The 110,694-nt window shown below is 44.6% G+C and overlaps 2 protein-coding genes across 3 annotated transcripts; both read left to right on the forward strand.

Moving 5' to 3' along the window:
- The first annotated feature begins 47,174 nt into the window (after nt 1–47,174).
- Nucleotides 47,175–109,764, forward strand: LOC134343792 (zinc finger protein 420-like). Of its 2 annotated transcripts, XM_063042527.1 has the most exons (4): nt 47,175–47,272; nt 49,853–49,879; nt 51,470–51,638; nt 107,799–109,764. In XM_063042527.1, the coding sequence occupies exon 4, from the start codon at nt 108,207–108,209 to the stop codon at nt 109,746–109,748; it is 1,542 nt and encodes a 513-aa protein (XP_062898597.1). In that variant the 5' UTR covers nt 47,175–47,272; nt 49,853–49,879; nt 51,470–51,638; nt 107,799–108,206; the 3' UTR covers nt 109,749–109,764. The 2 variants fall into 2 exon arrangements, with proteins under 2 accessions (XP_062898597.1, XP_062898595.1); XM_063042525.1 differs by lacking the exons at nt 47,175–47,272; nt 49,853–49,879; nt 51,470–51,638 and adding an exon at nt 103,594–103,703.
- LOC134343323 (zinc finger protein 229-like) lies at nt 59,602–73,545 on the forward strand. Its single transcript, XM_063042012.1, has 2 exons — nt 59,602–59,689; nt 71,918–73,545. The coding sequence occupies exon 2, from the start codon at nt 72,325–72,327 to the stop codon at nt 73,543–73,545; it is 1,221 nt and encodes a 406-aa protein (XP_062898082.1). The 5' UTR covers nt 59,602–59,689; nt 71,918–72,324.
- Nucleotides 109,765–110,694: the final 930 nt, after the last annotated feature.

Consider the following 110,694-nt stretch of genomic DNA (forward strand, 5'->3'; position numbering starts at 1 on the left):
ACGCCAATTGCCACCCCACCTCCCCTCGCCGTGAATCCTCAACCCCCATTACCTAACTCTACCCCCGGGCATGTCCCTCCCCACAACACCCCTCAATTAGCTGCCGCACAACCCCCAGATGACAGCACACAGTCCCTATAAAAAAGACCCCAAATCCAAAACACTATCCATAGGCAATAACCTCACTATTGTAACTTAAACTCCAGAATTGAGGTTGAAGAGGAGAAAGATCCCAGTAAAGGAAAGTTGGGGACCGAGATGATGACAATGTGGGCCAAAAACAAAGTGGCAGCGTAAAGTGATACTGCATCTCCAGTACGAGATCCACAAACACTAGAGGGATATTTTGCCCACTGCCCGCATACTCGCATCCTAACCAGAAGTGACACGTCTCTCATCATCCTGGTCCTCAAAAGCCAAAGTAAATCCAAGAAGCTATGAAAACTGGCACAGTCTACTGAGGCTAAACTCCAACCCCAACATACATTAGCCACAAGCTTCCGCCACATTTTACCCACAGAACAGTAAGTTCACAGTTTGAACACTTAAGTCACAATTAAACAACATGATCCTAAAAAGAGAAATAGGATGAAATTTAATCTCAACTCTAACTAGGTATTAAAGGAATAGAAATAAAAAATTAGGGGCTAAAAGAATGGGGAGGGTCGAATAATATAAAGGAGCAGCGCGATTAGTGGATAATTTACCTTTAAGAGTCTTAACAAATAGTGCGGGCCGGCAACAGCCAGGCGCTGCAGCAGGAATGGACAAACATGTTTGGTAAAGGGGGCGGTTTTGGGTGGGGGGTGGTGGGGGGGCTGCGGGGGATGGAGTGGAACATTTTAAAGGAAGACCACCTCAGTCTTCACAGAATTCCCCATGAGGAAGCCAAAGAGAGCAGGCGAAACTGGTGACTCTCCCAGTCGGGAAATATGCTTTATGGAAGGCAATACGCTTTGTTAAAGGCAATTCGCAGGAGTCGAAATCACGGAACCCAAGATGAAGAACAAGCGCTAAGGACATTAACTGGACTTCATCTGTAGTTTTCTGATTATTGTCTTACTTTAACGATGTGGATGAGAAATTGGAGAGTATTAAACATAGAACAGTACAACACAGTACAGGCCATTTGGCCCACAATGTTGTGCCAACCCTCAAACCCTGCCTCCCATATAAGCCCCCACCTTAGATTCCTCCATATACCCGTCTAGTAGTCTCTTAAACTTCACTAGTGTATCTGCCTCCACCACTGACTCAGGCAGTGCATTCCATGCACCAACCACTCTGAGTAAAAAAACCCTCCTCTAATATCCCCCTTGAACTTCCCACCCCTTACCTTAAAGCCATGTCCTCTCGTATTGAGCCGTGGTGCCCTGGGGAAGAGGCGCTGGCTATCCACTTATTATCTATCCACTTATTAGCTATTCCTCTTATTATCTTGTAGGCCTCTATCAAGACAATATGCTTTATTAAGGGAATTCGCTGGAGTCGAAATCATTGAACCCAAGACGCAGAACAAGCAGTAACAACATTAATTAAGTGGACTTCATCGGTAGTTTGGTGATTATTGTCTTACTCTAACCATGTGGAGGAGAAATTGGAGAGAGGGGACCGGGAGCCTGCCAGCACATGGCGCGTCAGACTACCGTGGTAATGGCAGAAACCTCGGGTTTCCCAGGGATTCCTTTTCCACCACGGTGAGATTAATATATAAAATAATCCAGACGCTGCACCACCTAAGAGTTTTGGAACAAATGATCAGGCCACCGAAGGGGATCACCACCCAGGCATACAGACTGACCAAATTCATAAAGCCGGCGAACCCCTCCCAAGAAACACTTCGCAAAATTGCTGCCAATGCGGACGCTTGGGCTAAACAGGTCATATTTTAATTGATCATTACCAAAACAGCCTGCAAGAATTGGAACTAAAATTTATTGAATCGGATCTGACTGATCGCTTATCAGAAGCAATCATCAAAGCCGTAATCTGGAATAAATGAAATTTAAAGGAAAAATTTCAAATCAAATTGGAGGCCGTCCAAAAGCATATTTTTGATCTGGTCTCAAGACCTGTGCCAGAACGGCAGGCCGCGGCAGACCGGGCCCACGAGGGGCCCCACAATGACCCCACGGACAATGGAAACCGCATCCCAAGGGGGAGAGGGGAACAGATCCTCCACCTCCAGGGACGGCTTCTGGGTCAACCGTGACCAGACCCGTATCACACCCGAGCCCCAGAAAAAGACCGCTCAGGCTGCACCCGGTTCGTCGGCGACGAGTCCGGTAATTGTGCTGCGGGACTGTCTCAAACCAACAGGTCCTGAGAACAACACGTGTAGTGGGAGTTCCGGCACCGTCCACGGGAGGGCGCTGGTGCTAGTTAGTCCTCCCAGCACCGACACCTACAGTGGGAGTTCCGGCACCGTCCACGGGAGGGCGCTGGAGCTAGTTAACCCCCTCGACGCCAGGTGAGCCCTTCCCCACCCATGAGCCCCTCGGAGAAGACGCAATCCAACCGAGGATCAGGGGAGCCCCAGCCCGCCGCCCCCACGGCCTCCCTGACCCAAGACTCCGAGGAATCAGCACCCTACCCCACACCAGTGCGGATGGGCACACAGACAAGGGGAGCCAGTACACGAGGACCAAGCAAGTCTTCCACCCCAGGGAACCACACAGCCCGAGAGTCGGAAGACATGGGACAAACAAGAGGACAGGTAACCTCTATTTGCAACAACCAGGAGGGTCAAATAACGAGGCATCCTCACTCTAAACAGAAAGATGTAACTTGGGAACTAAGGCCCCTTAAACCTATACTAATTATAGGGGACTCTAACATTTCCAGGATCAAAAGATGCCCTAATAAGGATGTTCAATTGGACAGCTTTCTGGGAGCCTAATTCACCCATGCCACTGCTATCCTGACAAAGTTAGAACCACAACTGGAAACGAAGGTTATCCTTTCCTTTGGAATAAACATAGAACATAGAATAGTACAGCACAGTACAGGCCCTTCGGCCCACAATGTTGTGCTGACCCTCAAACCCTGCCTCCCATATAAGCCCCCACCTTAGATTCCTCCATATACCTGTCTAGTCTCTTAAACTTCACTAGTGTATCTGCCTCCACCACTGACTCAGGCAGTGCATTCCACGCACCAACCACTCTGACTAAAATACCTTCCTCTAATATCCCCCTTGAACATCCCACCCCTTACCTTAAAGCCATGTCCTCTTGTATTGAGCAGTGGTGCCCTGGGGAAGAGGTGCTGGCTATCCACTCTATCTATTCCTCTTATCATGCCTCCTCTCATCATCCTCCTCTCCAAAGAGTAAAGCCCTAGCTCCCTTAATCTCTGATCATAATGCATACTTTCTAAACCAGGCAGCATCCTGGTAAATCTCCTCGGTACCCTTTCCAATGCTTCCACATTGTTCCTATAGTGAGGTGACCAGAACTGGACACAGTACTCCAAGTGTGGCCTAACCAGAGTTTTATAGAGCTGCATCATTACATCGCGACTCTTAATCTCTATCCATCGACTTATGAAAGCTAACACCCCATAAGCTTTCTTAATTACCCTATCCACCTGTGAGGCAACTTTCAGGGATCTGTGGATATGTACCCCCAGATCCCTCTGCTCCTCCACACTACCAAGTATCCTGCCATTTACTTTGTACTCTGCCTTGGAGTTTGTTCTTCCAAAGTGTACCACCTCACACTTCTACGGGTTGAACTCCATCTGCCACTTCTCAGCCCACTTCTGCATCCTATCAATGTCTCTCTGCAATCTTTGACAATCCTCTACACTATCTACAACACCACCAACCTTTGTGTCATCTGCAAACTTGCCAACCCACCCTTCTACCCCCACATCCAGGTCATTGATAAAAATCACGAAACAATAGGTCACATCAACCAGCAACAGCGACTAAACAGCTTCAGCAATTATTAAGACTGGCCCATATAAAATTTCCCAATGCCAGTGTCTGGGTGCCAGAGCTGAACTTTAGCCACTGTTTGACAGAGGCAGAACAAGCAACCCTGGGCCAACTAAACGAGGTTATTGAAACTAAGAATGATATCCCTGCAATCCCGGCGAGGCAGTTTAAGGTAGACACAGACCACATCCACTGGACAGAGAACACAGCCCTGACCATAGTCAAGAAGTGGATGCAGTCTTTAAACTAGAGTGGAGACAAAGCCGAGAGAGGCAGGGGGTCCACGACTGGGAGAGACCGTCGTGAACCTCTCCCGTACATTCATCCCTACAGAAACCCAGCACAAGGTTCTGAACAGGGGCCTCACTTTTGTACCGACTGCAAAGCTCCATAAGGAGCAAATTGAGGGAGAAATGGATAAGTTCTATAGGAGATTGGTACTGGTCTGCTTTTTTGGGGGAGTCAAAATGTAGCAAGACCCCTTTCACCCCTCCCTCAGACTGGATGCCCAAGAGGAAGTACAGGTCAGAAGCAGTCTTACAATTTGAGAGCACACTGGATGAGATAATGGAGAGGGAGAGAGAAGTACAGGATAAACCCAATCTAACTAGGAAGGAGAGAGCAGCCCTGAAGGAGTTAAAGGAAAATATGGATATTGTTATCAAACCAGCAGATAAAGGGAGCAGCACAGTGAGCATGGACAAACAGCAATACCTATTTGAGGCACACAGGCAATTAAACACGGAACACTACACTAAAGGAACCCATATACTGGGAAACACACACAGAAATCAGGAACATTCTGCGAGAACTAGAACGGACTAGATACCTCGGGAAGAAGCAGGTGGAGTACCTGACAGGGATACAGCCACGAGCAAGAAAGTTCTATATCCTCCCCAAAATACACAAGAACCCAGACTCATGCAACACACATAAAAGTTGCTGGTGAATGCAGCAGGTCAGGCAGCATCTCTAGGAAGAGGTGCAGTCGACGTTTCAGGCCGAGACCCTTCATGAGGACTAGTACTGAAATGTCGACTGCACCTCTTCCTAGAGATGCTGCCTGGCCTGTTGCGTTCACCAGTAACTTTTATGTGTGTTGCTTGAATTTCCAGCATCTGCAGAATTCCTGTTGTTTGCGTTTTTAAACCCAGACTCATGGACTGCTCCGGGAGAAATACCACCCGGCAGGCCCATCATGTCGGACTGCGGCAGTGAGTCATACAGGATAGCAGAGTACATTGATGCCTTCCATAACCACTATCACAGAAACACTCCAGCTACATCAAGGACACGTACCACTTTGTCCGGATAGTCAATTCCATGTCAGTGCCCCCTGAGGCCATACTCTTCACCATGGACATTGAAAGCCTGTACACCAATATAGAAATGGCCAGGGGTATATAGGCAGTGATGGATATCCTTCGGGAGAACCCTCAGCTAGAGAGACGAGATGAGATCCTGATAGAACTCCTTCACCTCAGCCTAACTAAAAATGACTTTGAATTCAATAATGAATTCTACTTACAAGTCAAGGGAACAGCAATGGGAAAGAAGTTTGCTCCAGCCTATGCCAATATATACATGGCAAAATGCAAGGAAACTGTTTATCCAATGTGTCCCAAAAAACCCATGTGACTCTATAGATACCTAGATGACATCTGGGGGTTGTGGACACACTCAGAGGTAGAACTAGAGGAACTTATTCAAATCCTAAACACTCTTCATCCATCCATTAAGGTTAAGGCCACAGCAAATAGGGAGAAAATTGACTTCCTGGACACTACGGTATTTAAACAAGCACCAGAAAGTGGCAGTCAGAAACTAGCCACCAAAGTACTCTTTAAAACCACAGACACACACACTCCTACACACCGGGAGCCACCATCCCAAACACACCTTTAGAGGCATTGTCAAAGGACAGCTGACCCGGTTTCATCGCATTTGCACCAGGGCAGAGGACTTCCACCAAGCCACTACTATCCTCTTCTCTGCACTTAGACACAGGGGCTACAGCAGACGGAGACTCAGACACATCAAATCTGACTTTTTAAAACGTATCACAAATCCCCGACCACGGGACAACACAACACAGAAACTACCCTTGATAACAGGATACAGTGGGATGGCAGTGAATATCCACAAGACAGTCAAAACACACTTTGAAAATCTAAAGGAGGAAGGGGGGACACTGGGACAATACACCATAGTTTCAGCCTTCAAAAGGGGTAGAAACTTAAAAGACATACTAGTCAGTACCAAAGTACGAACAGCGCCAAACTGCCAGGTGGGAAACTGCAGGGCGTGTATATACATCAGAATTTCAAAAAGCATACACAACAGAGCGACAGGGAAGTGGGCTGAGATAGAGCAGAGGATAACTTGCGAACAAAAGAATGTAGTATATGCAATCCAGTGTAAACAATGCCATATCATATACATAGGGGAGACAGGCAAATGCCTGAGAACCAGACTCACAGCACACCTCAGTAATATCACAAGAGGAAACCAAAACAGACAAGTTAGTAGGCACTTCCTGAAGCATGGAATGTACTCCTCAGCAATCCTGGGCCTGGAAACCAACATAAACTGGTCAAACCTCCAAAGAAAAAGAGCAGAGAGGAAACGGATTGAAAGACTACAGACACATTCCCCAAACAGCCTAAACGAGGCCTAAAAAACCAGGCCAGCAACATAAAACGTACTCACCGAAGGGCCAACACTGCACCCCGTAATTTTTTAAAAATTGAGAAAATTAGAGTAGGGAAGAAGGGGAAGATCCCCTTCAGTCACCCACCCTGAAACAAATTAACACAGGGGACCATTAAATAGGAAAGGTTCGTCTTACTTTGAAAATAGAGCCTAACAACTAGGCCCCAGAACAGAACCTAATTCCCCAAGCAGAGAGGAGTAAAACTAGAAATTATCACGCTAAACAGGAGATAACCACGAGGAAGAACAGACGCATAACGACCGGTTTAATCCAGACAGAGCACTTGGTCCAACTTCTCAGCTTCCCCCATGGGGAAGAATACATCCCCAGCACATGACCCTGCCCTGAAACCCAACATCTTGACACCCCATAAACAGAGATCCTCTTCTCGCCAGAGGGGCAAACTCACCCCACATCATCAGTTATACCTCCTGCCGCCCAGCAGGCCACCCTCAACCCTACCCCCCCCAACCTAATCTTAACATCTGGAGGACTACACACCCCAACTAAACCCTAACCCTAATTTCCAAGGGACCACGCACCCCAACTAAGCCGGACAGCACCCCAAATAACCCAAACCACACCACACTAAAGGGCTTATATAATAGTCCTTTGCCCTACCACTAAACCTAACACCGCCATCCTGCTACACACCTCCATAAACCCAAACTCTCACCCCAACAAGGGGCCAAATTCCCACTGCCCGCATACTCGCATCCTAACCCCAGCCCTGACACTGACCCTAACCCTAATTTTTTTGGACTGCGCACCCCAACTAAACCGGACAGCACCCCAAATAACCCAAACCACACCACACTAAAGGGCTTATATAATAGTCCTTTATCCTACCCCTAAACCTCACATCTCCAACACTGCTACACGCTCCCATAAACCCAAGCCCTTACCCCATCAAGGGGCCAAACTCGCCCAATATCACCAGCAGCTAGGCTCCTATTTCAGCCCTCCCCCCTACTGCAGGGGACACCCTCACCCCCGCAATGCCAATTGCCACCCCACCTCCCTTCGCCGTGAATCCTCAACCCCCATTATCTAACAATACCCCCGGGCAGGTCCCTCCCCACAACACCCCTCAACTAGCTACCGCACAACCCCCATATCACAGCACACAGTCCCTATAAAAAAGACCCCAAATCCAAAACACTATCCATAGGTAATAACTCCACTATTGTAACTTAAACTCCAGAATGGAGGTTGAAGAGGATGAAGATCCCAGTAAAGGAAGGTTGGGGACCGAGATGATGACGTGGGCCAAAAACAAAGTGGCAGGGTAAAGTGATACTGCATCTCCAGTACGAGATCCACAAACACGAGAGGGATATTTTGCCCACTGCCCGCATACTCGCACCCTAACCCCTAACCCTAATACTGTTCCGGGACAAATACCACCCAGAAGGCCCATCGTGTCGGACTGCAGCAGTGAGTCATACAGGATAGCAGAGTACATTGATGCCTTCCTTAACCCACTATCGCAGAAACACTCCAGCGACATCAAGGACACGTACCACTTTGTCCGGATAGTCAATTCCATGTCAGTGCCCCCTGAGGCCATACTCTTCACCATGGACATTGAAAGCCTGTACACCAATATAGAAACAGACAGGGATATAGAGGCAGTGAGGGATATCCTTCGGGAGAACTCTCAGCTAGAGAGACCAGACGAGGCCTTGATAGAACTCCTTCACCTCAGCCTAACTAAAAATGACTTTGAATTCAATAATCAATTCTATTTACAAGTCAAGGGCACAGCGATGGGAAAGAAGTTTGCTCCAGCCTATGCCAATATATACATGGCAAAGTGGGAGGAAACAGTTTATCCAAAGTGTCCCAAAAAACCCATGTGTCTTTATAGATACCTGGATAACATCTGAGCAGTGTGGACACACTCAGAGGTAGAATTAGAGGAATTTATTCAAATCCTAAACACTCATCATCCAGCCATTAAGGTTAAGGCCACAACAGATAGGGAGAAAATTGACTTCCTGGACACTACTGTATTTAAACTAGCACCAGAAAACGGCAGCCAGAAACTAGCCACCAAAGTATTCTTTATAACCACAGACACACACACCCTCCTACACACCGGGAGCCACCATCCCAGACACACCTTTAGAGGCATTGTCAAAGGACAGCTGACCCGGTTTCATCGCATTTGCACCAGGGCAGAGGCCTTCAACCAAGCCACTACTATCCTCTTCTCTGCACTTAGACACAGGGGCTACAGCAGACAGAGACTCAGAAACATCAAATCTGACTTTTTAAAAAGTATCACAAATCCCCGACCACGGGACAACACAACACAGAAACTACCATTGATAACAGGATACAGTGGGATGGTAGTGAATATCCATAAGACAGTCAAAACACACTTTGAAAATCTAAAGGAGGAAGGGGGGACACTGGGACAATACACCATAGTTTCAGCCTTCAAAAGGGGTAGAAACTTAAAAGACATACTAGTCAGTACCAAAATACGAACAGCGCCAAACTGCGAGGTGGGAAACTGTAGGGCGTGTATATACATCAGAATTTCAAAAAGCATACACAACAGAGCTACAGGGAAGTGGGCTGAGATAGAGCAGAGGATAACTTCGAACAAAAGAATGTAGTATATGCAATCCAGTGTAAACAATGCCATATCATATACATAGGGGAGACAGGCAACAGCTTGAGAACCAGACTCACAGGACACCTCAGCAATATCACAAGAGGAAACCAAAACAGACCAGTTAGTAGGCACTTCCTGGAGCATGGAATGTACTCCTTAGCAATCCTGGGCCTGGAAGCCAACATAAACTGGTCAAACCTCCAAAGAAAAAGAGCAGAGAGGAGAAGGATTGAAAGACTACAGACGCATTCTCCAAACGGCCTAAACGAGGCCTAAAAAACCAGGCCAACAACATAAAATGTACTCACCGAAGGGTCAACACTGCACCCCGTAATCTTAAAAAAATTGAGAAAATTAGAGTAGGGAAGAAGGGGAAGATCCCCTTCTGTCACCCACCCTGAAACAAATTAAGACAGACCATTAAATAGGAAAGGTTCGTCTTACTTTGGAAATAGAGCCTAACAACTAGGCCCCATAACAGAACATAATTCCCCAAGTAGAGAGGAGTAAAATTAGAAATTATAATGCTACAGGAGATAACCACTAGGAAGAACAGATGCGTAACGACCGGTTTAATCCAGACACAGCACTTGCCCCAACTTCCCAGTTTCCCCCATGGAGAAGAATACATCCCCAGCACATGACCCTGCCCTGAAACCTAACATCTTCACACCCCATAAACACAGATCCTCTTCTCGCCAGAGGGGCAAACTCACCCCACATCCCCAGTTACACCTCCTGCCGCCCAGCGGGCCCCCCTCAACCCTACCCCACCCAACCTAATCCTAACAGCCGGAGAACCACACACCCTAACTAAACCCTAACCCTAATTTCCAATGGACCGCTTACCCCAACTAAAGCGGACAGCAACCCAAATAACCCAAATCACACCACACTAACGGGCTTATATAACAGTCCTTTACCCTACCCCTAAACCTAACCTCTCCAACCCTGCTACACACCCCCATAAACCCAAGCCCTTACCCCATCAAGGGGCCAAATTTGCCCAATATCACCAGCATTTAGGCCCCTATTTCAGCCTTCCCCGCCTACTGCAAGGGACACCCCCACCCCCGCAATGCCAATGCCACCCCACCCCGCTTCACCGTGAATCCTCAACCCCCATTACCTAACTCTACCCCCGGGCATGTCCCTCCCCACAACACCCGTCAGTTAGCTACCGCACAACCCCCAGATCACAGCGCACAGTCCCTATAAAAAAGACCCCAAATCCAAAACACTATCCATAGGCAATAACTCCACTATTGTAACTTAAACTCCAAAATGGAGGTTGAAGAGGAGGAAGATCCCAGTAAAGGAAAGTTGGGGACCGAGATGATGATGACGTGGGCCAAAAACAAAGTGGCAGGGTAAAGTGATACTGCATCTCCAGTACGAGATCCACAAACACTAGAGGGATATTTTGCCCACTGCCCGCATACTCGCATCCTAACCCTAATTTCCAATGGACTGGGCACCCCAACTAAACTGGACAGCACCCCAAATAACCCAAACCACACCACACTAAAGGGCTTATATAATAGTCCTTTGCCCTACCACTAAACCTAACACCTCCAACCCTGCTACACACCCCCATAAACCCAAACCCTCACCCCAGCATGGGGCCAAATTCCCACTGCCCGCATACTTGCATCCTAACCCCAACCCTAACTCCCAGTGGATCGCTCACCCCAATTAAACCGGACAGCACCCCAAATAACCCAAACCATACCACACTAAAGAGCTTATATAATAATCCTTTGCCCTACCACTAAACCTAACACCTCCAACCCTGCCACACAGCCCCATAAACCCAAACCCTCACCCCATCAAGGGGCCAGATTCACTCGGATCACCAGCAGTTAGGCTCCTATTTCAGCCCTCACATGGCCCTGCCCTGAAACCTAACATCTTCACACCCCATAAACATGGGTCCTCTTCTCGCCAGAGGGCCAAACTCAACCCACACCGCCAGTTATAGCTCCCGCGGCCCAGCGGGCCCCACTCAACCTTACCCCCCCCCAACCTAATCCTAACATCCAGAGGACCACACACCCAACTAAACCCTAACCCTAATTTCCAATGGACCGCGCACCCCAACTAAACCGGACAGCACCCCAAATAACCCAAACCACACCACACTAAAGGGCTTATATAATAGTCCTTTGCCCTACCACTAAACCTAACACATCCAACCCTGCTACACACTCCCAGAAACTGAAACACTCACCCCATCAAGGGGCCAAATTTACCCAATATCACCAGCAGTTAGGCTCCTATTTCAGCCCTCCCCCTACGGCAAGGGCTAACCCCCCCCGCTATACCATTTGCCACCCCACCCCACCTCCCTTCGCCGTGAACCCTCAACCCCCATTACCTAACTCTACCCTGGGCATGTCCCTCCCCACAACACCCCTCAATTAGCTACTGCACAGCCCCCAGATCACAGCACCCATTCCCTATAAAAAAGTCCCCAAATCCAAAACACTATCCATAGGCAAGAACTCCACCATTTTAACTTAAACTCCAGAATGGAGATTAAAGAGGAGGAAGATCCCAATAAAGGCAAGTCAGGAACTGAGATGATGATGACATGGGCCAAAAACAAAGTGGCAGGGTGAAGTGATACTGCATCTCCAGTAAGAGATCCACAAACACTAGAGGGATATTTTGCCCACTGCCCGCATACTCGCATCCTAACCAGAAGTGACACATCTCTCATCATCCTGGTCCTCAAAAGCCAAAGTAAATCCAAGAAGCTATGAAAACTGGCACAGACTACTGACGTTAAACTCCAACCCCAACATAAATTAGCCACAAGCTTCTACCACATTATACCCACAGAACAGTAAACTATCAGGTGAAACACTAAATTCACAATAAAATAGTGTAATCCTAAAAGGGGAAATAGGATGAAATCTAATCTCAATTTTAACTAGGTATTAAAGGAATAGAAATTAAAAATTAGGGACTAAAAGAAAGGAGATGGTCAAGAGGAAAGCACTATTAGCGGATAATTTACCTTTAAGAGTTTAACAAACGAGGCAGGCCCGTATCACAGCAACAGCCAGAGGATACAGCAGAAATGGACAAACAGGTTTGATAAAACAATGCAGAGGTGTGGTGAAACATTTTAAAGGAAGATCATCTCAGTCTTTACAGAATTTCCCCTGAGGAAGCCAAAGAGCACAGGCGAAACTGGACACTCTCCCAGTCGGGAAATACGCTTTATTAAAGGCAATTCGCTGGAGTCGAAATCATTGAACCCAACACACAGAACAAGCGGTTAACATAGAAACATAGAAAATAGGTGCAGGAGTAGGCCATTCGGCCCGTCGAGCCTGCACCGCCATTTATTATGATCATGGCTGATCATCCAACTCAGAACCCTGCACCAGCCTTCCCTCCATACCCTCTGATCCCCCTAGCCACAAGGGCCATATCTAACTCCCTCTTAAATATAGCCAATGAACTGGCCTCAACTGTTTCCTGTGGCAGAGAATTCCACAGATTCACCACTCTCTGTGTGAAGAAGTTTTTCCTAATCTCGGTCCTAAAAGGCTTCGCCTTTATCCTCAAACTGTGACCCCTCGTTCTGGACTTCCCCAACATCGGGAACAATCTTCCTGCATCTAGCCTGTCCAATCCCTTTAGGATTTTATACGTTTCAATCAGATCCCCCTTCAATCTTCTAAATTCCAACGAGTACAAGCCTAGTTCATCCAGTCTTTCTTCATATGAAAGTCCTGCCATCCTAGGAATCAATCTGGTGAACCTTCTCTGTACTCCCTCTATGGCAAGGATGTCTTTCCTCAGATTAGGGGACCAAAACTGCACACAATACTCCAGGTGTGGTCTCACCAAGGCCTTGTACAACTGCAGTAGCACCTCCCTGCTCCTGTACTTGAATCCTCTTGCTATAAATGCCAGCATACCATTCGCCCTTTTCACCGCCTGCTGTACCTGCATGCCCACTTTCAATGACTGGTGTATAATGACACCCAGGTCTCGTTGCACCTCCCCTTTTCCTAATCGGCCACCATTCAGATAATAATCTGTTTTCCTATTTTTGCCACCAAAGTGGATAACTTCACATTTATCCACATTAAATTGCATCTGTCATGAATTTGCCCACTCACCCAACCTATCCAAGTCACCCTGCATCCTCTTAGCATCCTCCTCACAGCTGACACTGCCGCCCAGCTTCGTGTCATCCGCAAACTTGGAGATGCTGCATTTAATTCCCTCATCCAAGTTATTAATATATATTGTAAACAACTGGGGTCCCAGCACTGAGCCTTGCGGTACCCCACTGGTCATTGCCTGCCATTCTGAAAAGGTTAGAACATTAATTAAGTGGACTTCATCTGTAGTTGCTGATTATTGTCTTACTTTAACGATGTGGAGGAATAACTTAGAGAGAGGAGCAGGGGCCTGCTACCATATGGCGGGCTCCATGGTTACCATGGTAACTAGTGGAACCCCGGCATCCCCAGGGATTCCTTTTCCACCATGGTTAGATTAAGATATAAAATAATCCAGACTCTGCACCACCTAAGGGTTTTGGAACAAATGAATAGGTCACTAAGGGGATCACCACGCAGGCACACAGACTGACCAAATTTATTAAGCCGGCGAACCCTTCCCAAGAAACGCTTCGTAAGATTGCTGCAAATGCAAATGCTTGGGCTGGGAAACACGATTAATCTTAATTGGCCATTACCAAAATAGCCTGCTAGAATTGGAACTAAAATTAATTGAATCGGATTTGACTGATCACTTACAAGAAGTCATCGCCAAAGCTGTAATCTGGAACAAACGAAATCTAAAAGAAAAATTTCTAATCAAATTGGGGGATGTCCAAAAGCATATATTTGATCTGGTCTCAAGACCTGTGCCAGAACGGCAGGCCGCGGCATACCGGGCCCACGAGGGGCCCCACACTTCGAACACAGTGACCCCACGTTCAGTAGAAACCGCATCCCAGGGGGAAGAGGGGAACAGACCCTCGACTTCCAGGGACGGCTTCTGGGTCAGCCGTGACCGGACCCGTATCACACTCGAGCCCCGGGAAAAGATCGCCCACACTGCACCCCGTCCGTCGGCGCCGAGTAAAACGAACCTGCAACCGGTAATAGTGCTGCGAGATTGTCTCAGAACAACAAGCCCGGACACCAACACGTGCAGTGGAAGTTCCGGCACCGTCCACCGGAGGGCGCTGGAGCTGGTTAACCCTCTCGACGCTGATGCGGCCCCACTGCCCCTGCCACAGGGACAGAGGAGAGGCTGAGTGCGCCCCTCCCCACCCACGAGCCCCTTGGAGAGGACACAATCTAACCTGGGAGCACGGGAGCCCCAGCCCGCCACCCCTACGGCTTCACCGACCCAGGACTCTGAGGAATCAGCACCCCAACCCACAACAGTACGGATGGGCAGACAGACAAGGGGAGCCAGTACACAAGGACCGAGCAAGTCTTCCACCTCAGGGAACCACACAGCCCGAAAGTCGCAGGACAGTGGACATGGAAGAGGACAGGTAAGCCCCATTTACAACAGCCAGGAGGGTCAAATAACTAGGCACCCTAACTCTAAACAGAAGAATGTAACTTGGGAACTAAGGTCCCTTAAACTTATACTAATTATAGGGAACTCTAACATTTCCAGGATCAAAAGATGCCCTAATAAGGGTGTTCAATTGGACAGCTTTCCGGGAGCCAACTTCACCCATGCCACTGCTATCCTGACAAAGTTAGAACCACAGTTAGAAACTGAGAAGGTTATCCTTTCCTTTGGAATAAACAACAGGTCACATCAACCAGCAACAGTGACTAAACAACTTCAGCAACTCCTAAGAATCGCCAGGATTAAATTTCCCCATGCCAGTATCTGGGTGCCAGAGTTAAACTTTAGCCACAGTCTAACAGAGGCAGAACAAGCAACCCTGAGCCAACTAAACGAGGTTATTAGAACTAAGAATTATATCCCTGCAATCCCGGCGAGGCAGTTTAAGGTAGACACAGACCACATCCATTGGACAGAGAACACAGCCCTGACCATAGTCAAGAGGTGGATGCAGTCTTTAAACTAGAGTGGAGACAAAGCCGAGAGAGGCAGGGTCCACGACTGGGATAGACCGTCATGAACCTCTCCCGTACATTCATCCCTGCAGAAACCCAGCACAAGGTTCTGAACAGGGGCCTCACTTTTGTACCAACTGCAAAGCTCCATAAGGAGCAGATTGAGGGGGGCATGGATAAGTTCTACAGGAGATTGGTACTAGCCGACTTTTTTGGAGAGTCAGAATGTAGCAAGACCCCTTTCACCCCTCCCTCAGACTGGATGCCCAAGAGGAGGTACAGGTCAGAAGCGGTCTTACAATTTGAGAGCACACTGGATGAGATAATAGAGAGGGAGAGAGAAGTACAGGATAAACCCAACCTAACTAGGAAGGAGAGAGCAGCCCTGAAAGAACTGAGAGAAAATATAGATACTGTTATCAAACCAGCAGATAAAGGGAGCAGCATAGTTATCATGGACAAACAGCAATATCTATTTGAGGCACACAGACAATTAAACAACACAGAACACTACACTAAACTAAGGGAACCCATGTACTGGGAAACACACACAGAAATTAGGAACATTTTGCGAGAACTATAAAGGACTAGATACCTCGGGAAGAAGCAAGTGGAGTACCTGACAGGAATACAGCCACGAGCAAGTAAGTTCTATATCCTCCCCAAAATACACAAGAGCCCAGACTCATGGACCGTTCCGGGAGAAATACCACCCGGCAGGCCCATCGTGTCGGACTGCAACAGTGAGTCATACAGGATACCAGAGTACATTGATGTCTTCCTTAACCCACTATCGCAGAAACACTCCAGCTACATCAAGGACACCTACCACTTTGCCTGGATAGTCAATTCCATCTCAGTGCCCCCTGAGGTCATATTCTTCACCATGGACATTGAAAGCCTGTACACCAATATAGAAACAGGCAGGGGTATAGAAGCAGTGAAGGATATCCTACAGAAGAACCCCCAGCTAGAGAGACCAGACGAGGCCTTGGTAGAACTCCTTCACCTCAGCCTGACCAAAAATGACTTTGAATTCAATAATGAATTCCACTTACAAGTCAAGGGCACAGTGATGGGAAAGAAGTTTGCTCTAGCCTACGCCAATATATACATGGCAAAGTGGGAGGTAACAGTTTATCCAAAGTGTCCCAAAAAACCCATGTGTCTCTATAGATACCTGGATGACACATGGGGAGTGTGGACACACTCAGAGGTAGAATTAGAGGAATTTATTCAAATCCTTAACACTCATCATCCATCCATTAAGGTTAAGGCCACAACAAATAGGGAGAAAATTGACTTCCTGGACACTACGGTATTTAAACTAGTACCAGAAAACGGCAGCCAGAAACTCGCCACCAAAGTATTCTTTAAAACCACAGACACAAAGACCCTCCTACACACTGGGAGCCATCATCCCAAACACACCTTTAGAGGCATTGTCAAAGGACAGGTTTCATCGCATTTGCACCAGGGCAGAGGACTTCCACCAAGCCACTACTATCCTCTTCTCTGCACTTAGACCCAGGGGCTACAGCAGACGGAGACTCAGACACATCAAATCTGACTTTTTAACGAGTATCACAAATCCCCGACCATAGGACAACACAACACGGAAACTACCCTTGATAACAGGATACAGTGGGATGGCAGTGAATATCCACAAGACAGTCAAAACACACTTTGAAAATCTAAAGGAGGAAGGGGGGACACTGGAACAATACACCATAGTTTCAGCCTTCAAAAGGGGTAGAAACTTAAAAGACATACTAGTCAGTACCAAAGTACGAACAGCGCCAAACTGCGAGGTGGGAAACTGCAGGGCGTGCATGTACATCAGAATTTCAAAAAGCATACACAACAGAGCTACAGGGAAGTGGGCTGAGATAGAGCAGAGGATAACTCGTGAACAAAAGAATGTAGTATATGCAATCCAGTAAACAATGCCATATCATATACATAGGGGAGACCAGCAACAGCCTGAGAACCAGACTCACAGGACACCTCAGTAATATCACAAGAGGAAACCAAAACAGACCAGTTAGTAGGCACTTCCTGGAGCATGGAATGTACTCCTTAGCAATCCTGGGCCTGGAAACCAACATAAACTGGTCAAACCTCCAAAGAAAAAGAGCAGAGAGGAGAAGGATTGAAAGACTACAGACGCATTCTCCAAACGGCCTAAACGAGGCCTAAAAAACCAGGCCAGCAACATAAAATGTACTCACTGAAGGGCCAACACTGCACCCCGTAATCTTAAAAAAATTGAGAAAATTAGAGTAGGGAAGAAGGGGAAGAACCCCTTCAGTCACCCACCCTGAAACAAATTAAGACAGAACATTAAATAGGAAAGGTTCGTCTTACTTTGGAAATAGAGCCTAACAACTAGGCCCCATAACAGAACATAATTCCCCAAGTAGAGAGAAGTAAAATTAGAAATTATAACGCTACAGGAGATAACTACTAGGAAGAACAGACGCGTAACGACCGGTTTAATCCAGACACAGCACTTGCCCCAACTTCCCAGTTTCCCCCATGGAGAAGAATACATCCCCAGCACATGACCCTACCCTGAAACCTAACATCTTCACACCCCATAAACACAGATCCTCTTCTCGCCAGAGGGGCAAACTCACCCCACATCCCCAGTTACACCTCCTGCCGCCCAGCGGGCCCCCCTCAACCCTACCCCACCCAACCTAATCCTAACATCCGGAGGACCACACACCCCAACTAAACCCTAACCCTAATTTCCAATGGACCGGGCACCCCAACTAAACCAGACAGCAACCCAAATAACCCAAACCACACCACACTAAAGGGCTTATATAATAGTCCTTTGCCCTACCACTAAACCTAACACCTCCAACCCTGCTACACACCCCCATAAACCCAAACCCTCACCACAGCAAGGGGCCAAATTCCCACTGCCCGCATACTCGCATCCTAGCCCCAGCCCTGGACCTGACCCTAACCCTAACTTCCAATGGACCGCTTATCCCAACTAAATCGGACAGCACCCCAAATAACCCAAACCACACCACACTAAAGGGCTTATATAACAGTCCTTTACCCTACCCCTAAACCTAACCTCTCCAACTCTGCTACACACCCCCATAAACCCAAGCCCTTACCCCATCAAGGGGCCAAATTTGCCCAATATCACCAGCATTTAGGCCCCTATTTCAGCCCTCCCCCCTACTGCAAGGGACACCCCCAGCCCCACAATGCCAATTGCCACCCCACCCCACCTCCCTTCGCCGTGAATCCTCAACCCCCATTACCTAACTCTACCCCCAGGCATGTCCCTCCCCACAACACCCGTCAGTTAGCTACCGCACAACCCCCAGTCCCTATAAAAAAAAGTCCCCAAATCCAAAACACTATCCATAGGCAATAACTCCACTATTGTAACTTAAACTCCAGAATGGAGGTTGAAGAGGAGGAAGATCCCAGTAAAGGAAAGTTGGGGACCGAGATGATGATGACGTGGGCCAAAAACAAAGTGGCAGGGTAAAGTGATACTGCATCTCCAGTACGAGGTCCACAAACACTAGAGGGATATTTTGCCCATTGCCTGCATACTCGCATCCTAACCCTAATTTCCAATGGACTGGGCACCCCAACTAAACTGGACAGCACCCCAAATAACCCAAACCACACCACACTAAAGGGCTTATATAATAGTCCTTTGCCCTACCACTAAACCTAACACCTCCAACCCTGCTACACACCCCCATAAACCCAAACCCTCACCCCATCCAGGGGCCAAATTTACCCAATATCACCAGCAGTTAGGCTCCTACTTCAGCCCTCCCCACCTACGGCAAGGGCAACCCGCAATACCATTTGCCACCCCACCCCACCTCCCTTCGCCGTGAATCCTCAACCCCCCCATTACCTAACTCTACCCCTGGGCATGTCCCTCCCCACACACCCCTCAATTAGCTACTGCACGGCCCCCAGTCCCTATAAAAAAAAGCCCTCAAATCCAAAACACTATCCATAGGCAAGAACTCCACCATTTTAACATAAACTCCAGAATGGAGGTTAAAGAGGAGGAAGATCCCACTAAAGGCAAGTCGGGGACTGAGATGATGATGACATGGGCCAAAAACAAAGTGGCAGGGTGAAGTGATACTGCATCTCCAGTACGAGATCCACAAACACTAGAGGGATATTTTGCCCACTGCCCGCATACTCGCATCCTAACCCTAACCCGCCATTGTTTTTCCACTGTCATCCCTGCTAGGGTATCCTTCCAGTCAATGTTGGCCGTCTCCTTTCTCATGGCTCCACAGTCCTCTTTGTTCAACTGTAATACTGACACTTCCGATTTTCCCTTCTCCCTCTCAAATTGTAAATTAAAACTGATTATATTATGGTCACTACCTCCTAATGGTTCCTTACCTCGGGTTCCCTCATCAAATCCGGTTCATTACACAATAGTTGATCCAGAATTGCCTTCTCCCTGATAGGCTTCAGTACAAGCTGCTCTAAGAATCCATCTCGGAGGCACTCCACAAACTACCTTTCTTGGGTTCCAGTACCAATCTGATTTTCCCAGTCTACCACGGACGGGGTAGTCAATGATCTTTCTCATTTCCGCGACAAAGGTGGCGAAAGAACAGCAGATCTCCAGTTGATTATCCCACACAGCCGTAGCCCAAGCTAAGGCACTTCCCCGCAACAACCCATAACTTATCCGTGGAGTACGTGAATGACTGCTGTTCGAACAACAAGGCGCACTGCAGAAGGAAGGCTCGGCACTTCCCCAAATCCCTAGCATTCTGCTCTGGTTCAGGAACGTGCGGCTCTCTTGGCGGGTGTGTTGCTGACATGTCGGGTGTTGCCACTGCAAGCTGTCTGGGCTGGTTAGACAGAGTTCCAGGAGTAGATGAGGTAAACTGAGTGGATGCACGGTCCACCTGGTTAGAGATCTTCATAACGTCAGCAGGCAGGGAAGGGACGTTCTCCATGCTGTCCCGGAGGGGTCGGACAATCAGACCCAGTAGGGAGCCTTGGCTGGTGAGGGCTTATTGCAGGGTATTCATGTCCGTTGGGTCCATTGTGGCCAGTAAGATATCAGCTCATTTACGCCGAGAATAACAGTGTTTGTATTCAACACAGAACACTGCAGTTTATGGAGAGTGAAAGAACAACACTTTCTAGCACGCATAATGACCGTTCTCCCTGAAGCGCTCGAACATCTCCATTGAAGGACCTGACAAACCATTCTCAAGCGCTTGGTGTGGCGCCGTTTCCATATCTTCATTTACATCAGGTAGTAATCACCACTATTTTGCATGTTCCAGTATTTTGATTTTACCACAAAATTTTTCTGGCCTTCACTTGACTCAGCAAAATTAATACCCAGAAACAGTTGTTAATTTGTCGATATCTGTCTTACTTTCTGGAGAAATTACCCTCCCGCATTAGAACTGTGAAAATGTTGTTCATGTCGTTACCTACCACCCCACGAACATATCATCCTCCATAACTTCCTCTGAGTCTAGTGGGAACTTAGGACGATTCATATCACCTACCCCACACCCACTGCCTTTTACACTTTTTGCAGCTTTTGCTTTCCATATCTCTCCCTTGTCCATTATCTCTTCCTTCTGATCTCCTTCCTGTAACTTATCCCTGCAAACTTTACAAGTGCCACACATCCTCCCTCACTAAACACCATTCATGATCATCTGTCCTTCCAGTTCAGATGCTTATATTCATTTCTTACGGTGTGGCAGCCTCTACATTGGTGACACCCACCGTAAATTGGAATACCGAATTGTTTAACACCATCGTTTCGCAAGGAGCAGCTAAAACCCATTTATTTTACATTAGCGAATGAATGTGGAAAAATTTCCCAGTATCCCTATCCAAATGGATCTGCGGCCAGTCTGTAAGGATGGAACCCAGTGAATACCAGTTTGATTGGGAAATTATTTTTCAAACTGCCTTGCAACAGGAGATAAAAATTCACGGTGGAGACTTGCTCTGTGACTCGCCACGTAAAATATCCTATTTTCTGTCCACACATGGCAGGGAACAAGTGTATGACGGAACACTTAACGAGACAATACATCTTTAGCACGTCACAGGAATATTGACACTACCTAGGAAAGGAATCCCGCTTAATCATCTTTCACTCTGCAGTGTGTACTGTGTACAATATTGTCCAAGCAGCAGCTTCAGTGTATGGAGCAATAACTACAGTTGCTGGGATACTCCCACCTCAGAGATCAAGTGCGAGTAAGAAATCTGTTTTGCCGGGAAATATATCTCCATCCGTCAGTCTTCTTCTCTACCTCTTCCCATTCGCTACTTGAAAAAGCTGCAATCGAACAAAAGAGAAGTTATTCATTGCTATCTGAGGAGCAATTGGAGACAGATAATAAACGATGCCTTGGTAACAATGCATATATCGCAGAAATTATCAAAACCCGTGTGGGAACGTGGCCAAGTGATCTGAAGGTCGTGAGTTCGAGCCCCAGCCAAGGCAACGTGTCATGTCAGGCACTTAATCACACATTGCTCTGCGAAGACACTGGTGCCAAGCTGTATTGGTCCTAATGCCCTTCCCTTGGACAACATCAGTGTTGTGGAGGAGGGAGACTTGCAGCATGGGCAACTGCTGGTCTTTCATACAACCTTGCCCAGGCCTGCGCCCTGGAGAGTGAAGACTTTCCAGGCGCCGATCCATGGTCTCGCAGGACTAACAGATGCCTTAAAACAAAACCAGTGTGAGCGTTGACGGTATCAACTAACTCAATGTATTGAACAATGGTGACATTGACAATAAACATGATGGAGTAGGAGTTGAAATGAACTGCTGTCACATCAAAGGGCAGCTGTTTACAAGTTACGGATAGAAAGCAAGTTACAAGAAACGGTCAGTCAAGTTGTGAGACAGGCGCAGTAAGCCTTACACATGACATGCTATGTGTGAGAGAGCACAACGTGTTATCAGCGCCAAGATATTCTCAAATGAGTGGACGGCCAAGCATAAGTATGAGCACAATAGCTACAGAGATTTGAACCATCCTCCATTGGGCAGTAGGCTGCAAATCAATACCAGTTCCACACTGATGCAGAATTGTGACACTTTTTACCAATAAGCTGAGGGTCGCTCATCGGTACGAGATCCACAATGGTACAGAGTGGTGTACTGCAAGAGCAGAAGGAAGATTGATTGAAAGGTGATCTGAACACATCCTGTGTTCTGCACATATTTAGACTGGTGACGAAGTGAAAAAGGAGAAGACACTGAATGGGGAAATGGGATATATATACTCACGAAGTCATAGATTATTACTACAGACAAATAGGCTTTTCCGTCCAGATAATCCCGCTGTGATCTTCCACCTTCTCACATTTATCTGCACACTCTTTCCGTCTTTCACCAATGTACCTACATAACCTTCACTGAAATGCTACAATTACATCCTGTATCGATCACTTACGCTGACAGTTCCTTCCACATACGCTCGACCCTCTGAGTGAATATGCTTTCCCACAAACCCCTCATTCACCTTTCATTCCAAACCCATGAATTCTAGTGTAGATTTACTCAGGTGATGGGGAAATCTGCGTACATTAACATGTCTATAACTCTTGTAATCTTGTATACAAGTGTAATGCGCTGTAAGGATTCACTGCTAATGTAAGTACTTTTCTGTAATGTTTCACTAAGGCTAATGAAATGGCGTCTCTGTAATGTTCATTACTGAGGTAACGGTTCCTTTGTAGCCGCAGTGTTTAGGTTATGGCTGGATATAACAGGACTGTAGTATGTATGTTAGCCAATTAGGAGATTGTTGCTCTGTCTTGTTAATCCGTAAGGAGACTTTTCGCGGTATTTGGTCGAGGAGAGATGAAGAGGAAAGACAAGTGTGGAGAGAACTGGTAGACCACCGGATGGGGTGGAGTGGAGCGTGGGTCCAAAGGGCAGTGACGATCGGAGGAGGTCGATGGTGGACGATCGGCTTATCAGTGAGCTCCAACTGACTGTTTAATAGGATTGGGCTTTTTTTTCCGTTTCTTTACTAACCATTCAGTCAAGGTAAGAATTAGAAAGCTTAATCGTTTAATCACTTATTGTGTACTGTTTGTTATTTCAGAGTACTGATTTGCAATAGACAAATGAGATTACTTACGTTTTGCCAGGCCGGGAGTTATCACCCCCTATACTAAGTCGCTTAAAAAAGCAAGAGTTACACTTCTTTAAGATCTCCACTCATTTTCCTCCTCTCCGGGCAATAAATTCCTAATCTATTCAACCTTTTGCTATAACTCTCCCTCAATTCCTGAAATAATTCCTGTAAATAATTCTATTTATTTCATCACCAACATGTTGTGCAGCTTCAACATAACGTCCCAACTACAGTTTTTGGAGAACTGATGGTGAACGCCATAATGATTAGAGCTTTCAAAATGACTCGACATACCTTTGACGAGACTTTCCTGGAATTATCGATCTGTATAATCACGTCACTCTTTTTTTAATATAAATTCTGCACAATAACATCCTACCATTCAGTTTGTGTGTATTACTCTGCTGTACTTTATCCACATAATGCAGTCCACCTCACTCTTCACCATCACCCTCCTCCGGTTGGCGGAACTGGTACTCACACTTAATAACTTCTCTTTTAGCTCTTCCCACTTTCTTCAGACCAAGGATGTAGCTATGGGCATTCGCACGGGACCCAGCTATGCCTGCCTCTTCGTTGGTTATGTGGAACAGTCTGTGCTCCAAACCTATTCTGGTACTGCTCCCCAACTTTTCCTTGGCTACATTGACGACTACATTGGTGCTGCTTTCTGCATGCATGCTGAGCTCGTCAATTTCATCGACTTTACTTCAAACTTCCACTCAGCCCTCAAATTCACTTGGTCTATCTCGGACACTTCTCTCCCCCTTCTCGATCTCTCGGTCTCCATCTCTGGAGACAGACTGTCCACTGACATCTTCACAAGCCCACTGACTAATAACTACCTCGACTATAACTCTTCCCACCCTGCCACATGAAAAAATGTCATTCCCTATTCCCAGTTCCTCCGTCTCCGCCGCATCTGCTCCAAGGATGAGGCTTTCTGTTCCAGGACATCTCAAATATCCTTCCTTTAAGGCGTGGTTTCCCTTCTGCCAACATCAATGATGCCCTCACCTGCATCTCCTCCATTTCCCGCACTTTGGCCCTCGCCCCATTCTCCCGCACCACAACAGGGACAGAGTTTCCCTTGTCCTCACCTACCACCCCACTAGCCACCGGATCCAGCACATTATCCTCCACAACTTCCGCCACCTTCAACAGGACCCCACCACTAAGCACATCTTTCCCTGTCCACCCCTCTCTGCTTTCCGCAGGGATCGGGCCCTCCGCGACGCCCTGATCCATACGTCCCTCCCCATGGATCTCCCACCCGGCACTTATCCCAGTAAGCGCAAGTGCTACACCTGTCCCTACACCTCCTCTCTTGCCACTATTCAGGGCCCCAAACAGTCCTTCCAGGTGAGGCAGCTCTTCAGTTTTGAGTCTGTTGGAGTCACCTATTGCATATGGTGATCCCGGTGCGGCCTTCCCTACATCGGTGAAACCTGACGCAGATTAGGGGACCGCTTCGTCGAGCACCTCTGCTCCATCCGCCACAACAGACAGGATCTCCCGGTTGCCACACACTTCAACTCTGCTTCACATTTCCATTTCACATTTTCACTCAGGTTGGAGGAGCAACACCTCATATACCACAACACACATCAAAGTTGCTGGTGAACGCAGCAGGCCAGGCAGCATCTCTAGGAAGAGGTACAGACGACGTTTCAGGCCGAGACCCTTCGTCAGGACTAACTGAAGGAAGAGCTAGTAAGAGATTTGAAAGTGGGAGGGGGAGGGGGAGATCCAAAGAGCTGGACAGGTGATTGGCAAAAGGGATATGAGAGGATCACGGGACAGGAGGCCCAGAGAGAAAGAAAAGGGGGAGGGTGGGGGAAAACGCAGAGGATGGGCAAGGGGTATAGTGAGGGGGACAGAGGGAGAAAAAGGAGAGTGAGAGAAAGAATGTGTGTATATAAATAAATAACGGATGGGGTACGAGGGGGAGGTGGGGCATTAGCGGAAGTTAGAGAAGTCAATGTTCATGCCATCAGGTTGGAGGCTACCCAGACGGAATATAAGGTGTTATTCCTCCAACCTGAGTGTGGCTTCATCTTTACAGTAGAGGAGGCCATGTATAGACATGTCAGAATAGGAATGGGATGTGGAATTAAAATGTGTGGCCACTGGGAGATCCTGCTTTCTCTGTCAGACAGAGCGTAGGTGTTCAGCAAAATGATCTCCCAGTCTGCGTTGGGTCTCGCCAATATATAGAAGGCCACATCGGAAGCACCGAACGCAGTATATCGGCCCAGCCGACTCACAGGTGAAGTGTCGCCTCACCTGGAAGGACTGTCTGGGGCCCTGAATGGTGGTAAGGGAGGAAGTGTAAGGGCATGTGTAGCACTTGTTCCGCTTAAAAGGATAATTGCCAGGAGGGAGATCAGTGGGGAGGGATGGGGGGGACGAATGAACAAGGGAGTCGCGTAGGGAGCGATCCCTGCGGAAAGCAGAGAGGGAGGGGAGGGAAAGATGTGCTTAGTGGTGGGATCCCGTTGGAGGTGGCGGAGTGATATACTGCACCTGTGAGTCGGCTGGGGTGATATACTGCACCCAGTGCTCCTGATGTGGCCTTTTATATATTGGCGAGACTGGGCCGCGAGGAAACGAAATGATTCAGCTGCACCTTTCCTCATTGCTTGTCATGCCCACTGTTGAGCCATTACGCATGCAAGGTCATTACCCACGCGTCATCCATGTCAGCGCGGGAAGGAGATCAACTCCTCGAGCTTGCAAATGATGGCGGGCTGAAAAGTATGTTTGACATAACATCTCTGCCGGCATTCCGGATCAAAGTCAAGGCTAAATATCTTGAGATAGCCACAAAAACACTGAAAACGTTGCTTCCATTTTCAACATTTTTCTGCGAAGCGGAGTTTTCTGCAATGAATGCAATGAAAACTAAATTGCGGAATAGACTGGACATAAGGAACCCCCTTCGAGTGTCGCTGTCTCCCATCACCACTCGATGGGACCGTCTTGTTGCAGGGAAACAAGCCCAGGGCTCCCACTGATTCAGCGATATTGGTGTGCTGCAATGATTTTATATGTTCATACGAGGAAAATATGTGTTTAATATCCAAACGTTACTTAAAATGTTATGATGCTATTGACTTACTTATATAACCATATAACAATTACAGCGCGGAAACAGGCGATCTCTGCCCTTCTAGTCCGTGCCAAACGCTACTCTCACCTAGTCCCGCCGACCTGCACTCAGCCCATAATGCTGCATTCCTTTCCTGTCCATATACATATCCAATTTTTCTTTAAATGATAATATTGAACCTGCCTCAACCACTTCTACTGGAACACACATCAAAGTTGCTGGTGAACGCAGCAGGCCAGCCAGCATCTCTAGGAAGAGGTATAGTCGACGTTTCAGGCCGAGACCGAAGGCTTATCACTATCTTCATGCGAGAAAAATATGCGCTGTGTGTTTATTATTAAATTTGATAGATAAACCCTTTTAGAAACGAAATTGAGTGTATTAGCCACTTATCACCTATATTCTGGTCGCGATTAACCATTCCCCCCCCGAACAGAATTGCCAAAAAGGATTTGCGGGGGGGGGGAAATCAGCAGGTCACGATGCGCATGCGCACTGGTGCCCGCGCAAGGCTTCATGGTCATTGTAGTCTTTCTCTGGGTAAACGCAACGTATTTGACTGCTACTCTTGGGCGTTGGCAACCCTACCCCCACCCCTTGGGGTCGGCCAGTCCGCAAGAATATTGTCAATTTTAAACCGGTCCGCAGTGCAGAAAAGGTTGGGGACCCTGATCTAAATAATAATCTGCCCGATTATTTCTTCTTCCAAAATGTACAACCGTACATTTGTCAACGTTGTATCTCATCTGCCATTTCTTTGCCCACTCTCCTAAACTGACTAAGTCTCTCTACAACCTTTCCGTTTCTTCAACATTTCCTGCTCCTCCACCTATCTTGGTGTCATCCGCAAATTTAGCCACAAAACCATTTAATCCATAATCCAAGTCATCGATATACATCGTAAAAAGCAGCCCCAACACCGACTCCTGCGGAACACCACTAGTAACCGGCAACCAATCAGAATAGGATCCCTTTATTCCCACCCTTTGCTTTCTGCCTATCAGCCAATGCTCCACCCATTTCAATATCTTTCCTATAATTCCATGGGCTCTCATCTTATTTAGCAGCCTCATATGCGGCACCTTATTGAAGGCCTTTTGAAAATCCAAATACACAACATCCACAGCCTCTCCCTTGTCAATCTTATTCGAGATTACCTCAAAAAATTCCAATAGGGTGGTGGGGCAGGATCTTCCCTTCCTGAAACCATGCTGGCTTCGGCCTATCTTGTCATGCACCTCGAGGTATTTCATAACCTCGTCCTTGAGGATTGACTCCAATATCTTTCCAACTACCGATGTCAGACTAATAGGTCTGTAATTTTCTTTTTGCTGCCTCTTTCCTTTCTTAAATAGCGGAACTATATTTGCGATCTTCCAGTCCTCCGGAACCATGCCAGAGTCTATTGATTCCTGGAAGATCATTTCCAATGCTTCCACAATCTCCAAAGCCACCTCCTTCAGAACGCTTGGGTGCACCTCATCCGGACTGGGAGACTTATCTATTCTTAGTCCACTTAGCTTCCCAAGCACTTTCTCTCTAGTTATCTTGACTGTACCTAATTTGATTCCCTGATACCTCTGGCTATCAGGTACATTGCTCATGTCTTCCACTGTGAAGACTGATGCAAAATACTCATTCAGTTCCTCCGCCATCTCTTTGTTATCCAGTATAATTTCTCCAGCATCATTTTCAATCGGTCCAGTATCTACCCTTGTCACTCTTTTACTCTTCATATATTTAAAAAAACTCTTAGTATCCTTTTTTATGTTAACTGCCAACTTCCTTTTATAATTCATCTTTTCTTTCTTAATCACTTTCTTAGTTTCCTTTTGTAAGTTTTTAAGAGTCTTCCAGTCTTCATTTTTCCCACTAATTTTTGCTTCCTTGTACGCCATTTCTTTTGCTTTTATTTTTGCCTTAACCTCTCTCGTTAGCCACATTTGTGCCATTTTTCCATTCATGATTTTCTTTTTTCCTTATTTTTCCTGCATTTTCCTTATTTCTTGTAGGAATTTCATCCAATTCTGCTCTGCCGTCCCTCCATTTAGCTTACTTTTCCAATCGACTTGGGCCAGTTCCTCTCTCATACCACTGTAATTTCCCCTGTTCCACTGAAATATCGATACACCTGATACCAGCTTCTCCTTTTCAAATTTGAAACTGAACTCAATCATATTATGATCACTCATAACTCGGCAAGTTTGCGGCACTGGAAGTTCATGGCAGGGAGAGTTTCTTCCTTCTACGGTCTGCGTGAGATGATGGGGCTATCGGGACTTTGAGACTTCTTTTTTTACCGTGCCCAAGGTGGGCTCTTTATCAAATTACGGTATTGCTTTGCACTGTTGTAACTATATGTTATAATTATGTGGCTTTTGTCAGTTTTAGTGTTGGTCTGTCTTGTGTTTCTGTGATATCATACTGGAGGATCATTTCTTAATGCATGCATTACTAATTGACAATAAACGAGGACTGAGTGTCTTCATAATCTAATCTAAGAGGGCATGTTTCTGGAGTGCAAAGAGGCAGTGAAGGTGCTTAATGATACTTTGCTTCGGTATTCACCATTGAGCGTGACCTTGATGAATGTGGATACAACGTAAAAAAGCAGATATTGGGGCATGCTGACGCTAAGAATTATTGGCTGGAAACTTGAAATCGTTAAAATATATAATTACTGGGTCCCAGAATGGATATACTTCAGGTAATTAGAGAGAGCGAGAGAAGATATTGCTGCCCTTTTGGACAAAATATTTGCATTTTCACTGGCCATAGAAGTAGTACCAGAGATTTGGGCAATGGCGAATATTACTTCTTTGTTCAGGAAATGTTATAGGGGTATTCCTAAAAATTACAGGCCAGTAAGTCTTTGGTCAGTAGTGGGCAGGCCTTTGGGGAAGATTCTTAGACAGAGTATTTATGAGTATCTTGGGAAACGTGTTCTGGTTGGGGATAGTCGGCATGGTATTCCTGGGCAGGTTGTGCATTCTGAGTCTGATTGAATTATTTGAAAACATGAAAAAATAGACAGATGAAGGCAAAACAGTTGATGGTGAGGTATATTAATTCTGTAAGTTGTTTGACCGGGTTCTTCAGAAAGTCAGGTGCCATGGGATCTAGGGTGTCCTAGCTGCATGAATTCAAAAATGGCTTACCAACAGAAGGCAGATAAGGTAGTGGATGGAGTGTATTCTGCATGGAGAGCAGTGGCCAGTGATGTTCTGCATGGAAAGTATAAACTTTAATACACTTTATAGCTATATCTCAACTCTGCTGTTACAGTGTTCTGAGTGACAGACTTTAACTTGATCATTCTGCACTACTTGGATAATTTATTGAATTTATGCTGACGATGTAAACAAAATGCTGAATTCAGACTTGAACAGCACGATGTCTAAACTGAACTCCCGTTTGTATATTACATGGTAGATACTACAATGACGTCAAAACTATTTTTTCCAATCGAACCCTGCATCTCAAAATCAGCATTTCCAATCTTCAGCAGCATCTTTTGGGGCTTCCCAAATAAACTAGATTCACAAAATGCAAATTTCAAATTCCCAACTCAAGCACACACGAATTTGTCGAAATGCCAAATTACTTTTGAAGAGTGGATTTATCGTACCCGTAATAGATACACTCATATTTCCATCCCATTGGCTTTGATCCCTCATGGCCGGTGTGGAATCCGCGTCTCCACGTGAAAACAGCACCAAAGCAAACACAGAAAACAACACGTCTAAATACGCAGCTCAGGCAAAACAAAAGTCCAAGCTTGCACATTTCTTCCTTCATCACCGTCCCAGATAACTGGCGTATATAGAATAAACGGTTATTTCTAAGAGTGAAAATCCTGATCAAATACTCTAAAGAATAAAGCAAGAAAGATGTGGGTTGTTGTGGCTCCAAATACACCAACACTTTATGAATTTCGGAAAGAGACGCAGCCTCTGAAATTCACATCAATTACTGCAAATCTATTTCACACAAGGAAACAGAGATTTCATACTGTCGTATCCTATTGTGAACCAGAGTATTAACTCAAGCATCCTGTCAATTCAATCCTAACATACACACGACTGCCTGCCGTTCATTCACGCACGCATTACCTCTCTTTATCTTTCAACTGAACTCACAAATGTCCGGTCCTTGTGCAATATTTTACATTCTTGTTGCATTTAGACTTTAAACTACCACAGAACATACTTTTAAGTGCTAAACAGTTAACAAATAACCTATAATTATAATCATACAATATTTAAGAAATCCATTTGAGTCTTAAACAAAGGGTCGCTGGAAGTTATGCATCGTCCGCAAGTTAATATCCAATATATCTAAAACCTGATGACACCACATCACAAAATCCCCATTCTCTGACCAAGGATAGAACTGACATTAAATAAACCTTTTGTTGTTTAGTATCCGGCATAATAATCCTCATTACCAGTGTTGAAGAAACAGATTTGGATACTGTACTGGGACCTTTGCAACACCCACCTCCTATCCGGTATTATGGGCTTTACCGCCTTGGTGATGGAGTGAAGGTACATTGCTTTTGTGTGATACCTCCTTTATAATCTCAAACCTGCTCTTTCTTACTTTTTTTTTAGTTTCTTTTTTATTGAATTTCATCATCAAACAAATTTTTCCATAAGATGTATTTCAGATACTGTACATATATATCATTTAATAATATTTGTCACAGATCTCCACATAATATTTATCTGAGGTATACACATAGAAAGGAGAGGAAAGAAAGAACAATCGAAAGAAGAAAACTATGTACAGAGTAGGGAGTGATCTTTTTGTTTACAACATATTCATTGACTTGTGAGAATAAAATCAGTCCTATGAGGTGTTATGTCATTAAACTATTTTCTCAGTATGAATAAAATTGTTCCAACTTATGATTATCAGATACTGCTATCTTCTCCATTTTGTAAATGTCCATTGTAATTTCTATCCATACATTTAAAGTTGGGTTCTCCTGTGGTAAACATTTCCCGGTAAGAGTCTTTTTTACCAGTCACCAGCAGTACATTCATTAAATATTTATCTCTTTTCAACTATTCTTGAGATATATACCCATAATATATGATCTTACTCTCTAAGGGTATTTCACATTTAAAGATGTCTTGTACGGCATTTTCTATTCCACTCCAATAATCTTTGATAACGGGGCATTCCCAGAAAATATGATAATGATTTGCATTTTGATTTCGACAATTTTTCCAGCAAAGTGGGGGGTTACTATCATAATGGGATTTCTGAGAGGGTGTAATAACATATCTTATCAGGTTTTTCCACCTGAACTCCCCTCATTTCTGTGAACTGGTACACTTCCATTGATACATCCATATTATTGTCCAGTCTTCCTCAAATATTATTATCCCTCCTTCCTTCTCCCATTTTGTTTTAATGTATGAAATCAAATGTGTTTTAAGATTTGACAAACCCTTATACACGCTTGAAATGGCTGACAAGGGAAATTAGGGATAGTATCAATTCCAAAGAAGAAACATACAAATTAGCCAGAAAAAGTGGCACGGCTGAGGACAGGGAAAAATTCAGAGCCCAGCAGAGGAGGACAAAGGGCTTAATTAGGAAAGGGAAAAAAGATTATGAGAGAAAGCTGGCAGGGAACATAAAAACTGACTGTAAAAGCTTTAATAGATATGCAAAAAGAAAAAAAATTGGTTAAGACAAATCTAGGTCCCTTACATTCAGAAACAGGTGAATTGATCATGGGGAAGAAGGACATGGCAGACCAATTGAATAACTACTTTGGTTCTGCCTTCACTAAGGAGGACATGAATAATCTTCCAAAAATAGTAGGGGACCGAGGGTCTAGTAAGATGGAGGAACTGAGGGAAATACATGTTAGTAGGGAAGTGGTGTTAGGTAAATTGAAGGGATTGAAGGCAGATAAATCCCCCGGGCCAGATGGTCTGCATCCCAGAGTGCTTAAGGAAGTAGCACAAGAAATAGTGGATTCTTTAGTGATAATTTTTCAAAACTCTTCAGATTCTGGATTAGTTGCTGAGGATTGGAGGGTGGCTAATGTAACCCCGCTTTTTAAAAAAGGAGGGAGAGAGAAACCAGGGAATTATAGACCAGTAAGCCTGACATCGGTGGTGGGGAAAATGCTAGAGTCAGTTATCAAAGATGTGATAACAGCACATTTGGAAAGCGGCAAAATCATCAGACTAAGTCAGCATGGATTTGTGAAAGGAAAATCATGTCTGACGAATCTCATAGAATTTTCTGAGGATGTAACTAGTAGTGTGGATAGGGGAGAAGCAGTGGATGTGGTATATTTGGATTTTCAAAAGGCTTTTGACAAGGTCGTACACAGGAGATGAGTGTGCAAACTTAAAGCACATGGTATTGGGGGTATGGTACTGATGTGGATAGAGAATTGGTTGGAAGACAGGAAGCAAAGAGTGGGAATAAACGGGATCTTTTCAGAATGGCAGGCAGTGACAAGTGGCGTACCGCAAGACTCAGTGCTGGGACCCCAGTTGTTTACAATACATATTAATAACTTAGACGAGGGAATTAAATGCAGCATCTCCAAGTTTGCAGATAACACGAAGCTGGGCAGCAGTGTTAGCTGTGAGGAGGATGCAGGGTGACTTGGATAGGTTAGGTGAGTGGGCAAATTCACGGCAGATGCAATTTAATGTGGATAAATGTAAGGTTATGCACTTTGGTGGCAAGAACAGGAAAACAGATTATTATCTGAATGGTGGCCGATTAGGAAAAGGGGAGGTGCAACGAGACCTGGGTGTCATTATACACCAGTCATTGAAAGTGGGCATGCAGGTACAGCAGGCGGTGAAAAAGGCGAATGGTATGCTGGCATTCATAGCATGAGGATTCCAGAACAGGAGCAGGGAGGTGCTACTGCAGTTGTACAAGGCCTTGGTGAGACCACACCTGGAGTATTGTGTGCAGTTTTGGTCCCTTAATCTGAGGAAAGACATTCTTGCCATAGAGGGAGTACAAAGAAGGTTCACCAGATTGATTCCTGGGATAGCAGGACTTCCATATGATGAAAGACTGGATCGACTAGGCTTATACTCTCTGGAATTTAGAAGATTGAGGGTGGATCTTACTGAAACATATAAAATTCTAAAGGGATTGGACAGGCTAGATGTAGGAAGATTGTTCCTGATGTTGGGGAAGTCCAGAACGAGGGGTCACAGTCTGAGGATAAAGGGGAAGCCTTTTAGGACCGAGATGAGAAAAAACTTCTTCACACAGAGAGTAGTGAAGCTGTGGAATTCTCTGCCACAGGAAACAGTTGAAGCCAGTTCATTGGCTATATTTAAGAGGGAGTTAGATATGGCCTTTGTGGCTAAAGGGATCAGGGGGTATGGAGAGAAGACAGGTACAGGATTCTGAGTTGGATGATCAGCCATGATCATACTGAATGGTGGTGCAGGCTCGCAGGGCCGAATGGCCTACTCCTGCACCTATTTTCTATGTTTCTATGTTTCTAATTATTCCATTATCGTTGTCTGAATTATATGCTTTTCTAAATAGCTCTATCAGACATGTACATGCCCTAGTTACATTTTTAACATCCTATTAACATACTGTCGCATCTGTAATTACCGGTAAAAGTCTTGTTTTTATAATAAGTGTTTCTCTTTGAGCATTTCAAAACTGAAAAGTTTTCCTTCTTTCATTATATAGCAAATAGCTGTTATTCCTTTAGCTGTCCAGTTGTTAAATCTAGCATCCAGTTTATTCAGTGTAAAATCCAAGTCATATGCACACCATTTAAGAATTGCAATGTCTCTCTCTAGTTTTTATACTTATATAATAGTTTTCCATATTTTTAAGAGTCCATTTCTCCCACGGGTTATCAATAGTATTTATGTAACTTTGTAGGTTGTTATCAGCCAAAATTGCCTGTATGGGGATGGAAAGTATCCTCTCCTCAATGTTTTTCTATTGAGCATCATATGATGGGTTGCACCAGCATATCACAGCTCTGAACTGTGCTGCAAAATAATAATCTATAAGAGAAGGTAGGCCTGATCCCTCCTTTTCCTTGGCTAATTACAAAGTTCTGAGACAAACCCTAGGCCTTTTACCTTGCCATATATATCTTGATAGCATCTTGTTGCTTTCATTGAATTGATTATGGTTAATCTCTATTGGTAGGGTCAGAAAGAGATATAGTAGTCTAGGCAGTATATTCATTTTAATAGTTTCAATCCTTGAACTGAGACCAAGAAAAGGAATTAGGTTCCATCTTGTTATATCTTCCTTAATTTTTTTATATATAGGCTGATAATTGCATTCTGATAATTTTGGCATTTTGATGCCCAAATGTTTGACAGACTGTTTGCCACGCCCAGTGATATCTAATTTCAATTTCTCTTGGTGGGCTATAGTTATATGAAAGCAGTTGAGGTTTATCTATGTTGATCTTAATTTGGCCATATCGTTTAAAGGATTGCATCAATTTAGGTAAAGAGTATGTTGGTTGCCCTAGGTAGATCAAAATGCCATCCGCTTAACAGGCCAGTTCATGCTCTGTCCCTTTAATAGTAATTTCCCTGATATCTTCATTTTGTGAGATGCATTGAGCTAATGGTTCCAGATATAATGCGAAGAGTAGCGGTGACCATGCACAACCCTGTCTCGTACCCCTTTCTAGGGTAAAACTATTAGATAAATATCCATTGATTTTAATCCTAGCAGTAGGATTGTCATATAATGCCCATATAGTTTTAATAATTGTGTCATGTAGACCCAATCTATGTAAAAATCTGTAAAGAAAATTCCAATTAACCGAATCAAATGGATTTTCAGTGTCCACGTTTATCACTATTGCTTCAATTTCATTTTTTTGTATAAGATCCATAATGTGAAGTGTCCTTCGTATATTGTCTTGTGTTTGGTGTTGTTGTATAAAACCTGTCTGATCATTATGTAACAGTGTGGGTAGAAAATCTTCTAATCGTTTGGCCATGATGGAGGTAAATATTCTATGATCCACACTAAGCACAGATATTGGTCTAAATGACCCACGTTCCATTTTATCTTTGCCTTCTTTCGGTATAGCTGAGATTACAGCCTCCTTCCAGCTGGGTGGCACTTGCGCCTTTCTTAGAGCCCAGTTCAGTGTGGGGAGTAAAACGGGGATTAACTCATTTCTAAACTCCTTATACCACGCTGCCGTATAGCCATCTGATCCTGGTGACTTGCTTAATTTAAGCCTACTAATTGCAGTGTTTAGTTCAGCTTCAGTTATGTCAGCAGTCATCGTTCTATTTTGTTCTTTGCTTAAAGTGGGTAACTCTAAAGAATTCAGGAAGGTGTCAATCCGGGTTATGCTTCCCCCTGGAATTTTGGAATATAGAGTTTTGTAAAACATTTCAAAAGCTTCTTGAATTTCACTCAGCTTATTTTTTGTTACTTTTGTTCTTGGATCCCTAATTGTATTTTCTGCTATCTTTTTGTTTCAGTTTCCACGCCAGTATTTTCATAGATTTAGATCCACCTTCATAGTGTCTCTGCTTCAGAAACATTGTTTTTTTTCTAATTTCTTGTGTAGTCAAACTATTAAATTCATTCCTAATTTTTTATATTTCCTCAATGGTATCCTGTGCCAAACTCAATTGGTGTTTTTTTTTCCAAGTTCCTTCAGCTTATTTTGTAATTCCTCCAATGTTTTATTCCATATTTTTTTCTTATATGAAGATATCGCTATAATTTTCCCTCTTAAGACAGCCTTCAGAGTATCCCATAGAATGGGAGGTGAAACCTCTCCATTATCATTGAATTCTAAGTAAAGACCAATTTCTTCTTTAATTTGTTCCTTAAAATAGGGATCATTGAGTAGACTTGAATTTAGTTTCCAAATAGTATTTTTTGGTTGTAGGTCAAAATCAACAGATAAATATATAGCAACACACTTCAAAGTTGCTGGTGAACGCAGCAGGCCAGGCAGCATCTCTAGGAAGAGGTACAGTCGACGTTTCAGGCCGAGACCCTTCGTCAGGACTAACTGAAGGAAGAGTTAGTAAGAGATTTGAGAGGGGAAGGGGGAGATCCAAAATGATAGGAGAAGACAGGAGGGGGAGGGATGGAGCCAAAAGCTGGACAGATGATTGGCAAAGGGGATATGAGAGGATCATGGGACAGAAGGTCCGGGGAGAAAGACATGGGGGGGGGACCCAGAGGATGGGCAAGGGGTATAGTCAGAGGGACAGAGGGAGAAAAAGGAGAGTGAGAGAAAGAATGTGTGTATAAAAATAAATAACGGATGGGGTACGAGGGGGAGGTGGGGCATTAGCGGAAGTTGGAGAAGTCGATGTTCATGGCATCAGGTTGGAGGCTACCCAGACGGAATATAAGGTGTTGTTCCTCCAACCTGAGTGTGGCTTCATCTTTACAGTAGAGGAGGCTGTGGATAGACATATCAGAATGGGAATGGGATATGGAATTAAAATGTGTGGCCACTGGGAGATCCTGCTTTCTCTGGCAGACAGAGCGTAGGTGTTCAGCAAAGCGGTCTCCCAGTCTGCATCGGGTCTCGCCAATATATAGAAGGCCACATCGGGAGCACTGGACGCAGTTTCTCACCCCAGTCGACTCACAGGTGAAGAGTCGCCTCACCTGGAAGGACTGTTTGGGGCCCTGAATGGTGGTAAGGGAGGAAGTGTAAGGGCATGTATAGCACTTGTTCCGCTTACAAGGATAAGTCTTACAAGGATAAATATATAGGTGCATGGTCACTTACATCTATTGTCCCAATTCCACAGGTGATGATTTTGTTTTTATCTTTTCCAAATGTTATGAAATAGTCTATTCTTGTATATACGGAATCGGGGGCAGAGTAATAAGTGTAATCTCTTCTGTCGGGGAAAAAGATCCCTCCATATTTCAATTAATTCAACATCGTCCAAAAGAGTGTTGGCTTTCTTATGTAAAGACGTTGTTTCATAGATTGTTCTATTGGAAGAGTCTAACTTTGGTCGTAATTGTAAATTTAAGTCTCCCTCACATATCAAGAGACCTTCTGTTTACAATACCATAATATTAGTAATTTTCTGGAAGAAACTAATATCACTTCTTGGGGGTGCGTATATATTCAATAAAGTAACTATATTCCCCCTTACCAGAATCTATCTGCCCTCCTTATCTCCCATTTCGAATACTTTTTCAAAATTTAGCTTGCTTGCGATGAGAAAAGCAACTCCTCTTCTATGTCCTGATTTATAGGAGGAGAAAAACATAACAGTGAAACCCATTCTCTTTAATTTTCCATGCTCATTATCACTTAAGTGAGTTTCCTGTAAATATACTACATGGGTTTGTTCTTTTTTTCATTTTTGATAGAATTTTACTGCGCTTGACTGGATCAACAGCCCATTGACATTAAAAGAAGTGAATTTTACTTTGTCCTTAGCCATGTGTATTTATCTGTTAGTATATCATTGAAATTTGCAGAATATAATTTAATCGATCTACTCCCTGAACAAATAAGAGCCAAGAAACGCGAATAATAATAAAAAAAGGTAACGAAGGTGTGATTCCAAGGCTGGGGTATTCAGATAACCCTGCGTTGAGCTGGAGGAAACGTCTAGCCGTGGGGGATAGCCCCTCCTACCTGTGAGTTGAGGGCCCCCGCTGCAGTACCAATAAAAGTAAGTTAAAAAATCTATGTTCATTACACGGAAGTGATTTCCCTGTGTATTCCTCCCATGTATATATTCTCATTTAGGTGGGGAAAAAGGAGTGAATGAATATTTTTTTTAAATTGAGTATTATAAAATCAACATTATAATACGTATTTCTCGAGATAGGTATATCACCGTCTGTTTTTGCTTCCGTTTAGTTTATCAGCACTTTTGAAGTTAGCCAAACCTTATGGCTCTTCTGGAGGAGGTGAGGGCTGTCTTCTGAGAACTCACAGTCTCTTCCTAACATCCTTCTCTCGTCCTCCTCCCGTCCCCTGCTTTCTCGGTTCTCTTACTATTTCCCAAACAGATCGGGATAACTGCTCAGCCAGACTTACCCTTGGTTTGACCACGCTGACGGGCAGCCCTCTGTTCTTCATGTCTGTAGTCGCCTCTTCCACCGTTTGATATAGCTGTATCCCTTCTTCGTAAAATACCCTCAGTTTAGCAGGGTGCAGGGTTTGGAATTTAATCTTTTCTTGCTTTAATATTCCTTTCGCTTCGGAATATTCCTTCCGTTTCTGTAGGACTGCCGAGGGGTAATCTTGATCGAAGTATATTAACTTCCTGTTCGAAAACACCCTCTTCTTACCCCCAGGTCCTTCGTAGAATCTCCGCCTTGCTCTTGAATCCCAAGGAATCTAAGTATTATTGACCGCGACTTACTTTCTCTGTTTTCGGGAGGTCTTGGAACGAGCGCACGATGCGCCGTCTCAATTTCAATCTCCATAGTCATTTCCCGCAGCAGCTGTTCTACAAAGTCTATCATCGTCAATCCCTCCGCTCCTTCGGGAACATTATAAATCCAGATATTTTTCCGTCGCGATCTTCCCTCCTGGTCAAGCAATTTACTTCCCTGTTGATTTAATATTTTTATCATCTTACTTAGTATCTGTTCCACGTTTTCCACGCTATCTTCCCCCTTCTCAATTCGAGTCTCTGCCACCGCTATTTTCTGATTGACGTTGGCGAGCTCTGACTTTGTATCATTTAGTTGCTGTTTCATATGTTTTTAGACTTTCCTTATCGCTTCCAAAATCCTCATATTTGCCGCTTCGCCTGAACGAGTACCAGCGTCAGCCTCGTCGCCACGCGCATGGGAGGACAGCCGCGCGTTGCACCTCTCTCTACCATAGGTTCCGCTATGATGCTTTTTTTAATCTCCATTCTTGTTCCCCATTCTTGCCCCCTTATCAATTAAAATATTTTCGAAAGATCTTATATTTGATGGATTAACGGGGCTAAATATGCGTTTTTCCAGAGGAGCTATTGACTTCAGCTGCCATTCTGAACGATGACGTCACCGGCTCTTTCTCATTCTCATTCTACAACCATTCATTTTCCCTAGTTTCCATGCTGCAATATTTGAAAGGACAGAACGATCAAACAATACCAAGGACTTTCTAGATTCGTCGGTGCTAAATGCTAAAATTTCTAATGAAATATATGTGAATTCTCGATGGGAATTGTCTCGACACAATGCTGATTTATTGTACTCATTGGAACTCTATTCATAGCTCTGACGTGAATGCAGTTGGGTGCATTTAAAGGCGAATATCATGCCTTCAAAAAAGGCTATAGACTAAAGGCAGGTAATTATAGGCCAGTTAGTTCAATATCTGTAGCTGGAAAATGCCTGAAGTTATCACTCAAGATGAAATAATGAGGGATCTGGAAAGAATTAGATCCACCAGGCAGACGCAGCGCAGATTAAGTAAAGGTTAGATTATGAGAACACTCAGTCCTCTTTTATTGTCATTTAGAAATGCATACATGAATTAATAAATGATACAATAATTCTCCAGAGTGATATCACAGAAAAACAGGACAAACCAAAGACTAACACTGACAGAACCACATAATTATAACATATACAAAGCAATACCATAATTTGATGAAGAACAAACCATGGGCATGGTAAAAAAAAGTCTCAAATCCCCGAGTCGATCAACTCCCGAGTCCCCGATAGTAGGCGGCAAAAGGGACAAACTTCCTGTCATAAACCTCCAGGTACCTTCAACTTGCCGATGCCTTGGAAGCAGCCGACCATAGCCGACACTGAGTCCATCCATCTGAAAACTTCGAGCCTCCGACTAGCCTCCCGAGTGCCTTCGACGTCACCCCAGCCACTGAAACAAGCAAAGCTGAGGATTCGGGGCCTTCTGATCCGGAGATTCCGGTTACCACACAATAGCAGCGGCAGCGGCAGTGAAGTGGGCATTTCAGAAGTTTCTCCAGATGTTCCTCCGTACTCTCACGTCTGTCTCCATCAAATCAGAATTGTGCACGGTACCCTACTTGACAGATTACAGATGTCATTCACCGGAGAGGCCGCGCGTGCTGCCGTCACGCCTCCTAGGTAGGTCCTGTTTGAGAAGTTGACTGGAGTTCTTTGAGGATGCAACGAGTGCAGAGGATAGAGAGAAACAAATGGAAGTTGTTTACTTGATTTCCACATGGAAAACTTATCAATAAGATAAAGATGCACAGATTTGGTGGTGATGAATTAGCATGGATAGGGGATTGATTAACCAAATGAAAGCAGAGTGTCCCTGCTTTACAATCAGTGGTGAGCGGCCTGCCACAGGATGCGGTGCAGGTCCCGCAACTGTTAATGATATGCATTTACGATCTGGAAGAAGGGACCAAGTGTGGTGTATCTAAGTTTGCTGCTGACACTAAATTGAGTGGAAAAGCAAACTGCTCCCAGGATAGGATGAGACTGCAGAGAGATATAGATAGGTTAAGTGAGTGGTTAAGTGTGAAGTACAATATTGGTAAGTACAAGGTCATTCACTTTGGAAGGGACAATAGAAGATCAGATTATTATATAAATGGTAAAATATTAAAGCATACTGCTGTGCAGAAGGACATACAGGTGTTTGTGCAGGGATTGCAAAAGGTTGGTTTGCAGGTGCAAAAGGCTAACAAAAAGGCAAAAGCAAATGCGATGTGGCCTTCATTGCGGGAGGGACTGAGTTTAAATGCAGGGAGCTTATTCTGCAACTGTGCCGGGTCGTGGTGAAGTCGAATCTGGAGTACTGCATTCAGTTCTGCTCTCCTTACTTTAGGAAGCATATACTGTCTTTGGAGGCATAAGAGGTTCACCAGGTTGATTCCAGAAATGCAGGGGTTAGTCTAGAAGGAGATATTGAGTCGAATTGCACTCGCTGGAATTCAGAAGCATGAGAGAAGATCTTATAAAAAAACATATAGATTTATGAAAGGGATAGATCAGTTGGAGGCAGGAATGTTGTTTCCACTGGTAGGTGAGACTAGAACCAGTGGATATAGCCTCAAGATTCAGCAGTATAGATTTAAGACAGAATTGAAGAGGAACTGATTTTCCCATAGAGTGGATATTCTGAGGAATTTTTTGCACAATAAAGCAGTGGAGGCAACCTTAGTAAATGTATTTAAGACGAGGTTGGATAGATGTTTGCTTAGTAGGGGAATTAAAGGTTTTCGGGAAAAGGCAGTTCATTACAGATGAGTCAGATTGGCCATGATCTAACTGATTGGCGGAACAAGCTCGATAGGCCAAATGACCTACTCCTGCTCCTATTCCTTATGGTTTTTTTAAAATGTTTTTATGCTTACTGCTTACTGCTCATCTGGTTACATTTGTTTAGCACGTCGAGAAGTATCCTCTTCTAATACCAGAAAGCAACTTACTGGATTATTTAAATGTTCCCTTACTCCCCTATCATTGTATTTTCGGCAAAGTTGAATGTTATGCATGTAATTCAGAGGCGTTATAAAAGCTGCTATGTGATATGGCCTTTTGATATGTTCGCTTAGAAACACAATTCAATCAAATTCCTTTCCTCTGCGGTACCCGGACAGTGTACTACTCTCCGGTGATCGGTTGCCTGTAACAGCTTACTATGGCTGTCGACGGGTGGTAATGCCCAATATCATGATCAATATTTCTCAGATGCTAAGGCACCAAGGATGTAACACATTGTTCTTTCAGATTCCTGCCCTATTTCCTTCCATTATGACTTTATCTCTGGTCACAAATGCGGAAGGGGGCGGGAGTAGTGACAATAGTACTGGGTTCTTTGGTTGCATGCTGGCAGGAGATGTTTGGAGGTGGGCTGCCTATCATCGTCATAACGATGCGGAGCTGTGTCACTATGTACAGCACCATCATCCTATTTCAAATCTAGCCCATGTTTATTATTTCTCTCTGAATAGGGACGTTGGCCAAGCAGCTTTTCTATCTGCTTTAGACACATTCGATCTCCAGTGTTACATTTCTATTCGAAAATAATTTCGGCATTATACTCAAAATGTGTTTAAATCAATACATATTTCACACAATCATTCAACTTCGCTATAAGCTGATGTGCTTCTTATCACACTCCTTTCACAAACTATGTAAAACTGATTCAAATGCATTAGTTCCACGTTCCTCGCGCCCACCCTCCATGCAAATATGTTGCCTTCTCATTCAGGTGGACAGCTGCTCTTCAAGACGGGTCATCACATCACGGAAAACACTATTGCTTCTTCTAATCGGTCCCACTGTACTTTAGCTTGTTGCCGCCATTCTACCCAATTCTCAATTAAGCATCCTTTTGCTCTGGTTTCATTTACATTTGTTGCCTCACGTAACCATCCAAATCTCCATCATGACAGCATTTTCATTTCCCTTCATACATGCTGACCAGCGAAGTCTCAATTCCGCGTTACCTACTTCTCCATCAGAATATTAGAAAGGCAGTTTCTGAGGGTAATGTTATAGTTAGGGTGAAGCTTAACTTCCCAAATATTGAGTGGGAGACCCCAGTGACGAATGGGTTACAGGGAAGCGAATTCATTGATTTATTGAATTATTGCTTATGACCCAATATTTTAATGCACCATCAGGAGGATGGTGTCTAGGTTTGAAATTCTGTAACAATCAGGATAGAATTCTGAGTAAGAGGCTATTGAGCCGTTCGGAACATAAGCTCGATTTTTTTCAGAGAGTATATCAGTAAAAGCCAAAACCAATAAATTGAATTTCATAAAGACAAAGTTTGTGCAGATGCAGCCAGGACTTCAGAAAGTTAACTGGGAGAAACTGCTTGACATTGGAGTCAATGAGGAACAATGGGGTCGATTTAAAAATGGAATACACACTGTGCAGGAAGCATGAAAACCCAAGGTCGTGTGATACTTAAAAATCAGTAGATGAAATTTCAAACTTCAAAGTAAAATTTATCATCGAAGTACATACATGTCCCCACATACAACCTGAGATTCTGTTTCTATGAAAATATTTAGCAAGTATATAGATGAGTAAATGGATGAACATTTAAAAAATTATTGAAGAAAAGACAGCTATATAAAGAATAGAGAAAAGATAGTAATGATGTTAACTGTAGGGCATAAGAAAATACGAGACCTATAGTGAAGAGGGAAATTCCAATTGCCCAAAATAATTATCCCAATAATTCAGCAGAAAAATAAAAGTGAAGGAAAAGTTAAGAGCATGAGAAATAATAGGGTGGGGGTTAAATTATGCAGCGAAGGACATAGCGGGTACTCCTAACTCGTATTTTATTATGGTAATCATCTGGGAAAATCTCAGCAAGATGCGAGTTTGTGTAGAAGAAGATAAGTTAGTTTTAAGTCGGTTTTGTTTCACCCCATTTTGTGGAATCTGAACTGATTCTTGCTCTTGGATAATCTAATCAGATCAATTGAATGTGGACAAAAGAAGCTTTAGATAATGAGCTGGTAAACCTGAGACCATTTTCAGTGAAGTAGCGATTTGTTATGTAAGGGCCTTGGACTCTGAAGTGATTCTTGCTCTGGGACATTCTAATCAGAGCGATTGAATGTCAACACAAGGAATTTTAGGTAATGACCTGCAAAACCTGAGACCATTCTCGGAGGAGTAGCTACTTATTATGTAAAATGCCAGACCTACCTAAGAAACAACCTGTAATCTTGTTGGACTCTGTCTGGTGTGGCCTTATTTGACTGGTTTGGACCAGTCAGTGTTTAAAGGTGGCGAATGGAGTGACTGGAAGCGGACCCCAGTGCAGGACATGGGCACGGAGACTTGACATGGAGATGGATTTGGATATGCCTTGGACTCGGAACTTGGAGCTTGACTTGGATTCAGAACTTGAAGCTTGACTTGGACTCAGAACTAGGACCTTGACTTGGACTCGGAACTAGGAGCTTGATTTAGACTCGGAACTAGGAGCTTGCCTTGGACTCGGAACTTGACTGGACTTGAACACGGAGCCTGACTTGGACTTGACAAGACTGGAACACAGAGCCTGAACTTGGACTTGACTGGGCTGCAACACAGAGCTGGAGCTGAGAGTCTGGACGGGAACACAGAGCCTGGACTTCGACTTGGACTTGACTGGACTGGAACACAGAGCCTGGACATGGACTTGACTGGACTGGAACACAGAGCCTGCATTGGACTTGTCTGGACTGGAACACAGAGCCTGGACTTGGACTTGACTGGACTGGAACAAAGAGCCTGGAATTGGACTTGACTGGACTGGAGCACACAGCCTGGACTTGGAATTGACTGGACTGGACTGGAACACAGAGCCTGGACTTGGACTTGACTGGACTAGACTGGAACACAGAGCCTGGCCTTGGACTTGACTGGACTGGAACACACAGCCTGGATTTCGACTTGACTGGACTGGAACACACAGCCTTGACATGGACTTGACTGGACTGGAAAACAGAGACTGGATTTGGACTTGACTGGACTGGAACACAGAGCCTGGACCTGGACTTGAATTGACTGGAACACAGAGCCTGGACGTGGACTTGACTGGACTGGAACACAGAGCCTGGACTTGGACTTGACTGGACTGGAACACAGAGCCTTGACTTTGACTGGAACATCAGAGCCTTGATTTGGACTGGACACTTGGAGCCTTGGCTTGGACTGGACACTCGGAGCCTTAAAGGTGGGAAGATGTGCCTGGAGGCTGTGGAAGTGAGCGATGTCCTCAATGAATACTTCTCATCTGTATTCACCAATGAGAGGGAACATGATGATGGTGAGGACAATATGAGTGAGATTGATGTTCTGGAGAATGTTGATGTTAAGGGAGAGGAGGTGTTGGAGTTGTTAAAATACATTAGGACAGATAAGTCCCCGGGGCCTGACAGAACCAGGCTGCACCACGAGGTGAGGGAAAAGATTGCTGAGCCTCTGGCTAGGATCTTTATGTCCTCGTTGTCCACAGGAATGGTACCGGAGGATTGGAGGGAGGCGAATGTTGTCCCCTTGTTCAAAAAAGGTAGTAGGGATAGTCCGGGTAATTTTAGACCAGTGACCCTTACGTCTGTGGTGGGAAAGCTGTTAGAAAAGATTTCTTAGAGATAAGGATCTCTGGGCATTTAGAGAATCATGGTCTGATCAGGGACAGTCAGCATGGCTTTGTGAAGGGCAGATCGTGTCTAACAAGCCTGATAGAGTTCTTTGAGGAGGTGACCAGGCATATAGATGAGGGTAGTGCAGTGGATGTGATCTATATGGATTTTAGTAAGGCATTTGACAAGGTTCCACACAGTAGGCTTATTCAGAAAGTCAGAAGGCATGGGATCCAGGGATATTTGGCCAGGTGGATTCAGAATTGGCTTGCCTGCAGAAGGCAGAGGGTGGTAGTGGAGGGAGTACATTCAGATTGGAGGATTGTGACTGGTGGTGTCCCACAAGGATCTGTTCTGGGACCTCTACTTTTCGTGATTTTTATTAACGACCTGGATGTAGGGGTAGAAGGGTGGGTTGGCAAGTTTGCAGACGACACAAAGGTTGCTGGTGTTGTAGATAGTGTGGAGGCTTGTCAAAGATTGCAGGGAGACATTGAAAGGATGCAGAAGTGTGCTGAGAAGTGGCAGATGGAATTCAACCTGGAGAGGTGTGAGGTGGTACATTTTGGAAGGACAAACTCCAAGGCAGAGTACAAAGTAAATGGCAGGGTACTTGGTAGTGTGGAGGAGCAGAGGGATCTGAGGCTACATGTTCACAGATCCCTGAAAGTTGCCTCACAGGTAGATAGGGTAGTTACGAAAGCTTATGGGTGTTAGCTTTCATAAGTCGAGGGATAGAGTTTAAAAGTCGCGATGTAATGATGACTGAGCGGTATTATACTTGCTGGTCATTAAAGTTCACCCAGATTCGTTTGGACGGATTTGATGTGGAGTTCGGGGGTGTCACAGTGAAAGGGCGGCAAGGCTGAACTCTCTCCGTTGTTCAAACAGTCTTTCCAGCTGAGGCAGCAATTACAATTTACTTCCTCTGACCTTTCATTCCTCTCACCTGCTTTTCACTTCTCCCTGGGTCCACTCCTCCATCTCTTTCTCCTATTGTCTAATCTCCTCTCCTATTAGATTTTATTCCTCCTGCTCTTGAGATTTCCCACCTACCTGGCTTCAACTATCATCTTCGACCGAGTCCTTTCCTTACCGCCCCGTTTTTATTCAGGTTTTCTCAGTACTTCCTTCTCAGTCCTGAAGAACGATCTCAACTGGAAATGTCGACTCTTTTCGATAAGATGCTACCTGACCTGCTAGGTACCTTCAGCATTCTGTGAGTGTTGCTTTGGATTTCCCGCATCTGCAGACTCCCTCGGGTTTGTGATTTATTCTCCGTCGTCACTCCGGCCACCGGAGGCGCTGCGGAGACTTCCGACAACCGGTGCCGCTGTGCAGACCTCCGGGCAGCAGAGGCGCTGAGGAGACCTCCGACACCCGGTGGCGCTGTGCAGACCTCCGGCCGCCCGTGGCGCTGTGGCAACCTCCGAGCTTCCTGCTGGACGCAGGCGCAGTGCCGACCGCAGGTAGCGCTGTGGTTCTCCGGTGATGAAGGGTCTGATGTCGGGTTCGTGTAAATCGGGGGCCGGGTGCGGATGGAAATGGTCGGGACCGAGCTCTGTCGAACGACTGGAGGCTTCGCCCTCTCCGGTATCGTAGCCGCGGCTTTAGCTTTGCTCTCGAGCCCGGGCTGTGGGATCAATTAGTTGTGGCTCCCAAAGCGGGGAAGGGGTTTGGGGTTTGGGGATCTGTCTGTGTGTGTGGGGAGAGGTGGACGTGTGGGTGCGGGGTGAGGATGGGAAAGGTGTGGGACTGTAGGCGATTGGGGGTGAGGGGAGGGTGGTGATGTGAGAAAGTGGGATGATCGGACGTTCCGTGACTCGGGTCAAATGAAGTAGGAGACAAGGGAGGATCTGGTCCATTGTATCGGACGCTTGCGTGTCCTTTCAGGAAGCAACAATTCTTCTCTTTATATTAATCACTGACTCATCTTGCTGTTAACGTTGTGTTTGTCACAAAGCCCCAGAGTCTGAGAACAGTTGCCTCCATCATGGGCTGCGAGTACAGATTAGGAAGCGGATGGGGAGTCTGTGACTTCTGTGTCAAAGAAGGACACGGGTTTGAACAGCGGATTCGGATCTGTTGGCATATCTGCAGTTACAGTGGGAAAGGGAGAAAGGAAGGGGCTGAGAAGGGAGCGAAGCACGGTCAGGGATGGAGGGGTACAGGAGCTGTCCGATAGATTGTTTTAATTGTTATTGTTTTATATAATCTCACAGATGGTGACTGAGGAATAGGCTTGGGGAGGGACGATACCCGGAGGTGAGCAGGTCAGACACGGTATCAGGAGAGTGACAGTGATGTGATTTCCTGTGTCACGGGTATAGACAGTAGTCTCATGTGCGCAGTTGGTGAAGGTACAATTGTCAGTTGTTTAGCAGAACTCTTGCAGTGTTTGTTTTGTCCAGGTGATCTAAGGCCTTATGAAGAGCCATTGTGATCACATCTGCCATAGAGCTATGTGGTGATGGGCAAATTTCGGTGGGTCCAGGTCCTTGCTGAGGCAGGAGTTTATTCTCACCATGACCAACCCCTCAACATTTAATCGCCAGAGATGTGAGAGTCACTGGATGACAGTCATGGGTGGTGATACCCCCCCCCCCGCCACTTCAGTGATATGCATCAACCATTTGGGTATCTGGGTCAACCTCAGTCCACCCTGTATCCCACCACCTCAATGTTATATATCAGCAATCTTTCTTCTATCCCTTGTCTTTATTGTGAAATGTTCTTTTGCACCTTCGGCCTTGCTGAGTTATTTCCAGAATCGGTTTTTGTTCACTGGAATGCCAGAGGGTCATCAGGTACCAGTTCTGTCATGCATTGGTGATGAAATTTTAAGGGATTGGGAAACATAAGGAGTGATCCTATGATTCTGGTAAATAGGTGCCAGTCTGTTCTGTGAAATGTTGTAGAGACTGTCCTTGAATGGAAAAATAACTGCCTTCAGTCTGTCAAATTAGTAACTCACAGCTCTCCTTTGAGAACGACCCGTGGGCTGTATTCACATAGGTTGCATACATCATGCCTTACAATGTCACATCACTGATCTATGTTCCCACCTTTGTCTATTTAAGTTTTACTGCTAAGGCAAAAAGTTGTCTAATTAAAATCTGTCATTTAGTGTACTCTCTTATCTCAGTAATTAAGTTTTGCTGTAACTGACTTGGCGGGACTCTCTATCTGTTTCTAAGTATTCTTTGTTTCACCAGTTCCATAAATTGTCATGTTTCTGAGTGTTATTCAGAAGCTCGTGAGAGCAGCCAGAGAGAGAGAGAGAGAGAGAGAGAGTGTTACTATCTTTGATGTTTAGCCTCCAAGTTTCTGGCCGGCTGAGCTCAAACAAATAAACTGGTGAAAAAGATAAAGTAAAGACTTGTGTGGTGTGATTATTTGGTCCGGCAAATTTAAGTTTACATTGGTGTGGAGGAGCGAGTTTTTGAACAGTGACTGGCTGACACACTACAGCATTGTACTGGCAGCAAAGAGTACTGGGAGAATTGGTGCTTGGGCTATAATCCTGTGATCTACATTCCAGGCATATGGAACTGTTGGTGTTTTGGCTTTGACTTTGGTTAGTGCTTCTACAGATGAGGCTGATGGTCGTCCTTCTGCAGTGAAACAGAAATTTCGAGCAGCTGGACATTGGTTGTGGGGAAATCCCGAATTGCACTACCCAGTGTGAGATGTGGGGACGATGTGTGAGACTCTCAGGGTCGGTGAGTGGCAGATTCAGCTGTGTGACTCTGTGAGGCTGGGTCCTGGGATATCACAGTTTTTGATCCAGGTAAAATGGACCCGGGGATCGATCTGCTTGGGCTTATGAGGTGTTGAGTATTTCTGGTCTGGGTTCAGATGTTTGTTTCTGGAGTTCCTTTGGAAGCAATGACTGCTAATCTGAGGAGAGGATGAGTTCGCATTCCATCCTCACAGGGAGGGGCTGTCAGTAAATGGGCTGTTCCATGTATACAACAGTAGAAATAGACCTGTGAATTTGGTGTTCAAACTGTGTTTGGAAATCCCCCCCTCACTGTCACCTGTCTGTCACCCGGTGGAAATCAAGCAGAATCTCGAGTTGCTGGAGATCTGCACTAAAAACTGAAAATGTTTGAAGTCATTCGGACGAAATGTAATTAATCTGAATTGTAAAGTTTGTTCTTCTCCCCACAGCTGTTCCTTACCTGCGGAGCATTTCTGGTAATTCCAGTTTCTTATTATTACATTCACCCTGGAATGGTTTATATTTCTTGAAATGGACCTGTTTTAACCTGGGAATGGAAATGGCTCATTCTGTGATAGTAGAACAGTAAAGAAACAACAACTTTTCCCTGTAAATTATCCTGGTACCAATTTGTCTGTTATTCCTGGAAATGTGTTCAGTACAGTTGTTGCTAACAAAGTTTACAAGAATAATCTCAGGAATGATCGGCTTTATGTATGAGGAGCATTTGATGGTTCTGGACCTGTGCTCAATGGAGTTCAGAGGGACGGTGGGAGTGGTGGAGGGATGTATGGTTAAGTAAACCTACCTAATGCTGAAAAGCCTGGATACAGTGGACATGGAGAGGATGTTTCCATTAGATTAGATTATTAGATTAGATTATGAGGACACACAGTCCTCTTTTATTGTCATTTAGTAATGCATGCATTAAGAAATGATACAAAATTTTTCCAGAATGATATCACAGAAAACACATGACAAACCTAGACTGAAAAACTGACAAAAACCACATAATTATAACATATAGTTACAACAGTGCAAAGCAATACCGTAATTTGATAAGAACAGACCATGGGCACGGTAAAATCTCAAAGTCTCTCGAAAGTCCCATCATCTCATGCAGACGGTGAACCTCCAGCGCCGCAAACTTGCCGATGCAGCATCCCAGAAGCATCCGACCACAGTCCGACTCCGAGTCCATCCGAAAACTGTGAGCCTCCAACCAGCTCTCCGACATCAATGCAACGAGCACCATCTCTGCCGAGCGCTTCGACCCTGGCCCAGGCAACAGGCAAGGCCGAGGATTTGGGGCCTTCCCTCCGGAGATTCTCAATCGCACAGTAGCAGCGGCAGCGAAGCAGGCATTTCAGAAGTTTCTCCAAATGTTCCTCTGTGCTTCTTCACGTCTGTCTCTATCAAATCTCTATCTCTTGCAATCAGGATTGCGCACGGCATCCTGCTTCACAGATACGATATCATTTGGAATGGCCGCGCACGCTGCATCGCACCATCTTCTCCTCCCATTTGATGGAGAGTCTGGGATCTGACAGCACAGTCTCAGAATAAAGATGCTTCCCTTTAAAACTGAGATGAGAAAAATTTTTTGGTCAAAAGATGTTTGATCTGTGGAATTTGTTGCCGCAGAGATTGGTTGAGGCTGCCATTTGGGTATATTTATGACAGAGATTAACATATTCATGATTGCTAAGTAGCTTCAGGGTTACAGGAGGAAGGCAGCAATATGGTGTTGGAATAAAAATCAGCCATGGTTGAATGGTGGGGCAGACCAGATGGATTGAATCGGGTTGAATGGTGGGGCAGACCAGATGGATTGAATCGCCTAATTCTGTTTCTGTGTCTTATGTCTTATCATGTCTGAACGGTGACTCCTTCTTATCCCATATCATTTTGTGATGTGTGAGGGATATTAAAAGATTGTTCACTGAGATCATTATATCTGCCTTCGACGTTTAAATTTCAGTGAGTTTTGTTCTTAGAAACATGAAGCAGAAATGTTTGTTTCTCCTTTTTATTGTTAATGTGCTTCATTATCTTTCATGTTAAAGTTAGACCTGCGGTGAGAGATTTATTGGAAGAAACACCCACAAATGGAAGCAAACCATGAATGAAGACGAGGGAACAGCAACAAGTGAACCAGCCCGAGGATTCAGAGCATCAACCGGAGAGGACTCATCTGACTCAGAGAATCCAGTGATTCAGTCAGGAGAAAGTTTGGTGAGTCTCATGTACTCAAACACTGGTCCTTTAGACATTACATAACTGTACAAAGGAAGGTAGGAAATAGTTGGAGTGAGACTGAATGTGCCCAGAGGTACCAGTTATGCCACTGTCAGACCCAGTTGCAATCACTCCAGGTCTAGTAATGTGCTTCCAGCAGCCCAGCCCTTTAAAACCACTCCAATTCTGTGGAAGTTGAATCCGGATAAAGTCACTCAGAGACCGTATAAGTACAAACTCTTTATTCCAAGAACCCAGGGCTTACTCAGTTAGTCGCTCAAACAGGAACAGTCTATGACTGTCCCGCCCAATCCACTAACTGACTAACAATTCCCCTTACACCACAGTTGTATCCATTCAGATACCCCCCACACAAGACAGGCTGGAGCCAAAGTTATTTACTACATGACAGCCCCTAAAGACAAATTACAAAATAGTCATAATGGCTTACACACACAGAACAGACTGAAGCTGTCCTTTCTCTACACATGAGTGCACAAGGAGATAAGCATCCTGAAACCCTAGTTAGCGACCCTCAAGAAGAAATATGGCTCAGCATGGCTTAGCTCATCTGTTGATCATCAGCAGTTTCTTTCAGAAAAACAGGCTGCTATTGTTTAACAAAGTGTTAACCCTTTTACATACTTTATCATTCTCTCCTTTTGATCATTACATGATCAAGAAAGCAGTAATTTTTTACAGAGAAAGTAATTGAGTACAGCATTGACTTATCAATGGATAAAAACGGCACACAACACTAAATATAACAATGACATGTACAACTATTAGGCCATAATGCAATATCATGCCCCACATATTACCGAATAGGCCTTTGAAGACCACCATTTCGACCCTTCGGTGAACCCGTGTAAATCCTGCCCTACTTTCTTTTTTTTTGTAATTTATTTTTTATTGAATTTCATCATCAAAAAAAAACATTTCCATAAGATGTATTTCAGATACTGTACATATATATCATATAATCATATTTGTCACAAATCTCCACATAACATTAATCTGAGGTATACACTCATAGAAAGGAGAGGAAAGAAAGAACAATCGAAAGAAGAATACTATGTATAGAGTAGGGAGTGATTTTTTTTTACAACATATTCATTGACTTGTGAGAATAAAATCAGGCCTATGAGGTGTTACGTAGTTAAACTATTTTTTCTGGTATGAATAAAATTGTTCCAACTTACGATTAACAGATGCTGTTATCTTCTCCATTTTGTAAATATCCATTGTAATTTCCATCCATACATTTAAAGTTAGGCTCTCCTGTGATAACCATTTCCTGGTAAAGGTCTTTTTACCAGCCACCAACTGTACATTCATTAAATATTTATCTCTTTTCAACCATTCTTGAGGTATATGCCTAAAGTATATGGTCTTACTCTCTAAGGATATTTCACATTTAAAGATGTCTTGTAGGGCATTATGTATCCCAGTCCAATAGTCTTTGATAACGGGACATTCCCAGAAAATATGGTAATAGTTTGCATTTTGATTTCCACAATTTCTCCAGCATACAGGGGGTTTACTATCATAATGGGATTTCTGAGAGGGTGTAATAAAGTACCTTATCAAGTTTTTCCACCTGAACTCCCTCCATTTCTGTGAACTGGGACACTTCCATTGATAGCTCCATAATATTGTCCAGTCTTCCTTAGATATTATTATCCCTCCTTCCCTCTCCCATTTTGTTTTAATATATGAAGTGGAATGTGTTTTACGATTTGACAAGCCCTTATACACGCTTGAAATTATTCTACTACCATTGTCTGAATTATATGCTTTCCTAAATAGCTCGATCAGACATGTACTTACCTTGGTTACATTTTTAACCATCCTATTAGCATACTGTCACATCTGTAAATACTGGTAAAAGTCTTGTTTTTGTAATAAGTGTTTCTCTTTGAGCATTTCAAAACTGAACAGTGTTCCTTCTTTCATTATATTGCAAATAGCTGTTATTCCTTTAGCGGTCCAGTCCTTAAGTCCAGCATCCAGTTTATTTGGCGTAAAATCTGAGTCATATGCACACCATTTAAAAATTGCAATGTCTCTCTCTAGTTTATATTCTTTTATACTAGTTTTCCATATTTTAAGGGTCCATTTCACCCATGGGTTGTCAATATTATTTATGTAACTTTGTAGGTTATCAGCCAAAATTGCCTGTATGGGGATGGAAAGCATCCTGTCCTCAATGTTTTTCCATTGAGCATCATATGATGGGTTGCACCAGCATATCACAGCTCTCAACTGTGCTGCAAAATAATAATCTCTAAGAGAAGGTAGGCTGCCCTACTCTCTTGATGCTGTCAATCTCCTTGGCAGTGTGCTTGGAGAGGGACATAATGTTAGTAGACTCATCAGGGCTATAGGTGCAGCATTCTGTGTCAATAATAGCACAGGTTCCCCCTTTCTCAACTTGGATAAAATCTATACGATTCTGTCGGACTGTTTGCTGGATTACAATCATTTCAGTGGATATTTCTGTTACTTAGGCCTGTGTTTCTGTCAGGGCCCCTGCAGTATTGTGGCCAGCTCCTAAGGTGCTGTAGCCAAATTGATTATCTCTCGTGAATTCCGGGCTACTCCATAGGAGAGAAAAGTGATCATCCAAAATCGCTCAGTCTCAGTTATTCCTCTCCGCTGCTGGGACCTGCAAGTATGGCCAGGATGCATGTTTCCCAGGATAGGAAGTTCCGTTTGGTGGGGGCCTGAGATACCATCCCTCACAACACTGACAGCCACAGTCATCTCTGACTGGACCACAGTTCCTCACTGTTATTTGAGAAAGCCTAGGCTGAGAGTTCCTCACTCTGGTTGAGCGGGATTAGTGACATTGGAACCACAGTTTTACCATGCTGCGGAATTTTGGCACAAACCCATCAGGCCCCTAATTCTACCTGTTTGGCATAGGTGTGGCAGAGAGACAGAAAGGTGTTAACGTGGGGGCCCCCAGATGCTGGGGTGAGCCCGCTCAAAGACATAAACACAAACACCACTGTTACGTACCCATAATGGTTTAAATGAACCAGCAGGAATAGGCCTCACATGGAGTCTGGTTTTGATGTTAAAAGCACTATCTTTATTAGTATCTATTTATAATATAACAACGTAAGCAAAATAATCAAAAGTTAAAAGTGTAATGATACATATGTGTAAATATAACTCCCAAACCATTGAGCTCAGGGAATACCAAGCTTAAAGTCTTGAGATGGTAAAGTATGAAAGTTCAGTTCATCCACGGAATAAATGACGAGAGAGAGAGATTTGTAATCCAAGATGAATGTCGAGAGAAGGCAATTACGTTGAATTCCACAAATTCCACGGTGGTAAAACAGGATAACAGTCACTGTAGGTCTTATCCATCGTCGCTCCATATCCACATACGAATTATCACCAAAAGTAGCTTATCACAGGGGTAATGTCTTCAAAGGGAACTACCACCCGGGCAAGGGTTAACACACAGGTAGATTCCACAAGGTACTCCCAATCCAGGTCCAACACACAAAGTATTACCAACAGTGATTTCCACAGAATATCCCTTCTCACAAGTGGTTACCACATAACACACATGGCAGGAGGACAGAGAGCAGCGCACCGCGCGTGCGCAGCCCTCCGGTGAAAAATGATATCGTATCCGTTAAATTGGGGCCATGGACAATTCTGATTTGATGGAGATGGACGTGAAAGCACAGAGGAACATCTGGAGAAATTTCTGAAATGCTCGTTCGCCGCTGTCATTACTGCGCGGTCGGGAATCTTCCGGAGGGCAGGCCTCAAAATCCCTGGCTTTGCCTGCTGTTGGCGACTGGGATTGAGGTCGAATCATTCAGACAGAGATGGCGCTCAGTGCTGGGCGTCGGAGAGCTGATTCGGAGGCTTGAAGTTTTTGGTTGACTCAAGAGATGTACTGTGGTCGGGCATGGCAGGGAGAGTCATTTTTCCTTCTCCCATCTGCGTGAGATGTGGGACATTTGAGAGACTTTGAACTTTTACTGTGCTCATGGACTTCTTCATCAAGTTATGGTATTGTTGCACTGTTGTAACTGTATGTTATAATTTTGTGGTTTTGTAAGTTTTTTCAGTCTTGGTCTGTCCTGTGTTTTGTGATATCACACCGGAGGAAATATTGTATCATTTCTTAATGCATGCATTACTAAATGACAATAAAAGAGGACTGCGTGTCTTCATAATCTAAACCAGCTAAGGGTTAACAAAAGTGGTAGCCACGGGATACTCCAACAAAGTCCACATATGGATTATACAAATTATCACCAACAGTGATTTGTCACAGGGGTACCCTCTTCAAGTGAATTACCACACCTAGGCAAGGGTTAGCACAAAGTGACAATCACACATTCGGTATACACTGGATCAATAATCAACCCACCCCTTGTGGGCATAGGAGAGTCCAAACAGTGACCTTTGGCCACTAGGTCCTTTGTTTCAAACCTTCCATCTTTCTTTCTCTCCGTCTGACTGTGTGTGACTGTCCTTGCTTAAATAAAACAAACTGCAAGCTATACAAACACAAGCTGCAAGCAAGTGTAAACACGCTGCATAGTCAAATAGTTCTGCCCTTCTCTCTCTGTTAGTAAGAATCAAACAGGAGCCGAGAAAGCCAGCGGACGATGTCACTCAGGCACTCTCTCTTAAAATGACAATCCATGGGAAGAAACCTAGGGGTTCATCACACCATGATCAACCAATACATTTTCCTTTAGACCAAGAGAGTCCTTCTACTCAGTTCCTTCAGTAACACGTTTGCAGTCTGTTCGATGTATCCACCAAGATTGCCCCTTCAGTTTCACAGCCGCGGGAGTGGTCAGTAACACCTGATACGGTCCTGTCCACTGAGTTTCCCCCAGTCCCAGTTCTTGATCAGGACAAAATTCCCAGGTTCTGTGGTGGGATAGTCACTCCTCTCTGCGGGGTAGTTCTCTTCCTTGTAAGCCTGTCGTACCTGTGAATGTAATGCTTGGAGAATTTTGGTTAGTTGGCATATCTATTTCCGCATCTCTTCCCCGAGGGTATGCATATCCAATTTTGCTGGTAGACTTTCTGGGAGCAATGGTACACATGGTCTTTGTCCCCAGGGTGTCCTCATGGGCCGTCCATAAACGATTTCAGCTGGTGACAACCCTGTTTTCCCCTGTGGGGTAACCCTCATGTGGAATAGGGCTAACAGTAGCACCTTCAACCAAGTGAGTCCAGTCTCTGCTGTTAGTTTGGCCAATTTCCTCTTCAGAGTGCCATTAGCTCTGTCCACAATGCCAGCAGCTCATTGGTGGTGTACACAGTGGAATTGTTGCTTGATAGCTAGTTTGTTACACACCCCTTCATTTACTTTCGCCACAAAGTATGGGCCAATGTCAGAGCTCAGCATCTCTGGCAGGCCGTACCTGGGAATTATTTCCCGTAATATACCTTCACAACAGTCATAGCAGTATTATTGGTAGTTGGAATAGCTTCAATCCATCTACTAAACACATCTATAACAACTAAGCAGTATCTATAGCAATGTACTCTAGGAAATTTAATAAAATCAACTTGTCGACACGAAAAAGGTCCACCTGTCAAGGGAGTCGTACCCAGTGTGCGCGGTGAAATCCGGCCAGTAATGCACTGCCCTGTCTTCCTTTAACCTCTCCAATCACCGTGACTGGGAACTTCTGTCATTCAAGGGGTGCATAATACTGGCTTTCCTCAGTTGAGTACCCCATCACATCATAGCACAGAGTCACATGAGAGTCGGCTGCTGGCAGAAGAGGTTCAAACACAGTGGAGTCCAGATTAAGTACCCACCACTGGGGGTTGGAAACTGGGGAAGCTGTCGGTTGTTCGCCAGTCCCAAGGGTGATACCCTTGTCCGTGCATAGAATCTCAACTTCCAACAGACAGAGCAAGTCTCTCCCTGCTAGATTACACCCCCAAATAGTGGTGACTGTAAATGAAACCTCACACTAGGCCCCCCTGGAATTGCACCTGCAGTGGCTGGGTATGTGAGTACGTACTTCCCGTGCCTTCATACCCAGACAGAGTGATTGTAGTGTCTGATAGCTGGAATCCCTTTTCCAATACTATTTCCTGATCGAGAGTGGTTGTGGTTGCCCCCATATCAATCATAAACGGATTTGGAATTCCAACAACTTGCAATATTACATTGGGCTCTTCCTGAGGGGTGGTACTCATGGTAGGAAGAATCCTTGCTTGTCAATTTCTAAACGGGTTGTTGTCCACACCTGTCCCTTGTAGGTTTTTGTTCCCGTTTCAGGTCCCCAGATATAGCCTGCTCGCGTCTTTCTTTGCCGCTGAACATATTCACCTTTAATATCAGTGCCCTTTGGGTTCGATCGGGATTCGAAAGTCGGGTCCCAATAATATGTCAAAGCTCTTTGCATTCGATTTCGATGCCTGTCAGGCCAATCCATATTACTTGTTTTAATCATGTTGGCTATCTTAACTGGTAAGTATTGGAGCAGTAAGGCATTAAAATGGGGGGATGGATTCCCATTATTAAAGGCTTGGTGTCCTGTGAAAGTGATGCTGCAGGCCACAAATCACTCCCAATAGTCTGGTCCCGATTTCCCAGGCTTAGGTTTGCATTCAAGTACTTCAGTGATGTTTACAGGTTACTGGAGAGCCCTTTCCAAGGCTTGAATAATTTGCTCTGTCTGTTCATTCTCATTATGGTTTCCCGCCTGTACCTCCTGATAGGTTTGGTATCTCAATTCTGCCTTCCATTTCCGCCCCTCAACATCTGAGAGAATCATGCAGCAGAGACTGAATAAATCTTGCGGGGTCGCATTAGACATTTGTATAGTACTGCGGACATACTGAGCAAACTGTGCTAGTTTTTCTTTTCTGTCTGGGGGCTGATTTATGATCATTATCATTTCTTGAGGCTTCCAGGGTACATGCACAGGAATCACTGAGAGCTCGTGAATTGGGCAGCATTCGGGTGGGCAATTGTCTAGGTGGAGCCATTAACTCTGGAGTTTTATTGGATTCTTCCCTCCCTGTCTCGGAATAATCCTCAGTATTCCCTTTCTGCATCTCAGGGTATAGTGTGCCTCCCCTTCCCTGTGCCGCTGTTTTACCCGAGCGGCCACTGTATCTGCGTACTGGGAGGTTTGGGGTTCAGGAGCACTGGGTGCACTTGGCCCCTGGTAAGGTGGGGGGGTATGGTGGGTGCCCACTCCTCATCACAGTCACTGCCCTGAAACAGGGTCGGTATGCCAGACATGGGTTCGGGATCCCTTGTTTCCTTATCAGTTTGAACTTTAGACTGACGTTCCTGCCCTTCTCTCCTATCTAGGCTGGCCTTGGTTTGCTTACGTTGTTTTTCCTGCTCTCGTTTTCAGCACCCATTCACCTATTTACGCTCCACTTTTACTGTCTCCCAACCTTTGGCGTTCCTTCTGCAGTACATACCTCTATCACTATCTCACATGCATTATTCCTCTAACGTGCTAAAAATATACTGTTCCACTTTACATCTGCCTTTTCCTTCTATTGCCTTTTCAACAATTTCCACTTCTTTCCACAGTTCTTTTCCATATCAAATTTACTGCTTCTTCTCATGAGGTAATATCCCACCACAGTCTGGTTGGCACTCTCCATATTGGGATCCCTGTTCATAACGCCAAATGTTAAAGTTGAATCATGAATAAAAGTTGGGAGACCAGCTTCTTATCGTCACTAAAGTTTATAGTGCATTCTGCGACAGGAGTTTGAGACCCAGTTGTCAAAGGGAAAGCACGTAAGCACTGCCACCAACTGACAATTGGAATGACTTCATCAGGTTACAGCCGTATATTTACACATTGTAAGCCCCATACATTGCTATTGGAAGATGTTACTTGAACTGGTACGCCCACCAAGTCTGTTGGTGCAAAACTTAATTAATTTGATGAGAGTTTGCTAAATGAAGGTTTTAATTACAGATGGATGTACTGTTCAATCCTTATCAGTTATTCCCTTCGCAAGGCCCTGATTTAATTACAGACAGATGTTCATTTCTGTCCTTATCGGTGAGTCCTCCTCCCTTTACTCAAATGAGGGTACAATGTATAATGTTATCAGCTCTCAGTGTGTCTCTCTGCAAGCCGCAGAGAACTGATAATGAGCGTGTCTTAGCTAACCGCTGAAGACAGTGTTTACTTCAGTTCAAAAATTCCTATTCAGTCCCAATTATTCTCTTAGCCAGAGGTTACATCGGTTCAAAATGATTTTTTTTATATATCCTCAATTCCTCAGGAGGATTCAGGGGAAATATTTATGTTCAATATAGAAACTGGTGTTACCTATGTGTATTGTGGTGATGCAAAAGTTGCTGGAGAATTTACAAGTGGGAAGAAGTGGTGTGATATTTGGAAATCTGACCTTTTGGAGCATAATTTAGCAAGCAAACCACATATGGACAATGTGCAAAAGCTCTGGTGAGAAAATCCTTCATTACCCATTACAGTCCTGCTACATAGGTTGTGTGAGAGTGCAGATGAACTGGATCAAACCCAGAGAATCAAAGTTCTTATCGACAGTGATTTGCTAGCTGTTAAAATGAATACCTCTCTATATAAAATTCACTGTGCACGTGTTGTCACTGGGTAGAAAAATGTACAGTACAAGATTTATGTGCACACTGGTCATTACAAATTAGAGGGGACATTGGTGGGAAGGTGGGGAGACCTCCAGTGTCCTTGATCCCTTCACCTACAAGATGTGCATCCAGCTGCAGCTTGTAACCCTGCACTTTAAGGAGTTTGAACTTCAACTGGATGAATTCCAGATCATCCAGGAGATGGAGGGGGTGATAGATATGACATGAAGAGAGGTGAGTTACACCCAAGGTGCAGGACACAGGAAACTGGGTGAGACTCAGGAAGGAGAATGAGGTTAAACAGCCATTGCAGAGTAGTCTTGTTGCTATCCCACACAACAACAGGTGGACCACTTTAGAAAATGTTGGGGGAGGAATTACCTGGCAGAGAAAAGTCAAACGGGTGATAGGGGCTTATTGTATCAGCATGAATTAATCAGTCTGATGGCCTGGTAGAAGATGGTACCCTGGAGCCTGTTGGCCCTTTTGCTGTGGTACCGTTTCCTGGATGATAGCAGCAGGAGCAATTTGTGGTTGTGGTGAATTAGGTCCCCAATGTCCTTTGGGCCCTTTTTACACACCTGTCTCTGTAAACCTGTCACTGAGATGCAACACTGAGCGTCATAGGAAGTCATTTCTGCCTGTGGCCATCAAACTTTACAACTCCTCCCTTGGAGGGTCAGACATCCTGATCCATTAGGCTGGTCCTGGACTTACTTCCTGGCATAATTTACATATTGCTATTTAATTATTTATGGTTTTATTACTATTTAATTATTTATGGTGCAACTGTAACGAAAACCAATTTTCCTCGGGATCAATAAAGTATGACTATGACTATGACTAAATGTCCTGAATAGTGGAAAGTTCACATCTATAGATGTGCTGGGATGTCCGCACCACTCTCTGCAGTTTCCTGCGATTAAGGGAAGTACAGTTCCCATACCAAGCAGTGATGCAGCCAGTTAGGATGCTCTCAGTTGTGTCCCTGTAGAAAGTCCTTAGAATTTCGGGCCCTATCCCAAAGTTCTTCAATCATCTGAGGTGAAAGACGTGCTGCTGTGCTCCTTTCACAACACAGCTGGTATGCACAGACCATGTGAGATCCTTGGTAATGTTTATGCTGAGGAACTTAAAGCTGTTCACCTTCTCAACCCCAGATCCATTGATGTCAATGGGGGTTAGCCTGTCTCCATTCCTCCTACAGTCCACAATCAGCTCCTTTGTTTTTCTGACAATGAGGGAGAGGTTGTTTACTTGACACCAGTCAGATGTTGTTCAGACCTCAGATAGAGTCAGCAATCAAATGGCTGAGCATCGTGCGATGAATGTGCTGAGCTGTGTGTATCACAATGCAAGAAGCATCGTAGGAAAGCCAAATGAGCTCAGGACAGGGTATTATGAGACTGTAGCCATTATTGGTTGCACCCAACAATCTGGGGGGGGGGATTTAGAGGAACAAATTTGTAGAGAGATCGCAGACTATGCCAGAAACAAAGGTTGATTCAGTACGTGATTTTAACTTCCCACATATTGACTGGGACTCCCATACTGTAAAAGGACTAGACGGGGTAAAGTTTGTCAAATGTGCCCTTAATCAGTACGTAGAATTCCTGACATAGAAGTCTGCATTGAGCTGTTAGGAAGTGATCCAGGGCTGGTGACAGAAATTAGTGATCATAATGCCATGAGATTCAAAGTAAATATGGAAAAAGAGAGGTCTGGACCATGGGTTGAGATTCTAAATTGGAGAAAGGTCAATTTTGATGGTATCAGATAGAATCTGACAAGTGTGGTTTGGGACAGGCTGTTTTCTGGCAAAGGAGTACTTGTAAGTGGGAGGCCTTCAGAAGTGAAATTTTGAGGATGTAGAGTTTGTGTGTGCCTGCCAAAATAAAAGTTGAAAGGCAACTGGTGCAGGGAACCATGCTTTTCCAGAGATATTGAGGCCCGGGATATTTTGTTCTTCTAATTGCCTCAGACTGTTGGGTGCTATCAAGACTCATTGATGACTACAGTATCATAATTCCACGCACTTCTTTCAGAAGTATTGATCACCCAGCTCCTGAATTGCTCCCAGAATCTCCAGCCATTGCTGCTCCGTTGTCACTCTTACCTTTCCCTTCCAAACAAGTTTGGCCAGCTTCTCTGTCATAGAAACATGGAGATGTTCAGTACAGAAGCAGGGTATTTGGCCCATCTACTCAATGCTGAAAAAACATTTAAGCTGTCTACCTACACTGGGACCTTCACCATTCATACCCCGACCATCCAGGTACCTATCAAACTTCTCCTAATTGTGAAATCGAGCTCATATTCACCACTTGTGCTGACATCTCGTTCCACACTCTCATGACCATTTCAGTAAAGAGCTTTTCCAAATATTCCCATTAAATTTTCACCTTCCCCACTTACCCATGACCCCTGGTTGTCATCCCACCCAACCTCATGGAAAAAGCTGCTTGCATTTAATCTCTCTATACCCTCATAATTTTGTACATTTCTAACAAATCCTCAAAGCAATGTATAATTTCCTTGTTTATATTTAGAGCAGACAAGGTGAAGGAGAATACTCATGGATTCTGCAGATATGTTAAGAGCGAAAAGATTGCAAGGGAAAAAGTTAATCCTTTGCAAGATCAGAATGGTAATCCATATCAGGAGACAAAATAGATGTGGGAGATATTTTTTGCATCCATATTTACTCAGGAGATGGACACAGAGTCTATAGAAGTGAGGCAAAGCAGCATCAACTTCATGGACCCTGTACAGATTACAGAGGTGGAGGTGTTTGCTGTCTTAAAGCAGATTAGCATGGATCAATCCCCAGGGCCTGACGAGTTGTTCCCTAGGACCCTGCGGAAGACAAGTGCAGAAATTGTCGGGGCACAAGCGCAGATATTTAAATAATCCTTAGAGACAGGTGAGGTACTGGAGGATTGGAGGATAGCCAATGTTTTTCCGCTGTTCAGGAAATGCTCTAGAAATAAACTACGAAATTGTATGTTGGTGAGCTTGACATCAGTAGTGGGAAAGTTATTGGAATGTATGTGCAGGAACCGGATATGTAAGTATTTGGATAGATGTGGACTGATTAAGGATAGGCAGCATGGCTTTGTGCATGGTAATGTCACGTACCCCGTGATGGGAATAAAGAGCCAGCAGAGATGGAAAACACTTTGGAGTCTAGTATTGCTATAAACTAATAATATTTATTAGTAACTTTGCAATACAGTAAACTAAGTGAAGATAAATCAAACAGATTAGCAAAAATTATATATATAAGTAAGTAAATCAGTAAGTGTGGAAAGATATGTATGAAAAACCAAGCTTCTTTAAGTCTAGGGGTAAAAAGATACAGTCTTACGATATTGAGTAAAGTTCAGTTCAGTTCGTGGTATTTAGTTGAATAGCGATGGAGAGAGAGAGAGTGAGTTGAGTCTTCAGGTGAGCTGTTGCCGTCAATTTTCTCATCGTCCTCTGAAATCCTTCACAAGTCACCGACTGTGACTTTAACAGGGGGACCCGTTTTCCTGTGGTGGAGCTATCACCCTGGCAAGGGTGGACACATAGACAACTCCCCACCAGTCAACCCCTTCTCCTTCACTGTAGAGCAATTGGATCGATCCGCCTGATCGATCCTCCAAATCCCACTTTCTCTGTGGGCACAACAATGCTCATTCAGTGTCCCGATCATGTGTATCATCTGACCTCCTATTTATCTCACTGGGCTGAGCATCACCTGTCATTCAAAGAGTCCCTCCTTCCTTTGTCTATAAAGAATTGTAAGCAAGCAACAAGCCCTTGAAAGTAACATCGATAATGTGCTGTCAGTCACCATAGCAACCTTTGAGCTGCTTAGTGTTATCTCCAAAGTAAAACTATAAAGTTACCTCCCGTGACAGTCCAACCGTCAATCTTGGTCTCTCTCTCTTTTCAAAACAAACTATCGATGATAAATAACTCTCTCTCTGTCTCTCTTCAAACAGTTAATAGGGGCACTCCTGGATCCCCTCACAGTAGGTCATGTCTAACCAATCTTGTAGAATTTCTTGAGGAAGTTAGCAGGAAAGTGGATGAAGACAATGCAGTGGATTTTGTCTACATGGACTTTAGCAAAGCACTTGACTAAGTCTAATATGGGAGGTTGGTCAAGAAGGTTCAGTCACTCAGTATTCAAGATGAAATAGTAAATTGAATGAGACACTGGTTTTGGGAGAAGCCAGAGTGTGGTAGCAAATGGTTGCCTCTCTGACTGGAGGCTCGTGACTAGTGGTGTGCCACAGGGATCAATGCTGGATCTGTTGTTTGTCATCAGTATCAGTAATCTGGATGATAGTGTGGTTAACTGGATCAGCAAATTTGTGGCTGACACCAAGGCTGGGGGTGTAGTGGACAGCGAGGAAGACTATCATGGCTTGCAGTGAGACCTGGACCAGCTAGGAAAATGGTCTGAGAAATGGAAAATGGAATTTAATGCAGACAAGTGTTAATAGTTGCTCTTTGGTATGAGCGACCAAGAGAGGTCTTTCACAGTGACTGGTCGGGTACGGAGGAGTGTTGTAGAAGAAAGGGATCTGGAAATACAAGTCCTTAATTCACTGAAAGTGGTATCACAGTTAGCTAGGGATGGAAAGAAAGATTTCAGCCCATTGGCCTTCATGAACCAAAGTACTGACAACAATACATGGATGTTTTGTTGAGTTGGAAAAGAGATTGGTGAGGCCTAATTTGGAGTATTGTGTGCAGTTTTCATCACTTACCTACATGAAAGTTGTAAAAGAGGTTGAAAAAGTTCAGAGAAAATTCACAAGTATGTTGCCTGGTCTGGAGGACTAAGGTTATAAGGAAAGATTGAACAGGTAGCTCAGAGGGGTAGGGAAAGGAAGAGGAGGGTAGTAGTGATAGGGAACTCGATACTAAGGGGGTCAGATAGGCGATTCTGTGGATGCAGTCTGGAGACCCGGATGGTAGTTTCCCTCCCTGGTGCCAGGGTCTGGGATATTTCTGATCACGTCAAAGATATCCTGAAGTGGGAGGGAGAGGAGCCAGAGGTCATGGCACATATAGGTACCAATGACATAGGTAGGAAAAGGGGAGAGGTCCTGAAAGCAGAATATAGGGAGTTAGGAAGGGAGTTGAGAAAAAGGACCACAGAGGTAGTAATCTCAGGATTACTGCCTGTGCTACATGACAGTGAGAGTAGGAATGCAATGAGGTGGAGGATAAATGCATGGCTGAGGGATTGGAGCAGGGGGCAGGGATTCAAGTTTTTGGATCATTGGGACCTCTTTTGGCGCAGGTGTGACCTGTACAAAAAGGACGGGTTACACTTGAATCCTAGGGGGACCAATATCCTGGCAGGGAGATTTGCGAGGGCTACTGAGGTGACTTTAAACTAGAATGGTTGGGGGTAGGAATCAAATTAAGGAGACTAGGAGAGAGGAGGTTAGTTCACAAACAGAGAAAGCTAGTAGACAGTGCGTGAGGGGGGATAGGCAGGGGACAGAGATCAGGAGCACTCAGACCAAAGATGTAGGGGACAAGGAAGAAAAAGATTACAAAGTTGTTTGCTCCATTAAGGACAAAAAGAGAGTAAGAGGTGGAGAGTTTCTTAAATGCATCTATTTTAATGCTAGGAGCATTGTAAGAAAGGTGGACGAGTTTAGAGCATGGATTGATACCTGAAAATATGATGTTGTAGCTATTAGTGAAACGTGGTTGCAGGACGGGTGTGATTGGCAACTAAATATTCCAGGATTTCATTGCTTCAGGTGTGTTAGAATAGGAGGGGCAAGAGGGGAGGTGTTGCATTGCTTGACAGAGAAAATATAACAGTGGTCCTCTGGCAGAATAGATTAGTGGACTCGTCCAGGGAGGCTATTTGGGTGGAATTGAGGAATAGGAAAGGTGTAGTGACGCTTATAGGGGTGTATTATAGACCACCTAATGGGGACCGAGAACTGGAGGAGCAACTTTGTAAGGAGATAGCAGATATTTGTAGTAAGCACAAGGTTGTGATTGTGGGAGATTTTAATTTTCCACACATAGACTGGGAAGCCCATTCTGAAAAAGGGCTGGATGGTTTGGAGTTTGTCAAATGTGTGCAAGATAGTTTTTTAGAAACCATAGAAACTACAGCACAGAAACAAGCCTTTTGGCCCTTCTTGGCTGTGCCAAACCATTTTCTGCCTAGTCCCACTGACCTGCACACGGACCATATCCCTCCATACACCTCCCATCCATGTATCTGTCCAATTTATTCTTAAATGTTAAAAAAGAACCTGCATTTACCACCTCATCTGGCAGCTCATTCCATACTCCTACCACTCTCTGTGTGAAGAAGCCCCGCCTAATGTTCCCTTTAAACTTCCCCCCCCCCTCACCCTTAACCCATGTCCTCTGGTTTTTTTCTCCCCTTGCCTCAGTGGAAAAAGCCTGCTTGCATTCACTCTATCTATACCCGTTATAATTTTATATACCTCTATCAAATCTCCCCTCATTCTTCTACGCTCCAGGGAATAAAGTCCTAACCTATTCAACCTTTCTCTGTAACTGAGTTTCTCAAGTCCCGGCAACATCCTTGTAAACCTTCTCTGCACTCTTTCAACCTTATTTATATCCTTCCTGTAATTTGGTGACCAAAACTGAACACAATACTCCAGATTTGGCCTCACCAAAGCCTTATACAAACTCATCATAACATTCCAGCTCTTATACTCAATACTTTGATTAATAAAGGCCAATGTACCAAAAGCTCTCTTTACAACCCTGTCTACCTGTGACGCCACTCTTAGGGAATTTTGTATCTGTATTCCCAGATTCCTCTGTTCTACTGCACTCCTCAGTGCCTTACATTAACCCTGTATGTTTTACTTTGGTTTGTCCTTCCAACGTGCAATACCTCACACTTGTCTGTATTAAACTCCATCTGCCATTTTACCAGCTGGTCCAAGTCCCTCTGCAGGCTCTGAAAACCTTCCTCACTGTCTTGTGTTGCAGCAATACATAGAGGTACCAACGAGAGAAGGTGCAGTGTTGGACCTCCTGTTGGGAATGAGATAGGGCGGGTGACGGAGGTATGTGTTGGGGAGCACTTCAGGTCCAGTGATCACAATGCCATTTGTTTCAATATAATTATGGAGAAGGATAGGACTGGAACCAGGGTTGAGATTTTTGATTGGAGAAAGGCTAACTTTGAGGAGATGTGAAAAGATTTAGGAGTGGATTGGGACAATTTGTTTTATGGGAAGGATGTAATAGAGAAATGGAGGTCATTTAAAGGTGAAATTTTGAGGGTACAGGATCCTTATGTTCCTGTTAGGTTGAAAGGAAAGGTTAAAAGTTTGAGAGAGCCATAGTTTTCAAGGGATATAGGAAACTTGGTTCGGAAAAAGAGAGGGGTTTACAATAAATATAGGCAGCTTGGAATTAATGAGATGCTCGAGGAATATAAAGAATGTAAAAAGAATCTTAAGAAAGAAATTAGGAAAGCTAAAAGAAGATACGAGGCAGCTTTAGCAAGTACGGTGAAAATAAATCCGAAGGGTTTCTACAGTTATACAAATAGCAGAAGGATAGTGAGGGATAAAATTGGTCCCTTAGGGAATCAGAGAGGACGGCTATGTGCGGAGCCAAAAGAGATGGGGGAGATTTTGAACAATTTCTTTTCTTCGGTATTCACTAAGGAGAAGGATATTGAATTGTGTAAGGTCAAGGAAACAAGAAGGGTAGTTATGGAAAGTATGAGGATTAAAGAAGAGGAAGTACTGGTGCTTTTAAGGAATATAAAAGTGGATAAGTCTCCGGGTCCGGACAAGATATTCTCTAGGACCTTGAGGGAAGTTAGTGTGGAAATAGCAGGGGCTCTGACAGACATATTTCAAATGTCATTAGAAACAGGGATGGTGCCGGAGGATTGGCGTATTGCTCATGTGGTTCCATTATTTAAAAAGGGTTCTAAGAGGCAATTATAGGCCTGTGATTTTGACGTCAGTGGTGGGTAAATTGATGGAAAATATTCTCAGAGATGGTATATATAATTATCTGGATTGACAGGGTCTGATTAGGAACAGTCAACATGGATTTGTGCGTGGAAGATCATGTTTGACAAATTTTATTGAATTTTTTGATGAGGTTACTAGGAAAGTTGACGAGGGTAAAGCAGTGGATGTTGTCTCTTTGGACTTCAGTCAGGCCTTTGACAAGGTTCCACATGGAAGGTTAGTTAGGAAGGTTCAATCATTAGGCATTAATATGGAAGTAGTAAAATGGATTCAGCAGTGGCTGGATGGGAGATACCAGAGAGTAGTGGTGGATAACTCTGTGTGTCAGATTGGAGGACGGTGTGTAGCGGTGTGCCTCAGGAATCTGCACCGGGTCCAATATTGTTTGTCATATATATTAATGATCTGGATGATGGGGTGGTAAATTGGATTAGTAAGTATGCAGATGATACTAAGATAGGTGGCGTTGTGGATAATGAAGTAGGTTTTCAAAGCTTGCAGAGAGTTAGAGGAGTGGGCTGAAAGATGGCAGATGGAATTTAATGCTGAAAAATGTGAGGTGCTACATTTTGGTAGGACTAATCAAAATAGGACATACATGGTAAATGGTAGGGCATTGAAGAATGCTGTAGAACAGAGGGATCTAGGAATAATGGTGCATAGTTCCCTGAAGGTGGAATCTCATGTTGATAGGGTAGTGAAGAAAGCTTTTGGTATGCTGGCCTTTATAAATCAGAGCATTGAGTATCAGAGTTGGGATGTAATGTTGAAATTGTATAAGGCATTGGTAAGGCCAAATTTGGAGTATTGTGTACAGTTCTGGTCACCGAATTATAGGAAAGATGTCAATAAAATTGAGAGAGTACAGAGGAGGTTTACTAAAATGTTGCCTGGGTTTCATCTCCTAAGTTACAGAGAAAGGTTGAACAAGTTAGGTCTTTATTCTTTGGAGCGTAGAAGGTTGAGAGGGGACTTGATAGAGGTGTTTAAAATTATGAGGGGCATTGATAGAGTTGACGTGGATAGGCTTTTTCCATTGAGAATGGGGGAGATTCAAACAAAAGGACATGAGTTGAGAGTTAAAGGGCAAAAGTTTAGGGGTAACATGAGGGGGAACTTCTTTACTCAGAGAGTGGTGGCTGTGTGGAACGAGCTTCCAGCAGAAGTGGTTGAGCCAGGTTCGATGTTGTCGTTTAAAGTTAAATTGGATAGATATATGGACAGGAAGGGAATGGAGGGTTATGGACTGCATGCAGGTCGGTGGGACTAGGTGAGAGTAGAGGAGTTCGGCACGGACTAGAATGGCCGAGATGGCCTGTTTCCGTGTTGTAATTGTTATATAGTTATATAGGTCAGGACTTTATTCCTTGGAATGTAGGAAGATTGAGGGGAGATCTGATTGTGACAGAGGGGCATATTTAGGGTAAATGCAAGCTGGCTTTCTCCACTGAGATTGGGTGGGACTACAACCAGAGGCCATGGGTTAAGGGTGAAAGGTGAAATCTTAAGGGGAACATGAGGGGAAACTTCCTCACACAGACGGTCATCTGGGTGTGGAATGAGCAGCCAGCACAAGTGGAGTATGCGAGCTTGATTTCAACATTTAAGAGGTTCATATAGGTACCTGTGGTAGGGATATGGGAGTAGAAAGCTTAAATAGTTCAGAACAAATGAGATGCTCCAAACCCCTGTTTCTGTGTTGTAATTTTCTATGACTGTAACAAGAACCTGAAATAATACAAAAATTCACACTAAGACCTTTTCACAGCTGTGCGGACCAACCATTCATCTCAGCAGGAATTTTTTATATGCCGCTAAAACTGTGGCACTTTAAGTTAATACTACATAAAAGAAAATCCCAGCTGCACGTCAACAAAGGCTATTTGCGTGAGACTGTTTCAGTTACTGTGGGGCCAGGCACCCATGCAGCCTGGCGGGAACAGGGAATAATACCAATGGAGAGAGTCAAACTGAGCCAAGGCACAAACTGGAGACGGCAGAAATGCCCAATTCTTATAGAGACAGGAAGAGCATCAGGGAATTGATGGTCATTCCAGATACCAGCAAAGTGCCCAGTCAGAAGGTAATTTTTCTGTCCAGCTTGGTTTGAACCTCACTGCAACAGTGTGATACCAGATGAAACCTTGGCAACTCAAGTAATCTCACCTCCGTTGTTTAAAAAAGGATCGAAAAGTAATCCAGGAAATTATAGGCCAGTAAATTTAACGTCGGTAGTAGGTAAGTTATTGGAGGGAGTACTAAGAGACGGAATCTACAAGCATTTGGATAGACTGGGACTTATTAGGGAGAGTCAACATGGCTTTGTGCTTGGTAGGTCATGTTTGACCAATCTATTGGAGTTTTTCGAGGAGGTTACCAGGAAAGTGGATGAAGGGAAGCCAGTGGATATTGTCTACATGGACTTCAGTAAGGCCTTTGACAAGGTCCCGCATGGGAGGTTAGTTAGGAAAATTCAGTCGCTAGCTATACATGGAGAGGTGGTAAATTGGATTAGACATTGGCTCAATGGAAGAAGCCAAAGAGTGGTAGTAGAGAATTGCTTCTCCGAGTGGAGGCCTGTGACTAGTGGTGTGCCACAGGGATCAGTGCTGGGTCCATTGTTATTATTCATCTATATCAATGATCTGGATGATAATGTGGTAAATTGGATCAGCAGATTTGCTGATGATACAAAGATTGGAGGTGTAGTAGACAGTGAGGAAGGTTTTCAGAGCCTGCAGAGGGATTTGGACCAGCTGGAAAAATGGGCTGAAAAATGGCAGATGGAGTTTAATACAGACAAGTGTGAGGTATTGCACGTTGGAAGGACAAACCAAGGTAGAACATACAGGGTTAATGGTAAGGCACTGAGGAGTGCAGTGAAACAGAGGGATCTGGGAATACAGATACAAAATTCCCTAAAAGTGGCGTCACAGGTAGATAGGGTCGTAAAGAGAGCTTTTGGTACATTGGCCTTTATTAATCAAAGTATTGAGTATAAGAGCTGGATTGTTATGATGAGGTTGTATAAGGCATTGATGAGGCCGAATCTGGAGTATTGTGTTCAGTTTTGGTCACCAAATTACAGGAAGGATATAAATAAGGTTGAAAGAGTGCAGAGAAGGTTTACAAGGTTGTTGCCAGGACTTGAGAAACTCAGTTACAGAGAAAGGTTGAATAGGTTAGGACTTTATTCCCTGGAGCGTAGAAGAATGAGGGGAGATTTGATAGAGGTATATAAAATTATGATGGGTATAGATAGAGTGAATGCAAGCAGGCTTTTTCCACTGAGGCAAGGGGAGAAAAAAACCAGAGGACATGGGTTGAGGGTGAGGGGGGAAAAGTTTAAAGGGAACATTAGGGGGGGCTTCTTCACACAGAGAGTGGTGGGAGTATGGAATGAGCTGCCAGACGAGGTGGTAAATGCGGGTTCTTTTTTAACATTTAAGAATAAATTGGACAGATACATGGATGGGAGGTGTATGGAGGGATATGGTCTGGGTGCAGGTCAGTGGGACTAGGCAGAAAATGGTTTGGCACAGCCAAGAAGGGCCAAAAGGCCTGTTTCTGTGCTGTAGTTTCTATGGTTTGTATGGTCTTCTATGAAATGTTGTCCTACATCCACTGATGGATTTTTAAAATCATTTTTACAGGTTAAAAACGAGAAGGAATTTGTCTCCAGGGATCTCAAACACGGCACACCAGTTTTGCTGTCTCTGTCTAGATATTTAAGAAGTGGAGCAAGGGATTCAATCAACCATCCTTACTGCTCAGACTGTGGGGAGGGATTCACTCGATCATTTGACCAACTGGCATGCCCGTCATTTTACACAGGGGAAAGGCCATTCACCTGCTCAGACTGTAGGAATGGATTCACTCGGCCATCTCAATTGAAGGTACATCAGCAAGTTCACACTGGGAAAGGCCATTCATCTCTTCTGTGTGTGAGAAAGGATTCAGTCAGTCATCCCATCTGTGGACACACCAGTCAGTTCACACTGGGCAGAGGCTGGTCATCTGCTGAATTACTGGGAAAGGATTCACTCGGTCACCTGACTTAATGGCATACCAGCGAGTTCACACCGGGGAGCGGCCGTTCACCTGCTCAGACTGTGGGAAAGGATTCACTTTGTCATCTCGCTTACTGACACACCAGCGAGTTCACACTGGGGAGAAGCCGTTCACCTGCTCAGTCTGTGAGAAGAGATTCACTCACTCTTCCACCCTACAGAGACACCATCGACTTCACACTGGGGAGAAGCTGTTCACCTGCTCAGTCTGTGGGAAAAGATTCACTGATTCATCCACCCTACAGGGTCACCAGCGAGTTCATACTGGGGAGAAGCCATTCACCTGCTCAGTTTGTGGGAAGAGATTCACTGAGTCATGCAACCTACAGAGACACCAGCGAGTTCACACTGGGGAGAGGCCGTTCACTTGCTCAGTCTGTGGGAAGGGATTCACACTGTCATCAAACCTACAGAGACACCAGCGAGTTCACACTGGGAAGTGGCCATTCACCTGCTCAGAATGTGGGAAAGGATTCACTCAGTCATCCCACCTACTGGCACACCAGTCAGTTCACACCGGGGAGTGGCCATTCACCTGCTCAGAATGTGGGAAGGGATTCACTCGGTCATCCCACCTACAGATTCATCAGCAAGTTCACACTGGAGAGTGGCTGTTCACCTGCTCAGAATGTGGGAAGGGATTCACTCGGTCATCCCACCTGAAGAGTCACCAGCGAATTCACACTGGGGAGAAGCCGTTCACCTGCTCAGTCTGTGGGAAGGGATTTACACTGTCATCCACCCTACAGAGTCATCAGCGAGTTCACACTGGGGAGAGGCCGTTCACCTGCTCAGACTGTGGGAAAGGATTCGCTCGGTCATCTGTCCTACTGAGACACCAGTCAGTTCACAGTGGGGAGTGGCCATTCACCTGCTCAGAATGTGGGAAAGAATTCACCCAGTCATCCCAGCTACTGGCACACCAGTCAGTTCACACAGGGGAGTGGCCGTTCACCTGTTCAGAATGTGGGAAAGGATTCACTTGGTCATCTGATCTGCTGAAACACCAGCGAGTTCACACTGGGGAGAAGCCGTTCACCTGCTCAGAATGTGGGAAGAGATTCACTCAGTCATCCAACCTACAAAGACATCAGCGAGTTCACACTAGGGAGAAGCCGTTCACCTGCTCAGAATGTGGGAAAGGATTTACTGAGTCATCCCAACTACTGGCACACCAGTCAGTTCACAATGGGGAGTGGCTGTTGTTATGAATCCCTAGGTTTCGTTTGCTGTGTGCGGGGGGGGGGGGGGAGAGAGAGAGATATATTAAGAAGGTGAATCAGTCTGACTTGCAGCTTGTTTACGTCGCTCGCAGCTTGTTTTGCAGACTCGCAGAGTCAGATGGAGATGACGGAGGAAAAATGGAAGGATTGAAACAAGGGAACTAGTGGCCAAGGGTCACTGTTTGGAACTCTCCTATGCCCACAAGGGTGGGTTAATTATCGATTCAGCAAACATCGAATGTGTGGTTATCACCTTGTTTGATCCATAGGAGTGGATTGGATTTGGGTATCCTGTGAAGACCACTTATGTGTTAACCCTCGCCTGGGTGCGGTCTGGTAATTCACTTGAAGACGAGACTCCTTGTGACAAGTTACTTTCGGTAATAATTCGTATGTGGATTTGGAACGACGGATAAAATCTACGGCGACTGTTATCTCATTTTACCACCCTGGAACCTGTGGAATTCGACATAATGGCCTTCTCTCCTCTCGACATTTACCCTGGATTACAAATATCTCTCTCCCATCCCTTATTCCGTCGATGAACTAAACTTTCATACTTCACCATTTCAAGACTCTAAGCCTTTTTCTCCACAACCCCACCCCCGAGCTCAATGGTTTGGGAGTTATATTTACACACATATATACACATAACACTGTTAACTTTTGTTTATCTTGCTTAAGTTACTATATTATAAGTAGATACTAATAAAGATAGTGGTTTTAACATCAAAACCAGACTCCAGGTGTAGTCTACTGCTGCCGGTTCGTTTGGATAGCAGAAACAGGATTGGTCCGAGTCAGCATGGATTTATGAAGGGGAAATCGTGCTTGACTAATCTTCTGGAATTTTTTGAGGATGTAACTATGAAAATGGACAAGGGAGAGCCAGTGGATGTAGTGTACCTGGACTTTCAGAAAGCCTTTGATAAAGTCCCACATAGGAGATTAGTGGGCAAAATTAGGGCACATGGTATTGGGGGAAGAGTACTGACATGGATTGAAAATTGGCTGGCTGACAGAAAACAAAGAGTAGCAATTAACGGGTCCCTTTCGGAATGGCAAGTGGTGACCGGTGGGGTACCGCAGGGTTCAGTCTGGGACTGCAGCTGTTTACAATACATATTAATGATTTAGGTGAGGGAATTAAAAGTAACATGAGCAAATTTGCTGATAACACAAAGCTGGGTGGCAGTGTGAAATGTGAGGACGATGTTATGAGAATGCAGGGTAGGCTGGGTGAGTGGGCAGATGCATGGCAGATGCAGTTTAATGTGGATAAATGTGGGATTATACACTTTGGTGGTAAGAACAGGAAGGCAGATTATTATCTAAATAGAGTCAAGTTAGGAAAAGGAGAAGTACAACGAGATCTAGGTGTTCTTGTACATCAGTCACTGAAAGCAAGCATGCAAGTACAGCAGGCTGTGAAGAAAGCTAATGGCATGCTGGCCTTCAAAACAAGGGGAATTGAGTACAAGAGCAAAGAGGTCCTTCTGCAGCTGTACAGGGCCCAGGTGACACCTTCTTGCTATTGAGGGAGTGCAGCATAGGTTCACAAGGTTAATTCCCGGGATGGCGGGACTGTCATATGTCGAAAGAGTGGAGCGACTGGGCTTGTATACTCTGGAATTTAGAAGGCTGGGGGGGAATCTTATTGAAACATATAAGATTATTAAGGGATTGGACACGCTGGAGGCAGGAAGCATGTTCCCGCTGATGGGTGAGTCCAGAACCAGAGGCCACAGTTTAAGAATAAGGGATAGGCCATTTAGAATGGAGTTGAGGAAAAACTTTTTCACCCAGAGAGTGGTGGATGTATGGAATGCTCTGCCCCAGAAGGCTGTGGAGGCCAAGTCTCTGGATGCTTTCAAGAAAGAGATGGATAGAGCTCTTAAAGATAGCGGAATCAAAGGTTATGGGGATAAGGCAGGAACTGGATACTGATTGTGGATGATCAGCCATGATCACAGTGAATGGCGGTGCTGGCTTGAAAGGCCGAATGGCCTACTCCTGCACCTATTGTCTATTGTTTCTAAAGCGTTACAGTTTGTAACAGAATTGGGGCCTACGTCCAGGATATGAACAAATTTGGGAGCATATTGATTGATTAATTATCGATTTCATTGGGGAAGTCCTTTTTGGCTTATTTGTGTGTGGAAAATCAGCAGCAATGGATATTGATAGATTTCTGCAAGTGCCAACTTCTGAGGCATTCGAGGACGCCAAAAGGATTGAGTTGTTGAGTATTGCTAAAAAGTTAAAACTTGCTAAGGTGAAATCGACAATGAGGAGGTCACAGATGCAGAGGATAATAGCTGAGCATTATGTATCTGAGGATGTGTTTAAAGTGGAAGAGTTGGAGCTGTTTCCTGAGAGTAAAGGGGTAGAAGGGTGGGTTGGCAAGTTTGCAGACGACACAAAGATTGGTGGTGTTGTAGATAGTGTAGAGGATTGTCAAATATTGCAGAGAGACATTGATTGGATGCAGAAGTGGGCTGAGAAGTGGCAGATGGAGTTTATCCCAGAGAAGTGTGAGGTGGTACACTTTGGATGGACAAACTCCAAGGCAGAGTACAAAGTAAATGGCAGGATACTTGATAGTGTGGAGGAGCAGAGGGACCTGGGGGTACATGTCCACAGATCCCTGAAAGTTGCCTCACAGGTGGATAGGGTAGTTAAGAAAGCTTATGGGGTGTTAGCTTTCATAAATCGAGGGATAGAGTTTAAGAGTCGCGATGTAATGATGCAGCTCTATAAAAATCTGGTTAGGCCACGCTTGGAGTACTGTGTCCAGTTCTGGTCGCCTCACTATAGGAAGGATGTGGAAGCATTGGAAAGGGTACAGAAGAGATTTACCAGGATGCTTCCTGGTTTAGAGAGTATGCATTATGATCAAAGATTAAGGGAGCTAGGGCTTTACTCTTTGGGGAGAAGGAGGATGAGAGGAGACATGATAGAGGTGTACAAGATAATGAGAGGAATAGATAGAGTGGATCGCCAGTGCCTCTTCCCCAGGGCACCACTGCTCAATACAAGAGGACATGGCTTTAAGATAAGGGGTGGGAAGTTCAAGGGGGATATTAGAGGAGGGTTTTTTACTCAGAGAGTGGTTGGTGCTTGGAATGCACTGCCTAAGTCAGTGGTGGAGGCAGATACACTAGTGAAGTTTAAGAGACTACTGGACAGGTATATGGAGGAATTTAAGTTGGGGGCTTATATGGGAGGCAAGGTTTGAGGGTCGGCACAACATTGTGGGCCAAAGGGCCTGTACTGTGCTGTACTATTCTATGTCTATGTCTAAACCTAGTGAGCTTGAGCTCCAGTAAAAGTTAGAAAAATTAAAGATGGAGGATGCAGAAAGACAAAGGCAGTATGAAGATAGATGAAGGCAGTTTAAGGCTGAAGAGACAGAAAAGCAGAGGGAAGAGACAGTAAAGTTGAGAGAAGAAGCAGAAAGACAGAGACTGGTCGAGTTAGAAAAGATAGAGAGATTGCAGAAAAGGGGTCTAGCTTTAGACCTTGGTGATAAGTTTGAGGCCAGTTGGGAAGTTAAATTGGTACCTCCATTTGATTAGGCAGAGGTTGATAAATACTTTGCATTTTGAGAAGTTTGCTCAGAGTTTAAAGTGGCCAAAAGAGGGTTGGCCTTTTTACTTACAATGTGTAATTAAGGGGAAGGCTCAGCAAGCGTATTCTGCTTTGACAGTTGATGAAGCAGCTGATTATGACATAGTGAAACAGACTGTGCTCAAAGCTTATGAGTTGGTCCCAGAAGCATACAGGCAAAAGTTTAGAAATTTGAGGAAATCTGTGAACCAGACTTATATGGAATTTGCTTACGAGAAGTTTGTGTGTTTTGTCCAATGGTGCACATCTAAAAATGTAAATGATGATTCTAATATGGAAAATCCTGGCCTGCTGCGTTCACCAGCAACTTTTATGTGTGTTGATGATTTTAACAGCTTGAAAGAGTTGGTTTTAATTGAAGAATTCAAAAGGTGCATCCCTGATGACATAAAGACGTATTTAGATGAAAAGGTTGCTGCCACTTTGCGGGAGTTTGCTAGATTAGCAGATGAGTTTGCTTTAACTCATAAGATTAAGTTTACCCCAAAAAAGAGCTTCCAGAAGAGTAGCAGGGATACCCAGGGTAAACCAGAAATTAAAGCTGGGACGAGTGACAAGAGTAAGGATGAAGGGAAGTAGTTGAAGGAGAAATATTCTGGTCTTACTTGTTACTATTGTAAGAAAGCTGGTCATATGATGACTAATTGTTCTGTCCTGAAGGAAAAAAAGGAAAAGGAGACAGTCCCAAATGCCTGTGATCAGTATGTTGAAGCACCAATAAACCCACAGGGTTCTGAACATTCTGTTGAGGCTCAGTTAAGGACTGAGAGGTCTGACCGAATTAAGAAGGGATTCGATCATTTTATGTTAGATGGGTTTGTATTAGTAAAGGAAGGGTCAACCCCGGTACCAGTGAAAATTCTTCGAGATACTGGGGCTTCTCAGTCACTTATATGAGACAGAATTCTAAAGTTTGGTGATGAGATGGACATTGGTGAGATAAATCTTGTTAAAGGCATTGGGGGCAGCATGGTTTCTGTGCCGCTGCACAAGGTAACTTTACAGTCAGGGCTGGTTTTGATCGGATTATGCTCCAGTTTACTGGTGGAAGATGTTACTTTGCTGTTGGGAAATGACCTGGCAGATGGTAAACAACAGGAATTCTGCAGATGCTGGAAATTCAAGCAACACACATCAAAGTTGCTGGTGAACGCAGCAGGCCAGGCAGCATCTGTAGGAAGAGGTGCAAATGCTGCCTGGCCTGCTGCGTTCACCAGCAACTTTGATGGCAGATGGTAAGCTTGTTTCTGCAGTGCAGTTGACAACTAAGCCTGGCATTGATGACCCACAGATGGACTTTTACATTTATCCTTCCTGCACAGTAACTCGAAGTCTGGCTAAGAAGCCTGCCGACATAGACGGTTCTGTGCAGCATGATTCTGATACCCATGACAGCCAAAATCGGGATTCAGGTTATGAAAAGTCAGAGACTTTTCTGCCTTCATTGTTTCAACAGGATTCAAGTAGTAAGTCTGGTGAGAAAGATTTATCCCTGTCCAGGAAGGAGTTTATAGTAGAACAGAACCGAGACCCTGAGATTGAAGCTTTAAAAGAAACAGCTCTCTCAGATGATGAGATTAAGAAAGTGCCAGTAGGGTATTACCTCAAGGATGGAGTGTTAATGAGGAAGTGGAGGCCACCTGCTATACCTGCGAGTGCAGAATGGGCAATTGTTCACCAAGTTGTAGTTCCTAAAGTTTATAGGACTGAACTTTTAAATTTGGCCCACAGTATGCCCTTAGGTGGCCATTTTGGAGTGAATAAAACTGTAAACAGGGTTATGAAAGAATTTTACTGGCCTAATTTGAGGAAAGTTGTTGTGATTTTTGCAGAACCTGTCACACTTGTCAATTTGTGGGTAAACCTAATCAGGTCACCCCAGTGGCTCCACTCCGGCCTATACCTGCATTCGGTGAACCCTTTTCCAAAGTTATAGTGGATTGTGTTGGCCCATTGCCAAAGACTAAAGCTGGCCATCAGTATTTGCTAACTATTGTGTACTGTATCCAGATTCCCAGAGGCAATACTTCTCAGATATTAAAATATTAAAGCTAAAACTGTGGCGAAGGGCTCTTACCAAGTTTTTTACTTTATTTGGTTTGCCTAAAGAATTCCAGTCTGATCAAGGAAGTAATTTTACATCTGGATTAGTCCAGCAGGTAGTTTAGAAACATAGAAACATAGAAAATAGGTGCAGGAGTAGGCCATTCAGCCCTTCGAGCCTGCACCGCCATTTATTATGATCATGGCTGATCATCCAACTCAGAACCCTGCACCAGCCTTCCCTCCATACCCCCTGATCCCCATAGCCACAAGGGCCATATCTAACTCCCTCTTAAATATAGCCAATGAACTGGCCTCAACTGTTTCCTGTGGCAGAGAATTCCACAGATTCACCACTCTCTGTGTGAAGAAGTTTAACCTAATCTCGGTCCTAAAAGGCTTCCCCTTTATCCTCAAACTGTGACCCCTCGTTCTGGACTTCCCCAACATCGGGAACAATCTTCCTGCATCTAGCCTGTCCAATCCCTTTAGGATTTTATACGTTTCAATCAGATCCCCCCTCAATCTTCTAAATTCCAACGAGTACAAACCCAGTTCATCCAGTCTTTCTTCATATGAAAGTCCTGCCATCCCAGGAATCAATCTGGTGAACCTTCTTTGTACTCCCTCAATGGCAAGGATGTCCTTCCTCAGATTAGGGGACCAAAACTGCACACAATACTCCAGGTGTGGTCTCACCAAGGCCTTGTACAACTGTAGTAGTACCTCCCTGCTCCTATACTCGAATCCTCTCGCTATAAATGCCAGCATACCATTTGCCTTTTTCACCGCCTGCTGTACCTGCATGCCCACTTTCAATGACTGGTGTATAATGACACCCAGGTCTCGTTGCACCTCCCCTTTTCCTAATCGGCCACCATTCAGATAATAATCTGTTTTCCTATTTTTGCCACCAAAGTGGATAACTTCACATTTATCCACATTAAATTGCATCTGCCATGAATTTGCCCACTCACCCAACCTATCCAGGTCACCCTGCATCCTCTTAGCATCCTCCTCACAGCTAACACTGCCGCCCAGCTTTGTGTCATCCGCAAACTTGGAGATGCTGCATTTAATTCCCTCATCCAAGTCATTAATATATATTGTAAACAACTGGGGTCCCAGCACTGAGCCTTGCGGTACCCCACTAGTCACTGCCTGCCATTCTGAAAAGGTCCCGTTTATTCCCACTCTTTGCTTCCTGTCTGCTAACCAATTCTCTATCCACATCAATGAACTGGGAGCTAAACAAATTACATTGTCTGCGTACCATCTGGAATTACAAGGGGCTTTAGAAAGATTTCCTTCTACCCTCAAAACAATGATTAAGACATACTGTGTTGAAAATGGAAAAGATTGGGATGAACATTTGCTTTTGTTCATAGTAAGAGAGTTGGTACAGGAATCACTGGGCTTTAGTCCATTTGAACTTGTAGTTGGTCATAGAGTGAGGGGACCTTTGACCTTGTTAAAGTAACAGTGGATTGATGGGGATGTACATGTTAACTTGTTAGGCTATGTTTTGAAGTTCAAAAATAAACTACACCAGGCCTGTAGTCTAGCGAGACAAAACTTAAAGATTTCTCAAAACAAAATGAAGTGTTGGTTTGATAAGTAGGCTTGCGAAAGAAAATTCCAGGTGGGGGATAATGTGCTTGCCTTATTTCCAATGTTGACGAATCCACTTCAGGTGAAATTCAATGGACTGTATGAAATAGTCTCTCAAACTATTGATGTGAATTATGTTATTAAAACACCCGACTGACGTAAACTAACACAGGTGGTACACATAAATATGATAAAGCCTTATTTTGATAAGCAGGCATCATCTGTGAGTGTTGTTGTCAAAGCATATGAATCTGGCAACCCTGAGAATGAAACAATTGACTCATCTGAGACTTTTCACAAGCCAAACATGGTCCCAGTTAGGCTAATGAATTTGATTGTTCGAGAACACATTGGTAACAAGTTGGCTCATCTGCAGCCAAAGCAACAACAACAGCTGAAGGAATTAATTTTGCAGTTTAAAGATTTATTTCCCGATGTTCCCAAGCAAACCACGGTCGCAGTACATGACGTAGATATTGGTCAAGCCAAACCGATTAAACAACACCCATATCGCATGAATGCAGAAAAGTGTAAATTGGCTGAGCAAGAAATTGAATATATGCTGAAAAATGATATTATTAGGCCTTCAACATCAGATTGGAGCTCACCCTGCATTATTGTACCCAAACCTGATGGTAGTGTTAGATTTTGCACTGATTATAGGAAGGTAAATGCGGTAACAAAGACAGATGCCTATCCTATCCCTCGGGTGGATGATAGCATCGACAAGGTTGGAAAAGATAAATTTATTACAAAGATTGATATGTTGAAAGGGTATTGGTGTGTTCCATTGACAGACAGAGGTAGCGAAATTTCTGCATTTGTGACACCATCTGGGTTGTATGAATACAATGTTTTGCCATTTGGAATGAAAAATGCTCCAGGAACATTCCAGAGAATGATTGATTCTGTAATTTGAGGGTTAGAACACACAATGCCTATATTGATGACTTAGTCACAGGGAGTGACACTTGGGAAGAGCATATCTCTGCAATAGAAAAGCTGTTTGACAGGCTTTCCCAGGCCGACCTTACAGTTAACTTTGGCTCTGTTCACAATAGACCGGATAATTTTGAAAACGTTGGTTTTGCGTAAAAACGATAGGTGTCCACACCGGGCATTTTTGAAAATACCTCCGTCCACATTAAAGCAGGTATTTGGGGGAATCTCCTACTGGGCATGTGCAGGACACACAGAAAACAAGCAAAGAGGAAACAGTATACATGGTGCGCGTTTGTCCAGTTACAGACTAGAAAAACTTAAAAGGAAATTACCAAACGAAAGACTTGGTGCGTGCTTGTCCAGAAACATTTCCTACAGCCATAATCTCTTCACCGATGAAAGGGACGACAGCTACAACTAAATGCAATAAGGCTTGTTACAGGGCAAAAGTGAAAATTGCTGTTACCTCATTTGTTTGCCTTTACTTTTGCCATGTCTTTGTGTATTATTTTGCTGTATTTAACATGTGCAATAAAACAAGTTACTGGGCAAAAGTAACAATTACATCTATTGAATGCTTGCACAAGCGATACATTGATTAAGACCATAAGACAAAGGAGCAGAAGTCGGCCATTCAGCCCATCGAGTCTGCTCCACCATTTTATCATGAGCTGATCCATTCTCCCATTTAGTCCCACTCCTCCGCCTTCTCACCATAACCTTTGATGCCCTGGCTACTCAGATACGTATCAATCTCTGCCTTAAATACATCCAATGACTTGGCCTCCCACTGCTGCCCGTGGCAACAAATTCCATAGATTCACCACCCTCTGACTAAAAAAATTTCTTTGCATTTCTGTTCTGAATGGGTGCCCTTCAATCCTTAAGTTATACCCTCTCGTACTAGACTCCCCCATCATGGGAAACAACTTTGCCACATCTACTCTGTACATGCCTTTCAACATTCAAAATGTTTCTATGAGGTCTCCCCTCATTCTTCTAAACTCTAAGCAATACAGTCCAAGAGTGGACAAACGTTCCTCATATATATGTTAACCCTCTCATTCCCGGAATCATTCTAGTGAATCTTCTCTGTACCCTCTCCAAAGTCAGCACATCCTTTCTTAAATAAGGATACCAAAACCTCCCACAATACTCCAAGTGAGGTCTCACCAGCGCCTTATAGAGCCTCAACATCACATCCCTGCTCCTATACTCCAGAAATGAATGCCAACATTGCATTTGCCTTCTGCACTACCGACTCAACCTGGAGGTTAACCTTAAGGGTATCCTGTATGAGGACTCCCAAGTCCCGTTGCATCTCAGAACATTGAATTCTTTCCCCATTTAAATAATAGTCTGCCCGTTTATTTCTTCTGCCAAAGTGCATAACCATACACTTTCCAACATTGTATTTCATTTGCCACTTCTTTGCCCATTCTTCCAATCTATACAAGTCTCTCTGCAGACTCTCCGCTTCCTCAGCACTACCGGCCCCTCCACCTATCTTTGTATCATCAGCAAACTTAGCCACAAAGCCATCTATTCCATAATCCAAATCGTTGATGTACAATGTAAAAAGCAGCGGCCCCAACACGGACCCCTGTGGAACACCACTGGTAACCGACAGCCAACCAGAATAGGATCCCTTTATTCCCACTCTCTGTTTCCTGCCAATCAGCCAATGCTCTATCCACGTATGTAACTTTCCCGTAATTCCATGGGCTCTTATCTTGTTAAGTAGCCTCATGTGTGGCACCCTGTCAAAGGCCTTCTGAAAATCCAAATATACAACATCCACTGCATCTCCCTTGTCTAGCCTACTGGTAATTTCCTCAAAAAATTGTAATAGGTTTGTCAGGCAGGATTTTCCTTTAAGGAATCCATGCTGAGTTCTGCCTATCTTGTCATATGCCTCCAGGTACTCTGTAACCTCATCCTTGACAATTGACTCCAACAACTTCCCAACCACGGATGTCAAGCTAACAGGTCTATTATTTATTTTTTTGCTTCCTTGCCCCCTTCTTAAATAGCGGAGTGACATTTGCAATCTTCCAGTCCTCCAGAACCATGCCAGAATCTATCGACTTTTGTAAGATCATCGCTAATGCCTCTGCAATCTCCACAGCTACTTCCTTCAGAACACGAGGGTGCATTCCATCTGGTTTGGGAGATTTACCTACCTTTAGACTATTCAGCTTCCTAAGTACCTTCTCTGTCATAATTGGGACTGCGCACACTTCTCTTCCCTGCCACCCTTGAGTGTCCGGTGTACTGCTGATGTCTTCCTCAGTGAAGACTGATGCAAAATACTCGTTCAGTTCCTCCTCCATCTCCTTATCTCCCATTACAATTTCTCCAGCATCATTTTCTATCAGTCCTGTATCTACTCTCACCTGTCTTTTACTCTTTATATACTTGAAAAAGCTTTCAGTATCCTCTTTGATATTATTTGCTCTTCCTTTCATAGTTAATCTTTTCCCACTTAATGACCTTCTTAGTTTCCTTTTGCAAGGTTTTAAAAACTTCCCAATCCTCTGGCTTCCCACTAATTATTGCTTCCTTGTATGCCCTCTCCTTTGCTTTAACTTTGGCTTTGACTTCTCTTGTCAACCACAGTTGCATCCTTTTTCCATTCGAAAATTGCTTCTTTTTTGGAATGTACTTGTCTTGCACCTTCCTCACTTCTCGCATAAACTCCAGCCACTGCTTCTCTACCGTCTTTCCTGCCAGTGTCCCTTTCCAGTCAACTTTGGCCAGTTCCTCTCTCATGCTACTGTAACTTCCTTTACTCCACTGAAATACCGACACATCAGATTTCGGCTTTTCTTTTTCAAATGTCACAGTGAACTCAATCATGTTATGATCACTGCCTCCTAAGGGTTCCTTCACCTCAATCTCTAATCACCTCCAGTTCATTACACAATACCCAATCCAGTACAGCCGATCCCCTAGTGGGCTCAACAACAAGCTGTTCTAAAAAGCCATCTCACAGACATTCTACAAATTCTCTCTTGAGATTAAAGCACCATGTTAAATGTATAAAACATGTCTGCATCAGAGTTATCTTGCATCTCCATACAATGTTACATTAGGCTGTTACACATCTATTGTCAGATATTGTTGTGGTGTTTGAGGTTGCGTTCAAGAAAACAATGAAATGCCGCGCTGCCGCCACCATTTGTTCCAGCACGTCATGATAGCGGTTTTTAAAATAGCTGGTTAACCCGTACACACTATGCTGGATATTAGGTGTTTTCAGATTTATTCACTCTGGAGAGCGTTTCTGAAAAGCTCCATTTTTGGGGGAGGAAAACGCCGTTTCAATGTGGACGGAGGGTCAAAACGAAGAGAAAAAGCTTCAGTTATGGATTTATCCAGTCTAGTGTGGACGTAGCCTTAGCTAAGAGTGAATTTGGCCATGCCACCGTGACCTATCTTGGCTGTGTTGTGGGTCAAGGCAAGTTGGCTCCTGTTCAGGCGATTTCTGAAGTTCCTATTCCAACTGGTAAGAAGGCTGTTAGAAGGTTTCTGGGAATGGTTGGATATTATTTAGATTATGAGGACACGCAGTCCTCTTTTATTGTCATTTAGTAATGCATCCATTAAGAAATGATACAATATTCCTCCGGTGTGATATCACAGAAACACAGGACAGATCAAGACTGAAAAATTAACAAAAACCACATAATGATAACATATAAGCAACATACATCAAATTTGCTGGTGAACGCAGCAGGCCAGGCAGCATCTCTAAGAAGAGGTACAGTCGATGTTTTAGGCCGAGACCCTTCGTCAGGACTAACTGAAGGAAGAGTTAATAAGAGATTTGAAAGTGGGAGGGGGAGGGGGAGATACAAAACGATAATGATAACATATAGTTACAACAGTGCAACAATACCATAACTTGATGTAGAATAGGCCATGGGCACAGTAAAAAAGTTCAAAATCTCTAGGAAGTCTACATTTCACGCAGATGGGAGAAGGAAGAAAACTCTCCCTGCCATGCCCGACTCTGAGTCATCCGAAAACTTCGAGCTCTGATCAGCCCTCCGACACCGAGTACCATCTCTGCTGAATGCTTCGACCTCAGCCTTGGTCGCCAGCAGCAGGCAAAGCCGGGGATTTGGGGGCCTTCCCTCCGGAGATTCTCGATTGCACGGTAGCAGTGGCAGCGAACCAGGCATTTCAGAAATTTCCCCAGATATTCCTCTGTGCTTCTCACGTCTGTCTCCATCAAATCAGAATTTATTTCCTCTATTTCCTGAGGAGACTGAGGTCCTTTAACATCTGCCAGACGATGCTGAGGATGTTCTACGAGTCTGTGGTGGCCAGTGCTATCATGTTTGCTGTTGTGTGCTGGGGCAGCAGGCACCAACAGAATCAACAAACTTATTCGTAAGGCCAGTGATGTTGTGGGGATGGAACTGGACTCTCTCACGGTGGTGTCTGAAAAGAGGATGCTGTCTAAGTTGCATGCCATCTTGGTCAATGTCCCCCATCCACTACATAATGTACTGGGTGGGCACAGGAGTACATTCAGCCAGAGGCTCATTCCACCGAGATGCAGCACAGAGCGTCATAGGAAGTCGTTCCTGCCTGTGGTCATCAAACTTTACAACTCCTCCCCTGAGGGTCAGACACCCTGAGCCAATAGGCTGGTCCTGGACTTATTTCATAATTTAATGGCATAATTTACATATTACTATTTAACTATTTATGGTTCTATTACTATTTATTATTTATGGTGCAACTGTAACGAAAACCAATTTCCCCCGGGATCAATAAAGTATGACTATGACTGACTAGAATTGTGCACGGCGTCCTACTTACAAATACGATATCATTTCACTGGAAAGCTGCATGCGCTGTGTAAGTTCTGTAAGAACTTTGCTGATATCGCTCTTCCTCTGACTGATCTCCTGAAGAAGGGTGAAAAGTTTGTTTGGACCGAGCCTTATCAGGAGGCATTTGATCGATTGAAAGTTATTATTTGAGATTAGGCCAATCAATGTCGTGTCGTCAGCAAATTTAATTAGCAGATTGGAGCTGTGGGTGGCGACGCAAGTCATGGGTGGCACAGAATGTAAAGGAGGGGGCCAAGGAGACAACCCTGTGGGGTATGTGTGCTGAGGGTGAGAGAGACAGAGGTGAGGGAGCCCACTCTTACCACCTGCCAGTGTTCAGACAGGATTCAGCTACACAAGGCTGGGTGAAGGCCGAGGTCTCTGAGCTTCTTGTTGGTACTTCATGCCTTCGTATGGCTACTGCTCTGCCCATGACTGCAAGGAACTGCAGAGAACTTTGGAGAGCAGAGAACATCAGAGAAACAAGCCTCCCATCCATGGACTCTTCCAACACTTTCCCTGCCTCGGAAAAGCAGGCCGTGTGCTCAAAGATCCCCACAACCTGGATATCCTTGCTGCACACCCGTTCCCCCATCGGGGAAGAGATACAAAAGCCTTAAGCCGCATACTACCAGGCTCAAGGATGGCTTCCTGTCTGTGGTTATAAACCAAATGAACGGTCTCCAGTACAATAAAATGGACTTGACCTCACAATGTAACTCGACGTGACCCTGCACCATATGTCTATCTGCATTGCACTTTCTCTGCAGCCACAATGCTTTCTTACAGCTATTGTTTTGTCCTATATCAGCTCAATGTACTGTCGTAATGTATCGATCTGTGTGGATGGTACGTCAGGCAGATTTTCACTGTAGTTCAGTACGCCATGATAATAAACAAATTCCCCATTTTAATTGCGTGGACACATTAGACAGACTGAGCTTTTGCTCTGGAACCACAGAAGGAAACTTAACTGTTGTCATTTCTGAGGAATGCAAATAAATGGAAAAGGCTTCAATCTCGCATTACGATCTGCGGTAACTGGGATCAGGTGACCGGTGGTGGGTCTCCCATACCAATTATCAGAATCTGGTTTAATAGCACTGGCATATGTCATGACATTTGTTGTTTCTGCGGCAGTAATAGAACCTAATTCATAACAATAGATTTTAACCATTGTGATGTAAAATAAGAATATACATATTAAATAGTTAAATTATATAAGTATGTTTGTAGTACGAAATTTAAAAAAATTAAAAATGTAATAAACTATTTTAATTTTGTTGAACTATTTGACTGACTGGGTTGTTGCTTTGGAAATTCTGGAGTGAAGCTTAACTAAACTGTACACATTTATGAGAAACTCAGATAAATACAAAAGGGCAAATTCTCACATAAATGGGTCATACACCCAGAAACATTGGCTGCACTTCAGGTAAAAACAGTGGAATGAAACATGCTGAAAATATTGCAGAAAAAAACATATTGTCCTCCCACAATGAGAGGACGTGACAGATCTGGATTTCACCGCCTTGTCGGAACAGGCGAAAGATAAAGCTACACGTACACGTAGAGCAGTGACCGGCAGGTGCTGCAGGAAAACATGAACGGGGAAAGGGATCAGATGACAGGTGGAGGGTCCCCCATGTGAACCGGTAACTCTGCTCCTCGCCCCTCACACACTGCCTGACACATCCACTGCATTTCCCACATTATTCCATATTTACACCAGATACATAGTTACCTTTTCCCTCCATATCTTCCCTGTCCCTCTCCTCCACCTCCAGGTCAGAGAGTCACTGGTTTGATTTCCATCCCAGTCCGACACACTTTTCAGACCCAAACCGGAAATGTGCAGGCTTCATTTAAATCAGTCTATGTTTATAAACACTAATTTCTGTTCACATTCCTCCGGCCTCACTGGACAGCAACACTGAAATATCAAGTGAGAAACAGCAGGAGGTGGCCATTCAGCCCCTCTAACCATCAACAAGATGGCAGCTGCTCTCCCATCTCAGCCACGTTTCTGTCTGATCCTCATTTCCTTGATCCCTTCGGTCTCCACACATCTGCGGACCTCTGTTTTATGTTAGGACGATCACTGAGTCTTCACCACCCTCTGTGGTGGGGATTTACAGATATTCATCACCCTCGGAGTGGAGACATTTCCCCTCATCTCAGTCCTGGAGAGTCCACCCCCTTTTTCAGAGACTGGGATCCCTGGTTCAACCAGTAATGATGTTGTGCATTTCAATGTGTTCACCTCTCAGTCCTCGATTCTCTAAATGAAAGGGTTATTGCATTTGATCTTTCTTCATATTATGACCCCACCACTCCAGGGATCAGTCTGGTGAATCTTCATTGCACTCTCTATAACAAATACTCTCTAACCTCTTTGTTAATCCTCTATAGAATTAATTTCTGTCTTCTGAAGCCCCATGTTGCCCCAACCACTCACCTCCCACCCCCGTCACTATATCCACTTTCCTACCTCCCCCTCCCCTGGATCCACCTCTCAAACCCTAGCTCTTGCCCCATCCCCACCCCTCACCTCTTTTCTCTGACTATTTCCCGTCCACTCTCAGTCAGAGGGAGGGTCTCGGCCCGAAATGTTGACGGTCCATTTCCCTCCACAGATGCTGCCCGACCCACTGAGTTCCTCCGGCAGTTTGTTCTTTGGTCTGTATAACCCGTGTTAGTGTGGGGAGTTCGGTACCGGAGCTACAGGCGGATTCAGCGGGGGTAGCGCCCTCTCCGCTGATCCGCTTCCGCTATTGGGTGTAATCACTGATTGACATTCCTTCGCACCAATGGCAATAGTACAGCTTCGGAAGCGTTGGTTGTCAGCGGTGGGGATATCGCAGCCGTTAAACCGATAAAGTTCGCGCACACCAGCGCGTGGGTAACGCAAGACACCGCGCACGTGAGGGCAGATCCCGGTGTGGGGAACCCATGTGTGATGTCAGGCTCGTGAGGGGTGTGGCTGTGTGACGTCACCTGTGGGGGAAATCTCGTATTTAAAAACACCTGAATGGACGTTTCTTATGATTTCAGAGGGACAACAACATTAATCACGGGTTTCATCACTGAATCCAGTGTTGTGAGATGTAAAGTCCCCTGTTATATGTCCGGATGTGCCGTGTTGTTGGTGGAGTGGGCAGCGGGGTGTTTGTCTCCACTTGGGTCACAACACCAGAATTGCCAGCGGGGTGCACACACAGTTTATTAGTCAACAGAAAACCTCTCGTAAACACGAGGAATTCTGCAGATGCTGGAAATTCAAGCACCACATATCAAAGTTGCTGGTGAACGCAGCAGGCCAGGCAGCATCTCTAGGAAGAGGTACAACGAAGTCCAGTCCTGACGAAGGGTCTCGGCCTGAAACGTCGACTGTACCTCTTCCTACAGGTGCTGCCTGGCCTGCTGCGTTCACCAGCAACTTTGATGTGTTTTGCAAGAAAATGTGTGAACAAGAAATTGAGGGAGAAAGAACAAAGAAACAAGAGAGTGAGAGAGGAGAAAGAAGGAAAGAGACATTAACCTCAACCCAGGCCCAAAACCTCAGCACTGTGGACGTAAACCAAAGTACCCGTGTGATTTGTGCTCATATGCTGTTAAAGATTCTGGCATTCAGTGCTTGATGTGTACAAATTGGTTTCATTTTAATTGTTCTAATGTGTCCGATGATGCTGTTGATTTTCAATTCAAAAACTTAAGTGCCATTTGGCTAAGCCCAGTGTGTGATGTCATTAACTTTGCAAGTTCATTGTTTGATTCATCAAGCGACCTTACAAGTATGCTCAACTTGAGTAACTCCTTTGGAAGCCTTGCATCCTTGAAAGACGACTCTGATAGTGATGAATGGAACCATGCGATTTTAAGATCATCCAGCCCAATTTGTGCTGGTCATTTACCAAAAATAACCCTGAAAAAAACTGCTTCTGGGTGGGCTTGTGTAACAACGCACAAAGCAGAGAGAAACACTCCTCCGCTGAAATGTGTGAAGACAAAAGATGGTTGGACCATTGTTGGAAAGATGGTAAGGGTAACACCCCTGTTGATGACAATCCCTAGCCCTCTCCTTCCGCTAGCACTGTCAATATGTTGATGGACAAAGAAATGCACGCAATGCTCACAATAAAACTCGAAATACTATAAAAGATAGTGCTCGCAAGGATACCAGTAAAAGTAATGGGATTAAAATTGCTATCATTAATTGCCGCAATATAAAAGGAAAATCGGCTGTGATTAATTCATTTATTGAAACCGAAAATCCTGACATTTTAATCGGGACTGAATTTTGGCTTGATCCTTCAATTAAATCTGCTCAGATATTCCCTCCTCATTCTCAAATTTTTGGAAAGGACAGAAACTCTCAAGGAGGTTGTGTTTTTATTGGTGTGAACAATACTATTCCTTGTTTTGAAAGAACTAACTTAGGCAGCGACTCTGAGCAAATTTAGGCAGGGACAAATGGTGCAGATCAGGAGTTTTTACCGTGTACCTGATGGTAGGTCTGGGCCTCTTTTAGACCTTGAATCTAGCATTTCCAAAATAAATGCCTTGTCGCGCTTTCCATTTATTATCCTGGGGGGTGATTTTAATGTCCCAGGTGTAGATTGGACTGATGGCACACAAAGTGAACCAAAAGGTGCTCTTCAGGAAGCCCTGGCTGATTTGATTCTGAAAAGCCATCTGTCTCAGAAAGTCACTTTTCCTACCAGACGTGATGATTCAGGTGGCGCCAAAAACACCTTAGATTTATTGCTGACTTCGCATCCAGATTTAATTTCGGATGTTTCACTAAGTGCTGGAATCAGTGATCATTTTATTTTTCAAGCAAAACTGCACAAAACAATTAAAGTTCCCTCTAACCCACCTCATAAAATTCTTCTTTGGAGAAAGGTGAACAGTGAGGAATTCAAGGATTTAGCAAAACAACTTGGGAGAGACTTCTTTAATTTACAACCAGACAAAAGATCTGTTGAAGACAACTGGGTGTGGCTGAGAGACTCACTAAATGATATTGTTACGAATCATCACTCACAACATGCTGGAGGAACTCAGCAGGTCCAGCAGCATCCATGGAAACAATCAGTCGACTTTTTGGCCGGAACCTTCCGTCAGGACTGTGGACTGTTACGAATCATGTTCCTCATAAATTTATTAAGGGCCGTATGTGTTCTGCTTGGTTTTCAGTGAAATTAAAACATCTCTGTAGTAAGAAAGAGAAATTTTACATCCGTGCCAAAAAAAAGTTGTACCAGTATAGGCTTGGAACACGGATTGTTCCACAAAGCCAACAAAAAGGCAGGCATAGCTGCGACCCATACGGGTGCACATGGCTACACCTTTAGTTTGGAGGAAGTGGGGGGAGCATAGGAGAAATTGTTAAGAGTAAGGACTAATTCCGCTAGATGGAAGAGAGTGGTGGTAGAGGGGAACTGGTTAGGTTTGGAATCCAAAAAGAAGTGGAGAGCTTTGAGACCTTCCTGATGGGGGATGGAGGTATATAGGGACTGAACATACATGGTGAAAATAAAGTGGGGGGGCCAGGGAACTTAAAATCATTGAAAAATTCCAGAGCGTGAGAAGTGTCACGAACATAGGTAGGAAGGGATTGAACAAGGGGGGATAAAACAGTGTCAAGGTATGCAGAGATGAGTTCGGTGGGCAGGAGCAAGCTGAGACAGTGGGTCTACCTGGACAGGCAGGTTTGTGGATCTTGGGTAGGAGGTAGAAATGGGAAGTGCGGGGTGTGGTAACTATAAGGTTGGTAAAGTGGATAGGAGATCCTCTGAAGCTGATAAAGTTGGTGATGGTGTGGGAGACAATGGCCTGGTGCTCCTTAGTGGGGTCACGATCGAGGGGTAAATAAGAGGAGGTATCCGTGAGTTGTCGCTGTGCCTTGGCAAGGTAGAGGTCAGTACGCCAGACTACAACAGCACCCCCCTTATCAGCGGGTTTTATAGTAAGGTTAGGATTAGTGCAGAGGGAGTGGAGAGCAGAGCGTTCGGAAGGAGTGAGGTTGGAATTGGAACAAGGTACGGTGAAGTCGAGGCGGTTGATATCCCCTCAGCAGTTATCAATGAAGAGATCCAGAGCAGGCAGAAGACCAGAGCGGGGTGTCCATGAAGAGGAGGAGGGTTGAAGACGGGAGAAGGGGTCATCGGTGGAGGTGGGAGAGTCCTTGCCGAAGAAGTAGGCCCGAAGTTGGAGCCGGCGGAAGAAGAGTTCAGCGTCATGGAGAATGCAGAACTCGCTGAGGTGTGGGCGAAGGGGGACAAAGGTAAGGCCCTTACTGAGGACAGAGCGCTCTGCCTCAGAGAGTTGAAGGTCGGAGGACGGAGTAAAAACCCGGCATGGATGAGAGCTGGGATCAGAGGGGGGAGGGGGAGGGAGGCTGGTGGTGTCAGTGGAGAGGGGAGGGTTGGGGTGAGAGGAAGATGGAGCCTCTGAAGGCCCAGGACCTGACGGTGAGATCTGAGGGAGACGGGGTTGCAGAGTGGTGGTGAGGGAAGGGGAGACGGGAGTCACAATAGCAGCACGTGAAGACCCGACCTGGAGTTCAAGGCTGGAGTCGCGGTTGGTGGTTGCGCAATCGCTTTGAAGGTGTCCATGGTCGTTGGAGCCTGCACTGATGGTGCTGGAGTCTAGGTTTTGAATATGCCCTGGGTTGCTGGAGCCGGCGAGATCAATGGCAGGGGCTGCAATCTGAAGTTCATGCCTGCTAGCATTGGGGCCAGCAGGCTCTGGGGTCTGCAGATGTAAGATCTTGCGATCCTTGCCTAACATGACAAAGTCAAAAAGACAGTGATTGCAGGCATGGATCCGATGGAGGATGAAATAACGGGCAGGTCCATTACAGATGGCGAAGAAAGTGTCCTGAAGGTGTGGAAGGGTCTGGGATAGGGACGCCAAGTACCTCCTCATGGCGGAGAAGGTCACTTTCAGAGTTTGACGGGAGGCAGAGTCAATAAAATGTGAGTACCTGGGGTCCTCAGAAGGTCCAAATTGAGAGGCTCAAAAATGAATCCTAAAGCCAACTGGAGTAAGTTGGCGGCAGAGACACGTTCCAAGAAAGGATATATGGCTGTGATAGCGGGTCTGAGTCAAAATGTGGTTGAAAAGTTGAAGGGCCAAAGAAATTACAGATGGGGAGCAGTTAGAGATGGTTTCACTGAGCTCCCGTCGAAGAGAAGACTTAAACTTCTTCAGTGTAGGCATCACCGGAAGAGGCTTTACAGTAGTGAATTTAAAAGCGCAAGCACGAGGAAATCTGCAGATGCTAAAATTTCAAGCAACACACATAAAAGTTGCTGGTGAACGCAGCAGGCCAGGCAGCATCTACAGGAAGAAGTACAGTTGACGTTTCGGGCCGAGACCCTTCGTCAGGACTAACTAAAAGAAGAGATAGTAAGAGAATTGAAAGTGGGAGGGGGAGGGGGAGATCCGAACTGATAGGAGAAGACAGGAGGGGGAGGGATAAAGCTAAGAGCTAGAAAGTTGATTGGCAAAAGGGATACAAGGCTGCAGAAGGGAGAGGATCATGGGACAGGAAGCCTAAGGAGTCCACCCAGTTTCCTCTCTTCTGTATCCACTACCTACCGTAGTACCTGCAACACTTCTTGGTATTTGATATAAATGCCTCCCTTTCCCCTCCCTGTCCCATCTTTCTTCCCACATTTGGTTGATTTTTTTTCCCCAGATTACACACTTAACATCTGCTTTACCGATATTAACGTGCATTTCTATATTTTCTTCCTTTAATGCCCTCTTTGCCAACTCATCCACCCTCTCATTCCTCTTCACCTTTACATGTGCTGGAACCCATAGAAATTTTACCTGACCTCCCTGATTTGCAATTCTTGTGACTGACTGAAGGACTTCATAAAGTATATCTTGCCGACTGTTTGAGTGAAAAGACCTTAAACTTGCTAGAACTGAGGATGAATCAGAGCATATCAACACTTTGACTTGTCTAGCTTTCTCCACCCATCGCAACGCAACCAACACTGCCAGCAACTCCACTGCATACACCCCTAACTTATTGGATGTTCTTCTGCTGATTCCAATTTCTTTTGCTGGTATAGCCACCCCAAACCCTGTCACTCCTTTTTCAGGTTCCTTAGCACCATCTGTATAATTCTGAGTATAATCACTATACTTTTCCATCACATGATAGTTAAATGCACTTACCAAATCAGTTTTATATTTTCCTTTCCTTTTTACCTCTAACAAATGCCAGTCTATGTCAGGCCATACAAGCTTCCATGGAGCTACAACCGGATAAACTATTGAAGGACTTATCCTTTGATCAAACACTCCATATTCTTTAGCAATATCATTCCCTACCCGACTAAAGTTATCCCTCTGAAACCTCCCTTTTCCAAGCAGTCCTGCAACACTACTTTTGCAGGGTGAGAATCATTGTGCCCCTGCAAATTAGCCCAGTAGTTTGCCATCAATTCCATCCTTCTTAGTTCCAAAAGCATTACTCCTTCTACCTGTCGGGCTGATACTGGTGATGTTTTAAAAGCCCCACTGCACACTCTCAAAGCCTGAGCCTGAACCACATCCAGTTTCCTAATAAGAGACCTAGCTGCTGATACCATAGAAAACATAGAAACTACAGCACAGAAACAGGCCTTTTGGCCCTTCTTGGCTGTGCCGAACCATTTTCTGCCTAGTTCCACTGACCTGCACATGGACCATATCCCTCCATACACCTCCCATCCATGTATCTGTCCAATTTATTCTTAAACGTTAAAAAAGAACCCGCATTTACCACCTTGTCTGGCAGCTCATTCCATACTCCCACCACTCTCTGTGTGAAGAAGCCCCCACCTAATGTTCCCTTTAAACTTTTCCCCCCTCACCCTTAACCCATGTCCTCTGGTTTTCTTCTCCCCTTGCCTCAGTGGAAAAGGCCTGCTTGCAACACACATCAAAATTGCTGGTAAACGCAACAGGCCAGGCAGCATCTCTAGGAGGAGGTACAGTCGATGATTCAGGCCGAGACCCTTCGTCAGGACTAACTGCAATTCACTCTATCTATACCCATCATAATTTTATATATCCCTATCAAATCTCCCCTCATTCTTCTATGCTTCAGGGAATAAAGTCCTAACCTATTCAACCTTTCTCTGTAACTGAGTTTCTCAAGTCCCAGCAACATCCTTGTAAACCTTCTCCGCACTCTTTCAACCTTATTTATGTCCTTCCTGTAATTTGGTGACCAAAACTGAACACAATATTCCAGATTTGGCCTCACCAGTGCCTTATACAACCTCATCATAACATTCCAGCTCTTATACTCAAAACTTTGATTAATAAAGGCCAATGTACCAAAAGCTCTCTTTACGACCCTATCTACCTGTGACGCTACTTTTAGGGAATTTTCTATCTGTATTCCCAGATCCCTCTGTTCCACTGCACTCCTCAGTGCCTTACCATTAACCCTGTATGTTCTACCTTGGTTTGTCCTTCCAATGTGCAATACCTCACACTTGTCTGTATTAAACTCCATCTGCCATTTTTCAGCCCATTTTTCCAGCTGGTCCAAGTCCCTCTGCAGGCTCTGAAAACCTTCCTCACTGTCTACTACACCTCCAATCTTTGTATCATCAGCAAACTTGCTGATCCAATTTACCACATTATCATCCAGATCGTTGATATAGATGACTAATAACAATGGACCCAGCACTGATCCCTGTGGCACACCACTGGTCACAAGCCTCCACTCAGAGAAGCAATTCTCTACCACCACTCTCTGGCTCCTTCCATCAAGCCAATGTCTAATCCAATCTACCACCTCTCCATGTATACCTAGCAACTGAATTTTCCTAACTAACCTCCCATGCGGGACCTTGTCAAAGGCCTTACTGAAGTCCATGTAGACAATATCCACTGCCTTCCCTTCATCCATTTTCCTGGTAACCTCCTCGAAAAACTCCAATAGATTGGTCAAACATGACCTACCATGCACAAAGCCATGTTGGCTCTCCCTAATAAGTCCCTGTCTATCCAAATGCTTGTAGATTCTGTCTCTTAGTACTCCCTCCAATAACTTACCTACTACCGATGTTAAACTTACTGGTCTATAATTTCCTGGATTACTTTTCGATCCTTTTTTAAACAACGGAACAACATGAGCCATTCTCCAATCCTCCGGCACCTCACCTGTAAACATTTTAAATATTTCTGCCAGGGCCCCGGCAATTTCAACACTAGTCTCCTTCAAGGTCCGAGGGAACACCCCGTCAGGTCTCGGGGATTTATCCACTTTAATTTTCCTCAAGACAGCAAGGACCTCCTCCTTTTCGATCTGTACAGTTTCCATGATCTCACTACTTGTTTCCCTTAATTCCATAGACTTCATGCTAGTTTCCTTAGTAAATACAGACGCAAAAAACCTATTTAAGATCTCCCCCATTTCCTTTGGTTCCGCACATAGCCGACCACTCTGATCTTCAAGAGGACCAATTTTATCCCTTACAATCCTTTTGCTCTTAATATACCTGTAAAAGCTCTTTGGATTATCCTTCACTTTGACTGCCAAGGCAACCTCATGTCTTCTTTTAGCCCTCCTGATTTCTTTCTTAAGTATTTTCTTGCACTTCTTATACTCCTCAAGCACCTTATTTACTCCCTGCTTCCTATACATGTCATACAACTCCCTCTTCTTCTTTATCAGAGTTGCAATATCCCTTGAGAACCAAGCTTCCTCATTCCTATTCACTTTGCCTTTAATCCTGACAGGAACATACAAATTCTGCACTCTCAAAATTTCTCCTTTGAAGACTTCTCACCTACCGATCACATCCTTGCCAGAGAACAACCTGTCCCAATCCATGCTTTTTAGATCCTTTCTCATTTCGTCAAATTTGGCCTTCTTCCACTTCAGAACCTCAACCCTAGGACCAGATCTATCCTTGTCCATGATCAAATTGAAACTAATGGTGTTATGATCACTGGAACCAAAGTGCTCCCCTACACAGACTTCCGTCACTTGTCCTAACTCGTTTCCTAACAGGAGATCCAATATTGCATCCCCTCTAGTTGGTCCCTCTATATATTGATTTAGAAAACTTTTCTGAACACATTTTACAAAGTCTAAACCATCTAGACCCCTAACAATATGGGAGTCCCAATCAATATATGGAAAATTAAAATCCCCTACCACCACAACTTTATGTTTCCTGCAGTTGCCTGCTATCTCTCTGCAGATTTGCTCTTCCAATTCTCATTGACTATTGGGTGATCTGTAATACAATCCCACTAATGTGGCCATACCTTTCCTGTTTCTCAGCTCCACCCATAAGGACTCAGTAGACAAGCCCTCTAATCTGTCCTGCCTGAGCACTGCTGTAATATTTTCCCTAACAAGCAAAGCTACTCCCCCACCTTTCATTCCTCTGCCTCGATCACATCTGAAACATCGGAACCCTGGAATATTAAGCTGCCAGTCCTGCCCCTCCTGTAGCCAAGTTTCACTGGTTGCTATAACGTCATAATTCCATGTGTTAATCCACGCCCTCAACTCATCCGCCTTCCCCGCACTACTCCTAGCATTGAAATATATACACCTCAGAAGATTTTAACCACCACTCACAACCTTTCTATTAGCGGATTTGCTTGAACTTTTAACATCATTTATTTTCACCCCAGCCACACTGTCAGCTCTGGCACTCTGGTTCCCATCCCCCTGCAAATCTAGTTTAAAGCCTCCCCAATAGCACTAACAAACCTCCCTGAAAGGATATTAGTCCCCCTGTAGTTCAAGTGTAACCCGTCTCTCTTGTACAGGTCCCACCTGCCCCAGAAGAGGTCCCAATGATCCTGAAATCTGAAACCCTGCCCCCTACACCAGTTCCTCAGCCATTTTTTCATCCTCCAGAGCATCCTATTCCTACCCTCACTGGCACATAGCACAGGTAGCAATCCTGAGATTACCACCCTCGAGGTCCTGGTTTTCAACTTCCTATCAAGCTCTCTATACTCACTCTCCAGGACCTCCTCACTCTTCCTTGCTATGTCATTGGTACCGATGTGCACCACGACATCTGGCTGGTCACCCTCCCACTTCAGAATGTCATGCAATCGATCAGAGACATCCTTGACCCTGGCACCCAGGAGGCAACAAACCATCCTGGATTCTCTGTCACGACCACAGAACCTCCTGTCTGTACCTCTAACTATTGAGTCCCCTATCACTACCGCTCTCCTCTTTTTCCACCCTCCCTTCTGCACTGTAGAGCCAGACTCAGTGCCAGAGATCCGGCTACTGCAGCTTGACCCAGGTAAGTCATCCCCCCCAACAGTATCCAATGCGGTATACTTGTTGTTGAGGGGAATGGCCACAGGGGAACCCTGCTTTGCCTGCCCTTTCCTCTTCCCTCACCTGACAGTGACCCAATTTCCTGTCCTCTGCTCCTTTGGCGTAACTACCTCCCTGTAGCTACTATCTATAATCTCCTCATTCTCCCCAGTGATCCGCAGGTTATCCAGCTCCTGCTCCAGTTCCCTAATGGGTTTGTTAGGAGCTGCAGCTGGATGCACTTCTTGCAGGTGTCGTTGTCAGGGACACTGGAGGGCTCCCTGACTTCCCACATCCTGCAAGAGGAGCATTCCAACATCCTGCCTGGCATTCTCTCTACGCTAGACAATCTGAACAAAAAAAAGCTTACCGGAACCTACCCGGGCCTCTGCCTGTTCTCGCCGAAGCCTGTTGAGCCAAAGCCGTCCCACTCTGACTCAGTCCACTCCGACTATGGCCGCTGTATATGGTGGTCTGCTTTTAAACCTTGGCGCGCTACATCACGCGCCTGCGCAGTGCAGACCCTTCTCCCCGAGCAGTGTTTTAAAAAAACCGACTTTTTCCTACCCGATTTCTTCCACTCCCTTCTTCAGCTGCTTGCTTCGACTGAAAGAAGAACTGTTGAAATTTTCTCTTTTTAAACCTTGGTGCGCTACATCACGCGCCTGCGCAGTGCAGACCCTTCTCCCCGAGCAGCGTTTTTAAAAAAATGACTTTTTCTACCCGATTTCTTCCACATATGTTATATTCCCATAGTCCAACACAGATCTTACTGAAGCCACATACATTCTCTTCAATGCTGAACAACTTGCTCCCCATTCCCTACCAATCAAACATCTCAACACATTTATTACTTTTTTACATTTCTCCTCAACTTTCCTGATATGGTCTGCCCATGTTAATTGTGAATCAAATATAACTCCCAGAAATGTAAATGATCCAACCCTTTCTAATTCAATCCCATACATCCTTAACTTCTTCCCTACCTCAATTCTTTTCCTGGTGAAAAATACAGTTTGAGTTTTTTCTACTGAAAATCTACATCCCCAGTCATAATCCCACTCCACCACTTCATCAATTGCTCCTTTTAGTTTCCTGATTATATGCTCCATGTTCCTGCCTTTTTTCCACAAGGCCCCATCATCCGCAAACAGTGACCTACCTATATCCACTGGTACCTTTGTGAAGACATCATTAATCATAATGATGAAAAGTAACGGGCTAATCACACTACCTTATGGTGTGCCATTTCCCACTATGTACTGATTTGATCATTCTGATCCAATCCGAACTTGAATTTTTCTACCAAATGATAAATCTTTTATCCAGTTAAAAACTCTCCCACCAAACCCATCTTGTGCAGTTTAATTAACAATCCTTCCTTCCACATCGTATCACAGGCTTTTTCTATGTCAAAAAAACACTGCAACTACTGACTCTTCATTTGCCTGGGCCTTTCTTATTTCAGTCTCTAACCTTATCATTGAGTCCATGGAATTCCTTCCCTTCCTAAAACCACTCTGGTAACTTGCCAGCATTCCCCTCTTCTGAAGCTCATACGATAACCTTTTCTGTTATCATCCTTTCCATTAATTTGCATATATTTGATGTTAATGGTATTGGTCTGTAGCTAGTGTAGCTAGGATGGATCCTTGCCAGGTTTACAACTCCTCCCTTGGAGGGTCAGACACCCTGTGCCGATAGGCTGGCCCTGGACTTATTTCATAATTTACTGGCATAACTTACATATTACTATTTAACTATTTATGGTTCTATTAGTATTTATTATTTATGGTGCAACTGTAACGAAAACCAATTTCCCCCTGGGATCAATAAAGTATGACTATGACTATGTTTCCTTATTGGAATTACTACTGCTTCTTTCCATGCACTTGGTAATCTTCCCTCCTCCCACACTCTGTTATAAAATTGCAGCAACTTTAAGAGCGCTCCTTCTCCTAGATCTTTTAGCATAACATAGCACATCAGATCTTTCCCTGGGGAGGTTTTCTCGATCTCTTTATTGCTCTCACTATTTCTGCTAACGTAAATTGATCATCAGTTATATCAACAGTTTCTTCCCTCCTGTTTAACACACCTGGCTCTTGACTCATTGTTCTTTCCCTTCTCCTTCTCCCTTCTTCAAACAAATTTTCTGAACAAATGACTTGGCCATGATCTCAGCCTTATCCCTACTGGAGACTGCTGTTTCCTCCTCAGATATAATTGCTGGATATTCCCATTCCCTTCTATCTCCTCCCATCCTCTTAATCATTCCTCATACCTCTCCCACAGGTGTTGTTCTTCCTATTTTGTTGCAAAAACTCCTCCAACTTGCTGTTTTAACTTGATGTGTAGTTCTCACCACTGCCTGTGCCTTCTTATATTGAATCAAATGCTGCATATTATGGGTTCTTTCAACTAGCCTGAATGCTCTATTTCTGTTATTTATAGTCTGACAACTATTGTCTGTCCACCATGGTACCAGTTTTCTATTCGTCCTATTTTTACTCCTGGGTATAGATCCTTCTGCTGCCATAATAATTGCTGAAGTCACCTGACTGTTTAATTCATCTATATTTCCAGAAATATCAATCCTTCCTCACTCAACTTTTGGAACTTACCCCCATCTGCTTTTCCAAACACCCACTTTGGGATTCCACCACCTGGTCTTACTCTTTCACCCACTGAACATAAAACTGGGTAGTGATCACTGCCTACTGCTGAAGCAGTCCAAACTTCCCAGTTACTAACGCCAGCCAAGGTATTAGACACTAACGTAATATCTAATACTGACTCAGTTCCTGTTGTTATGTTTATCCTTGTTCCTGTACTATCATTCATACACACCAAATCCCTTCCTTCCATCAAATCTTCATTTACCTTTCCATTTGAATCTGTAATTGGATCCCCCCATATTGTGCTGTGAGCATTGAAATCTGCACACCACACTACTTTATGTCTGTTTTGTCCTTGTATCCTTAACAGGCTATCCAAATCCAACCTTTTACGTGAATTGTAGTAGTTAATTATAACCACTTCTTCCCCCCTCTTCCACACTTCCACCACTATGCATTCCTGATCATCTCCTTTTTCCAGTACCCTATATGGTATACCTTGCTTGTTTAACATAGCACAACCCCCTCCTCTCCCAAGATTTCTATCTTTCCTTATCATTGTATACCCATATACCACAAAGTCTCAAGTTGGTTTCAACCAAGTTTCCTGAATACACACAGATCCGGTTTTACAACCACTTCTTTAATAAAGTGCTTGAATTCCTGGCTATTGGCCAGTAAGCTCCTTGCATTCCATTGCAAAAGAATCACCATAATTAGTATTAACCAACCCATGACACTTCCTGGCTTGACTGATTAGTGAGGTTCTCCCTCACTTCTTCCCATGTCAGTCCTACTAACCCTAAATGGTCCACTGCTGCTTTGACCACCAGCTGAATTTTGTCACTTTTTGACTTTACCTCAGCCGTACTATTAATCACATCTGCAATGAATGTTACTAGAGCCTTATTGTCTACATAAACCCTGTCATTTGTTCTTTGTTGCATCTCTTGCATCCCTATTGCTCTCTGTTCATTAGGAGATTTATTCTGTTCTCTTGACATTCTGACAGCTTCTGCATAAGTGATCTTTCTTTTCACTCTTATTTCTTGAATTTTATTCTCCTGTCTCATAACCTCATACTCACTATATGCCACATTATGAGCTCCTCCACAATTGCAGCATTTTGGTTGCACTCCTATTCTGCACTTTCCATATTCATGATCACCCCCGCATCTAGCACATCTCCTCTGCCTTTTACAGTTTTTAGCTATGTGTCCAAATCTTTGACACATATAGCACCTCAATGGCTTTGGCACATACACCCTTACTGGGTAACTCATGAAACCCAGGAACACCTTCCTTGGCACTCTTTCTTCTTCAAAGTCAATCAATACTGTTTCACTTTCCTTTTTCACTCCCTCCTTTGTTGTTTTCAGTCTTTGAACATTCATTACTTTTCCTCCTTTGATATTCCTCTTTAACTCCTCCATATTCCTTTACAACAACCATTTCGTGCTCCCACCCCCCCTGTGTATTCCACTTTGTATTTTTCTATCTTTTAGCTTGAGTGCTTTCTCAAGTTGTTCCTCATTCGCAAGTCTTACCAATAGGTTGCCATCATTAAGGTCTTTTGCAAGTACTATTTCCCCTATTTTATTAGCCAGAGTTGTTAGCACAAACGGGTAATTTTCTTCATGTTTCCTTGAGCCTTCTAATTAAACCTAATTATGACAACACCTTCTCTCTGAACTTGTTCATCTTCCTCACTTTCAGAGCTCTCTTCACTGTCATTTCTTATTCTTTTATTCCCTTTGTCTCCATTTTCATTCATCCGTCCCCTCATTCCCTTTATTTCTCCCTTCACAATAATCCATTTCTTCCCGGCTGCCTACCTCTGATCCCGAATCCCTATCGTGCTCCTTCTCTACTCTCTTTCCCTCTTGTCCGCCATTACCGGACCCACACGACCCCTTCCCAGCAATTCCCGTACCTTCCCCACCAGTTTTCCCTCAACAAATTCCGCAACCACATGCACGCATGCGCTCACTCGCTCGCCCTCCCTAATTCCCTAACTCTGCGTAACGATATCCGCCGGCGCTGAAGCACCGATCGAATGCGCAGGCGTCAGGGTTGCGGATCTTCCGAATATTACGCATGCGCGTAGTACACAATGGCTGCGGAGGTTTGATGCAGGTAAGTGTATCTCCGGGTGCATTTTTACCCCCGACTGCGGGGCAATTGCTGTGAACACAAAATACTCTGCAGATGCTGGGGTCAAAGCAACGCTCACAACACGCTGGAGGAACTCAGCAGGTCAGGCAGCATCTGTGGAAACGATCAGTCGACGTTTCGGGTCGGAGTAGAAGGAGGCGGAACCATGAGGGAGGTGATGGGCAGCTGGGGGAGGGGGCAGAGTGACATAGGGATAGAGGAAGGGAGGGGGAGGGAATTACTGGAAGTTGGAGAATTCTACTTTCATACCAAGGGATTGGAGACTACCTAGACGGTATATGAGGTGTTGCACCTCCAACCTGAGTTTAGCCTCATCATGGCAGTAGAGGAGGCCATGTATGGACATATCTGAATGGGAGTGGGAAGCAGAGTTGAAGTGGGTAGCTACTGGGAGATCCTGTCTGTTGTGGCGGACGGAGTGGATGTGCTTGATGAAGCGGTCCCCCAATCTACGTCGATGTAGAGGAGGCCGCACCGGGACCACCGGATGGGACGGAGTTCCCTTTGTCCTCACCCACCACCACACCAGCCTCTGGATCCAGCACATTATCCTCCGCAACTTCCGCCACCTTCAACAGGACCACACCACTAAGCACATCTTTCCCTCTCCACCCCTCTCCGCTTTCCGCAGGGATCGGTCCCTCCGTGACTCCCTGATCCACACGTCCCTCCCCACGGATCTCCCACCTGGCACTTATCCCAGTAAGCGCAAGTGCTACACCTGTCCCTATACCACCTCTCTTGCCGCCATTCAGGGCCCCAAACAGTCCTTCCAGGTGAGGCAACACTTCACTTGGGAGTCTGTTGGGGTCATCTATTGCATCCAGTATTCCCAGTGCGGCCTCCTCTACATCGGTGAAACACGACGCAGATTGGGGGACCACTTCGTTGAGCACCTCTGCTCCGTCTACCACTACAGACAGGATCTCCCAGTAGCCACCCACTTCAACTCTGCTTCCCACTCCCATTCAGATATGTCCATACATGGCCTCCTCTACTGCCATGATGAGGCTAAACTCAGGTTGGAGGAGTAACACCTCATATACCGTCTAGGTAGTCTCCAGCCCCTTGGTATGAACATAGAATTCTCCAACTTCCGGTAATTCCCTGCCCCTCCCTTCCTCTATCCCTATGTCACTCTGCCCCCTCCCTCAGCTGCCCATCACCTCCCTCATGGTTCCGCCTCCTTCTACTACCCATTGTGTTTTTCCCTATTCCTGCTTCACCTTTCCTGCCTATCACCTCCCTGCTTCCCCTCCCCCACCCCTTTATCTTTCCCCTTACTGGTTTTTCACCTGGTACCTACCAGCCTTCTCCTTCCCACCCTCTCCCCACCTTCTTTATAGGGGCTCTGCCCCTTCTCCCTACAGTCCGGACGAAGGGTTCTGGCCCGAAACGTCGACTGATCGTTTCCACGGCTGCTGCCCAACCTGCTGAGTTCCTCCAGCGTGTTGAGAGTGTTGCAATTGCTGTGAACTCCGGACACTATGGCCCGCAATCCCGGGACAGTCCTGCTCTCTTCCCTCGGGCCCGGCTGATGAGCGAATGGGAACCGATGGATCTCTCAGACAGAGCTGAGCCCCAGCTATCTAAATGCGAGGATTAGGAACTCGGAGAAAGGGAACAAAATCTTTCCCTCAGCAGTTGAGAAAATCACCTTTGTCTGCCTCCAATCACAAACAAGAGAAAATCTGCAGATGCTGCAAATCCAAGCAACACACTCAAAATGCCGGAGGAACTCAACATTAGTACTGTTTTCCATAGATGCTGCCTGCCCTGCTGAGTTCCTCCAGCATTTTGTGTGTGTTGCTTGTTCTACCTTCTCTTGTTCTGGTCTTTTCTACCTGTGAGGACATGTCTTGACCCATTCTCTGTGGGAAGATAATGATAACAAACACCTTTGCCCTGGGCAACAAGTAGCTTTCACATCACAAATGTGCCAGACTCCAGTGAGACAGATTACTGCCTTCCCTTCATATTCATTGGCATTGCTGTCAATGAGTTCACCACCGTCAGTCACCTGGGGGAGGGTTCAGGGGAAATATTTATGTATAATACAGAAACTGGTGTTACCTGTGTGTATTGTGGCGATGCAAAAGTTGCTGGAGAATTTGCAAGTGCGAAGAAGTGCAGTGACATTTGGAAATCTGACTCTTTAAAGTGTCATTTAGCAAGCAAACCACATATGGACAATGCACAAAAGCTCTGGTGAGAAAATCCTTCATTACCTGTTACGGGCCTGCTTCATAGTTTGTGTGAGAGTGCAGATGAACTCGATCGAACCCAGAGGAGATCAAAGTTCCTATCAACGGTGATTTGCTAGCTGATAAAATGAATACCTCGCTATATAAAATTCACTGTGCACATGTTGTCACTGGGTAAAAAAATGCACAGTACAAGCTTTATGTGCACACTGGTCATTACAAATTAGAGGGGACATTGGTGGGAAGGTGGGGAGACTCCAGTGTCCCTGATGCCCTCACCTACAAGAAGTGATCATAATGCCATGAAATTCAAAGTAAATATGGAAAAAGAGAGGTCTAAACTACAGGTTGAGATTCTAAATTGGAGAAAGGTCAATTTTGATGGTATTAGAAAGGATCTGACAAGTGTGGTTTGGGACAGGCTGTTTTCTGGCAAAGGAGTACCTGGTAAGTGAGAGACCTTCAGAAGTGAAATTTTGAGGGTGTAGAGTTGTATGTGCCTGCCAAAATAAAAGTTGAAAGGTAACTGGTGCAGGGAACCTTGGTATTCAAGAGATATTGAGGCCTGGGATATTTTGTTCCTCTAAATGCCTCAGACCTTTGGGTGCTACCAAGACTCATTAACGACTTCAATATCAAAATTCCACACCCTGAGCTCATCTGACTTTTTTTTAGTCATCTGTTGGTTTCCAAAAGCTTCCCAATAGTTTTTGCTCTATATTTTACCCTCTCTTTGGCTTTTATGTTGGCTTTGGCTTCTCATTTCAGTCGCGGTTGTGTCCTCCTTCATTTCCAATGCTTCCACTTCTTTGAGATGTATCGATCACTCAGCTCCCGAATTGCTCCCAGAAACTCCAGTCATTGCTGCTTCGTTATCACTCCTACCTTTTCCCTTACAAACAAATTTGACCAGCTTCTCTGTCATAGAAACATGGGGAAGTTCAGTATGGAAACAGGCTATCTAGCCGATGTCAAAAATACATTTAAGTTGTCTAATGCAACTACCTGCACTGGGACCATCACCCTCCCTACCCCAACCATTCAGGCTCCCATCCAAACTTCTTTTAAATTGTGAAACCGAGCTCATATTCACCACATGTGCTGACATCTCATTCCACACTCTCATGACCATTTCAGTAAAGTGCTTTTCCCCGTTCCCGTTAAATTTTCACCTTCCCCACTTACCCGTGACCTCTGGTTGTCATTCCACCCAACCACAGTGGAAAAAGCTGCTTGCATTTACCCTATCTCTAGCCTCATAATTTTGTGTACTTTTAACAAATTCTCAAAGCAATCTATAATTTCCTTGTTTATGTTTAGAGCCTTTTTAGATGTAGAAGATGATGAGGGGCATTGATTGTGTGGAGATGTTTTCGCCAGAGTTTTATTCCCAGGGCTGAAATGGCTAACACAAGGAGGCATAGTTTTAAGGTGCTTGGAAATAGATATCAAGGGGATGTCAGGGGTAAGTTTTTTTACACAGAGAGTGGTGGGTGCGTGGAATGCACTGCTGGCTATTTATGTGACAGTGTTTCACTTACTGTGGGGCCAGGCACCCACGCAGCTCAGTTGGAACAGGGAATAATACCATTGGAGAGAGTCACACTGAGCCAGGTCACAGATTGGAGATGGCAGAAATGTCCCATTCTTATAGAGACAGGAAGAGCATCAGAGAATTTGATGGTCATTCCAGATACCAGCACTGTGCCCAGTTAGAAGATGATTTCTCTCTCCAAATTGGGTTGAACTTCACTGTAACAGTGTGATGCCAGATCACACCTTGACAACTCAAGTGATCTCATCTGAAATGTTGTCCTACACCCATTGATGGATTTTGTAAATCTTTTTGCAGGTTAAAAATGGCAAGGAATTTGTCCATGGGAATTTCAAACATAACACACCAGTTTTGCTGTCTCTGTCCAGATGTTTAAGAAGTGGAGCAAGGGATTCACTCGATCATCCTTCCTGCTCAGACTGTGGAGAGGGATACACTCGATCATCTGACCGATTGGCATGCCTGTCATTTTACACAGGGGGGAACCCATTCATCTGTTCAGACAGTGGGAATGGATTCAGTCAGTCACTTCAACTGAAGGTACATCAGCAAGTTCACACTGGGACAAGGCCATTCACCTGTTCTGTGTGTGAGAAGGGATTCAGTCGGTCTTCCCACCTGTGGACACAACAGTCAGTTCACACTGGGCAGAGGCTGGTCATCTGCTGAATTTGTGGGGAAGGATTCCCTCGGTCATCTGACCGAATGGCTCACCTGCGAGATCACACTGGGGTGTGGCCGTTCACCTGCTCAGACTGTGGGAAGGGATTCACTTGCTCATCTAAACTGAAGGTACATCAACAAGTTCACACTGGGGAGAGGCCATTCACCTGCTCAGATTGTGGGAAGGGATTCACTTGCTCATCTAAACTGAAGGTACATCAGCGAGTCCACACTGGGGAGAGGCCGTTCACCTGCTCAGACTGCGGAAAGGGATTCACTCAGTCATCCGAACTACTGCTACACAAGTCAGTTCACACTGGGGAGAGGCCGTTCACCTGCTCAGACTGTGGGAAGGGATTCACTCGGTCATATAAACTGAAGGTACATCAGCGAGTTCACACTGGAGAGAGGCCGTTCACCTGCTCAGACTGCGGGAAGGGATTCACTCGGTCATCCCACCTACAAGCACACTGGTCATTTCACACTGGGGAGCAGCCATTCACCTGCTTGGACTGTGGGAAGGGATTCACTTGCTCATCCCAACTGAAGGTGCATCAGCGAGTTCACACTGGGGAGAGGCCATTCACCTGCTCAGACTGTGGGAAGGGATTCACCCAGTCATCTAAACTGAAGGTACATCAGCGAGTTCACACTGGGGAGAGGCCATTCACCTGCTCAGACTGCGGGAAAGGATTCACTCAGTCATCCATCCTGATGTCTCACCAGCGAGTTCACACCAGGGAGCTGCCATTCACCTGTTCAGACTGTGGGAAGGGATTCACTTGCTCATCCCAACTGAAGGAACATCAGAGAGTTCACACTGGAGAGAGGCCGTTCACCTGCTCAGTGTGTGGGAAGGGATTCACTTGGTCATCTCAACTGAAGGAACATCAGAGAGTTCACACTGGAGAGAGGCCGTTCACCTGCTCAGACTGCGGGAAGGGATTCACTTGTTCATATCAACTGAAGGTACATCAGCGAATTCACACTGGAGAGAGGCCGTTCACCTGCTCAGACTGTGGGAAGGGATTCACTCGGTCATCCCACCTACTGGTACACAAGTCCGTTCACACTGGGGAGAGGCCGTTCACCTGCTCAGTGTGTGGGAAGGGATTCACTCAGTCATCTAAACTGAAGGAACATCAGAGTGTTCACACTGGAGAGAGGCCGTTCACCTGCTCAGACTGCGGGAAGGGATTCACTCGGTCATCCCACCTACAAGCACACTGGTCAGTTCACACTGGGGAGTGGCCATTCACCTGCTCGGACTGTGGGAAAGGATTCACCCAGTCATCCCACCTACAAGCACACCAGTCAGTTCACACTGGGAAGCAGCCATTCACCTGCTCAGACTGTGGGAAAGGATTCACTTTGCCATCTCAACTTAAGGTACATCAGCGTGTTCACACTGGGGAGAGGCCGTTCAGCTGCTCAGACTGTGGGAAAGGATTCACTTCGTCATCTCAACTTAAGGTACATCAGCGAGTTCACACTGGGGAGAAGCCGTTCACCTGCTCAATGTGTGGGAAGGGATTCACTTGGTCATGTCAACTACAGAGACACCAGCGAGTTCACACTGGGTAGAGGCCAGTACCTTTATGGTACCTTTATGAAGTGATGGAGGGCATTCATTTGTTTGTGCTTTAAAGCATGATTTTGGTGAATGATTATATCTTTGTAAGTAATCAGATTGAGTTAAACTGCTGCAGGATCCTGGAATGTGTTGGATTGTGTCAAGTTTCTCTTGGCATTCTTTGCACTTTCTGCCTAGTTTGTTAGTATATCATGTTTTTTTTTCCTTTTGTTAACCACCTTGTCCAGTATTTCTGCAAGGAACCCCTCTCTTTCTGGGAAGCGGTCTCCAACTCTCAGTTAGGTGCTCGATGCTTCCTTGTCACCATCTCGTCTGCTCAGATCATTGGGATGTCTCCCATGGAGGGTTATACTCATTCCACTGGTTAATGTTTTCTTCCATAGTGACGATTCGTTTTTCTGAGTTGGCCTCTCATTTAAGTTTTCTGGTCTGTATTTCTTATCATGATTGCATAGACACACATGGAGTGCTGAATCCTGCTCATTTTTGATGAAAATATATACTTAGAAGGTTTATCTGACTGTTGTGTGACTTTTTTCATGTGTTATTTCTCTTACTCCTCCTGTCCAATGTAGTGTTAATCTAAGTGGGTTTGAGTGTAAATAGTCTTTCCTAAAGTTTTCTAAAGTTCTTATTTATCTTTGTAAATTTTGCTGATTGAAATCAGACCAAGATATTTTTTATAAAAAAATGTCAATGTCGGTATTGATGAAAGTGTTTATTTCCTTTGTTGTATTTGTTAACTATTGAGCTCTGTTTGGCAGGTTTTTTTAAGCCTTGAACTAAATTTTACATAAAACATAGAATAGTACAGCACAGTACAGGCCCTTTGGCCCACAATATTGTGCCGACCCTCAAACCTTGCCTCCCATATAAGCCCCCACCTTAAATTCCTCCATATACCTGTCTAGTAGTCTCTTAAACTTCACTAGTGTA

Source organism: Mobula hypostoma, chromosome 3 (genome assembly GCF_963921235.1).
Source record: "Mobula hypostoma chromosome 3, sMobHyp1.1, whole genome shotgun sequence".
In the NCBI taxonomy this organism is placed as follows: domain Eukaryota; kingdom Metazoa; phylum Chordata; class Chondrichthyes; order Myliobatiformes; family Myliobatidae; genus Mobula; species Mobula hypostoma.

What these genes read in the sequence shown, in the direction of transcription:
- LOC134343323 (XM_063042012.1), top strand. Translation starts at nt 72,325, where the DNA reads ATGGCATACCAGCGAGTTCACACCGGGGAGCGGCCGTTCACCTGCTCA.
- LOC134343792 (XM_063042527.1), top strand. Translation starts at nt 108,207, where the DNA reads ATGGCTCACCTGCGAGATCACACTGGGGTGTGGCCGTTCACCTGCTCA.